Source organism: Grampus griseus (assembly GCF_964374135.1).
Source record: "Grampus griseus genome assembly, chromosome: 1".
Classification (NCBI taxonomy): Eukaryota; Metazoa; Chordata; class Mammalia; order Artiodactyla; family Delphinidae; genus Grampus; species Grampus griseus.
Window position 1 is genome coordinate 182,280,717 of NC_139017.1, and position 140,136 is coordinate 182,420,852.

General features: G+C 59.4%; 3 protein-coding genes across 6 annotated transcripts in view; 1 reads left to right on the top strand and 2 right to left on the bottom strand.

The window, feature by feature from the left end:
- Positions 1-11,770: 11,770 nt before the first annotated feature.
- FAAP20 (FA core complex associated protein 20) lies at positions 11,771-17,384 on the top strand. The gene is made up of 4 exons (XM_082665425.1): positions 11,771-11,843; positions 12,097-12,232; positions 12,314-12,600; positions 16,211-17,384. Exons 1-4 carry the CDS (start codon positions 11,782-11,784, stop codon positions 16,281-16,283), a joined length of 558 nt encoding a protein of 185 aa, XP_082521551.1. The 5' UTR covers positions 11,771-11,781; the 3' UTR covers positions 16,284-17,384.
- A 1,761-nt stretch (positions 17,385-19,145) lies between these two features.
- Positions 19,146-117,125, bottom strand: PRKCZ (protein kinase C zeta). Of its 3 annotated transcripts, XM_082660363.1 has the most exons (18): positions 116,936-117,125; positions 112,087-112,208; positions 111,053-111,142; positions 109,300-109,350; positions 50,448-50,533; positions 45,791-45,922; positions 45,136-45,217; positions 44,279-44,331; positions 41,492-41,680; positions 38,607-38,704; positions 27,107-27,193; positions 25,516-25,651; positions 25,242-25,329; positions 24,174-24,293; positions 23,410-23,489; positions 22,935-23,024; positions 19,697-19,812; positions 19,146-19,537 (listed from the first exon to the last, which is right to left on the bottom strand). In XM_082660363.1, exons 1-18 carry the CDS (start codon positions 117,004-117,006, stop codon positions 19,450-19,452), a joined length of 1,779 nt encoding a protein of 592 aa, XP_082516489.1. In that variant the 5' UTR covers positions 117,007-117,125; the 3' UTR covers positions 19,146-19,449. The 3 variants fall into 3 exon arrangements, with proteins under 3 accessions (XP_082516489.1, XP_082516491.1, XP_082516490.1); XM_082660365.1 differs by lacking the exons at positions 109,300-109,350; positions 111,053-111,142; positions 112,087-112,208; positions 116,936-117,125 and adding an exon at positions 95,076-95,237; XM_082660364.1 differs by lacking the exons at positions 109,300-109,350; positions 111,053-111,142; positions 112,087-112,208; positions 116,936-117,125 and adding an exon at positions 71,360-71,447.
- Positions 117,126-130,331: 13,206 nt separating this feature from the next.
- Positions 130,332-140,136, bottom strand: part of GABRD (gamma-aminobutyric acid type A receptor subunit delta) — a gene marked incomplete at both ends in the record, with an annotated part of 10,413 nt that continues 608 nt past the window's right edge. Inside the window, 8 exons of one of the 2 annotated variants that reach the window (XM_082647746.1) lie at positions 130,332-130,616; positions 130,842-131,053; positions 131,265-131,420; positions 132,041-132,178; positions 132,564-132,646; positions 133,808-134,028; positions 134,126-134,193; positions 134,493-134,605. In XM_082647746.1, coding sequence (XP_082503872.1) covers positions 130,332-130,616; positions 130,842-131,053; positions 131,265-131,420; positions 132,041-132,178; positions 132,564-132,646; positions 133,808-134,028; positions 134,126-134,193; positions 134,493-134,605 — 1,276 coding nt within the window. The remainder of the gene's footprint in view (positions 130,617-130,841; positions 131,054-131,264; positions 131,421-132,040; positions 132,179-132,563; positions 132,647-133,807; positions 134,029-134,125; positions 134,194-134,492; positions 134,606-140,136) is intronic. The other variant, XM_082647747.1, reaches the window with a different exon arrangement.

Consider the following 140,136-nt stretch of genomic DNA (forward strand, 5'->3'; position numbering starts at 1 on the left):
ACTAGGGTGAGGGGGGTGGGATACCAAGCAGAGGGGCGTGCGCAGTAGGTGCAAAGGCCCTAAGGCGAGGGCACGCTTGGGTCCCACTGGGGTCCACGCAGAGGGGTGGAGAAGGTAGTGAGAGGAGTGTGGGCAAACCCAGCCTTGCTGCCCCCGGGGGATGGGGGTTTGGGGAACCCTGCTCTGAGCCGGCCTGGGAGGCCCCCAGAGCCACAGCCCCTCGCTGGCAGGTGGGGTGGAGCAGCTGCCGGGTGAGCAGAGGAGGAAGGGACGTCCTGTACCCAGCACCCCTGTGCCTCCACTTCGCTGCTGGGAAAACTGAGAGCGAGAGAAGGGGAATCGATTCGAAAGACACAGGCTACTTCTCGGAACATTTGTTCCCAGTCCCGCCCCCAGCCTGGCACAGGGCAGGAGCCACCGGCCAATGGGAGGGCCCTTGCCAGGCCCAGGCCAAGCCCCTCTCAGCCCCTGGGCGGCCCCTCCCCACCCCGCCCAGGGCCCCGCTGCCCGCTGTTCTGGGCACAGCGCAGGGGTTAAGGAACAGCCCACTTCAAAGGGTGGGGCTCCCGGCTGCCACCCCAGCCCCACCCCCAGTCCCACAGCCGCCGCAGGCCTGGCATTGGCCTCCGCCCAGCACCTTCTCCAGACCGGTCCACCTCCAGGCCAGCGCTGCCCAGCGGGCTCTCATCTCCGTGAGTAATATTTAACTTGGAAGGGCCAGCGGACAACTGCAGGGGAGAAGTTCACAACAAGTTTGGATTTCGATCCGCTTGCCAGGAAGGAGAGGGGGAGGGAGGGAGGGCAAAGTTGAGAGGAAGAAAGGAGGGCAGGAGGCGGGCCTGAGAGATCAGCACCCCAGGGAAGCTCGAAGGACGGGGCCCAGCACCGCCCAGCACAGCCAGCAGCCCCTCCAGCCTCGGCCTCCTGGCAGGAAACACCCTGGTCAGGAGGAGCCTCAGGATTCAGCTCTGGGGCAGAGAACACAAGACGTGTGTGCACACACACACGGAGACAGACACACACACAGAGACACAGACACAGACAGACACAGATATATAGACACACACAGACACAGAGATCCATACACACACAGACACACACAGAGACAGATACACACACACGGAGACAGACACACACACACGGAGACCCAGACACACACAGACACACACACAGACACACACACAGACACACACACAGACACACAGAGACCCAGAGACAGACACACACACACAGAGACAGACACACAGACACACACAGACACACACACAGAGACACACACAGAGACACACAGAGACAGACACACAGACACACACAGACACAGAGACACAGACACACACAGAGACAGATACACACGGAGACAGACACACACACACGGAGACAGACACACAGACACACACAGACACACACACAGAGACACACAGAGACACACAGAGACAGACACACAGACACACACAGACACAGAGACCCAGACACACACAGACACACACAGAGACACACACACACAGACACACACAGACACAGAGACCCAGACACACACAGACACACACAGAGACACACACACACAGACACACACACACGGAGACAGACACACACACACGTAGACACACACAGAGACAGACACACACAGAGACAGACACACAGACACACAGAGACCCAGACACACACAGACACACACACACGGAGACAGACACACAGACACACACAGAGACAGACACACAGACACACACAGACACAGAGACCCAGACACACACAGACACACACAGAGACCGACACACAGACACACACACACTGACACAGACACACACAGAGATAGACACACACACACACAGAAACAGACACACAGACACACACAGAGACAGGTACACAGACACACAGACCCATACACACACAGACACAAGCAGAGACAGACACACACACACACACACACACACAGAGACCCAGACACATACAGACACACACAGAGACAGACACACAGACACACACACAGACACGCACAGACACAGACACACAGACACACACAGACGCACACAGAGACAGACACACACACACAGACACACACAGACACAGAGACAGACACACACAGAGACAGACACACAGACACACACAGACACAGAGCTCGAGGTTGTGAGCAGAAAGGCCTGCCTCCATCTCTGAGTCTTCAGCACAAGAATGGAAAAGCCCTCGGGGCAGGAGCAAGCCGGGGCAGAGAGCAGGCAGGCCAGGGCCCTCCCAGAGGTCTGTGCCCGCAGGCTTGCCCACCCAGCGCCTAGCTGGGAAGGGCCCCAGCCAGTGTGCCCTCCTCCATGGGAAGTGCGGCCACTTCCGGGCAGCGGCCGCCCCAGGGTATTCAGGAACATGGAGCCTCTGCTGGCTGCCAGCCTCTCCCAGCTCCAGGTGTTCCCAGCCCACACCTAAGAAGGCTGAGCGGACCTTGGGAGGGCCCCGCTCCAGAGGCCCAAGGGGAGAGGCCCCGGCTCCCCCTGCCTTGGGGACAGGTCACCCCGGGTCTCCATGCCACGTGGGGCCCACCCTCCTCTACTGGGACCCGGCCCTGCCAGCAGCCCCTGAGCCTGGGGCTCGGCTCCACGGTGCCAGGTGAGAAGCTGCACCCACCCTTCACCGACTCGCCTCTATTCTGGAATGTAGCAAATCTAAGTTGTTAAATGATTTATTTTCCGCAAGCATGCATTTTCCCAGGGAAAAATGCACCCCTCTCCGACCTTGTAGTTTGTCCTGATTTGCTCTCAGGCAAAAACGTCTGCCCTTGGGGGGTGGGGCCCTGTATCACCCACCCTAGAGGACGGGCCACCAAAGCTGGCTGGGTGGGCACCCTGGCACCAGGTGGAGTGGGGCGCCTCGCCCGGGGGAGGGGACCCTCACCGAGTCACACCATCTGGTGGAAGAGCTCAGAGCGAAGCTTTCCCACTTCTGGTAACTGCCCTCTGCTCCGCGGCTCTCCTTTCACTAGTGAAACTGTTTCATTTTGGACTTCCTCTTGGGAATCAGAGTCCCAGCCCTGACAGCAGCCGGGACAGCAGCGTCTCTGTCAGAGCTTTAGGATTCATGGCCCGTCTTGCAGGCTTGGCAAGGAGCCTGGACAGAGTAAGGAGCTTCCCTCCAGTGCGTGTGTTTGCTTGTGACATGCAGGGCTGCAGGGGGACCCGGGTCTCTGCGACAGGAGATCTCCCACGCCAATTCTTTCTCCCTGCTTTGCTTCTCTGGAGGAAAATCAACTATCACCCATCTTCCGCAGACAGGCCAGTGAGTGAATCCACAGGGGCCCCTGTTCCTGGCCCACGCCAGACGGTGCCTGTGATGAAAGCATCTGGACCGGGGGGTGCCCTACCCCCACCGGGAGCCATGGCTACGGACCACGTGGGAGCCACGCAGATGCTGTGGCCTGAAAGCTTGTGGCCCCCAAATTTGTATGTTGAGGCCTAACCCCAATTAGGGAGGTGGGGCCTTTGGGAGGTGATTGGGTCACCAGGGTGCAGCCCTGGTGAATGGGATCAGTGCCCTCATAAAAGGGATGGCACAGAGCTGTGTCCCACCGTGTGAGGACACAGAACCTGGATGTGGGCCCTCACTAGAACCCAACCATGCTGCCACCCTGATCTCAGACTTCCAGCCTCCAGAGCTGTGAGAGAGAAATTTCTGCTGTTTATAGCCACCATCTATGGTGTTGATGTTTTCTCACAGCAGACCCCAAACGGACTAAGACACCGGGCCTGCCAGAGGCATCAGCTCTCAGACCAGCTCTCAGACCAGGGTAACTGAGGCCCATGGAGGGTGTTTCCAGGGCTCGGGGCCCAGGTCGGCCCACAGGTGAGGTGCAGAAGGCCGGGCCCAGGGTGGGAGGGCAGCAGACCTCCGGGGGGTCTTGCTTCTCGGCATCCCCCGGCACCCTGATGTGGTATGTGAGGGGCGGTCAGGAGCACTTCCTTGGAGCCCGCGGCCTCGACGTGGCAGATAGGGCCCAGAGCATGACCCCGGGCTCCAGTGGGCACGTGGCAGGAGCTTCCTGTGCTCCCAGGCCCCTCCCCCCACACACGGTCACACGGCCACACGTGCCCCCCCCCCGAGCTCCTGGAACGTGGCCGACAGGAGCCGTACTCTGCGTGCAGAGGCCCAGCCTGAAGAGAAGAATGTGCGGAAACGTGCTAGTAACTGACATACGATTCCACGGTGAGACGTAATATGTCAGATATGCTGGGTTGAAATGAAATATATTTTCATGATTAACTGCACCTGCGTCTGTCACCTCTTCAGAGGTGGCTACTGTACATTCTCAACGACGCGAGCGTAGGGGCGGGCAGGCAGACAGACAAAGGCTGGGAGGGCGAGGGCAGGTCGGAGGAGGGTGTGGCGGGGACAACCGACCGTAGACCCGGGGCAGCATTGGAAGGTTCTCTCCCTGGAGGTCGGCTCCCAGGACCCCGTGCTGCAGGGCGTCCTCGGGCAGCTTTGCGAAGGCCCATCGCCCACAGTTGCCTGAAGCCCTGAGCGGCCCCGGGTCTTGGCAGCGTCTCCCTGCCCAGCTGGCCAGCCGCTCTCATCGCGTGGGGAAGAGAGGCTGCTATTCGGGGCGACCGGCCACCCCGGGGCACCCAGCAGCGGATGGGTCCCTCAAAGGAGGCTGTGGTCCAGGAGACTTGGGGCAGTACTTACCAATCGAGGGGCAGGCCGGGCGCCCAGGCCTGGGGACGCCAGAGGGACACTGGCCACACTCACCAGCCGCAGGACAGCAGACCCCGGGCAGCTGGGGTCGCTGGGCGTGGGTGCAGAGTCGGGGGCATATTCCTCTCCCTGAGGGTCTCGGGGGCCCCTCCCCAGCCCAGGAGCAGCCCGTGGGGCACGTGGGCACCCAGGAGGGGAGCTGGCTCCACCGTCTGCCTAGGCCGGGCCTGGGTCTCCCAGGCCAGAGAAGCTGCCCCTTGTCCCTGCCCCAGGGCTTGGAGCTCCAGCACCACCTTCACCCCCTGACCCCAACTCCCCCTTCAAGGCCACTCAGTGCCACTAAATCGGGAAGTCCACCAGCCGGGCAGCAGCACAGGAAACCTGGGTTCAAGTCCCTGCTCGGAGCTCACTGTCACGCAGCCGATGACAGGGGCTGGACGGCCCGTCTGTCCTCCGATGCGGGGCTGGTGCCCGGAAGTGAGCCCCGCATGGGCCAGACACGGGGGAAGCAGCTCAGGGAGCCCATCCTGGCAGCTCCACCACGCAGGCGCTGACGCAGCCTCTGCATGAATCGTCAGGAACCTGCCCCACCTCGGCCTCAGAGCCGCCCCCCCCACCCCCCACCCCGCTCCTGGATGGGTGACAGTCAACGCAGGGCTGAGCTGGGAGGAGGATGGCGTGGGCTCGCCTGGCCCCAGAGAGGGAGACCCCTGTGCACGGGGGTTGCCGGGAAGGCCAGCTCAGCCGTGCCTGGCCTGGGTGGGGTGACCGGCAATGTGGTCAGGGGGGCTTGGCCACGGAGGGGTCCCAGGCACTCCCGAGGGGGAGGGAGGAAGCAGCGGGGGAGGAGCCGGGCTGCGCCCCTTCTCCAGGGCCTGCTGAGCCGCTCCCAGGCCCTGGATGCCCGACTGGGGCTCAGTCGTGTCAGGGCCCGGTGCCGCTGTCTGGGCAGGTGGGCGGCAGCAGCCTGGGAGGTGCCCACTGCCTGAGAATGACCCCAAACAGGTCCCGTGTCCCTGACTCCTGGTCCCCTTCCCGCCCCCCTCACCTGGGGGGGTCCCTAAATTCCTGCACTCTCCCCCTCCCCCACCCCTCCCCCCACCTTCTCCTTCTGAGCGGCCAGATGGGCCAGAAGCCGCCTCCGGAGCTGTGAGCGGCCAGCTCTCTCCCTGGGCTGTTGCCCCAGCCAGGGCCCTCCCACCCTCCTGCCAGCATCCCAGCCCGGGGCCTGTGGAGTGGCCCAGGGGGTGAGGCCCAAGGAGGGGAGATGGAGGCGGCAGGAGTGGAGGCAGGTTAGCCTCAGTGGCCCCAGGGGCTGAGGCAGCAGCCTGGGTGGATACCGACCGGCCACCAGCCGGCTTCCAGCCACGTCCTGCTGGGCCCCAGCTTGCCTTTAGCCCGCCCCGTGTGGACACAGAGGCTCGGTCAGGGCTCCGCAGACGGGTGTTTGACCTCCCTGCAAGAACGGGTAGGGGTCTGTTGGGGCAGGGGTGGTGGGCGCAGGCAGGAAGCTGGGCTACAGGTGGGAGTAAGGCCAGTTCAGAGAAGTGATTCCACGGGGCCACAGGCCCCACTGGCCGGACAGTCCCCTGCAGGCCTCAAAGGGGACACTCAGGACCCGGGGCTGCCCTCTGGCCTGGGGGGTTGCCAGGCCCCTGAGGGCCCTGCGACACCCAAGGCAGAAGCAGCTCAGCACCCAGGGCAACGGGAGTGGGTGGGGCCTGGGGGGGCGTCCCTGCTGCTCCTGCCTCTTGGATGGTGAAGCCCAGGGGTCTCACGTCAGAGAGGTGGCCCGGCCCCCTCCTGCCCCCCTGGGCCAGACAACAGACAGCTGTGCCCTGAGCAGCTGCTGCCCCAAACGTGGCAGTGGAAAGAAGACACAGGCCCTCTGCCAGGGGCTGGCGTCCCTCGAGCTGCCTCAGGCTGACGCCCCGTGACCTGGGGTTGCTGCTGGGACCTCTGGTGGCCATAGTCCTGGATCCCAGTAAGACTCAGGTAAAATAACTCCAGGTGCAAGGCCCCTGGGGGCGGGGGTGGGAGGGAGGAAGCAGCTTCCTGCCTGTGCCCACCCTGCCCCAACAGACCCCTACTCGTTCTTGCAGGGAGGTCAGACACCTGTCTGCTGAGCCCTGACCGAGCCTCTGTGTCCACACGGGGAGGAGCTAAAGCCTTTGTGCCCTTGTGAAGAGAGGAGGGGGCTGAAGGGGGAGGGAAAAGAGGAGGATAACAGGCGGGCCGGGGCGGGGGGCGGGGGGAGCAGGGGGAGGACCCAGCTGAGGCCCAGCAACACCTCTGATGGGGATGCCCACCCCATGAGCCACACCGGGACACCCAGGCCAGCCTGAGGACAGCCCCTGCCTGAGGAGGTCTCCAGGGAGGCGGTCAGAGCTTTCTGCATCAGGCTTCCCTCACAGCAGGTGGTCAGAAATGGCTCACACAGAAATGGGGGTGACGCGGTGGGGGCCTAGAAGGCCAGGCTCTGGCCAGCAGATCTGCCGTAAGCAGGCAAGAGAACACTGGAGCGAGGAGCTGGCCCGAGTGGGACAACAAGCGGCACTGGCCCACCCTCTCCACCCAGAGGGGGAGGGGAGGGGGGAGGGGAGGGGAGGGGAGGGGGAGGGGGAGGGGAGGGGGGAGGGGAGGGGAGGGGAGGGGGGAGGGAGGAAGGGAGGAGGAGGAGGGGAGGGAGGAAGGGAGGAGGAGGAGGGGAGGGAGGGGAGGGGAGGGGAAGGGAGAGGGAGGGGAGGGAGGGGAGGAGGGGAGGGAGGAAGGGAGGAGGGGGAGGGGAGGGGAGGGGAGGAGGAGGAGAAGGGAGAGGGAGGGGGAGGGGAGGGGAGGGGAGGGGAGAGGAGGGAAGGGGAGGGAGGGGGAGGGGAGGGGAGGGGAGGGGAGGGGAGGGGAGGGAGGGGAGGGGAGGGGGAGGGGAGGGGAGGGGAGGGGAGGGAGGGGAGGGGAGGGGGAGGGGAGGGGAGGGGAGGGGAGGGGAGGGGAGGGGAGGGGAGGGGAGGGGAGGGGAGGGGAGGGGAGGGGCAGTCTTCCACCTGCACGTGGTGCCGACAGCTTGGAGAGGCCCGAGTCTCTGTATCAGTGTCCTGTGGCTACTGCACAAATGACCCACCTGGGGCTTCAAACAACGGGATCCACTCTCTCACAGTCTGGAGGCCAGGACTCCACACTCAAGGTGTCGTAGGACCCCGTGCCCTCTGGAGGTGCCGGGGAGACTCCTTCCTGCCTCTTCTGGCCTCCTGGGGTTCCAGGTGCTCCAGGGCTCGTGGCCACATCCCTCCAATCGCTGCCTCTGCAGTCACGTGGCTTGTCCTGTGCGGCTGTGTCCAAACACCCCTCTTCTTGTGAGGACACCGGTGATGCTGGATTCAGGGCCCACCCTGACCTAGTACGGCATCATCTTAACTTGATTCTAGCTGCAAAGACCCTATTTCCAAACAACGTCACACTCACAGGTTCCCCGGGGACACTGTTCAGCCACCCAGTACCCTCAAAGCTTGGTCCCTGCTGGACTTCCGTTCCCCACAGGAGAGCTGACATGGCGCCCTCTCGCCGGCCCCACTCATCCTCGGATTCTGGCACCCCCGAGGCTCCGGGGACACCGTGGGGGCAGAGTGCAGGCTCGCCTACCCAGGAAGGCACACAGTACCCTAGCCCTACAAGTCCCACTGAGGGGGCGGGGACGGCAGGGAAACCCAGGCAGGCGACAGGGTCAGGGAGAGTCCAGAGGGCTTCTCTGCGGAGGGGGCCCCAGAGGAGAGCCCAAGGGTTGGCAGGAGTGGAGACATGGGGACAGGCAGAGCCGGTGTTGCTGCACGCAGGGCAGCAGCAGAGGAGGGGGGTGGGTCGGGAACAGTGGGGACCTTGAGGGAGTGACAAGTTTCGCTATGCATGCTGGGAGAAGGTGGCTGTCCAGGGAGAGGTGGTGGCCAGGATGGGTGCTCGGCCGCAGGCTGCTGTCTCTGCCACGCCGGGTCACCCCGGCTCTGTTCTCGGTGGAAGGGTCCCCGGCTGCCCCGTGACTTTCAGGCTCTTAAAGTGGAGGCTGGAGGCCGAGCTGGCCCTTGGCTTTAGCCTGCTGACCGTGGCAGGTCCCAACCATGGACGCCCACCCCTCTGCAGCCGTGACGAGGGTCCCTGAGGAGGCCAAGGGTGCCCTAACTCCCACACCGGTGAGTGGGCCCTGCGCGCGCTCTGCTGCCCGACGGATCCTGCGATGTTTCCCGGGCAGCTGTTTCAATCCCGCCCGTCTGTCCGGCGCGTTGCGTGCCCACGAATGCACTGCCCGGCTCCAGGCAGCCTTGCCCTCTTGGCACCCACAGGCCAGCAGGTGTGGCCGCGTCAGAAGGCCGGGCTTCAGGGAGGGGGCGGCCCAGCCCTTGAGGCCATCCTGGCTGGCGTGGGCACCGACAGGGCACCCACACGGAGCACGTGCCCCCGGCGCCCTGTTCCACTTGGAAATTGGAGGCTGCGGTGTTCTCTGGGGCTGATCGTGCCCGCCGGCCTCAGGCCCTGCCCTGCCCGCCTGTGCCGTCTTGGCTGCCCCGATGGCAGAGCTGGTCCCAAAGGAGGGTGTGGGGAAGCCAAGTGGGGCTCAGACCTCGCCAGCCGGCCCTGGGCCGGGGTCCAGCTGACAGGTCTCGCCTGGCCGGCCCACCGTGGAGTAGAGGCATCAGCGCCAGTCAGTCAGCGGCAAACTCCGCTCCGTTGGGGGGGAGGACAGAGCACAGTCACCCTGGCTCTAAGGACACCAGGAGCCCAGAGGTATCGGAAGGTGCTGGGGAGGGCTGGGCCCCCGACCAGCTGGCCACAGATGTTACCCTGATTCTGGGAGGGGAGGGCGTACCTGGCGTGCCATCGTGGACAAAGCCAGAGAGCGTGGGGGGAGGTGGCCTCACAGCTGGTGGGGCCGCCACCCCTGCCCACTGGCGCCCTTTCTGCTTCGCTGGAGGGCTGCCTCCTCCAGAACGTGAAATATTCTCTGTAAACATAAACTTGGCTTGTAAAAATCTTGTCCCGCGGTGCCAGCCTCCGTCCCGATCAGAAATGCTTCTCCAGCCAAGCCCGCGGCCTGTCACTGCAGCAGGTGGCTCAGAAAACGGGAGCCTTTTAATCACGTTCAACTTTTAAACTTCCTCCAGCCCCCCCTTCCCCCCCCCCGCCACCGCGTCTTGCTGATAACGCCAGGACAGCTGGGACAAGGTGGGTCCCCGTCCACCTCCAGAAGGTCCTCGTGCGGGCTGGGCAGGCGGCGGGCAGCTGTCGGGAAAGCGGCAGCCAAGGGGACGGGGCTCCTGCCGGGTGCCGGCACCTGCCGCGAGCAGGCATACGGGTCACCCCGGCTCTGTTCTCGGTGGAAGTGTCCCCGGCTGTAGGTCTCAGTGGCGATGGGGGAGTTAATCCCCAGCAGCCGGATGAAACCAGAGAGGAGAAGCCCCCAGGAGACAGCTTTGACATGTCGCTCTGGCTCTGCCATCCCCAGAGCATGGATCCCGAGGGCCTCTGTTCTGCCTGGCCTGGGGTCTAGATCCCATGCACCCCCCAGCAGCCCAGGGTAAATGAGGCCCTTTGGCGTGGTTAAGGCCAAAGGAGCATGAGTGCCCCCCACCCGCTGTGCTGAAGGCCAGAGCCAGGCTCAGCCAGGCCCTGACAGCCACCGGGGCCTGCACCTCCTCGGGGCACCTGAGACCCTCCCTGCTCCTGCCTCAAGCTGTCTGTCTTGGGCTGGGGCGTCGGCTGTGTGAGGTCTGTACAGGCAGAGGCCAGGACGCTGAAGACCCCAGGGCTCAGTTCCCAGAGCCCTGCGGGGGAGGAGCAGCTGCTCACACAGATGTCCCCATGCGGCTTCCCAGAACGGCCCGACAGTGGGGCACGCGCCGGCCGTCGAGGCCTGCTGGGGCCCCGTCTGCCTGCGTTCCTCCTGGAAGTCCCCACGGCTGGCGCTCAGAGGCGCGGTGACAGTTCCAGGAGAGGCTCTGAAGCAGCGGAAGCTGAAGCCAGAGCCAGTGGTGCCGTGTCTGGGAACCCCACCACCACCCGGCTCGTCCTGCACACCTCAGTCCCATCCTGGGGCCCCCAGGGCACAAACTCTGCACCGACAGGAGTGGCCGAGGGTGCCTGGGCGTCTGCTGCCACCACGTGGCGGATTGCAAGGTCACTGGACGAGAATGCCTGGCGCCCGGGGTGTCACAGAAGCCCCCCTCAAAGGCCCTCCACCTCCAGGCCCCCGCCCCTGGCCCAGGACTCGGGCGCTGCACTTGGTCGTCTCACATTGCTTTTTATTTATTTACTTATTTGGCTGCACCGGGTCTTAGTTGCGGCACACGGGCTCTAGGTCCCTGACCAGGGATCGAACCCAGGCCCCACCCCACCCCCACCCCCCACCCCACCCCCACCCCCCACCCCCCACCCCGCATTGGGAGCGCGGAGTCTTAACCGTTGGACCACCAGGGAAGTCCCTCTATTTCTTAATTAAGGGAACTAAGCTCCTTCCTTTTGTAAGGAAACGGGGAAGGATCGCCCGGGTCGTCAGAGCTGGACGCCCAGGCTCAGGGCTGCCGATGCAAAGGGAGGTGGCAGAGCTAGATCAGGCCTGGAAGCGGCGGGTGGGGACGCCAGGACCCCCAGCTGTCTTCCCGCGCAGTTCCTCCTCCTAGAAGCCGCTGCAGACCCCAGGCCTGAGGGGTGAGGGCGGCATCCCCCGGCTCAGCTGGAAAATGACTCCCTCAGGGCAAGGCAGCCTCCCGACCTCAGTGCCGCCTCCGCGGTGGACGGAGGAACCCTGGCCTCCGTCTCCCCAAAGGTTGGGGTCAGGATACCACCCTCCGATAGTGCCACAAAGGGGAGGTCACCTCATGGCCTGCGGAGCAGGTCGTGGGGTCCCCAGGGTCGGGTCAAGCGCCCACGTGGGGGTGGGAGTTGGGGTCCACAGCTCACGTCTGGCCGTGCGGGGATTGACTAGGGGGTCCTGGGTTGGGTTCCGCCCTGGCGAGCCGGGAGTGCCCGGGGCGGGGTCTGTGCCGGGGGCGGGGTCTGTGCTGGGGGCGGGGTCCGGCGCGCGGGCCGCTCATTTCCGCCGGACGCGCTGGCTCCGGGCGGATGGAGGCGGCGAAGAGGTCGAGACTGAGACTGAGCCGCCGGAGGCCACCCTCGGGGGTCCGGTGAGGCCGGGGCTGGGGGCAGCAGGGAGAATGGGGAGGCTAGTGTCCCCGGCCGAGCAGTGGCCGGGTGTCACGTCCCCACGTGCTTCCCCGAGCCCGCCTCGGACCTGCCCCGCCCCCCCAGCTCTTCCCACCCGACCCCCACCCGCGGAATTCTCACCTCCCCACGCCGAGCTGCGCACCTGTCCCCCCCCCGAGTCCTCTCTCCTGTGCCCTCCCCGCCGGCTGAGTTCTCACCGCCCCGTCGCCCCAGGTCCCCGAGCAAGCCCCCCGGTTCCCCTCCGGACGGCGGCGAGTGTGCGCGGCCGTGGGCTGAGCTGCTGCGCGCCGCGTGTGCGGAGCTGAACGTGGACGGCGAGCCGCCGCCGCTGCCCGCGTTCCCCGGCCAGGTGCGTGTGCAGTGGTCCCCGCGTGGCCCCGGGTCTCGGGCTGGGGCGGGGCGGGCGCGGTCCGACGACCCCGTCTTGTAGGAGCCTAGGCGCAGCCCTGAGCGCGCGCCCCCGGAAAGCTTCATCGTGGGAACCGAGACCTTCTCCTGGACGCCCTTCCCGCCGGCCCCGCGGCGAGGCGGGGACCCAAGCGACTGCGACCGGGTGCTCCGCGAGGCCCTGGGGCGCACGGGGTCCTCCGCCTGGTCCCCCCAACGACACCCCGCGCCCGAGCCCCGCGGGACCTCCAGCGCTGAGGAGCAGCCGTCCGTAGAGGGGTTGCCGACACTGCAGAGCTGCCCCATGTGCCAGGCCGTCTTCGCCCCCAGGTGAGTGGCCCCCCTGGGCCTTCCCTCCCCTCTGCTGCCACCCGGTGGCTCTTTCTCTGGAAACCACAGGCAGTTTCAGAAAGCTAGGGTAACTGAGCGCGACTTTGGCATTCTAAAGTGATATTTCACGCAGAAAAAGTGGGCAAAGCACAGAGACGGTGCTGATGAGCCAGAGGGCACAGGGGTGCAGGTCTGGGGGTCTACTTCCTGGTCCACCGGCCTGGGGCCCTGCTGACAGGCTGCAGCCTCCTGGACGGGGCCTCTGAGACTCTGCAGCATGAGGGCAGGGAGGCTCTGGCTCCAACCGGGTCCACCCTGACATCCGGGAACCGGGAAGTGACTGGCATCCCCGGGTGGACTGCCTCCAGAGCCAGTCCAGGCTGTGGGTCACTGAGCAGTTTTTTGTTACAGCCCCTCGGGCACCTTCCCCCGTGGGTGGATTGTCAGTTTTAAAAACAAGATTTCATTTCTGTGTCTAGAGATACTTATCTCTTTTTAAAAGTCTAATGTATACTTTTATACCTTTTTAAAAGTAAGGGTGGTGGAATTGGACTTTGCTAAGAAGTCCCAACTGCCCAGCTTGTGGGCCACATGTCACAAAGCCGAGGACACAGGTGTGTGTGGGGGGTCATGGGGGTCAGGACGGCGGGAAGGAGTTTGGTCGGATGAAGGGGGTGGACGGCCGGTTTCGGTAGCTGGACGTGCTCTGCGTGTCCCGTGGCCTGGAGAGTGGGTTCAGTTACGTGCCTTGTCTTTGGTTTTCCAGAAGTAAAACCAGCCCTGGGGGGTGAAGGGAGTGGCTTATAGAACTAGCAGCTGATGACAGACAAAAGTCATCAAACCAGTGATCAAAACGTGTGGCACAAAACTGCACAGGTCTGCAGTCAAACATCCAGGCTCCTCCAGTGGCGACACTTCACTGGAGCCAAGCTTTTGGGGGCCTGGACGGCTTGGGGTGGGGAGAGTGAGGGCGAGGGGTGAGGAGGTGGCTGTCCCCGGGGGGCCTGTGGGCGAGGCCCCCCAGCCGGCACAGGTCTGGCATGGCGGGGGCGGGGGGGGGGGGGTGCAGTGGGTGTGGCAGCCGCGCTGAGATGCCCGTGCTCCTCGTAGCGCTGGAAAATTTTTCCCAGACCCAGTGTCTCACCGAACATGTCTCTTGCCTGTACTGATGCTTCAGGACAGTTGTGGGCTGCAAACACCAGCTCTCTCACCAGTTTTTTTTTTTTTTTTAAACATTTGTTTATTTTTGGTGCATCGGGTCTTACTTGCAGCACATGGGATTTTTTGTTGCGGCGCGCGGGCTTAGTTGCCCTGCAGCATGTGGGATCGTAGTTCCCCGACCAGGGCTCGAACCCGTGTCCCCAGCATTGGAAAGAGGATTCTTAACCACTGCGCCACCAGGGAAGTCGTCCCCCCAGCCCTGCCTACGAGTCCTGATGAAGCCGTGAACGCTTTTTAAACTACGAAGTCCTCTCGATTCGTTCCCGCTGCAAGAACGTCTTCTTGGCAGCAGACCTGCGGCCCAGCCCCTCCGTCCCGGTCTAGGGGTGGCTTTTGTTCTTGGATTACTTGTTTTTCTACACAGTCTAAAAAAGGACTCCCAGATATGTTAGAAAGAAAGTTCTAGTCTGAGCTCTTTAAGCAGTTAGACTGAGGCTGGGCAGAATGCCTCGGGATTGCAGAGTCGGTGTCAGTGCGGTTGGGTCCAGGCCTCCGCGTGTCTGGAATGCTTCTAGCACGTTCTTCCCTCTGATTAAGAAGGAGAGAGCGGGCCCTTGCCGGGCCACACCCCGAGCCTGCAGGGTGACAGTGGAAAGCCCCCCCCCGCGCCCCTCCACCCCTGGGGCAAGGGGACAGGTCAGGCCATTAGGGGACAGAAATGGGACTGTCCCACACTTGCTTTCAGTGATTCTGGGGACTGTTTTGGGGCAGAGATGGAAGCCCTGCCGCCCCTCGGAGCAGAGGGATGGGCTGCTGGGCCGCGGGAGGTGCGGGCGGCCTGGGCGCCACGGGCAGTGAGACGGTGCTTGTCTTTCTTGGAGCCTCGCGCTTTCCGGGTCACTCAGAACCGTTTGTTCTCTGAGATTCTTCTCTGACCTGAGGGCCGTCATGTACCACGTGTGTGTGAAAGCCCCTCGGGGTCCGTGAGCTCGGGGCTGGTTCCGGAGATTGGCTCTCACCCGCCACCTGACGTGAGGACGGGAAACCAGATGGGCACCGTGTCCGCGTGATGAGACCCAGGCCAGCCCGTGGGGTCTCACGCGCTCCGAGGCCCCTGGAGGGTCGGAGCAGAGCCCCTTCCTGTGCTGGGCCTCCCGTCCACGCACCGGGCACGAGTGGGAGACAGAGGCAGAAGCTCAGTGTGCAAAGTGGACCCGCCACGAGGCTCCTGTTGGGGTGTGTGAGGGAATCCCAGACTGTGTCCCCACCGAGGGACAGTGCCGGGCAGCCCCCAGACGAGGTGACCCGGTCCAGATCTTAGGGTCTTCTGGTGGCCTCGGAGAAGGCACGTGGAGGGGCTGCTTCCCAGGACGGGCTGAGGGGCCTCTAGGGACTCGAGGAGGCACTGACCGGGGGCCTCAAATCCCCAGGAGGGAGCAGAAGGCCACCCGGACTGGCAGGGGCTCCCGCGAGCAGCAGAGGCCGCCGTGGGCGTGCATCAGGGGAGAGGCCGTGGCCCTCGGGCTCGCCGAGCCACGCGGTGAAAGGAGGTCATTTCAGGCTGGGCGCCGGGACGTAGTGGTGCAGGGAAGGGCCTGTCTGCTCTGGCCAGGTGACCAGCTTGGTCTGCTGAACGCCTGGCTCTGCCGCCCTCTGGGCACCGTGGCTGCAAGCTGACCGTACACGGGCCACCAGCACCTGGGGGACGGTCATTCCCGGCCTCTCCTCCTTGATGGCATCAGACGAGGTCAGGGATGGGAGGCGCCCGCTGTGACCGGCGCCCACTCTCCCCTCCCCCACCCAATGCCGAGGGGCTGACCTGTGGGCCGTGGAGCCCCACGAAGTCCTCTTCCCCAGAGGGGCCGAGTCCCTGAGTGAAGAAGACACATTCTCAGGTCTGAGGCGCACGCCCACCTTCGTAGTGACCGCCCTCCTAGTCACCAGCGCTCACGCCTTTTCTTTTCTGGTTGCCAAGCGGGTAGTTTTCGAAGGAAAACTTCGGAGGGAAGGAGGGAAGGGACGCATGGGCATTTGTTGGTGCGGACACACCTGGTGGGCTTGTCTGACTGATGAGACAGAGCCCCCGCCATGGGGGGTGGGGACCCCGCCCTCCACCTGGGGGGCCCCGTGTCTTGCCCACGCCCTTTACTTGGGACTTTCTGACACGGGGTTCCCCTCAGTCTCAGACGCAGGTGCCAGGTGAGCCTGGGAACGGGCATCCAACAAGCCTTCTGGGCGCCCTGGGGACCTTGGACCCAGGAGCAGGGTTTGGAAAGGCCCTTTCTGGTTGGGGGGCTGCCTCCTTGGTTCTGCCAGCCGAGGGCACCGTCCCCGGTTTCTCTCCAGCTACTCTTTGGTGCGTGGTGAGCACCCAGGAAGGGCGTGAAGCGGGTGTCGCGTGCTCTGGCCGGGCGCCCTCCCTGCCCGTGACCCTCTCCTCTCCTCGCAGGCTGACCCAGCTGGACATTGAGAGCCACCTGGCCCAGTGCCTGGCGGAGAGCACGGACGACGTGGTGTGGTGAGCAGCCCGGCCCACGGCTCCCCCTCCACTGGCTGGGCCACCGCCCCTCCGCTCTGCGTCCCCCAAAGCTGTGTATTAGAGCGCGTCAGCGTGAGGCGTTCACGTCCCGCGTCTGTGTTGAGGCCAAAACATCGGGTCCTTTTTCCTTTTGGGGTGATGCTGAGCAGCGTGGTGACTGAAGTGGACAGAGCAGCCCAGGCAGGTGACAGACAGTGTCACCAGCCGTTCGGTATTTGTACCCAGGTTGGCAGAACGGACGCTTTGCTCACCTCCGACTGGCTCCCATTTCACGACCGTGTTTTAACCCCCGGGTGAACCTGCTCCTTCTGCAGCTGTAGGTTACTGCCCGCAAGGAAGACACTGTCACTGGTGCCTGTCACCACCCGCAGGGGTTCAGAGCAGCTCCCCTCAAGTCGGGAATTCACGGGGAGGAACAGGCCCGCCTGCCGGCATCTTGTGTGAGCTGTGTCTCGTTCGTGCTCTCAGTGCCCACGGGAAGCAGGGCCAGGGAGCGGGTGCGGGTAGTTTTCCTTCCGGCGCTGTTGGCCCACAGGTTCTGGAAGAGCCTCGTCTCCAGCACAGCCACAGCGGCTGCAGCACCGGTGGGAGGGAGGGGGTAGGATGTGGAAGCCTAAGGTTAACCCCCAGAAGTTGGTATTTTCCTTTCAAAAAGGGCTTCAGACGAGCCATGAAAAGACACAGAGGAAGCGTCAGTGCACGTTTCTCAGTGAAAGACGCCGATGTGAAAAGGCTACACGTGTGGTTCCAACTCTAGGACCTTCTGGGACAGGCAAAAGCCATGGAGACGGTGAAAAGACCAGTGGTCCCCAGGGGCTGGCGGGGAGAGGGCAGAGACAGGCAGAGCACAGGGGAGTTTTAGGGCAGGAAAACACTCTGAACTACAAGGGTGGTTACGCAATACGTGTATCAAGCCTGGGTCCAAACCCACAGAATGTACTGCTCCCAGGTGATGCAGCAGAGCAGGTTCTTCCCTGGTAGCAAATGCACCCTCTCCGGGGATGCTGGGAGACGGAGGCGGCAGCGGGGCGGGGGGGCGCGTGCGAACTCTGTACCGTACCCTCACTCTTGCTGCGAACCTAAAACTGCTCTGAAAAATAAAATCTGTTTTTCAAAAGTGGCTTCAGGAGCCTTTGCTCCTGGAGACGCCTACTTCTAATGAAAACGACAACAGCACGCACTGTCATTAACGTCTTTAATAATGTGCAAGACACGAGCGGGTGTGGCCTCGGTGGGCACCCCCTCTGCAGGAGGAAAGCCATGGCCACGTGCGCCGCCATTCACTGTACAAACCACAGGGACGCGGTTACCTCTTTACAGTTCTGACGGCCCCAGTTTCCAAGAACCGTATCAGAAGGACACCGTATTGTGACTGGAGCCGCTGGAAAATGTTAATGATTTGTTTCCAAACCCCGCCTCAGCACACCCTTCACCTTCAATTTATAAAAACAAGTGACTGTGCACAAAATCTCCCCTCCCCAGGAGCACAGGTCACGCACATGTCTTGTACACGAGCGACCGCACTGGTGACCGGGAAGCTGTTTGGCAGCACCGCAACCTTGATATAAATGCCTTAGGTTTGAACAGATCCGTGGCCCCTGTGCTGTCTGAGCAAAGATGTCACCATACCCGATGCAGCACGCGACCCCTGTTGGGAGGAAGGGGGCTCCTGAGGCCGTCCGTGACCCTGTCCTGGGCAAGCGGGGTCTCCCCCGCCCAGGCGACCTCGCAGCCCTCACGCGTGGCTCCAGGACGACGTCACCGCGGGGCTGCCACGCCCCTCAGGCCCAGGCAGCTCTGACTCTGGTCCGTGGTCCCTCATTTCCGTCTCTGGAGGTGGGTCCTGGTCACAACTGGGGTGCTGGTTGGGACAAGCCTACACGTTCCATGGACACTGCTCTGCCACCGGGGTCAGGGGCCTGGGGAGGCTGGCGTGTCTGCGGAGGGTCACGGTGAGGCCGCAGCTTCTCTGTTATCCTTTAATTACCGTCATCCGCCCGAGGCCGCAGACACATGGAGAGAAGCAAGGCCTAGGGGTGTGTGGCGATGTGGGACATCCGGGGACTGCTGTCCCCGAGGGCGGGCAAGGCCCCTGCCCCCCCCCCCCAACACTCTGCCTGTCCCTGAGCCACACCTGACATGTCAGGGACTTGCAAACCCACGATCTACCTCGTTCTAGAAAACCTCGGGTTTGGCTTTTCACTTACGAGGGTGGCCGAGTGACACGCGCCCCCTTTGCAGATTATGGGAAGTGGGGGTGAGCCGTGCCCAGAGATGCGTGTGTGAGGGTATTCCAGATTTACTGTTTCACTTTAAGGCTTAGGACCCATCATACATATATCTTTTAAAATTTCTAATTCTGAGCATCATTATTTCTGATAAAAATATTTTCCCAAAATCTGATACGTAACACAAGACGTCACATAGGCACTGCTTAGTGTTTCCAGAAATATATTTTGTGCGGATTTAGTTTTCAGATTTTTTTTGTTTTTTGGTCTACGGGTGCTTTGGTGAGCCGTGTTTTAGAACCTCTATGATCCAATTTTCCTGGTCAGTCTAATGCCTGGGTCGGGACCAGCGGTGCCCACCTGGTGAAGGGGGGACCTGGGCGTCAGACCACAGGGGCTACTGACGTGCTCGGTATGAAAATACTTGTTAAATATTAACAACAGGAACTTACCAGGATTTAGAAAATGTTCCGAATTTGTAAAAATGCTCCATTGCAGTGGGTCCCCGCAGGCACTTACACTCCCGTCGCCGGCCCGCGCCTCCTCCGGGTGGGGCTGTGCCTGCGACGCTGGGCGGGTGCCACCCGCGAAAAAAAGGCATCAGAGGGAAGCTTCAACATCATCGGGACACTTTATTCCTCAGGACGTTACAGGCAAACTCTCCCGGCGGAGCAGGTCAGTTCTGTTTCTGTGGAAAGTGTGCACCTTCGAAGTCGGGGACACTTCCTCCCTCGGACACGGGCACCGCGGCCTCCGCGGCGCAGGCCCAAGAAGCAAGTTCCTCTGGTGCAGGCGGCCGCGGGCCGCATGGAGGGGCTGTTCTGCCCGGGCCGCCAGCACCCAGCCCGGCATGCATGCATGCGCGGTGGTCGGGGACAGGCCCGCACCGGCTGCCCGCGTCCACGACGAGAACGCGGCGCCTCACGCGGACTCCTCGGCGGACAGGAGCAGCGGGTGGGTGTATTCAAACCCTTCAAACTCCGACTGGTCGATCCTCTTGAGGACGTCCCTGTGGGTACCGGACAGGGCAGGCTCGACGGGCCGCGAGAGACCCCGGCCCGCAGCTCGGGATGCCCCACCCCCGCCCCCGCCCCCGCCCCCCACGCGAGACCCGCCCACGGCCACGCCCCCGCCGCTCAGGACGCCCCGCCCGTCCGGCAGGTCTTACTCGTCGTCCGGGGTCAGCTGCACCGGCTCGCTGGTGAACTGCGTGTCGAAGTTGTCCAGGCCGTAGTCGTCCGTTATCTGCGGCTGGAAGGGCGGCAGGGCCTGCTTCTTCCCCAGCTGCAAGAAGACACGCGGTCAGACCCATGCACGCCGGCTCAGCGCCCGCTTGGAGTTTGCACAAACATAAACCACGGAATCGAACAGAAGAGACCGCCTTTAAATATGCCTCATGTTTAAAGACCGATTGTTTTTCTCTTAAAGTCCAGCAGGAAGATTTTCCAGTCATAAAAACCCTACTTGAGCTGAAAAATGCTGGCAGCGCAGGCCGTGCGGGATGTACCTGGGATGGAGCGCAAGGTCCGGCCACCCACGCGGGATCCCACGCCATCTGGGGTTTGCGCCCCCCTCGGCAGCCCCACCACTTAAACCAAAGGAGGCTAGTTTGGGGAAGTTTCTTCCTTTCTTAATCTGGGAACCCAGGTCATAAAGGAGCTGGGACCTGGCAGGGACGCCCACACTGGAACCCCTTCTCCCAGAAAAGCCTTAAGTGGCCATTTCTATGGTTTCCTTTTTATATGTAAATTTATTTTTGGCTGCATTGGGTCTTCATTGCCTTGCAAGGGCTTTCTCTAGTTGTGGCGGGCGGGGGCTACTCCTCGTTGCAGTGCGCGGGCTTCTCATTGCGGTGGCTTCTCTTGCTGCGGAGCACGGGCTTCAGTAGTTGTGGCACGTGGGCTCAGTGGTCATGGCTCACGGGCTCTAGAGCTCAGGCTCAGTAGCTGTTGGCGCACGGGCTTAGTTGCTCCGCGGCTTGTGGGATCTTCCTGGACCAGGGCTCGAACCTGTGTCCCCTGGATTGGCAGGCGGATTCTTAACCACTGTGCCACCAGGGAAGCCCTCTATGTATTTCTAATCCCAATGGGATGCAAGGCAGTAAAACGCTTGTCAGGTGGGAAATGGGGCGTCTCAGGACCCAGACTCTGCTTCCTACTCGACATTTAGGAGGATGAGACATGCTCATGCCTAGAGAGGGTGAGTCGCGCTCTGGGGCAGGGCAACTCAGCGCCACACCGCTCACAGTGAGGACGGAGGACGGCGAGGATGGAGCGGCCCCCACGTTCACACACTCGGTGACATAACCCACCCAGGTGTGCGCTGCGCACTTGTGCTGGGCCAGGCGCACTCCTAAGAACACAGATCGAGTCGTAAGTGAGAGGTAAGGTCCTGCCCCGCGGGGTCTGCGCCCACCCACACCAGCCACGTGTGAGCCAGCAGCCAGCCCTGCAGCCCGGAGCCCTCAGCTCTCAAGGCCCAGAGCAGCTTGACTCAGGAAGAGGATGCCCCAAGCCTTTCGGGACGGGCTGCCCCCTTCCCTTGGAGGGTCTGCGTGAGTGCTGAGCCTGGAAACCTCCACCTGGGTGGGGCCTCCGTGGGACCCCGTCCAAGATGTGGAACTGTCCCAAGGCCCCGTGTGGGGAGCGAGCGACAGCTGAGTCAAAAATAAGCCCCCAGCCCAGCTCAGCTCACACCGGCTCTTTGCACTGTGGGACCCAGAGCCATCAGGAACTCCAGTTATAGCAAGAGAAACAAACTGGGCCTGGAATGCTGAAACATGTTCCATAAGTCTGGGGACTTGGGAAGGATGAACGCAGGTTCTGCTGGCGAAGTTGGTGCATGAAATGAGGATGCCACAGAAACAGACGAATCCTTCCCAGTAATGCCCAGGTGTCAGGGCTGAGGCCAGCGCACCTGCCAGAGCCCCGGCAGAGGAACGCCTGTGTCTGTCACCCAGGGGATGCAGGAGCAGAGGGAACGGGCCGACCCGCAGGCAGAGCGGGGTCACCAGTGTTCGTGTGCGTGCGTGTGTCTGCACACCCGTGCACACACTGCAGTCACAAGGCCCCGGCAGCTGGTAGGGTTGGGCCACGCCCTGGGCACTGTTACGGGGACACAAGGCCTTCCCTTCTTCCCTGACTTCCTCTCATGTGCAAGTTTCCGTATTCTTCTGTATGTATGAAATACATTCTGGTGAAAAGTGAAAAAAGGGGGCATTTCTTACACGATTTTCCCTCCCTCAGGTCTCAGGCTGCTTTAGAAACATTTAAACAGCAAGAGGCAGAAAGACTACGAGGCAAGCACAGCTGGGTGCTGGCCTGGGGTCCTCTGAGCCCAGCCCCACCCCTGCCCCTGCTCTGGGGGCCAAGGCTGCCTCAGTCCGTGGCAAAGCCCCCCGGAGTATCCCATACACAATGTCACCTCCTCTTCCCTCAGTCAAAAGCAGTGCACGAGGGACTTCCCTGCTGGTGCTGTTGATAAAACTCCGCCCTCCCAGTGCAGGGGGCCCAGGTTTGATCTCTGGTCAGAGAACTAGATCCCACACTCATGCCGCGACTAAGAGTTCGCATGCCACAACTAAGGACCCCACGAGCTGCAACTAAGGATCTGGCAAGCCACAACTAAGGAGCCTACCCCCACAACTAAGACCCATCGCAACCAAATAAAAAAAACAAAAACAAACAGTGGACGAGAACAGTGCCACCCGAGTGATGTCCTGTGCATCCCACCACTTAGCCCTGCGGTGTTATGGGAAAGAGGAGGCTGGCAGAGGACGGGGGTGAGGGGTGGCGGCTCCGGTTCTGAGGAGATGGCCTGAAAGAGGTGAGGGAGCGGTGGAGGTCGGGGAGGGGCACAGCTGTGCAAAGACAGGAGCGGACCTGGTATGTTGGGCGTCGAGGGGATCACGAAGGCCCAGCAGAGGAGGCCGTTGCTGCTAGGGGCCACGCGCGAAGCCGGGGACCAGCCCGGATGAGGGTGGCTCAGACCCAGGTGGCTGCAGTGGGGGTGGGAGAAGGTCCAGGCCCTGGAGGTTGAGTCCCTGAGGCCTGGGTGGGTCAAGGTCCACTGCAGGGAGGAGGGGCCACGGTGCACCGGGATGTCCTATTGGAACTAGCTAGCCAGCCAAGCGGAAACATCCGGGAGCTGAATCAACTCAGGCGGATGGCAGCGGTCACAGACCGGGCACCCCGCCACGGGACCCCCCAGCATGGCATGGGCGCCCAGGCAAGGCTGTTCCCAGGACCTTCAAGAAGCAGCCCCCGCCCCCAGGGGCTCGCCAGGCCCCCTCCTTGTTCTTCAGGAGTTTCCAGATGGCTCCCCGCCCATCTCCACCCATCGCACCCCCCTCGAGGGCCGCCCACCGCACGGGGCGGGGGGCGGTATCAGATTCCGCGCTGCTTTACCAGGTCCCAGTCTATACTACGGAAGAAAGCGTGAGACTTGATGTCGGAAAATCCAGTCTGCGGCCGGCAGCCGAGCCTCTCCTTAGGGTCCTGGGGGTCAGAGTTCAAATGAGGACAAGTCAGCACAGAGCAAGGCGGCCCCTGATTCCCGTGCCCAGCAGGGGAACGGGCCTGCCCTCCCCGGGACCGCCCCCCCGCCGGCCCAGCACCCAGGCGAAGACCAGACGTTCCCTTCATTGGAAACGCTTCCTGCCGGCAGGTTAAGCTCCTCCGGGAAGTTCCTCTTTGGCATCGTTCCTCGTCGTTACATTTTGTCAAGCGTGAACAAGCATCCGTAGGACCAAGGAAGGACGCAGAGAGCCACACCCACGCCCGACACTAAAAATGCCAACCAGCTGGTGGAGCCGTGGCCCCAGTAACAGAGGAAGGGCCGCAGCCACGGCTGGCTCGGCCGCCACGGGGGCCACAAGCGTACCTTGTTTAAAAATCCTTTCAACACGTGGGAGGCCTTGACCGAGAGGAACCGGGGGATCCGGATGGGCTTCTCCAGGATGACTGCAACGACCCGGACCGGGAGGTGAGAGCCAGCCCCCTCTCCGTGCCCGGCCCCGCCCGCCATGTCAGCTCTGCCCAGCAGCCAGGGAGCTGGCGGCCTGCAGGGCGCTGGGAACCCTCCTGAGCAGGCGGTTCGGGGCACTCGTGGTGCCCCGGGCCCCGTCCTACACCCCAGCAGGGTCTCGAGGCCGCAAAGGGCCCTAGTGCCCACAGTCACACGTGCTCACGATCACATACGAACCAACGGTGGCTCAGCTGGCCCTGCGTCCCCACGTCCACGGGTGCCAGAGGCCACCGTGGGGACAGCCTCGCCCTGAGCCCCAGCATGCCGGGGCTGTCGGTTCTGGCCCGGGGCCCAGATTGCAAGGAGCCGTGGCTGGAAGGGGGCAGCACTGTGGCTCAGCACAGCCGCTGCCCGGGACTCATGTGCACACCTGGCATGGGCGGAAGGGAGTTTGGGCTAAATCGGGACAGATTCTCTTTCCCGTGGGCGTGAGAGTGCCGTGTCCCCCTAGCCACGGCCGTTCCCACACCCACGGCCCGGGCTTTGCTCCCTGAGAGCCGGTCGTGGACGGGTGGCCCCACCTAGTCTGTGGCAGCCGCGGGGACCAGCCTGGGGACCTGCACCTCTGAAAGGGGAAAACCCGCAGGGTGTGGAGTCAGCTGGACGCACGGCCCGCGCACCTTGGAAAAGGTAGTCCTCGGTGTTCATGTCGGGGTTGTCGGTGATGATGTCGAAGGGGGAGCGGCCAGCCATCATCTCGAACATCAGGACGCCCAGCGCCCACCAGTCCACACTGAACCCTGGGAGAGAGTGCAGGCCTGTCAGGCCGGGCCTCTCCAGTTGTGCTGTCCCGTCACGGGGCGACAGTCATGACAGTTTGCGTTTCCTGAACCACAGCTGAGGATGCATGTCCCCAGCGTCTCCCAGGCAGCCTGGCCTCCCCTCTGTCCACTGTCCCCGGGACGCTCGGCTCCCCCTTACTAGCTGCAGAGCTGTCTCCACATCGAGGCAGTCCACGGACGGCCAGCTGCTCCCAGGGTCTGCAGCTGTCCACCTCCATCACACACGGGGTCCCCATCCCGGGCCAGGTTCTAGACTCCCTGCTCTGGTCCACAGCTGCCGTCTGTCCTTCCCTGGCTACTAAGTGACTTCAACCCTATCAGCCTCCTGGGTGCCCAGGTATCTGAGGGTGCGAGAACTGCCCACCCTGCCTACCCGCCCCCCGACTGTTAACAGCAAGGAAAATGTGTGGAAATATTCGATGGTATGTTTGGGATGTGAAAACAGCAGAACCCAAGGAAGGGGTGACAAGCTCCAGTGTCCATGGGGGCTGTGCGTGGCTCTAGCGGCTCTGGGAACCCCCTCCAGAGGGCGGCGCCCACTGACTCGGGACACCCGCCTCAGCCCTTCGGGCTCCTTGACCAGAGGGATCCTGTCCAGTGACCTCGCCAGGGGACACTCAGGTGGACACACAGGACGACAGCTGGGGACTGAGGCCAGTTAGTGGCTTGGGGCTGGGACGAGGTAAGGTGTACGTTTTAGTGCAATTTGGTTAGGAAGCCCCGGCTGCTGGGCCACGGCCCCAGAGCCCCTGGTGGGGAGCCCCGGCAGGGTTGGCCCCAGGCAGGCCCACCTCCCTCTCTCTCTGCTCCGTGGCCAAGTCCCCAGGGAGAGGAAACTCCCAGGGCTTGGGGCGCGCTCCCCCGCCTCCGCTGCGCCCAGCGCCCTAGCGCCCCGCCCACGCTCACCGTACTCCTCTCCCCGCAGGATTTCCGGGGCGATGTAGTTCGGGGTCCCGCAGAAAGTGCTCGTCGTGTCACCGGGGCCCAGGCCTTCCTGTAGGGATAAAGCCAGTTACCAGGAGGGAGGGGCCCGCCAGACACACCCCCGCCGGCGAGAGAACCAACAGAGGACCGGTGACGTGGGGGCGGCCGGAGCCCGGCAGCCAGGACGAGACGGAGCGGGCACTGGGTTGCCCGGGACCCCCCAGAGGCAGGCGGGGGCAGCGGGCCGGGAGCCCACCTTGCACATGCCGTAGTCCGTCAGCTTGATGTGACCGTCAGCGTCGAGGAGGACGTTGTCCAGCTTCAGGTCCCGATAGATGATCCCTCTCTCGTGTAGGAAGTTGAGCGCGATACAAATCTCAGCAGCGTAGAACCTGGGGAGGGGGTGACACCCGTCATCAGCAGAGAGAAGCCAACCAGGAACCGGGACGGGGGCCCAAGCGCACAGACGCCCCGTATCCTCCGCTGAAGAGCACGTGGGCCGACAGGACAGGACAAGGCACGCAGCGTCCTCGTGGTCAGGGAGACGCACACCAAACCCACCATGAGACGTCACCTCGCGCCCACCAGGACAGCCACTCTCCAAACCCCCCAGACAGAAAAGAACAAGTGCTGGTGAGGATGTGCAGAAACTGGAAGCCTTGTGCACTGCTGGTGGGGATGTAAAATGGTGCAGCTGCCGTGGAAAACAGCACGGAACCTCCTCAAAAAAATTAAAAATAGAATTACCATGTGACCCAGCAATACTGCTTCTGCGTATACATCCAAAAGAACTGAAAACAGGGACTCGAATGGTTATTTGTACCCCCATGTTCACAGCAGCGCTATTCACTGTGGCTAAAACACAGAAGCAACACAAGTGTCCATTGTCAGATGATGGATAAACAAAATGTGGTCCATTGACACAATGCAGTAATATTCAGCCCTAAAAAGGGAGGAGATTCTGACACCTGCTCCGGCGTGCGTGGACCTTGAGGCCACGATGCTGAGTGAAATAAGCCAGGCACGGAAGGCCACATCCTACGTGATCCCGCTTCTACGAGGTCCCTGGAGGCGATTCATAGAGACAGAAAGTAGGAGGGTGGCGGCCGGGGCTGGGGGAGGGGTGGGGAGTGAGTGTCTCATGGGGCCAGAGCGTCGGTTTGGGAAGATGAGAAAGTTCTGGAGGTGACGGTGGTGATGGTTGTAAACACCACGAATGTGCTTAACGCCACTGAGCTGCGAACTTATAAATAAATGCAACGAGACAGTAATTTTATCTTATGTGTATTTTACCACAATTAGGAAAAGAGGACATGAGCGTGTGGGGCTCGCTCTTCTCCAATGACTACCCGCCTCCCCCCAGAAAGGATCTACGGTGACTCATGATGCCGCGTGGAATTATTTTCCAGTGAGGAAATGAGGAAAAGAGAAAAATATGGAAAACAGGAAAGAGCTACGTACGGGGTGGAAATAAACGCCCCACCCGCCCGTGAGGCCAAGGCTGTACGGCAGTGATGGGGTCAGTGTCCCTGAGAGTCATTTAGAAAGAAATGGAGATGGTCTTCCTCTTCCAGGAGAGCCCCTGCTGTGCATCCGTGCAGATGGCGGGGAGCGGCCCTGCCGTCCAGGCGGCTAAGCTGATGGTCGGGACGTTCACCCCGTTTCAGAAACAGGGGAAAGCACGGCGCCACCGCACACGCAGCGCTCCGGGGGGTCGGCCACTCCCAGGACCCTCCCGGCTCTGGCCTGGCCCCTGGCGGGGGGCAGTGACCCCCTGTGCCCCTTCCCCAAATCCACTTCCCTCCTCCCGACCCCCCAGGCTCCCCCCGGCCCCCGGCTGCACCCACCTGGCGTGCTCCTCGGGCAGCTTCCTCTGCCTCTGCATGTGAAACATGAGGTCGCCCCCGTTGACGTACTCGATGACCAGGAACAACCTGTGGGACACGTGGCGGGGAGGCCAGGGTCACAGGCGCGGCCGGGACCCCCAGGGGTCCCCCTCTCTGGCCGGTCACCCTCCTGAGAGGCCCAGGGAAGGCGGTGACCGGGGCTGCCCGCCCCGCTCTGGGGTCAGAGGGGAGCCGCTCAGCTCTGACCCCAATGCAGTAAAACTCAGGAGAGAAACTCGCCACTCGCTGCGTCCAACACAGTTATTTGTTCTCCCAGGGGTGCCAGGCCTGCCTTTGGTTAAAAAAGTTAAAAATAAGGCAGGGCTGGTGGCCGGAGGCCCACTGGGGCAGGGAGGGCACTATGTGTCTGGGTGGCCGCAGAAGGCCTCCCCAGGGAGCAGAAGCCCGGGTGGTGGGGGGACGGGAGGGGCCACGGGGGAGGGCGGAGAGCTGAGGGACCACCCTGTAGGCCAAGGGGAAGCCAGAGGGCAGAGGCACAAACCAGGTGATGCGAAGGACCCTCTGGCCGCCGTCTGGATGCACCCCAGGAAGGGCGGACGGGCAGGCGGAAGGGGGAGGAGGTGCCCAGGTGAGAGCACAGGTGCGCTGGCCAGGAGGGCCTGAGGCAGAGGCCGCAAGATTGCCAGTGGGCTGGGCAGCCAGGACGGGAAGGAGTGGGTGGGACCCTCCCTGAACAGCAGGTCCCAAGGGGGAGGGTCAGGCTTGCTGACCTGGCCACCGGGAGCGATGCCGGCTGCCCTCCAGGAGGGGTGTTGGGGGCAGCGGGGTCGGGGCTGCCGGCGGGAGGATCCCTGGGATTGACAGATCCGTCCTCCGGATGCAGGCAGGGCCCTTCAAGTCTCCAAATTTACCATTTACCATGTGGTTGCTTTTCTGATAAGATCCTTCTCACATTTAATAAGGTTCCATTTTCAAAATTAAATTCCCACACGATTTTCCAGAAATACCCTGCTGAGGGCAGCTCGCGGATTTTTAGGTCAACGGCTCCTCTGGGGCGCTTCTGGGGAGTTGGGAGCACAGACGGAGGGGAGCAAACCCGCCAGCCCCCCAGCCTGTCTGCATCCCTGATTCAGTGATGACGTCCTTTAACACGGGGCAAGTGAACAAGCTGCAAATCGCCTTCCAACTCTCTGATTACATGTTTAGACTAGAAACAACTCCTAAATACATAAATAGCAGAAATGGAGACAAAAGCCTGAACACTGGGTGGGTAGCCAGAGCCTTCCCTGTCATCCTGGAGAAAACCCAGCTCCTCTGTGGGGGCAAAGCGGCTCCCCCGCCTCCAAAGGATGCTCCCGGAAAGGGTCCAGGAACCCTGGCCCTGACGCGGGTCCACCCGCTTTGCAGACAGATTGTGCTCACGCACATCTTGCCTGTGGCCGCTTTCACACTACAACAGAGGTGAGAGACGGAAAAAGCTTGCCAACCAGCTACAAACAGCAAGGACAAACGACAGCTGTACAGCCCCCGCTGACCGTCGGGCACTATTCCAACGTGTGTGCACGTCTGATCCTGGCAGCTACCCTGAGGGAAGTGCTATGCAGGTCCTCGACCCCTGGGGAGAGGCCTAAGACCGAAGGGTTTTAAAAAAAACCATTTACTAACAACTCTGTGACATCAAAGCACAGGACGGTATTTGCCACCAGGACCCGGAATCATGCAGCCCCAGGAGGTGTGTTCACCCCAACGTGGGTGCTCCCCAGGAAACGGATGTGGCCGCCCACACAGGGACAGAAAGAAATACACCAGTTCTGGAGACAGACACCAGCAGGACGGCTTAGGGAGCAGAAGAGATTTAAGGGGACATTTAAGAACCCAGAGAAGAAGCGGCAATGGTAGTTTCCCTTCTGTATCCAGGGGAAAGACCGTCAAGGCAGTTTCAAGAGAAGCCGCATCTCTACGCGTGGACGCGGGGACACGTTCAGCTGGTCTGTGGCTGTCACCTGGGGCCCCGGGTCTCAGGTAACTTGCCGATCAAGGAATTTATTTCATTTGTGAAACTGATCAGCTGCAAGAACAGAGCAGGATGGTTTTTGTTCTTAAAGCAACTGTGTATCTGAAGAATTTTTTCGTTCTACAAATAAATCTTAATACTACTTCCAACATTGCACTTTTTCTTTTTCCTCTTTGGTTTTTACAGGAGTACACTGGATTTACAATGTTGTGTTAGTTTCAGGTGTACCACTTTCAGCATTTCTTTAGCGCAGAACCCCACCAGAGCCGCCAGGGGCTGATTCACTCTGATGACAAGGCTTTGTGTGACTCAGACAAGCTGGCTGCTATGACAAAACGCCCCGATGTCCATGGCCAAGCGCAGCCGAAGGCCGTCTCTGGGCTTCACGCCCGGGGCTCTGCCATGGCGCAGGCAGAGTTGGCACGTGTGTGATGCCAGGATGGGAAAGAAGCCACCCCTGGGGCCGAGACAGCAGCTTACGTTTCCTCGGTACTTCACAAAATGTGCAAAATATAGTAAAACCTCGCAAAACAGGATTCATCAAGAGCTGGAGACAGCAAGGGGAGTAAACACCACAGTCAACTCACAGGCTGGGACCAGGGCAGGAGCAGAGGCCAGAGGCCGGCCCTACCTGCCTGACCCCCATCACCCGAGGAAAACCTGGGATGTGGGGCCTGCCCGATGGCTGAGGGTGCTGGGGGCAGGGGAAGAGGGGACCGTGGCCCCATCTGCATGGGAGATGCTCTCCTCAGCTCGGGGATGAGTCAGGCCAGGCCCCTACCTCCCCACAGCCCCCATGGGATAAAACACCAGCCCCAGGCTTCCCTGGTGGTGCAGTGGTTAAGAATCCACCTGCCAATTCAGGGGACATGGGTTCAAGCCCTGGTCCGGTAAGATCCCACATGCCACGTGCACCACAACTACTGAGCCCACGTGCCACAACTACTGAGCCTGTGTGCCACAACTACTGAAGCCCGTGCACCTAGAGCCCGTGCTCCGCAAAAAGAGAAGCCACTGCAATGAGAAGCCCGTGCACTGCAATGAAGAGTAGCCCCCACTTGCCGCAACTAGAGAATGCCCGCGTGCAGCAACGAAGACCCAATGCAGCCAAAAATAAATAAACAAATTTATATATATATTAAAAAAGCCACCAGCCCCATACCTCGCTCAGAGGGGACACCGATGGCATGGGACAGTGTGCTGAGATCAAGAGGTAATGCCACATGGACACCAGCAGCTGGCTGCATCTGGCCCCCCACCCATGTCTGTCAATAAAGCTTTATCGGAACACTGTCTTTGTCTGTCTGAACCCCAGTGAGTAGCTGCCACAGAGACCATGTGGCCCTCAAAGGTGAAAATACTTACTATCTGGTCTTTTGAAAAAAAGTGTCGACCCCGCTGGTGTCAAAAATAACAAGAACAGCAGACTTTACAGCCCTCACAAAACGTCAGGCACTGTTCCAAGCACATCTGTGTATAAAACTTAACCTGAGAACCGTGCGGTAGGTTCTAGGAGTTTCCCTACTTTACAGACGGGGACACCGAGGCAGTGGAGGTGAAACAGCTTTCCCAGCATCACACAGTTACTGTCTAATAAGATCTGGTAGCGGCCGATCTGGATGAATCCAGAACGCAAGCCTGGAGCCCCACCGCCAGTTACCGACCCCCCATCACAGGGGTGGCTGCCCCCCAGTGGAGCTCAGGGACCGAAGAAAGGAAAAGAGAAAGCAGACAAGCACCTGGGCTCCCGACAATGAACGACAGACAGGAAAGGAGGCTGAGGGCCAAAGGGAGCATCTCGGGAGAGACCACCCTCATTCCCGGATGAAAATCAGAAACGCAAGGCAAGCCCCAGGACAGACACGGTCCGAACCAAAACCCTGAGTCAGAAGGATGCTCACAGCGATCGCGGTGAGCATGCAAACCAGATACAGCCCACGGCTCCGGGGCAGCTGCCTACAGAGCAGGGAAGCTGGCAACTCCAGGCCCAGAAAAACCTCCTCTCGGAGCGGGGGGACGAACAGCTTGTCTCCATCTCCCTGTGGACGGCGCGTGCTGGACGGACACACCACCAAGCACCCGTCTGCGTTTGAGGGCAAGGGGACCTGGCTAAGCCTGGCTCAAGCGCCTGTGCTGTCACACATGAAGGACGCACGGAACGTGAACTCCAGCCCTTCCCAGACTCGGGAGTTGTGCCTCATGATGGAATCGAGCAAAGCAGGAGAGACCAAAACCGCGAAGCAGCTACAGAAGGACCGGCGGGAGGGTGGCACACCTAAAAGACATAACAATTACAGCAAACGCAGTTGGGTGGTGGAGAGAGGGAAGCTGCCCTCTGAAACACCACAGGCCCCAGCAGATTCAGGGAATCCTGCCAAGAGATCATTGCAATGAGATTTAGAATGTTCCAGAGAGTAAAAAAAATAAGGAAAATGCAGAAATCTAATAAAGATTGTATAAGGGGAACTATAGATGGATCAGAAAACATCAATGAAAAACTCCTAAATAAGATCAGAAAACTGAATTCAAAAGGACATTAACAAAACTGTACACTAAGACCAGGCATGCGTTTCCCCAGGAATTCAAGGAGAGTTCAACCCTGGGAAATAGGTTCTAATGATACAATTCATCATTTTAGGAGGCCCCGAGGAGTAAAAGTCATAACAATCACCCCCATAAACGGTGAGAAGACCTTCGGAAAAATTCCATATTCTTTCTTGACAATAAAATAAAAAGAGGTGTAAACTTCCTTCAGACAAACTGTAACTCCACGCCGGTTACTGGCGTGTCTGTAACCTCCCCACTGGGAGTCTCTGAGCTGCGTTTCTGAGGCTCTGGGGGAGATGGGATGATGGGGTCCAGGAGTCCGCAGGGGGTGAGCCTGTTCCCAAAAGCCAGACAGGGGCAGCACCTCCTTAGCCTCCAGCCTTGTCAGACGGGGCCCCTGTGGACCCGGAACTCAGGGCGATGGCCACAGGTGGAGACGCTGGTCCCTGCTGCTCCCTGCCTCCCCCAGTGCCCCTGGGCCCCTTGGTGTAGCAAACGTCAACACATTTGACTGGAATGCCAGCGCGGTCTGGTTCTGCATTCCTGACACCCCGCTGGCCCACGGCAGCTGGCGCTGGGCCCTCAGTGCCAACACCAGACGCGTCCCCTTGGGGTCAGGAAGGGGACAGGTTTGTCCACCACCACCAGTCCCCAAATGTGGTAGGTACCGGCTGATGTCATTAGAGGGGCACGAATCGGGAAGGAGGGGGTAACAGCATCGTCTGCAGATGTTATCACTGCACAGCCGGAAATCCAAGAAAACCACCTGAAATTTACCGGAGAAAGAGAATCATGAGGCAAAGGGCCCGAAATCAATGTGCAGAAACCGCGTTACGTTGCTTGTTGCTCTAATGGAAGAAAAGGCCTCCCTTACAGTAGAAACAGAAGAGGGAAACACTCAGGACAAGATGAAGCGAGGAACTGAAAACTCTGCACGAAGAAAAACTAAGATCTCCCGAAAGAGCAGATGAAAAGGGAAACCACGTGACCGAGCAGGAAGCGCCTGCACCCTAAGGATGCCCCGTCTTCCTTTCCGGAGCTGGACAGGTTGACTCCAAAGTCCACATGGAGAAATAAACAGCAGAAGGGAAAACAAGCAGCAGAACGTGCCGGTGACAAGGCCGGGCAGTGCGCACAAAGCTCCTTCCTCCTCCACTCTCCTGCGTTTTGAAATGGCGTCGTTTTTTTGAAAAAAGGAGCTACTCTTTTACGTGGTTTCTGATGTCGTTTAATAGTTGGCAGAAGCGCAATTTCAGGCCTGGTCCTGACAGTTACTTCGACCAAAGGAGCCCCCATGCCCGGCTCTAGCGAGGCCCTGTCCAGGGGAGGCGTGCAGCTGGACAGGACGTCATCTCAGTCAGGCAGTGGCTGCGTGGGGCACCGGAGTCACCGCATCCTAACGGGATGGTCCGAGGACGCCCACTCACGGAGAGCACGTCCCACGCCCGTGCACGCCCGTCCCCAAGCACGCGGTAATAACATGTCCCCACCACCCACTTGCCCTGGTCTGAAAGCAGCCAGTCGCCACCAGATTAGGAAGAAAGAAGGAATCACACTCAGTGAAGGCCATGTGTGGGCACAGCGGCAGGAGGACTCAGGCCCCTGCGCTAGGCGGACGGAGGCCATGCCCCAAGGGTCCCTCACTGTCCGGGGCTGTGGCGTGATCCACAACAGCTACCACAGTGTTTCCAGAGAGATGGAAACGATGGAAAAATACAGTGAAGTCCTGAAACCTCCTGAGTGTTCCGGGGAGTCTCGACTCACTTCTCCCCACGCGCGCCCTCGTGCCGGGCAGTCTAGCCCGAGGGGCCCTGCTTGGTAGCCTGAGGGGTCAGGGCTGTGTCCGGACCGTTTTAGGGGATGCAGGGGATCCAGGTGGAGAACAGAGGCTGACGTGGCTCCACCCACGCCCACTGTCACTCAGCGCCGCACTTTCTATTCCGGGTTGAAACTATGACTGGAACACAAGTACTGCCTTTGGAAAGTACAGTGACTCACGTTCCCAAGGAGGGAGCACCTGCCCCTCAAGGTCGCGGATGACTCCTGCCGCGTGCACGGCCCCGTGGGCGCATCCTCACGCAGATGTCACAGGTGTCCCGTGACCACCACCAGGGCCCCCGGGAACCGGATCTCCCTGACCCTCCATCAGGAGCGGGCGGAGGTCAGACTGGGCCCGGGGTCTGCTCACCGCAGGCCCGCCAGCTCCTCACCGTGGCGACAACTCACGTGGCCCCGGCTCCCCCTCGGCTCCCGCTTCCCAGCCCCACGTCCACACCGCCCACTGGACACGTGCTCGCCCCGCGCCCCCAGCTCTCCACGTCAGACCCCGCCTGCCGCCCCAGCAGCGCCAAGCGTTCGTCAGTCCTGCCACGCTCTCCCTGGCATTGGGCGAACTCACCATCCTCGTCCCCCTCTAGGCCTCCCTCAGGCCTCCTCGCCCAGCAGGTCCTGCGTCCCCCGCTGAGGACCGTGGTGCTTTCGGAAGCCGTCCCACCGTCAAGGCTTTCCTCATCCTTCCCCAGCACAGCCGCCTCCCCTGGGACACACCCGTGCGACCGTCCCTCGTGGGTTCTGCCCCCACCCCGCCCCGCCTTGGCGGCGTTCCCAGGGTACACGTGTGCGTTGCGGCCCCCCTATATGGGGCCCTGGGACCCCGTCCAGGCTGAGGTCTCTCCAGAGCTGCAGGTGAGTCCTCAGGTGCGATTTACAAAGGCCAACACGCAAGGCGTTTCACATCTCGAAGCCACCGGGAACCAGGAAGAACCGAGCTTAGCGTCTAGGCGGGCACCGCAAACAAGGCACAGCCGCTGTGTTCTTTAAAGGGTGAGAAGCGCCCGCGGCCGCACGTGAGCATAGACAACCAATCGGCCAACGGTTAAAAGGCTTTACGTTGGAACAGCAAGTTGACTGCAAACACTTTGCTGGTGGCTTGCTCATCTGGGATCTGAGATCACGCAGAAGCGAGAAAAAGGTCCCCAAACTACAATCTAACGTGGGGGGCTGGGGGAGGGAGACATAGATTTCCAGCCACCATCTCTCGATCACCCATTTTCCCCACAATAGCGTAAACTGAAGCCGTTTCCCCTGTTTTGGCCATTTCGGAGTTAATTTTGGCTGTTGTATAGAAAAGATGGGCTGTGTGGATACGAACAATGGTTTTTCCGTAACACAGATGTTTATTTTACACTAAAACCCCACTGTGGGACTTCCCTGGTGGCGCAGTGGTTAGGAATCCACCTGCCAACGCAGCGGTCATGGGTTCAAGCCCAGGTCTGGGAAGATCCCACACGCCGCAGAGCAACTAAGCCCATGCGCCACAGCTACTGAGCCTGTGCTCTAGAGCCCGCGAGCCACAACTACTGAGCCCACGCGCCACAGCTACTGAAGCCCGTGCGCCTAGAGCCCGTGCTCCGCAACAAGAGAAGCCACCGCAATGAGAAGCCCGCGCACCGCAACGAAGAGCAGCCCCCGCTCGCCACAACTAGAGAAAGCCCGTGAGCAGCAACGAAGACCCAACGCGGCCAAAAATAATAAATAAATACATACATAAATAAATACATTTATAAAAAAATTAAAAATAAAAATAAAACCCCACTGTACCATCTGCATATGTTTGTACACGCGTGGTGCTCTGTACCCTGTGTATACACGTAGCGACATTAGTGACTGTAATGCTCGGGGCTGCACGTCCATGAGTGAACATGGAACATGGCAGAGCCGGATGGCACTACTGGATTTGGGGAGAAAAAAGAAATGCTTGTTTTCTTCCCATCCGGAGACCCCCTTCCGATAACTGCTGGTGAGAAACTGTGTCTTATTTACCAGAGTTTTGCTGGTGGCGGCCCGCGGGCGCAGCTCCGGAGTGGAGCGGGTGTCCGCTGTGTTCAGTGGCGCTGCAAGGGCTCCGCCGGCTCCCGGCACCACGGCAGGCCCTCGGGGCGGCAGCTCGGCGAGGAGCCCACGGGAAGAGTCGAGGTGGCCCGCACGCCCATCCCAGCCACGTCCCCGCTGCCACCCTGCCCACCCACCTCCCAGTTCCCGACTCCAGTGGCCTCGCTCCTCATTCACCAGCAGCAGTGGGCGCGGTGCCGAGAGCCGCCCAACGTGGGGCGGGGCAGCTGCTGGCTCCTATGTCCTCGCGGGCTCAGACACGAGGTTCCGTCTGTTTGTTCCAAGGCCCAGCAGCCCCAAGAAGAGAGGCCCTTTCAGCCGAAGCTTACATCATTCACGGTTCCCCGGGAGCGGGACCTTCCTGGCTGTAAACGTTCCACTGACGGACCCACAGCCACAGCCCCTGAGGTGGGCATCCCTGCCATTCCCTGTCCCAGGGCTGAGACGGGGCCCAGAGAGGGTGCCCTGTGCGAGGTCGCCCGAACAGTAAGGGGGGCTGGCAAGCGAAGCCCAGCTGTCGGCTCCAAGCCTCTGCTGGTACCACTGTCAGGAGAACCACAAAAGGCTTTGAAAGACCGAAATGAGGACGGGGTCTCCGGAGGAGCCAGGCTCTGCTGCCACCTCCCTCCCAGGGCACGGCTTCTGGGCTCTCCCTCCGTCTCTGAGCCACTTTCCAACCGGGTGCGTTCTACACCAACAGTGCCATCCACAGACTCGCAAAGGAAGTCTGCCTGGTGGGGCCCCTCCCGGCCTCCCGGCCGGCTCGGCACCAGGCATCGGCCAGTCCCAGGGTCCCCGTCACCCGACGTGTGCGGGAACTTGAATTCTCCTGTGAGCGGGCTGTAACCTCTGACGAGTCCCTCATTAATCAGTGAGTCACATAAATGCTGACACACGCTCACTTTATATCTGTACCAAGGACACGACTGTACCTTAAGAAAATTATCTTTCAACACCACAACTGCCTGTGAGGTGCCAGGTATGAACCAACTGCTGGGAGCACGAAACACCCCACCCGGCCCTGCTCTCAGGGAGCTCACACCGTGGGTGGTGGGGGACAGGCGTATATCATAAACCGGCGTCAAAGCAGGCGCGTGGAAACAGCCCGGAAAGACACCTATCCGGACTAACCAGGTCTCAGGTGCTTCTAGACGTCACTGACGGATTCCATAGAAGTGGGAGGCAAAGGAACTAGACGCGGATGCTAATGGCTCCGGGGATGCCTCCCGGCTGTGAGTGCGAAGGCCGTACACAGCTTCTCACGTCAGTTTGGAAAGGCGCTACCGTGCGCACCTGCATCGCGGGGCTCACACAGAAACACCTGCGGGATGGTTTTTGTTTCCAATTCTAACCTTAACGCACCTGGGAACACGTGAGCCGGCGGATTTCCGGGACGTGAGTGCAGAAAGCGCTGTGCTCCTGTAACAGGGCTGGAAGTGAGGCTGAAACACCTGACCCTTGTACATCCACGCCCTACAAGTTCATACAGTGAAGTTAACTGAAAAACACAGCAAGACTCGTTTCACAATACGTTTAGGAAGCGTGGGGTTGGGGGGACACCCTCGGGCGGGCCCCATAATCCCAAGAGACTGGTCACAGCCAAAGAGAGGTGAGGAACACGCACCGGACACTATGCTGGGCCCTCCCGGAGCCCCGGGCGGGGGAAAAGGCCCGGCAGGCAGGGCGGCAAAGATGGACAGAGGGACCCAGGGGCAGCCTGGTTGCAGGGGCCTCGTCCACACGCCTAGGGGCCTGGACCGTCTCCCAGAAGCAATTGGGAAAGTGGTCGGGGGGCTCTGAAGCAGGTGATGGATACTTCAGATCTATGTTCTCGAAACATGGCTCAGTTCCAACGTGGGGGAACTGACAGCCTGGTGCCCCAGGGACCGGACGCCCCGAGGAGGCTGCAGCTGGGGCTCAGGGGGAAAGGGAGGGTCTGAGACCCACTCAGGAGGCAGAAGCACTGAGATCTGGGAAGGTGGCAACGCCAGTTCCGGTGGGAACAGGGGACTGAAGATCGAGAGAGGTGGGGGTGGGTGCGGGGGGCGTCGGGGGGTGAGTCACTGCTCTGACCACAACGAAGCCCCGAGCAGAGAGTGGGCGGAGCAGGAGCGAGACCGTCGCGCAGAGAGGCTTGCTGCACGCTGGGCCCTGGCAGAGTCGGGCCCTCGCTCGATCACTGGCTCCCTGCGCTGATATAAACCTTCCCCAAGAGATAAGCGTATCTCACCGTGATCACACTGCATGAACAACACGGTTTACACGGAACGCCTGCTGCTGGCTGGGAGTGTGGGACTTGGGCATGTGTTAGGTAGAGGTGCCTGCGTGACCCGCCCCCAGTAAACCCCGAGTTTCACAATTCCCTGTGGAGGGATTCAGGGTGTCCTGTGGGACTCCACAGGGAGGGACTCCGGGAGCTCACGCCCGGTTTCCCTTTACGTCCTTCCACAGCAGTAAGCCTTAGCCCTGAGTCTGACGATGTGCCGTGTCCTGCAAGTTCTCCTAAGTCACCGCACCTGGGGGTGGGCCCTGAGCACCCGACCCAGAACACAGTAACTTTTCAAGTAAACAAACTGTGTGAGTTCAAGTCATCTGGCCGAGAAAATTCCAAACTGAGTGTACGTTGACTATCCTGGACCAGCAGTTCCAAACCTTTTTAAGGTAGAATTCTAATATGTACAAAGCTTCTAAGTGAGGCTGGTTAGTATTTATTCATTTATCCCACTAACCAGTGAGATCCATAAGCAGATAGACAGGCCTCCCGCTCACAGGGGCGTCCCAATACCCGACCCCATGCTTGTACCAGTGGGATGCGTTCAATAAATAATTTGTAAACAGAATTGAAGAACTGAGCTTCATTTGTATGAAATTTACTTAATATGACACCGGCCAATGAGAACAATGAAGCTAGTCTGAGGAACCAAAAAGCCCCCACACTTGCAGACGGGAGGACCCTGCAGACGACGGCAGAAACCTCGTGACGACACAGCCTCCACACGGTTCAGGTCAGAGAGCAGCAGAACCCCAGAAGCGCCCCCTTCCTCTTACCGACTTGTTGTCTGGAAGCAGGAGTGTAAGCCGACCAGGAAAGGGTTGCTGGATGCCTGCTCAAACACGTGCTTCTCTGTCTGTACCCAGTCAATGTCCTGAAATAGAAGCCAGGGAGTGTGAACACTTCACGGGCATATCCTGGAGAAGGGGAGGCAAGAGAGGAATGTCAGCTCTGCTTGAGGGGAGACCATGCAGAGAGGAGAAGAAAACGCCCGCTGAGAAATTCTCCCCACCACCATCGCCACCCCACCACTGTCACCCACTACCATCCGTCACCTCCACCTTCACCATCACCACCATCAGCATCTCCACCACCATCAGCATCGTTACCTGTCATCTATCACCGTTCACATTTCTCACTGTTTCTACCACCATCACCAAAGCCACCATCACCAGCTGTGCACTGGCCTCTGGGCTACAGGCTCTCCCGCACTGCCCCGTGTGCTGCCCGTGGCAGCCTTGGAAAGTCTGTATTATCATCTCCACTTAAGACAGGAGGAAACAGAGAATGGAGGTTTCTCCAACACCCCACACCCACCTCCCAAGCACCAGCTCCCACGGCAGGGCTATCTCCCTCCCAATCCACCCTGGAACTTGGGGAAAACTCAGCTTGAGAGTCTCAGCTTTGGTTCCATTACAACCCCAGAAAGCAGAGTCGGACGAGAGTCCCCGAATTCCCCGGGTTAGACCTCTTGTCTCAGGGTTGGGAAGCGAGAGGGAACGGGATGCCTGCCTTCCCCTGAAGGTTTCTGGAAAAACGAGCAGACTCTCAGTGAGCATCCCTTTGGTGGCCAAAGACCGTCTGGGTTCCTCGTCCTGGGGCTGCATCCTGACCCCTCTGCCCCTCGCTCCCGGGGACGCCCTGGCCGGCAGGCTCCGTCTGACCAGCCCCACCTCCCCCAGCTCCACTCGCTCGTGCAATGGCCACCTGGTGTCGGCACTCAGCGTCTCATGTGCAGAGCCGGCCTCAAACAGAGCCCTTGACTGTCCCTGCGTCTGTTCTCGCAGGCACCGGGCCACCCGGGTGCTCAGGAAGGAAACGCCGTTGGGTGGGTGATGCCTCCTCCCCCACGCCCCCGGGTCCACCCGCCTCCCGCCTGCCGGACTCCCCACGCTAGTTTAACAAAACGCCACAGACCTCGAGACTCAAATCCTCCAAACTGTATCCTCTCGCTGCTCTGAGGCAGAAGCCTCTGGGCTCAGGGTGTGGGCAGGGCCCCGCGGAGGGTCCTTCCTGCACCTCCAGGGGACTCTGGCCCTTCTCCGCCTCTGTCTTCACAGTGACTTCTCTGTGTGTGTTTTCCTTCCTTCCTGTCTCAAATCTTTCCCTGCCCTTCTCTAAAAGGACACTCGTCACTGGATTTAGGGCCCCCCAGCTGATCCAGCATGACTGCCGCAGGATCTGTGATTACATCTCCCCAAATAAGGTCCTGTTCCCAGGTTCCTGGGATTGGGACGGGGGCCACGGGACGGCAGCGCCTCTCACAAACGCACAGTTGGCCCGCGCGCCACATCCTAGGGTCTCGCTCCCCTGAGACCACCTCCGAGTCCGAGCTCCAGTCCCCGCCACGTGCGAAGATGCCGAGAGCGACCACAGCAGTAACTCTCTCTGGAGGCCTCTCCTCTCAGTGTTCTAGAAACCGGCCCTCACACACCATCAACCCTCCAGCCGGCCGCAGGCTGGGAAGGGGCTTGGAATCCTCTTGCGGGCTGCAACCGGCAGTGAAGACACCGGCCGGACCCCGCACTTCCCGGGGCCTCCGCTGCCTCAGCTGTGAGGCACGGATGTCCCAACTCACTTGTGAGCTCAGCACCCAGGGCTGAGGGGCCAGCTGGGCGCTGTGAGCACTGCACAAACGCCCTTGCTGGGAGGACAGGTCGGGACTCGGCGCAGCCCCGCTCTGCCCTCTGAACTGCGAGCCTGGGCCGGGGAGCCCGCCCGTGGCCCCCGCTCCACGGGCGCCAAGCGGCCTCACGGGTCAGCAGCGGCTGCACCGGAACAGCCGGGGGCTCCCCGTGAAGCCAGTTCTCTGCTTCTTAGGGACGTCACCCCCGTTCAGGGGTCAAAGAAACAGGTCAAAAGTACGTCAGGCCAAGAAGCCCATGAAAAGGAGCTCAACACGTTGTCACTATGGGAATGCCAATCAAAGTCACTTCATACCCACCAGGACAGCAATGGTCAAAAAACAGCAAATAGCAAAAGCGTCAGCAAGAACGCGCAGAAATTGGGAACCTCACGCGTTGCTGTTGGGAATGTAAAATGGCACAGCTGCCGTGGAAAACAGTTCCTCAAAAAGGTAAACATAGAACGACCCTATGACCCAGCAGTTCGCCTCCTGGGTAAACACCCAGGACGAGTGGAAATAGGGACTCGACAAATAACCGCACAGAGCCGTTCACGGCAGCGCGACTCAGGCAGCGACGCAGAGACAAGCCCAGCGCCGGTCAGCAGCGGACGCAGAGACAAGCCCAGGGCCCGTCAGCGGGTGAACAGAGAGGCCCGAGGGGGTGGATCCATAAAACGCAACGTGGCCGAGGCCTAAAAGGAAGGAAGGACGCGCAGACACCCGCTACCACGTGGATGGACCTTGAGAACACGACGCTCCGTGAGAGAGGCCGGACGCAGAAGGTCCCATAACGCACGGTTCCACTTACACAGAGCGTCCAGAACAGGCAAATCCAAGGAGACAGTGGCGGCCGTAGGGGCCGGGGAGGGGGCCGGGGGGCACTGCTCACGGGGACGGGGCGGGGTGCTGGCGAGGGTGGCCCGACACCGTGAATGCGCTGAACGCCACTGAACCGCGCGCTTGAAAGCGGTCAGCTGGCGAACTCGGTTACGTGCGCTGACTTCCATCCGAAGGAGCGAGCAGGCGGGCCCTCACCTCGTCGTCGTGGACCAGCTCCTTCTTCACCACCTTCATGGCGTAGACCTGATCGTTCTTCTTCAGCCGTACCAGCAGGACCTTGGCGTAGCTCCCGCGTCCGATGACCCTGAGCAGGTCGAAGTCCTGCAGCCCGAGCCCCTGAGATATTTTGATCCCGTCCATCCCATCGATGACCGGCTTGAGGTCCTGGGGGAGGGAGGACAAAACGGGAGGAAGCGGAAAGGAGACTCGTGCGCGACGGGGGAAGACGTGGCGTCCGCGCCCCGGAGCCCAGAGCCCCATCCTGCTCGTAAGTCCTGACTCTCTGTCCCAAAGGCCGCCGCCTCCGCGCCACCCAGGAGCAATCCCCAAGAGCTTCTGGTGGAAGGGGCCGGAAATCCGAGAGCCGTCATCAGCCACCGGTGGGCCCTCTGCAAGCAAGGAAGGATGCTCGGGGCCAGCCCCGCCTGGACAGGCCGAGCAGGTGGCCGCAGGCAACACACCCAGGGGCCATCGGTGCCGCGGCCGGAAGGCCACCTGGCCCTCCCTGGGGGGTTGCAAAGCATAACTTGCTAATGTCTGGAAAGACCTTCCAAAGCAAGTACCACTAGAAACTATATACGATGAAAGAGAAAGGCAACGTGATTAAGGGCACAAGCTCCCCTCCTGAGAATTATCTCTGGCAAGGATTCTCTGGTGGAGGGAGTTAGGTAACTAAGTGTTCCTGACTCACTCCAGACACAGAACACCAGGGAGAAAGACCTAGACGTCCAGGCGGGGACACTGACCTTGGGAAAGGAGTGGCCTCTCGAGGCGTTGCTGTTCCCTGAGGTCCTGTGCACAGAGGTTGAGCTCCAGCCGGAAATGCCCTTGCTCAGAACCACAACTGCCTGAGCCTCATCTATCACCCAGAGTCCAGTTGTGATGCTGTGATTTGTAACACCAAGTTCCTCTCTGTTCTAGGGCCCCATTCCTGGCACACAGCTCCTAAAACCTGGGGGGGGATTTCCTAAGTGCTGGGAGCCAGCAAGGTGTGTTTTGTTATGTTAATGAGGCAACTACAGGGAAGCCTCCAGGTCACCTGAGGATGCAGCTGGCTGCCAGGGGAACCGACTCAGGGATCAGAAGGTCAGTCCCATCCCCTGACCTCCCAGGAGGGGAGAGGGGCTACAGCCCGACTCCAGCGCCAACGGCCAGTGATTTAATCATCACACCTGTGTAATGAAGCCTCCGTAAAACCCCCAAAAGGAGAGGTTTGGGGAGCTTCTGGGTTGGTGACGTGGAGATCTGGGAGTGGCCCTCGCTCAGAGACCGTGGAAGCCCTCGCCCCTTCCCCACACCTTGCCCTGTGAGCCTCCTGCAGATGGCTGCTCCCGAGTTACAACCCTTTAAAAGAACCCGGTGATCTGGTGAGTAAAATGTTTCTCTGAGTCCCGTGGGCCGTTCTCACAAATTAATTGAACCTGAGGAGGGGGTCGTGGGACCCTCCAATCTGTAGCCAGTCGCTCAGAAGCACTTGCAACTGGCATCTAAAGTGGGAGGAGGGGTCCGTCTCGTGGGACTGAGCCCCCGACCTGGGGGATCTGTTCCCCGGTCGATGGTGTCAGAGCCAGGTTACACTGTAGGACACTCAGCGTCTGCTGAGAATTGCAGAGCTGCTGGGTAGTGTGGAAAGCACACACAGAAAATAAAGGCAGGCTTTTATGCAAATAAACTTTGACTAAAACTGCAGCCCTGGACCCGCTGTGCTGTCTGGGTGGAGAGCACGTGGGAAGGCCTCACCCGCAGCAGAAGACGGTGCCAGGATTGGGCCCCCAAGAACCTTTGGGGCAGCAGCCTCTGGGGCTTCGTAACGGATGTGCCCCTGGTGAGACCCAGCTGCGGAGGCGGCAGGGCCTGTTCCCGGAGCTTTCATCTCCCCCCTCCTCGCCACCTCTCCTTCACTGCCGCCCGACAGGCCGACTCCCCGACCCTGGACACCCCATCCCCCCAAACCAGAGGGCCCGTGAGAGCTGCCTGTGGGCGCCAACGTCCCTGCCACACAAGGCACTGAGTCCCAGAGACGGGGACTCCCGCCACGGGGGAGGGGGACGGCTGCAGAAAATGTAAGAACCTGGGTGCTGGAGTGGGCGTGACAGCCAGGTCAGAGTGAGCCCACGCCCCAGAGGCCCGCTTTCTCTCAAAGCACAAGAACACGGGGTTTCCTTTGTGGAGGTCACGGGTGCCCCTTGTGGTCCACCGTGATGGCCTGACCCACCTGTACTGATGTGGAAACGGCCACGCCGGCAGTCAGTGCCGTGGAAAGCTTCCCGTGCGCCGGGCATGGTGCTAAGCGTTCATACAATGCTCTCAGTTTACCCTCACGGAAAGGCGCAATCATTATCCACACTTGACAGAAGAGGATCCTGAGGTCAGAGGGGTCCCCTGACCTGGGCTCAGACCAGGCCTGCAGCTTGGGCTCACACAGACTCAGCCAATGACCCCTCACGCCCAGTTCTGCGTCGGTGAAAGAGTACGTACAATGAGCACCATGTGCTCACCTCAGATTCAGCAACGGCTCACGTGCTGCCACGCTCACTTGCTCTCTGCCCATTCGGCTGTACAGAGAGCACCTCTGTGCTAAATGTCTGGAAGACCTCCCAGACCTCTGCCCTGGAAGCCTCAGTGTGCGTGAGCCCCGATGCCGCAAGGCCGTGCTCCCCCAACCCTCCTCGTCCACAGTCGAGTTTCCACGACTGCCCCAGAAATGAGATAAAGCACCTGTAAACAGGACGCCGGAAACACCGGTGAGCCGTCTGCACTCACCTCAGGCTCATCTTCAATGTTATCACGTTTCCGGGTTGAAGAAATATAAGCAACTAGGGAAGAGAGGAAGAAGAAAGGGTGTTACAGGCGTCGTCGGGGACGCGGCCTGAGACCCCCACGGCCCTTGCCCCAGGCCAGGCCGCCAGGCCAGCCAGTGCTCAGGGTGAAGGCCTGGCAGCCACTCTGACTCAACTAGAGACTTAAGAAAATGCAGCTTCCTGGGCCCCACCCAGACCTGCTGACTCTGAACCTCTGGGGCTGGGAACCTGCCTCTGTGACAAGTTTCCCTAGTGATTCTTCTGAAGTGACGGATCGTAAGATTCTGGTGTCTAGCCTTCCGGTCTTTGTTCTCATGGTACGCAGATGGCTGGCTGGGTGGACGGGTACTTGCTAAGGGTCTCCTTTACATGAGGTGCTGTGCTAAGGGTTTCATGCTCCGTGGCCTCTTGTCATCCCAGGGGATGGAACTCATTTATCCAACGAGGGCTAGGGCCCTTGCACACCCTTGTAACGGTGCACAGAACTGCAGAAGCTCAGAGCTGGGCCATCAGTCCAACAGGTATCCATGGTGGCCACTGCGCTACGTGCCTCTTAGAACGTCCGAAGTCGGCACAGAGGGCAACCCCGCCCCGGGCTCCCCAGGCAGCAGCACACAGAGACGTGGGCGCCCAGGGAAGGCCGCCCCGCCCACTTCTGACCGGACGAGGGGGGCCCTGAGAGCCCTCCCCAGTCCCGCAGCGAGCACGGGACATGCTCCCAGGTACTGGCCCCTGGTGAGAGGAGAGGATCTAAAAGGGTGCCCCGGGGGAAGGGGAGGCGGGCGGGTGTTCCCGGGGGGCGGGGCGAGCAGCCCCTACTTCCATCCGTCTCCTCAGAAGGAAGGTCCACGTCGTCACTCTTGTCGTCCACTGCAGGCTCCTGGGAAGGCATGACAGAATCCTGCAGAGAGACGGCAACACAGTGACCCGGCGGGCGCCACGACGGGGCTTCCGGAGACTTGTGAGTCACCTGTTATGTAACACACACTGTAACACACGTATCACTCAACTGTTACATCATCGCACTGAACACGGGAGGAGGAGCACTGAAGTCACCTGTGAGTCCACAGGCCGAGGTGACCACTCAGCCCCTCGGGCCGCGATCTTCCCGGCAGGTGCTTTAAAAGCGCGTGTATTTACACAGTGACGCTGACTCCTCTCTCCCGCCCCCAGCCCCCATCACGCGTCGGCTGCAGTCAGGCCCCAGCTCCGGGTTCCACGGCTGACGTCACAATCAAGGAGGCTCCCTACTGGTGGACCCTGCGGCCCCCAGGAGTGCCGGGGGCTCCCAGGGCTCAGGAAGAGGGCCCGACCCGGACCGCGGACCTGGGCCGTCACCCTGCAGCCCACGGGAGCCCCCTCCTCTCTCTCGCGGGTGGCAGGGACGATGTCAGGGCCCCGCCTGGACAGAAGGAGGCCGAGGGCCCCTGGGGCAGTGTGGACACCCGCCCAGGCTGTGCCGGCCCCCACTCACCATATGCCTGTCGCAGCTCAGCGGGACGAGGACGTGGCAGCGCTTATGGACCAGCAGTTTGCAGTTGATGCACCTGTAGCCCTGCCTGGCGAGGCCCCATATCCTTTCACTGCACTGGCCACAGTACGCTCTCTGCACGGGACGAGAACAGCCGCTGTCAGCCGGGCCCGGTGCCCCCGGGGGCCCCGCCACGCCGCGGACATGCTGCACCGTCACGACGCGCAGCTGGGGCGGGAGGTGGCCCCGTCGCCTCATCCAACCGGCACCAGGCCCCCGCCCAGGCTCGGCAGCTCCGTCCCAAGGTTGGGGGAACCGAGGGCCCCAAGGAGGGCACTGGGGCTCTGCTCCTTGTGAGGGAAAAGGGGAGGCCCCGGCAGGCAGGGGTGAGGAGACCCCTCCACGGGCAGCGCCCCCCCTGCTCGCAGGGCCTGGAGTGGGAGTCGTAGCTCCTACCAGGCTGCGCTCAGAACAGCCGAGGGGCCCCCTGTGGGTGGAGGGACCCAGGTGAGAAGCGGGTGGGAGAGCCGGCTGCCTGACCCTCGTCCAAACACCCACCTACACGACGACCACAGAAGCGACCCTGCCTGGTGTCAGGACGTGTCAGGATTCTGAGCTGCTCTGGGGCTCCATGCAATTATCTTGGCATTTTTCTCAGCGTTTTAAAAGATTTTAAATGGTCAATTTTTATTCTTCTTGGTTCTAAACACCTGAAATTCATGATCATTTTTGGCTTGTTTGGAGAAGTTTTTGGAACGTCACAAAGTGCGTGGAGGTGAGCGTGTGCAGAAGCCTGGTCACCCGCCCACCACTCGGCGTCCAAAGTCATCTTCGCAGTTCCGTGGTGTCCGCACGTCGACAGGTTCCCCACTTAGTTTTTTTCCAGGCATAACTTGTTTTCGCGTTTTACCCTCTTTTGCCTTTTATTTTTTTAACAAATTTCTTTCTTTTGAGAGAGTCTCAAATTACTCCTGGAGAACAGAAAGGATACACGGTACCAGCCGCGCAATGCAGCTCATTTAGGAAACAGCGAACCCTCACGAGGTGCGGGCCTGAGGCGCAGGACGGGCTCTGGCGGCCAGCGGGCACTGAGAAGCCGATCTCCCACCAGGAAGGAGCCCCCTCCCCATACACAGAGCGCATACGTCTCAGTCACGGCCACGTGGTCAGCACCTGGGACAGTGCCCGGCACACAGTGGGTGCCCAATAAAGGTTTGCTGAAGACAAGTCCACACGCGTGCGCCCGCGCGCCCCCCTGCTTTCAACTTCGGTAACAGGAAAGAGAAGGATGTACCCAAGTCCCCCACGTTGCCGGAACCATCCCTTCCACGAGGAGGCCAACACGGGCTGTGGGACTCCCTCTGGGAACGGCCTGAGATGCGGCAGCAAGGGCCAGACGGGGGGCTGGACAGAGGGCCACCCCCCAGACCTCCGACTCGGGCCAATCCAGTTTAACGCCAGCCTTGGCACCTCTGCCCGAGGAGGGTGAGCACTGGTGAGTAAACTCGGGGTTCAGGGAAGGGGCGGCATCTCTGAGGACCGCTCACCGTTCATGGAACCATTACAAAAATCCACGTCCTTTTATACCATGTGCTAAATGTGTCTTGCTTTCTCCAGAACACCATCGAACAATGCCTGGATCACGTTTGGGGCAAACCCACAGCCACCTGGTATCTTCGCGAATTAACCAAGATCCCTCTTCCTACAGAGCCACCCTCGCCAGGGTCCAGGCCAGGACAACGGGGGATCAAGGGCAGCTGAGTTTGCCGGGTTCCAGCACCCGTCAGTCGCATCGAGGCCACGTGCAGGCATCCCCCCAGGAGGGGCAGCCACAATGTTGCCAAAGGCTCTTTATTTCAAAACTAGATTTGAATTATCAACGTTTCAAGAAACGTGCCACTAAATAATAAAACTTAGGGACTTCCCTGGCGGTCCCGTGGTTGACTTGGTGCTTTCGCTGCCATGGCCCGGGTTCAATCCCTGGTCGGGGAACTAAGATCCCGCGAGCTGCGGCCAAAAAAACCCAATAATGATAATAAATAAAACTTAACACCCAAGCTTCACGTCTCAGAAAGATCACGTGACTTAGTAGACTAATGGCTGCAAGTATTTTAAGCCCCTTACACGCTGCCGAGGCGGCTCCTCGCTCAGGCTTCAGTCACCGGCGTCCGGGGCTGCTTTCACACGGCAACAGCAATGGCCGAGTCAGGGCCCGGCTGTCGTGACAGAGGCTGCACGGCCCACAAAGCCTGAAATACCTGCTCGCTGCCTCAGCCCTGTTCCAGCTGCTCAGACCAACGGCCCCGGGGCTGAGGGCCTCAGGGCCTCCCGTTGTGGGCTGGACGCTGCCCCTGCGCCCCCATGAGTCCCCATCGGAGCCTTCCTCTCTGCTCGAGAAGCTCAGGTGTGTCCAGTGCAGAGACAGCTCCAGGCAGGGAGCTCGGGCCAGTGAGGCCGACAGCCCTTGCCTCCGTCCCCGGGTCACCAGTGAGGCCGACAGCCCTTGCCTCCGTCCCTGGGTCACCAGCAAAGGAGGGCAGTGGCCTCCTTTATGCGCTTGTCCCTGGGAATCTGGCTGAGCCCGCAGAGCCAGGCGTGGAGCTCCTGAGACACGCGGGGTGGCCTCGCGGCCCCGTAATGAACACTGGTGGATGGTGCGGCCTCAGACGTGCAGCCCAAGGACCCTGGTGGGAACTGTGCCTGGTGACAAACGGCGACACGCCCGCCTCCCCATCTGTGAATGGCGGGGCTGGTTAAGAGTTGTCGGGGGTCTTGGGGTCGGCTCCCTCCTCGGCCTGGTGTCTGTGAAAAGCCGCTTGGCGCTCGGGGAGAGCGGGTGGGGACGGGGCTGGAGTGGGTACCGCCCCCCCCGCCGCTGAGTTCCCCTCCTCCTTGAGGAGAAGCCTTTGCCCACAGAGTTTGGGGAGGGTGCGGCAGGAGGAGTGCCAGGCTCTGCACCCTGCCATCAGAGAAATGGGTTTTCCTCGGAGAACCTGCAGGGAGGTAGCGGCCAGGCCCCTCCGGCGGCCTTGCCGGGTGGGTGGGTTTCGTCCTGGGCCCGTGAGTCAATTTGTCATGAAAGGAAGCAGTTCTCTGATGTCCTGAAGGGTGGCCCATCCCGTCTGCCTGAGACCCTCTCTGGCAGAACCAAGCCGGTGCCCAGATGCACAGGAAGAGAAGCCACCGGCCACAAGCTGGCTGGTCGTCCGTTTTTTAAATAAACACGGGAGGGTGGGCAGTGGGGGCCTCGCGTCACGGGGCTGGACGTTCCCATTTCTCCAGGCTTCACCCGGTCCATCTGGGTGGTTCACTGCAAAGTCTCACGTCCACACCCGTCGGCCAGGCCCATCACTCCCGCACCCGAGCCCTCTGCCAGCACTCGGCGACGCCCGACCTCCCCACAGCATCGATGTCCCGAGGACCCCGTGCCCTCCCAACGTTGCCAAGGCTCCCGGGGCCCTTCTCATTCCCGACAGACACGCCGCGTCCCTTCTTTACACCCAACATGGCGCCCAGGGCTCCCCCGCTGCCTCTTCCCCAGTCATCCATTACAGTAAATGATAACCCACTGTGTCGTGTGCGCCTCCCGTGTGCCAGGTGCGGGCACAACCATCAGGGCAGAGTGCTGTGCCCGGCAGGAGGTGGCACACATGGGGCTGTGAGGGGCACGGAGGGGGCGCGCCACGTGGGGGGGGGGCAGAGCGCTCAGCGCGTGCGGGGGTCCCCAGGTCAGCGGGTGCTTGGCTGCTGTACTGGACTCCGTGGTGTCCCGCCAGACTCAGGTCCACCCAGAACCTTAGGTGGAAAAGTATCTTTGTAGGTGCAGTTAGTTAAGCTAAAATGAGGTCAGACTGGGTCCTAATCGTGACGGGCGTCCTTGGGGAGCAGAGACAGAGAGCAGGCGGCAGAGGCTGGAGGGCTGAGCTCCCAGCCCAGGAGCTCCGAGGACCGCCAGCAACCCCAGAAGCTACACAGGAAGAAGGACCCTCCTAGAGCGGCGGGAGGCGAGCGGCCCCGCCCCACCTTGGCTTGCGCTCCAGACGGCGAGAGAACGGACGGCGAAGCATCCAGTTTGTGGTGCTTTGTGCCGGCAGCCCTGGGGCACGTGGTCGCCGGCCATGGGGACACCTGCAGGTGCCTCCCCACCCACCTGCCAGCGGGACGGCTACACAGCCTCGCGAGCCCCATGGTTTCCGCAGGACACAGGGCAGCACGAGGAGCAACACCAGATGCTCGGCTAAAGCGCCTTCGGAGCGGGCCGGGCAGCGGGGCCCGCGGGCCGGGGGCTGGAGGGCTGTCTCGGGCTCTGGGCTTCGCAGGACACCCCTGGGACCAACGGGGACACTGTGGGGTAACACACGCATCCCGGTAATGGGACAAGTCTGCGTCCCTTCTGAATGCACGCAGGCAGGCGGGAGCCACAGCGCCTGGACAGGGGATCCCGTAACAGGGACACACAGGCCGAGTTCATCAGAAAGGCCCGAGCTGGCACTGAGCTGGCACCTTCCTGGGCTCAGGGAGCTTCGTAAAGGGCTCGTTGTCATCCAGGGGCAGCGGCTGTGGAAGCGGCTCGAGGCCTCGCCTGTGCGCAGGGCAGAGCCCGGCACCTCCTCTGGCGGGGGGGAGTGGGGGCATCTCGGCGGCCTCGACAGCAACTCACCCTGTTAAAGCGCTTGGCTTGGAAGAGGTGGCCGTTGGCGCGGTACAGCTTCCGCCATCTTCTGGCTCCACGGCGGTAGATGGATTCTGGAAAGAACAGCAGAAAGGGGTAAAGAAACAGCCTAGTGGCCCACAAGCCCAGCTCCGCCACGTGCGGTGCGGTGGGGACAGGCCACCCGCCGAGCTGACACGCCTGCGTCCCCACAGCCACTCCTCACACGATCCCGGGGTCGACCTCCCCTTGATGCCCCTGGATATGCCGCGAGAGCTGCCCTCCGCGGAGGGTCAGGCTGTGAAGACATCGGGGCCCGTGTGGCCTCCCACGTGTTTCCTTTCCACCCCCTTCCCTCCGGGCGTGAAAACCAGGCCCCTCTCCACACAGGGACAGGCTCCGACGGGCCGAGGGCCCCCTGGACGTGCACGCCCAACCGTCCTCAGAGGGACCCTGGCCGCCGGGGAGTCCACGGTCAGCCCGAGACGGGCGTCCGTCCAGCCAGCACCATCCCGCCCCCTCCGTCCCGGGCTCCCGTTTGAAGAGCAAATCTAGGGACAGAAGTAAAGCCAAACCAACCGGACACTAATGTTGAATTGAAAGTTACCCAAACCGTCGCTTTCACAACGTGCATTCGATAATTCAAACTCCTGAGGAAGGAGGCTGCTCGTTAAAAACGCGGAGCTGAACGTATAACCAGAACCGCTGGTTTTATTCTTCCTCAAAAATGTTTCCAACTTTGCTCCTTCAAAACACTTTGAAAGTATGTGAAAACAAAATACTCAGGATACAACGGGAAGCTTTGTGCCTTTACAAAGCTCTGTAGTGAAGGCGACTTTCATGAGAAGTCAGGGAAGTGCCAGGAATATACTGACGTGGAAACCGTAACAGAATGTTTTTAAAACAAGCAAATTACAGCTCTGGCTGGAACCTGCCGAAACCAGGTCACAGTGACTGCAAAACCGGCTTCTCTCCCGTTACATGGGAGACGAAGTGGGAAACTGAGAAGCCGACACCCAGACAGAACAGGGCCGGCCAGAGGTAGCGTCCTCACCCCCCAGCCCATCTGCCCTGGGCTCCGAGGGGTCCCTGGTGACGCCCCAGGACCCCTGCCCGGGTGACAGGGTGCGGCCCTCCCGGCCTGATTTGGGGGAAGCCTGGCCCCCGGCAGGTTCCCGCTAACGTCCCCGCGTGTGGCGCACACACCCCCCGGCTGTCCCCGCAGACGGAGGCATGAGGCACCGAGTGACACAGACACAGAGGGAGCCGGGCTCTCAGCCGGGGACGCGGTGGCACGAGACTCCGGCTCCTTCCTGCGCTCACACACGCGCCGTGTGAAAGCCTGAAAATGCAGCCCACCGGATACCCTTCAAATCTGAGCAAAGCCACCCGAAATAAGAGACTCAAGGACGTCCTAGCAGAGGCCAAGGGTACCAGGGAGCCCCCAGCAGGCCGGAAAGCTCAGCGAGGGGACAGGATGGAGCCCTGCTGACCCCTGGGCACGGAGCAGGACTGAAGGAAGGCGGGCGATGTCCCGCCGTCCACAGAGGGAAACCTGGAGCCCTGCTGCTACGTGCCCTCCCAGATCACACGTGGAAGCCCTACCCCCAGCCCCCATGTGACTGTATTTGGAGGTGGGGCCCCTAAGGAAGCAATGGAGGTTAGTGGTCAGAGCGTAGGGCCCCTGACGGGATTAGCATCCTCGCAAGAAGAGGAGACACTCGAGCTCGGTCTCCAGGGCGGGAGGACACCGGGGAGGCGGCGAGCGAGCCAAGTGTCCTCACCAGGCACCGACCCTGTTGGCACCTGGGCCTCAGCCATCCAGCCTCCAGACCCTGGGAAGTGAGCTCCTGTGGTCTCCGCCCCTATCCAGGTATCGTGAGGGCAGCCCATGCAGACCGGACGCCTGCCTCACTCCACACACAAGCCGCGGCCTCAAAAGATAAGGACTCACCACGAGAGGCGAAGCAACAAAAAAGCACCGGCCCAAAGAGGAGAGGGACACACCTGAGTACCGTGAGGGGAGGACGCATGTCCATCCAGAGGCCGCCCGAGAGGCCGACAAACCCGTCTCCATTATCAGCCGCACCAAGAGACAGGTTAGCGATTCGGGATGCGGGAGGTGCTTCCACAGATCAGCGAGGAAAAAGCAACAGAAGCGTCAACGAAAGACAAGTCTCCGCAACGGCAAATACCGTCAAGGACCAGAGCAATCGGAAGTCGCCTGTCCTCCGAGACGGGCGAAACCGGGGCCAAAACTGACTGTCGAGAGCACGCGTGCTTCCCCGGGACCCAGCAATTGCACTGCTCCGAGACCAAGGCCCGAGGGACCTCACACGTGGGCTCGCAGCCGGCAAAGGGTGTTTGCGGACGCCCAGGCCCATCGGCAAGAGGACAAGTGACCTGCGGGCGCGGCCGTTCAGGAGGACCCGTCGGCCGTAACCTGACTTGAGCTGTGCTCAGCAGCCCAGACGCATCTTCCAAAATCAAACCAAATAAGAAATCAACATGAAGCGACGTACTGACGTCCATAAAGCGGGCTCTGTGAAATGATGCCCTTGTTACCAAACTAAAAAATAAGCAAAACGGACAGTGTGTCGTTGCAGGATGCGCAGGTGTGAGATGAAATCCTTCTGGTCAGTGGAAGACCAGAAGCAGTGGGTCTGCGCTGGGCGGGTCGGCTGCTAAGGGCACGCGTGTCCGCTCCATTGTGTTTTATAACACACGTGAGTCCCATGCTCTTGAAGTGCCTCGAGTGCTGCAGTGAACAATGTACAATCAGAACTGTAGAAACGCAGAGGGGGGGCCCGAGGCAGCAACAACGACATGGTTATAAACTAGCTTCAGATTTTAATAGAAACACAGAGCTCTGAGTCTGCACAGAAAGGCCCCGGCCGCTGCATGCGACCCCGCCGCAGGGGCCCACATCCACGCCCCCACCGGCTCGCACCCTGACCAGCGGGGAGCAGCGCCTGTGGACGTGCGCTTCACACCCACGGCAGAACACCGACCAGCAGGGCTGCCTCAGAGAGCCACGGCACTGATGTGACACTGCTCCCAGGCCACAGAAGTTGCAGATGTGCAAGTTAAGGGAGGGGAACTAGGGAGTAAAGTGGTGAGCAGGCAGGAGGGGGCCACATCCTCTAGGCCCCTCCCGACGACCAGCCCTCCTGGGGGAAGGGTCAGTGCATGTCCTGCGCACACAGGACCACCGTGCAATGTCGGGCAGAGGTGTGACCGTGCTGTTGTCTTTAACTAGAGACTGAGCATGGTTTCCGGAGATGCCTCTTGGCAAGGAGGGGAATGTGGTGGTTAATTTCATGTGTTAGCTGCGTTGGGCCACGGTGCCCAGATCTGTGGTCAAACATTATTCTGGATGTTTCTGTGAGGGTGTTTCTGGATGAAATGAACGTTTAAACCAATGAGGGTGGGCCTCGTCCGATCAGGCGAAGGCCTGAAGAGACCCCAAGGCTGACGTCCCCCAGCGAGAAGAAGTCCTGCAGCAGATGGACTTCGGACCTGAACTACGGCAGTGGCTCTTCCTGCACCCAGCCTGCAGCCTCCGTGACATGTGAACGAATCCCTCACAGTGAACACTCTCTCTACACACACGTCCTGTTTATTCTCGTCTGGAGAACTGACTCACATGAACTCTCAGGTGGACTTTCCATCACTCCCCACCCCAGGCAGAGACAGGAAGGTGCCGTCAGAGACCCTGGCAGTGCACAGCCCGGCTCCACACCCTGGCATCACTTCCGGCAGAGGCGGGGGAGCCCCTGTGGTCTCCAATCCACACCCATGTTGCCACCTGGAAAGCAGTGCCCAGGTGACTCACAAGGAACCACAAGGGACAGCAGGGCATCCTGCATTTAAAAATATATATATTTTTTTAAACAGAGTTTTTGTTCTGAAGTAATTTCAGATGTACAGAAAGTTGCAAAGACAGTTCAGAGAGCTCCTGTGTAACCTGCCTGCAGTCTCCCCTCGGTTAGCATTGCTCCGACACAGTGTGAAAAAGAAAAGGACACACGTTCTCAGGGAACACGCATGTGCAGAGCGCATCCCGGGGCGGGCGCTCTGGGGATGACCCGTCCCACCGCCCGCTGCACCCACCGCGGGCCCTGAGTGTCCACCTTCCCATTCGGCTGATCTCAGTGGTAAACGGTCCGGAAGCTCAGCCGGGTGGGCTGGCAAGGCCTCCATGGGAAGCGGGCCCTGGGGGGCGGCTCCGGCTGACCCCGCAGCTGCTCCACCCGGAATCCTGGTGGGTCAGGAGGCTCGACTTTGGAGTCAGAGTTGCTCGAAGTCAGAGCCTGCGGGGCACCTTGAGGTGTCCGGTCGCCTCCACGGCGCCTGTGCTCTGGACGGACATAGAGCGGGAACGACAGTGGGCCCTCGTGGCCCCGTCTGCTCAGCCGCTCCTATACCTTCTCAGCCTGAACGACACCCTCAAAGCAGCCCTCCGCTTGTCTTTGGAATTCTATAATTAGGACGGCTGCAGGGAACTTTAATGAGCTCAGTTTCTATGGCAATGGAGCATCTTGAGGGCTCTGACAAGGCGAAGAAAATACACTTTAAAAAAGGAGCTTAGAGCAACAGACCTTGAAACAAACCAGGCAGCCCCCAGATTTTGGGGGGAGCATGGGGTGCTCCGAATTTTCAGGGCAGATCACGATGCTACTGGAAGCCTCTCTGACTGTTTGCTGGACACGGACCCACCGCCCAGGTGACCAGCCCAGCACAACCCCCGGACAGCCCTAGAGCACCTCGAAACTGTGGCGGGAGCGCTCCGGCGACGGGGCATGTGGGTCAGCCGAGAGCCTTCCTGGTGGTTCCGGGTTGGTGACCAGCCCGAGGCAAGGCCAGGGAGCTGGTGAGGGGCCCTCGTCCCTCAGGCTGGGGGTGGGGTCCTCAGCAGAGCGCGCGCTGCTGCCCCCAGGCCCAGCTCCCTCCGGGCGAGTGGCGTCCCCTGGGGTCCATGCTCAGGAGGGCGGGGCCCGTGTCCAGTGTGCAGCGCACTCACTCAGGCCCCCCTGTCCTCACCAACCACACATCCCACCAGAAGGCTCCTACTGCAGGCTGCACGTGACCATCTAGAAGCAGGAGTCTGGGGTTTACATGGGACGCTGGCCTGGCCATGGGCCACGTATCTGGTGCTGCTGAGATGCCTGGTGGCCGCACAGGCTGGGGGTCCTGAGGGACGGTGGCCAGTGTGGACAAACAGTCCCAGGAAGCCCACGGAGCCTCACAGCTCGCCTGCATTTCCCAGTGGCTGGTGTCACCCGACCGTGGACGCGGCAGCCCACTGCTACGCACACCAGATGGTCGCTATGTCTCAGGAGGGACCGGGCACTGTCCCCAGAGCCGTGTCCTCCTGTGGCTCTGCGGGTCATGCTGGGGGCGGAGCAGCAGTGAGCAGGATACAGCAGTGCCGGTGGGGTCGCCCCCTCCAGGGCCCTTTCCTTTGTGGCTTCCTGCCCCTCACTCTGATGTGTCCCAGCAGAAGATGCAACTTAAAATCCGCTGCTCTGAGAGGTGGTTCACCTCTGAGAGGCTACAGTGCAGACCTGGGAAGGGTCTCAGAGCCACCCTGGCAGGAAGCCAGCCACGTGGGCACAGCGGTAGTTTGGTCCTCTCAGCGGCCCAGCTCCCACAGAAGCCTGCCTTCCGCACATGGTCCCGACGTGGCCCCCAAGCCTTGGCATTGCTGGCGCGGAGCTGACCATCTGGGTCTAAAGCAATCCAAGAAGGGTGACCCCAGGGATGTCATGGGTCCAGGGCCGTCACGTGACTGAAACCACCCAATCAGGCTGCAGAGAGGGGCTTCCCTCTGAGGCCAGGTTGCCCCTCCCTGGGCAATGGAGCAGGGACACAGGGCCCGGGCGTGGTTGGCTGTGTGGACGAGGTGGGGCCAGCCCCAGCGTATGGCCACGGGAAGACAGAGTCACCAGGGCCAGGCTTGCCACCCCACACTGCCGCCTCTGGACACGTGCTGTGGGGATGTCTCTTGGGGGGACAGACCATCAGCTGTGGCCACAGCTATCTGGAGCACGTGCCAGTGCCGTGGCCCGGCAGCACCGGTGGGGCCTCCCACGGAGAGGAAGCTGGGGACCAGGGCCAGCATGCGGTTCGTTTCCCTGAGCCTCATACACGGCAGGGAGAAGAGGCGCGAGGGTCCCCCCAGTGTGACGCGCTGTGTGCAAAGCGGCGGGGCAGACACACGTCCCGAGGCTCAGCGACACCTGCAGGAGTCCACCTGCTGGACACCTTCCCTGGTGGCCAAGGTGGACATCTGAGCTGTGCCCGTGAGGACACAGCGGCTGAAGGTCAGGACGCTAGGCGCCGTGGACAGGAGAGTGGCCACGGGCGCCATGGAGCAGCCACCGGGGGTGGGGAGGGGAAAGGGGTGTCTCCCTCGAGGAGCGGCTGACGGACGCACCCTGACCCAGCGCTGGAGCCCCGAGTGGCGGATTCACTCCCACAAAGGCTCCGAGGGACGGGGGGGCCGGCACGTGCGAGAGATCCAGCGAAGGACCAGGTTCCTGATGTTTGTAAAGAGAAACGCTTACGAAAAGAAAGGTCTTCTGCTCCCCAGGACAGGAGCTGTGAGGACTGGACGGCGTCCTCCGTGTACAGCAGGGGCCCGGCCAGCACCCAACACCGGTGTTCAGGGCGACCAAGCCATCCAGACAGACCCAAGGGCCCATTCCTGTTGGCTCGAGCTGCTGTCACAGGGCCCCAGACGCCCCATTAAAGAACAGACCTTGACGAGGCACAGGGGGCGCAAGGCCAGGGCCACACCCTAGGGGTTCCCAGAAAGGGCAGGCCTCCCAGGGCTCCTCAGAGCTGTCCCTCTGTCACCAAACACCATCAGTTGAGAAACCCAATCCTAAGAGGTGCTTTGAGAGGGAGGGGGGATATTATAACAGTTCAACGTTCTCACAGTTTTTATCACAAAGATACAAATTTGTCCTGAAATGAGTTGAGTTTTGATGAAATGTCTGACCAATGTTTTCAGAAAGATTCTCTGGAAAAACGTACACCAACTTGCAAGCGATCTGTTGCAGATGAGTTCCGCCGAACCACCTCCCTTCCATGCAAGCGTCCTCCTTTACGGACTCACTTCTTATAAACAGCACGAGTCCTAGAGCTGCTCAGAGCCCACCTGTGCTGCAGGGGCCCGCGTTCCCCTCAGACCCGCTGCACCTGCGGCCCGGAGCACAGGGCCAGGCCGACGGGAGAAGACCTCGGGCCAGGAACACGGGCACCCCGAGTGTGCCGGGGGAAACGATGGGAGGGGACTGAGGACAGAGCCCCTCCAAAGACAGCCAGTGGTGGCTGGACCACAACAAGGATGGGCCGGCATCACGGCCAGATGTGCGGGTCAGAATGGGAGACAAGGCTGGCTCCTGGGAGGCCAAGCGGAGAGTGAGGCCTGGCGCTCGTGGGATCCAACTGCAGATGAAAACTGGGGTTCAGGGCAGCCGAGACAAGCCCGCCCTAGGGGCCGCCTGGGTCCTCCCAGGACCCACAGATGGGCGGCAGCAGAGTCTGCGGGCTGGAGGCCCGGGTTCTGGCGACGGCTTCGGCCAGCTTACTCGGCAGAGGGGCTCCCGGGGTCTCTTCTCCTGCGGCACAAGCACCCCTCCCCACGACCCCAGCGCCACATACACCTGGGGTCGGGGCCTCCACACAGGAATTTGGGGGGCACGCTTGGTCCAAAACAATCTGCTCCTGGCCCCCCCAGATTCGTGCCCCTCTCACACGCAAAACACACCCACTCCATCAACAGCCCCGAAGCCTTCACTCCTGCAGCAACACTGATGTCCAAAGTCTCACTGAAACATCATCTAAACCGGGGGGCGGGGTGACACTCAAGGCGCCCCCGGCCTGGACCTGGGGAAGTTGTGTGTTTCCAAAATGCAATGTTGGGGGACTTCCCTGGTGGTCCAGTGGTTAAGACTCGGGGCTCTCACTGCCGAGGGTGCAGGTTCAATCCCTGGTCGGGGAACTAAGACCCTGCAAGCCACATGGAGTGGCCAGAAAACAAAAAACAAAACCAAAACCAAAATGCAATGTTGGGACAGGCACAGGATGGTCAGTCCCACTCCAAAAGGAGAAAGAGAAAAGGAGCGCAAGCAACAGGTCCCCAGCAAGCCCCAGACTTGGCCAGACAAATTCGCCAGATCTTTAAGGTTTCATGTGCTGCCCCCCAGCCTCACTGGAGTGGCGGGGTGACCCCCCACTACGAGGCTCTCTCAAAGTCCCAGAGGAAAGGGGAGTGTGGAGCAATGAACCAAAAATCCAGGCTGCCCTTCAAGGCATTTGCTGAGTCCTACGCCACACGAATCCAGGGCAAAAGGCCAAGAAATCAAGCAGAAAGAGCTGCTAAAAGGTTAAAAAAAAAACACAAAAGCTCGGTGGAGATTTCTGGCTGACTCACAGCGCTGGGGAGACAAAAGCTGGAGATTGGGGTCCTGGTAACCCCCCAGACTTTTCCAGCTGCAATTACTAAAAGATATTAAAGGAAAATGAGAAACAGACCAGCCTCAACAGAATCAAGGTGACTCACCCACACTCCATCTGCTGGGATAAAGTCAAATCCTTTCAAGAGGAAAATAACCTCACTCAGAGCTCCTACACTTTTTCAAACACAGTATCTGATATTCAGTAAAAAGTTACCAGGAAGGTCAAGAAATAGGAGCGTTTGACCAAACAGTCAATAAAAATGGCCTTCCAGGAGATTCCGATATTCTACGTATATTGAAAAAGGTAAAATGAGAGAATTTCACCTGTGAACTGGGTCTATGAAAAAAGGAATCACATTCTAAAAACCCAAGCATTTTAGAAATTCTCAAAGTGAAAATACAATGATTGAAATGAATAATTCAGGAGACAGATTTAAGAGCAGGTTAGACAAAATAAGACATAGTAGTAGGAAAGATCCAGATTGCAACACAGTGGGGGGAAAACCGGGACGGAAGAAAGTGCAGGAAAGAGGAAGAGGGCATATGGGACACGGTGAAAAGACATGGATGTGGCGCCTGGGGGACAAAGGGAGAGGGGACGGGCACCATCTGAAAGGACACGGCTGATATATCACAGCAGAGACAAAAGACACTGTGCCGCAGATCCAAAAAACTCTACAAACCTCAGGATAAATTCAATATTCCCCCTCTTTTGCAAGGCTGCTAAAACAGAAGAACAAAGACCATTTTAAGGCAGCCAAAGAGGAAAGAGAAGCAACCAAGGGAGTAACGGGGGAACAGGCGAGTCTCCAACAGAAACGGCTGAGGCCAGATGATGCACCAGACGTGCTGAAAGAGCAACGCTGCCCACCTGGGCTCCACACCCAGAGAAAATGGCCTCAGAAACGAAGGCAACAGAAAGATGTTTGCACAGAAACAAAAACCAATTAGTTGTCAGCAAATCTCTGCTAGAAGAAATACTAAAGGGAGTTTTTCGGGAAGGAAGATGGTCTCGGACGTAAGCACACGCTGCAGGAAGAAATGTGTGCGTCCGAAGGGGAGTCTGAACGCGCGCTATTCCCAACGACACTAACCATGATTGAACGCGCGCTATTCCCAACAGCGCTAACCATGATTGAACGCGCGCTATTTCCAACGACACTAACAATGACTGCGCAGTTTACAACAGGAGTGAAATGTACACACGTGACAACAATAGCATAAAAATTGACAAGGGGATAAGTAAGACTGAAGCGTTGTAAGGTTCTTGCCTTACCCAGAAATAGCAAAAATAGTAACTTAAGGTGCATTCCAACAATGTTTCTTAAAACTCCTAAGGTAGCCAGAATATTTTTTATTTTATTATATTATTATTTTTTTTAAATAATTTATTATTTATTTTTGGCTGCGTTGGGTCTTTGTTGCTGCACGGGCTTTCTCTAGTTGTGGCGAGCGGGGGCTACTCTTCATGGCTGTGTGCGGGCTTCTCGTTGCAGTGGCTTCTCTTGCTGTAGAGCACAGGCTCTAGGCGCACGGGCTTCAGTAGTTGTGGCTCACAGGCTCTAGAGCGCAGGCTCAGTAGTTGTGGTGCACGGGCTTAGTTGCTCCGAGGCATGTGGGATCTTCCCGGACCAGGGCTTGAACCCGTGTCCCCTGCATTGGCAGGTGGATTCTTAACCACTGCACCACCAAGGAAGTCCCTATTATTTTTTAAAATATTTATTTATTTATTTTATTTTTGGCTGTGTCGGGTCTTAGTTGCGCACGCAGGCTCCTTGTTGCAGCGTGCAGGCTTCTCTCTAGTTGTGGCACGCAGGCTCCAAAGCGTGTGGGCTCTGTAGTTGTGGCATGTGGCCTCTCTAGTTGTGGGCTGCATGCTCAGTAGTTGCGGCACGCAGGCTTAGTTGCCCCACGGCACGTGGGATCTTAGTTCCCCAACCAGGGCTCGAACCCGTGTCCCCTGCATTGGAAGGCGGAGTCTTAACCACTGGACCACCAGGGAAGTCCCGCTAGAATTTTTTTTTTTTTGGCTGCATTGGGTCTTCGCTGCTGCATGTGGGCTTTCTCTAGTTTTGGCGAGCAGGGGCTACCCTTTGTTGTGGTGTGTGGGCTTCTCATTGTCGTGGCTTCTCTTGTTGCAGAGCACGGGCTCTAGGTGCACGGGCTTCAGTAGCTGCAGCACAGAGCCTCAGTAGTTGTGGCTCACAGGCTCTTGAGCGCAGGCTCAGTAGTTGTGACACACGGGCTTCGTTACTCCGCAGCATGTGGGATCTTCCTGGACCAGGGATCGAACCTGTGTCCCCTGTATTGGCAGGTGGATTCTTAACCACTGTGCCACCAGGGAAGTCCCTAGAATATTTTTTTAAGTATATCTTTTAAAAGTATTACTTAACAAAGTATTACTTAACTTAAATTACTTAACAAAGTATTACTTAACTTAAATTACTTAACAAAGCTAATAAAAAGCGGGGTGGGGTGATAAAAAAAGTAACACTTGATTAAACCAAAAGAAGGCAGGCAAGGAAGGCCAAAAGAAAGAACACATAGGTCAGTTACAAAATTAATAGTAAGATGATTGATTTAAACTGTAACTTATCAGTATGACATTAAATGTAAATGAACTAAATGCTTCAGTAAAAGACATGGATTTCACACTAGGTCAAAAACAACAACTAACTTCTGCTTATAAGAGCTGTTTCCAAAATATGATACAGAAAAGTTGAGTATAAAGATGGAAAAAATATACCACATAAACACTAAGATCCCCCCGTTCCCCCCCAGCACACACACGCATAGTTATACTGATGTCAGACACAGGAGACATAAATGCTAATAATATTTTTCATCTAAAAGAGCAACATTTCATGATGATAAAAGTGTCAATTCAAAAGGAAGATAGAATGATCCTAAATCTGTACGCACATAATATAGCACAAAATACATGAAGGAAAACCAAAAAGTCAAATTTCCAATAATTTAATACCTATAGATATTAAAGATATTTTAAAGGATAATAAAGATATGTACGATGTCAATAAGTATGATTTAGACTTTAAAATACCCTTAAAAACACAACTTACTAAAGGTGACGAAAGAAGAAATACAAAATCTGAATAGTTAATTTGTATTTTAAAAATTAAACCTAGAATTTAAAATGTTCCCACGAGGAAAACTCCAGGCTCGTGGAGCTTTGCTATAAATTCTTCTAAATAATTAATTTAGAAATAACATCAGTCTTAATGTAAATCTTCCCAAGAATTAAAAAAAAAGCTCAGGGACTTCCCTGGTGGTCCAGTAGTTAAGAATCTGCCTTCCAATGCGTGGGGCCCAGGTTTGATCGTGGTCGGGGAACTAGATCCACATGCACGGCGCAACTAAGAGTTCGCATGCTGCAACGAAGAGCCCGTGAGCTGCAACTAAGACCTGGCACAGCCAAAATAAATTAAATAAGATAACATAAATATTTTTTTAAAAAGCTCAATTAATTTTTTAAGGCCAATATACCTCCATGTTTAACTCTGACAACATTACAGAAAAAGAAAATTATAGGTCAATTTCTCTTGTAAACATAGTTTGCAAAAATACCAAACAAATATTTGCAAACTGAATCCAGCAAAATATAGAAAGGATAACACATTATAGCCAAACAGGGTGAACTAAGTGAATGCAAGGTTGGTTTAACATTCAAAGCCAAATAATGTAATTCACTTTATTAACAGAATAAAAGAGAAAAGTATGTCAACAGATGAAAAAAAAATCCATCTGGTAAAATTCTATGTTATTCAGGATAAAACCCTCAACTAGGAATAAAATAGAACCTCCTTAATTTGATGATGGGAATTTACAAGAGAAAGAAAAGTCACTCAGCAGACAACATCCTTAATGGTAAAATTTTGAAAACTTTCCACTGAAATCTAGAACGACAGGATGCCTGTCGTCAGCATTTCTGTTCCATAATGTTTTGGACACAGGCTCAATGTTTTGGAAAGATAAACAGTGCCAGTGCCACAAGGCAACAGCTGAAGGTTTGGAAATAGAAATCAAACTCACTGGCGAAACGGTAGTGTATACAGGAAGCCCAAAGGGACCTGCAGATAAAATACTAGGATTTTTAAAAAATTTATTAATTAAATAATTTATTTATTTATGGCTGCGTTGGGTTCGTTGATTCGCCATTGTCACAAAATACACCACGGAGATAAATTTTAAAAGCTGTTTTTCATATTTAGTATGACTACTTTATTTTTTTTAATTTATTTTATTTTATTTATTTTTGGCTGCGTTGGGTCTTCGTTGCTGCACACGGGCTTTCTCTAGTTGCGGCGAGCGGGGCATACTCTTCGTTGCAGTGCACGGGGGCTTCTCATTGCGGTGGCTTCTCTTGTTGCGGAGCACGGGCTCTAGGCACGCAGGCTTCAGTAGTTGTGGCATGTGGGCTCAGGAGTTGTGGCTCACAGGCTCTAGAGCACAGGCTCAGTAGTTGTGGCGCAAGGGCTTAGTTGCTCCACAGCATGTGGGATCTTCCTGGACCAGGGATCAAACCCGTGTGCCCTGCATTGGCAGGTGGATTCTTAACCACTGTGCCACCAGGGAAGTCCCAAAATACTAGGATTAATATGTGAATTAACAAGGTTGCTGGACAAGAGTTCGACAATCAACTGCATTTCTCCATACATTTTTATAAGCAAACAAATAGAAAACAAAATTATAAAAGGAACACCACTTAAAGCAGCATTAAAAAGTAAATGGCAGAGACTTCCCTGATGGTCCAGTGGTTAAGAATCTGCCTTCCAATGTAGGGGACGCGGGGTCAATCCCTGGCTGGGGAACTAAGATCCCACCTGCTGCAGGGGAACTAAGACCCGATGCAGCCAAAAATAAAATAAAATAGATAAATAATAATTTTAAAAATCACCCAGAAGCAAACAAACACTAATAAATTCTTTAAAAACAAAAAAGTAAACGGCAGTGACATGATCTAACAAAAACTGTGCAGGACTGCTACACAGGAGACCACAAACGTTACTGAAGGAATTTAAAGAAGGGTTAAATCTATTCTCATGGATTGGAAACCTCAGTGCTGTAAAGATGTCAATTCTCCCATGTTGATCTATGAACTCAAATGTAATCCAAATAAAAAATCTCATTGGGTTTTGGGAAACTTATAACCAACTGTAAAATTTGTATAGAAATAGAAAAAGTAAAAAACAACCAAGATACTCTTGAAGAAAAACAAAATCGCAGGACTTAAAACACAATGATATTAAGAGTTATTATAACGCTGAGTTAGGGGACTTCCCTGGTGGCACAGCGGTTAAGAATCGCCTGCTAATGCAGGGAACACAGGTTCGATCCCTGGTCCGGGAAGATCCCACATGTCACGGAGCAACTGAGCCCGTGTACCACAACTACTGAGCCTGTGCTCTGGAGCCCGCAAGCCATAACTACCGAGCCCGTGTGCCACAACTACTGAGCCTATGCTCTAGAGCCCATGAGCCACAACTACTGAGCCCACGTGCTGCAACTACTGATGCCTGTGTGCCTAGAGCCCGTGATCCGCCACAAGAGAAGCCACTGCATGAGAAGCCCGTGCACCGCAATGACGAGCAGCCCCTGCTCGCCGCAACTAGAGAAAGCCTGCGCACAGCAATGAAGACCCAACATAGACAAAAAAAATTAAAATAAGTAAACAAATTAATAATAATAAAAAAAAGCTGAGTTAAAACTGTGATATTGGTGTAAAAGGCCAACAGGACAGAACAAGTCCAGAGACAGCCCGCCCCCACTCCCGACAATGTATGATAAGGATGTCACTGAATCATGGTGAGAAAAGGATGGGTTTTCCTATAAGTGGTTCTGGATCAACTGGTTATCACCACGGCAGGGGGCGGGGGGGGGCGCGGATAACCTCTGCCCCGACCTCACGCCATACACAAAACTCACTCCCAGGTGATGTAGGACAAATGAAAAGCTGCAATTTGGGCAGGAGAGAAAATACTCAGGACCTGGGGTTAAGGGGATATTTCTTTAACAGGATACAAAAAGCACTAATTGTAGAGTGAGCGTCCAGTTTTTGTTCATCAAGAGTGGAAAGGCAAGCCGCTGAGTGAGGGGAGGTGTTGGCAGCGTCGCATCCACAACACACAAAGAGCTCCTGCAAAGCAGGAGAACAGACGCACGGCCGATTAAGTTGTTTTTAAACAACCTGATTTTGAAACTAAGCAAAAGACTTGGACGGGCACCCGACAGCAGTGGGTCCTAAACAGCCCGTTAGTGAGATGCTTACTCAGCCTCAGGGGTAAAGAGGAGGTCGGACCACGGCCACGATGCGGGACCATTCACACGTGCTCTCTTGCAAAGAGCTTCTGACAAGCCCGTGTGCTGCAGGACGTGTGAGCGGGACCCCTACAGCCCGAGAAGAGGGTGGAAACGCAAAGTTATCACGACTGTGCTCCCGGCACACGCCTCCTAAAACCCTAGGAGTCCTGAGTGTCTTCTGTAAGCTGATGAGATTGGCTTCAGGTTGGGGGCTGTCGTCACGGTCCAAGGCATAATTAGACGGCTGGAACTTTCGGCCCTATACCCGCCCTCTGGGGAGGGGAGAGGGACGGGAGGTAGGCTGCCCCCCCAGCCATTTCCCTCCCCTCTCTCCACACTTCAACACCATCTGCCCTGTCCTCAAAGATTCGAGCCACAGGTCCCCATGTCTTTAGCTCAACACCAATGACCTTAACCTTCCCTGCCCTCATCAACACCGCAGACCTACATCCCTCAGGATCACCCACCTGCAGGCCTGCGTCCATGCCCGCACCCAACCTTCTCTCTGCCTGACGCCAGCCCACCTCTGTGACATTCCTCATCCAACCTAAGAGGCCATCAACTGTCAGAAACACCGTGATTTTATGCACCAGAAAGAAAGAAACGTTGCCGGCTAAACGGGGACACCCAGACCTGCACGATGCTCTCCGATTTCAGCCATGTTAGGAAGCGGGAGGCTGGTCCTAGAACTGACAGAACGCGGTGTGCGGGGGAGGCTCCTGGCCCTCCTGAAAGGAAGCCAGCCTGCCCTTCACCCTGCGCTCATCTCTTCCACTTGGGTGGATATCTGGGAGCCTCGATGGACAGATGGTTGGACAGGAGGCTGGACACACACACGTGCCAAATTCTTGTGAATCCTGAGTTTGAGGATCAGATCGTAAGGAACGAGGACTGCGGAAAGGATCTGGACCCCCTGAAGCAGGAGCTCAGAGAGGCTCTGGCGAGGGTGGGATCCGTCCCAGGCAGGGCTGAGGTCCAAGTGGTGAGCTGGCGGGGCGCCGGGGGCAGCGCTCAAGAGCGAGTGCCCCCAAATGCGGGCCGGTGGCCACCCACAGTGGCAGCAGCGAGCGGCAGGGAGGGTGGTTCTCTTGGATAAACCAGCCCTTAGGAGCAGATCGGAAACCAGATGAAAGGGGTGGGCGGGGGGCGGGGGGCGGGGGGCGGGGTCCCTCCCCTTACACCCCCGCCCTGCAGGGCTCCACGCCCACCAGCCCAGGCCTGGCCACGTGCAGGGCTTTCCACCAGTGATGATTTGAAGGTGGGCGAGTGACCAAGGGCACGAGGCGTCGGTGTGACCCAGCAGCCAGGGACCCTGATGAGGCGCCTGACGGAGGGTAAGCCCCTCTGCGGAAACCAGCACTGCAGAGGTCCGGCCGCCCGAGGAAGAGCCGGGGTCAGTCCTGGCTGTTGGGTCTCCTGCCTCAGTTTTAGAGAATCTGTTTTCAGTTGTTGGTCACTCACGGAAGCCCTTAGGAAACGCCCCCTCCTGTCCGGCTCTTCCCCCTCCCGGGGCCCCCCTGGCAGAAAGAAACCTGCGCTCCCTCAATGCCCAGCCAGCGACCAAGTCCACAAATTTTTCCTGTGGCCGAGGCTGGACTCTCCCCACGCCTCCTGCCTGCGCCTGGCCACAGCCTCCCTGCCCCGTCCCCAGCCCAGGCCCTGGGAAGCCATCACCTTTCCCGTGTGGCCCCCAACACCGACACGATCAAATCTCAGGGACACACACGTCGCGCAGGCCGTGACCTGGGCCCCCTGCCTCCTCAGGCGGGTCTGTAAGAAGGTCCGTGAACAGGGCTGCCGAGAGGCCGAGCCCAGGTGCAGCTCCGAGGGTGAGCCGGTATCAGCCCCGCGTCACAGCTGCTGCCAGCACCCTCTCCCTGTCCCACGCCCGGCCCCCTCCACGGGCATTCGGATGAAGCTCAGGTCAGCGGTTGTAATGAGTGTTTTAATACCTGTTACAACCGCTGATCATCAGAGGACAAAGGGGCAGGCACCGTGGACTCCACTTTACAGGTGAGCAAACTGAGGCCATCCAAGGCCAGGGGTCCCGGAGAGAGCTGGAGGGGGTTCCCAGGCTGCCCCGCCCCAGCCCCAGTGAGCCCACCAGTGCCTTCCGTCTGGGTCTCGCTTTCACGCCAGGAATCCCTCTAGAGGGGACCAGAAACCGCCCACAGTGGGGGGCCGGGAAGCCCCTGTGCCCGGCTGAGTATCCACCCCCAGGGATGACCCGTCCTAGTCCCCGAGCCTGTGCCTGTGTCACCTGACACGAAAATAGGGACTCCGCTGGCGCGATTAAGGTAAGGACCCTGGGAGGGGATGATCCTGGATTATCTGGGGGCCAGTGTCATCACGAGGTCCTTGTGAAGGGGAGGCAGGAGGGTCAGAGTCAGAGACAAGATGTGATGACGGAAGCCCTCAGGTGTGCCTCTCACGCAGCCCGGCCCCCAGCGGCTCGCCTGCCCCAACCATCTTTGGTCCAATGAGGAACAAGAGGGAGGCCTCTGAGAGACACAGAGACACAGAGACAGAGAGACAGAGAGACAGAGAAACAGACAGAGACAGAGAGATGACTAAGGCGGGGCCTCCCTTCCCTCATCCTGCTGCTGTCCTGGGACCACGCTGGGCACCAGGCAGGGCCCTCCCCCTGCCCTGGACTCACCCCGGTCCTCGTGGCCAGCCCTATCCACCCTGGAGGAAGGATTCCTGTCCCTACAGCACGTCTCGAAGCAGCCGGCCAGCTCTTCCTCGCGGCTCTCGGCCACGTGATCACCTCGTTCCAAATCCACTCCGCTCGGATGGCCGTTTAGCGAGACCCGCACACGCCAGCACGATCCCCGTCCTATCAACCACAAGCCCCGGGCGCGCCCACGGCTCCCCCCACCGCCCCTCAGCTCCTTTCCGGTCCCTGTCTGCAAGCAGCCTGCGGGCCCCTCCTGCTGGCCAGGGACAAGCCAGCTCCTGGTCGTCTGCGAGCACAAGGCCAGAGCGCCGCCTCCTTTCTGGGATCGAAGCACCAGACCTGGGAGAGGGGCAGCGAGGCCACGACACACAACCGCACGCCCTTTGCAGCCACGCGACAGGACGTGGCCTCAGCGCCTGAGAGGCCGGCACCGTGATGAGACCACCTTCCCACGAGGGCCGTGTCCTCCGTGACCTGAGCATCCTCGCCGGGACCGCACCACGATGCTCGAACGCCCGCCGAGGCTGCACGAATGCACAGCAGTGAACCGGGGTCAGCTGAGCAGCTGGCGGCGTCCTCGGCTGACTAAGTACCTGGACGTGTCTGACCACGAACGGAGACTTGGTGGAGAGTACACACTTCCGGTCCTGAAGGCTGCTCCCCTCACTCGGAAGATGGTGTCCGTGCACCTACCGCGTCCACCTGTCCACATGCATGTTAACCTGCCTGCGTCCACCTGTCCACACTCATGTCTCTGCACTCACCTGCCCACACTTACCTGCACGGTTCACGTGGGACCCACCCTCCAGTTCTCTCTTTCCTGGTCCTTCCAGGTCCTGCCAATCTTCTCCCAGCGCTGGACTCCTGCCCCCTTTCCCTGACCCTCTGCTGCCGTGTCTTTGGCCTCGTGGGCCGCAGCGGGCCGCACAGGCCTGCTGGCCCTGACCCACCCCACTCAGCATGGGGCACCTGCCTGGTCCACGCTCTGACCGCGCAGCTCCCGCCTCACAACAGCTCCAGGACAGGCCCCGGCTTCCCTCTCCTCCCCCCACCTCCAGCCAGGCCAGGTACCCTCAGTGTCCGAGCTCCGCCCACACCAGGGCCCAGTCCGGTCCCACCCCTCCCCCTCCCACCTGGGCAGAGCCAGCTCCCCTACCCCTTATCTCAGCTGAAACAGCGTCTCCTGGTGGAAGCAGCCCTCCCAGGGCCCTTCCAGCCACGCGCCTGTGCCCTCCCTCCCTCTAGGGCACAAACTCCACGCGGACAGGCGGCACCATCCCAGTCCCTGAAGCAGACCCGGTCACCAGGGGCCTTGTACACAGAAGGCCGCGAGGTGCGGGCGGTCTGTGGTCAGCCAGGTCTACCCTCTTCTCGCTGCTCCAGGGGAAGCGCCCAGCGTCCGCCTGGCCGCCGTGCCAGCCTCGCAGCTCCACGGGCCCCGAGTCTGGGTTTCAGCCAAAGAGAACGTAGCTGTGTGACCCCAGTTTTGATTTTCAGCTGCTGACAACCTTCGAGCACCCCATTCCCTTCCCTTGCCTCCACAGCTGAGGGAGCGGACGAGAAAGCCCCAAAGCCACCTCCTGTGGCACCGGGGGTCACAGCCCAAACGCCCTGGCCCTGCTCCCCCACGCCCCCCAAAACCCAAGCTGCTCTCTCAAGTCGCCTGGGACCGCCTCGGGGGCCCACCCTGCTCCCCCGAGAGCCTCGTGACGCCAACAGGAAAGGAACCCCACACAGTCCAGGTCACGGGGAGATGCCAGTCTCCTCCAGCCGCCCACCGCCGCCCGAACGCAGACGCCGGGAAACGCTGGCGGCCACACGGCGAGGAGCGGGTGGTGTTGCCCCAAGTCCCACGTCCCATGCAGCCCCGTCAGTTACCCTCGTCCCGGACCGTGAGCTTCCCGAGGACCGTCTTCACATCTCTTCATGGTGGGTCTCAAGGAGCAACGGCTAAACAAAGCGGCTGATGTTCAAGTACCCATACGCCCCCCCCCCGCCCCATTCTAAGAGGGACTAAGAAACAAAGTGCAGCCCCACCGCTGGGGAAGGCTTCCCAGAGAAAGCGGCTTATTCGACTTCTTCATATTAAAGATTTGTCGGGCTTCCCTGGTGGCGCAGTGGTTAAGAATCCGCCTGCCCATGCAGGGGACAAGGGTTCGAGCCCTGGTCCGGAAAGATCCCACATGCCGCGGAGCAACTAAGCCCGTGTACCACAACTACTGAGCCTGTGCTCTAGAGCCCGCGAGCCACAACTACTGAGCCCGCATGCCACAACTACTGAAGCCCGTGCGCCTAGAGCCGTGCTCTGCAACAAGAGAAGCCACCATGATGAGAAGCCCGCACACTACAACGAAGAGTAGCCCCCGCTCGTTGCAACCAGAGAAAGCCTGCGCACAGCAACCAGACCCAACGCGGCCAAAAATAAATAAATAAAATAAAAAAAGATTTGTCACGTTGATATGAATCGATTAGAGAGATGGTTAGAAAGAGTGCAGGGGCCACGTGTTCATAAAGGCCTCGCACATGGGGGGAGGGGCAGAAAAGCGAGGCTGGGGCGGGGGGGGGGCGCCCTCCCCCAGCGGGTCTGAGAGCATCTCCGAGGCCCGGCAGACACACCTGCTTCTCCTCCACATCTCAGCAGTGCATCCCACCTTCCCTCAAGAGAAGCACTGCCCCTTCCCCAGAGGGAGAGGCCTAATTATGAGAAAAACAGGAAAAGAAAAAGTGAGGGTAGGGTCGTTGCGGGCTGTGTGCCTCGCAGTTGACTGCACGTCTTTGCTTCGGGACCCTTTAGTGAGGCAGTGGGGGCATCTTTAGGCTTCTTCAAAGAAGAAGAGAACAAAAAAAAGAAGAGAACAAAATACAAGAAGTTTCTAGGAGTCTAGAAACAAACCAACAAAAACAGAACAAAAACTTGTAAGCAGACCTCGAAAAGCCCACACCGGACTCTGAGGAAAAAATATAAATTCAGAAGATTCCTGGGGCAGAGCAAGGGGTCGGGGGCGGGGGGGGACTGGCTCCAGGACCACCCTCCCACCCCCTCCCCCAGCCCATCGCCCTCCTGACCTTAGGGCCCAACCCAGAAGGACACTCCTCCACCCACCAGACAGGAAACGCTGCTCTGCTGTGTCTGGTAAAAAGGAAAAGGGGGAGAGAGGGAAAGAAAACTGGACTGTTTTTCCAAACCCCCATAACAGTCCTCCCTTGTGAAAAGGATCCCACAGACAGCTAAGTGAACCCCAGGCGGGACACTCATGATACACCATTAGCATGTGTTGATCCTACGGTGTACCCACTACTTGTCTGTTACATGTGAATTTCTGCTGTGTATCTGTTCTGTATCTATTATGTATCTATTACCTATCTACTATGTGTCTATGGGGTATCTGTTCTGTCTCTGCTACACATAATACGGGACATGTCCACCACATATCTACCCCGTGTCCACTCTGTACCGGATGCTGGTCCACGCCGAGGAGATGCTGAATCCTGTCCCCTCACAGGCCTCCTAGAGGCAGGCACTGACATCTCCGTTTCACAGGCAGGCCTACGAGGCAGCATCTGGACTGCAGGTCGGTTCAGTATTTCCAAAGCTTTTGATCCTAAACTCCTAAGTAACAGAGCAACAGACACGAGGGCCACAAAGTTGATAGGAAAACACATGCTCATGGCAGAAGTCCCACGAACCTGGGCGAGGCCTGCATCCCCGTGCACAGCTCTTGTCCTAGCGCCCCGTTCTAGTGGGTGAGGGATAGTCGGGGAGTTGTGGCCACGGCTGGGGAAGAAGGGCAGAGAGCAGGGAAAGGAGCTTTCGAGCAGGGCAGCAGGCGCTGGACCCGCATGGCAGCCCTGCAAGGCAGCCACTCCTACCCCCCATTTCACAAGAAGGGAAACTGAGGTTAGGGAGCCTTGTCCTGGAAATCAGCCTCAGACCCGCACTGGAGGCTGTCCCTGGGGTTTCACGGCCAGGGCCACCCCGAGAAGCGGGGGAGGGAGGATGCCCACCGGCCTCCTGCCAGTTAGAGGACTCAGCTGGTGCAGTTTCTTAGGTCTCTTAAACCATGTTTGAGATTCAAAACAGCTTTGCTAATTAAACACACAAAAGGGCCTGATTCTCCTTGAGATTAAGCTTTTGAAAGGCTTTAAGAATTTACTGGGGGGAAGCCCACGTTGTCACAACTAAATTCTGATGCGGGATTTACATATCGAGAGGAGACTCAAAGGTCGAGAATGAGGGGGGCAGGGCCAGCACCAGGGGAGCCCCCTCGGGATCCCTCCACAACGGAGAATCTTTTAATGTCTTTTTACTAGTTACTAAAAGTAGCTATCTCATTGTGCCGCTCATCTTAGAAAGTCAGACACAAGGAAGTCAGGAGCCCTAGGCCTCCAGGGGGTGGGACGGCATCGCAGGACAGCCCCCCAGGAAATCATGGAGTCAAGATTGCATGTCAGTGCAGGCACACCTCAGGGATAGTGGGTTTGCTTCCAGCAAAGAGAAAGCAAAGATCGCTATAAAGCGAGTCGCACGCATTTTCCGGTTTCTCAGCACATAGGAAGCTATGTCTACACTAGACTGTAGTGTATTAAGCGTGCAGTAGCATATGTCTCAAAAAATGTACATACCTTAAGTAAAAACGACTTTATTGCTAAAAAATGCTAACCATCATCTGAGCCTGCGGCAAAGCTTTTTATCATTTGTTTATTTATTGCTGGTGAGGGTCTTGCCTTGATGTTGACGGCTGCTGACTGACCAGGGTGGTAGCTGCTGAAGGCTGGGGTGGCTGCAGCAATTTCTTTCTTTCTTTTTTAAAATTTATTTATTTTTGGCTGCATTGGGTCTTCAGTGCTGCACGCGGGCTTTCTCTGGTTGCGGCGCGCGGGCTCTAGGTGTGTGGGCTTCAGTACTTGTGGCTCGTGGGCTCTAGAGCTCAGGCTCAGTAGTTGCGGTGCACGGGCTTACTTGCTCCGCGGCACGTGGGATCTTCCCGGACCAGGGCTCGAACCCGTGTCCCCTGCATTGGCAGGCGGATTCTCAACCACTGCGCCACCAGGGAAGCTCCACAAAATGTGTTTCTTGTTTGTTTGCTTTTTAAATTTTTTTTTTAATTGAAGTATAGTTGATTTTTGTAAAAATTACTTTTATTGAAGTATAGTTGATCAAAATGTATTTCTTAAATATTAAGACTTGAAAGTTGAAATTCCTCCTTGATCCACAGGCTGCAGAATGGAAGTTGTGTTAGCAGGCATGGAAACAACATTCATCTCGCGCTCTGGGGTGACCAGGTACATTGTCAACGAGCAGTAATATTTTGAACGGAATTTTTTTTTTTTTGAGCAACAGGTCTCAACAGTGGACTTAAAATATTCAGTAAACCATGCTGTAAACAGACGTGCTGTCATCCAGGCTTCGTTGCTCTTACAGAGCACAGGCAGAGTAGACTTGGCCAAATTCTTCAGCACTCTAGGATTTTCAGGCGGTAGGTGAGCATTGGCTTCGACTTTAAGTCACCAGCTGCCTTAGCCCCTAACAAGTGAGTCAGCCTGTCCTCTGAAGCTTTGAGACCAGGCACTGGCTTCTCCTCTCTTGCTTTGTAAGTCCTGGACGGCATCTTCTTCCAATAGAAGGCGGTTCCGTCTACACTGAACATCTGTTGTATAGTGTAGCCGCCTCCACGAACGGCCCGAGCTGGATCTCTTGGATAACTTGCTGCAGCTTCTCCATCAGCACTTGCTGCTTCCTCCCCTTGCACTTTGCTGTTATGGAGACACAGCTTCTTTCCTTAAACCTCATGAACCAGCCTCTGGCGGCTTCAAACTTCTCTCCTGCAGCTTCCTCCCCTCTCTCAGCCTTCACAGGACTGAAGAGGGTGGGGCGTTGCTCTGGATTAGACTTTGGCCTAAAAGAATATTGTGGCTGGTTTGATCTTATACCCAGACCACTCAAAACATTTTCCACATCAGGGACTTCCCTAGCGGTCCAGTGGTTAAGACTCCGCGCTCCCAATGCAGGGGGCACGGGTTCCATCCCTGGTTGGGGAACTAAGATCCCGCATGCCGCACGGCACAGCCAAAAAAAACCCAAAACAAAGAAAAAACAAACTTTCTCCATATCAGCAATAAGGCTGTTTCGCTTTCTTATCATTCATGTGTTCACTGGAGCAGCACTTTTAATTTCCTTCAAGAACTTTTCCTTTGCATTCACAACCCGGCTGTTTGGTGCAAGAGGCCTAGCTCTCGGCCTGTCTCAGCTTCTGACACGCTTTCCTCGTTAAGCGCAATCATTTCCAGCTTTCGATTCACAGTGAGAGACGTGCACCTCTTCCTCTCACCTGAGTATTCAGAGGCCACTGCAGGGTTATTAACTGGCCTAATTTCAGTGCTGTCGTGTCAGGGAATACGAGGACCCGAGGAGGGGGAGGGAGGGGGGAACGGCTGGGGGGTGGAGCAGTAAGAACGCACACGACACTCGTGGATTAAGTTCACCGTCTCATAAGGGTGTGGTTCGTGGTGCCCCCAAAACAATTACACAGGTCACCGATCACAGATCACCGTAACCAACGCAATAATAATGAAGTCTCCAATATTGTGAGAGTTGCCAAAACGTGACACAAAGGTATCCTCGTCCACAGGAGCTGACCCTCGTGACAGTGACCACACGAGGTTGTCCACGGAGAGGACGGGACACAGCCTTCAGATCCAGGGGCAGAGCCCTGGGAGCAAACCTCAGAGCTCGGAAACCAGGAAGGCAACCAGCAGGACAGGGCAGCTCAGGGCCACGGGGCTGGGGACAGAGGAGACGTCCTGGTGGCAGCGGGTGACCTTCGGGCGAACGGGGTGACAAAGCTAGATGTCAGCACAAAAGCTGCAGCCTCTGTGGAACCCTGGGTCCCTGCAGATGGTCCCCCAAGGGACGTGTTTTTCCAGGTGGCAGATTTTGAAATAACTGTAGCAAAACAGCATCTACCACTGCAAAATAAAATGAAACCAAAGAAAAGACTGCAGCCTGCAGTTGGGCTGAGACCGGCTCCTCCTTTGCCCTTGGGCCGTGATCACGGGGGCAGGAAGACCCTGGGGATACCTACGTGCTTCGCGAAGACGAGAAATAACTCGGGGTCTGAACCAGCTGGTTCAGAGCACGCGGTGCACGCAGCTCACTGCCACCAGGGTGCGGAATCCGAGGGCTGTCTCTTCCCACAGACAGCATCCTCATCTCACTTTCGTTACTTCGAAAATGCAGTTCAAGTTTTTTCTGCTCCTTGCAAGTCATCTGATTTAGCTGGATGTGGACAAGTGACGTCCAACTTAACTGGAACAGCAAACTGGTCACACCCAGGATGCAGTTTTGTTGAACAAATGCCTTACAGGCTCACAAAATGCACAACTAAGGGGTGACCGGAGGCTCCTGTGTGGCCGCCACCCTCACCCTCACCTCTCTGGGTGGTTCCACCAGCAGGTCTTCCCAGTTCCTCTGACCAGCCATGTTCCCCGCCCTCTGCCCCCCCAGGAACCCCCGCCCCACGGCCATGTTGGTGGTCCTCTGCACTTCGCCTCAGGGGTCACACCACGCCCCGCCCCGGCACCTCCTTCGCCCCCCGCACCAGCCCCACTACCCAGTGTTTCCGCCTTGGTGCCACTTACGTTAATTACAAGCTGGAACTTTAAATTATCATTTTGCACATCTGCTCATTAACCAGGCGAGACCGGGAGTGTATCCTCCAGGTCACTGGTTTTCCCAGCATCTGCCCGACCCGGCATCCGGGGGCCGCCACTCAGGTACGTGGAAGGAAGGAAGCCCGTCTGTGTGAGGACCCCGGGTGTGTGTGTGTGTGTGTGTGTGTGTGTGTGTGTGTGTGTGTGTGTGTGTGTGTGTGTGTGTGTGTGTGTGTGTGTGTGTGTGTGTGTGTGTGTGTGTGTGTGTGTGTGTGTGTGTGTGCGCGCGTGCGCGCGGCTGAGGATTCAGCAGAGACTGAGGTCATAGTGGACCCCTGGGTGTCTGCGAGAAGCCATGAGTCAGGAGCAAACCTGACGTCCGCAGGGGACGCTGCTCCACGTTCCCTGACTTGCGACTTACAGCCCAGGACCGTTCTGATTCCCGTGGAACCACCACGGCAGCAGTGCACCGAAGCCGCTTCCTCCAGAACTGTCACCTACCACTCAGGAATACATCAACATCAGCACACGGGCTCCGGCACCTACTGAAGACAAGCTTGGTGCCAGGCATGTTTACACACTGTTTCATTTAATCCCCACAAAATCCACGTGATTCAGTGCCTTGTGTCCACATCTACCACCTGGAGATGAAATGGAGGCCCAGAGAAGAGGTGGCCCACCCAAGACCGGAGTGGGAAGTAGGGGCAGCTGGATGCCAAGGCCCGCGCTCTGGGCCTCCTGGTGGTTGGGCCTCTGGTGCTGCCCTGGCCCTCAGGGACCTATGATCTCGCGTGAGTGGCCCAGGCACACGGAAAGCCCGCCCCATCCGAGGGCTGAAGCCCCAGGCTCGAAGGCACAGAGGAGCCACTTCTCCACAGCCGCCAACAGGCAGTCAGATGCTGACGGCCGGGGCCCCTGGCCCTGCTCGGTGGTGGCCTGGGGAGATATGCAAACGGGTGGGGGGCCCGGGGGGATCCAGGCAGAGCTTGTTATAGACACGAAAGGAAAAGAGCTCAAAACCGAGCTTTCAGAAAAATGACTGGAAAGCAAGAGATTAATTCAAGGCCAAGAACAGCCAAGACGGGAGACAGGGGCCGAGGATGGGAAAGGAGGCCGCGGCAGGAGCCTCAGAAAAGACCCCATACCCCGTGGCGACTGCTGTCCACACCGTGGGCCTGCACCTTCACACACAAGGATGAGGCCACGGGCCTGGGATGCGCAGCTCGGACTGGAACCAGGTTTCTTCCATCTCTTGCCAAAGACGGGGTCCAGAGACAGAGACAGGTGCTGCCCCTGGAGGTGGGGGAGGTGATGGCAAAGGAAAACCCCAACACCGCGCATCGGAGGGAACATTCCGGAGGACGCGTGGGCTCCCAGGGAACGTGGCTGCACCGATGTGACAAGCTGGGAGGTCACCCGAGGGGCTGGGGACAAAGAGGTGTCCATGTGGTTCCCAAAGTCAGACTGGGAGAGGGACACGTGGACCAGGACCCAGCACCGAGGCCTCTCTACCTCGTGCCCACAACCCTGCCTGCAGGTGAGCATCCGTGTCCACACCTGCGATTACCTGGCACCCCCCACCCCCACCAAGGCAGCCGTGCCCAGTGCAGTTCCAAGCGTGGGGAGGTCTCCGGAACAGGGGGCCCAAGTACCGCAGGTCCCTCTGTCCATGGCATCCACGTCTGTCTATCCACAACCACAGTGTGTCCACACTCACCCACACCTGTCTACACAGCATCCAGGCCCGACCACGTCATGTGCGCGCGGTGTCCACACCCGCCCGTGCCTGTCCATCCCCAGGAGGAGACATTTTGCAAGGGAACAGCTGCTGCCAGCGTAGCCCATGGGCCGTCCGCCTCCTCCCCACAGGCTGGGGGTCCCGGGCCTCGAGCTGCAGCCTCCCTCATAGCAGGAGACCCGTCGCAGGCGCTGCAACTTCTCTGTGAGTCTGTTTCCAATGATCCGTCACACGGCATCCCTGTGCGTCCTGGGCCGGGTCTGTACCTGGAGCAGCAGGTGTTTCCCCCACCCATGTGGGGAGCAAGTGCATCTGAGGCCCGTGAGGTTTATGATACTGGAGCTGCTGGGACTGACACTCAGAGCCACCGCCTGACTCCGCCAGCCGGCCCGGCCCCTCCTTTCTGAGCACAGGGGCCTGGACCCCCGGCCCGCGACCCGCCCCCCACTGCCCTCGCCCTCCGCTCACCTTGCTCACCTCCAGCTAAACCATTCTTTAGTGCTTAAAAATAATTAAATCAGGGCTTCCCTGGTGGCACAGTGGTTGGGAGTCCGCCTGCCGATGCGGGGGATACGGGTTCGCGCCCCGGTCCGGGAAGATCCCACGTGCCGCGAAGCGGCTGGGCCAGTGAGCCATGGCCGCTGAGCCTGCACGTCCGGAGCCTGTGCTCCGCAATGGGAGAGGTCACAACAGTGAAAAGCCCACGTACCACAAAAAAAAAAAAAAATTTAATTTAAAAGCTCCCTTTGTACAAAAACAGATCAGCTAAAACCCGTGAATAATTTATGCTTGTTCTGTTCACTTCCAAGAACATCAACGTGGAGCTCAGGGAAGTTTCCGTCCTAAAGGAGCCCGTGACCTTCAGGTGCACGGGACCCTAGTGCTTCTTAAGGCCCCAAAGCGGAGGAGGTGGTTTGCACTTACCAGCAGGCGCCCCCAGGGAGGCCGGGAGCAGAGGGAGGTGCTGGCCGCCCTGTGCTCTGTCCCCCTGGGCTGGCCCCGAAGTGGGACCCCGCTGCCTGCCTTCCTCGCAGCTGAGCGAGCCCCCCAGGCTCTCCCATCACCCCACAGACGGCCCAGAGTCCCAGGCTCACTGCATCTCGTTCTGTTCTCCCAGGAGCCGCCGCACATAGGAAAACATGCTGGGGGCGGGGGAGTGCTGAAATGATGGGGCATCCGGGGAGGGCTGGACACAGACGGTGCAGCTGCCACGGGCGGACCCCACGGGAGGCAAGGGTCTGCGGCAGCAGGAAATGTCTTACTGCAGCCATGCTGCCCCAGACCCACGTCCCCGTGGGGATGGAGTGACTCACAGGCCCTCCGTTGCCTCCTGATTCAAGACTTCCTCCTCCACACAAGTCTTTTTCCTTCTTAATGAACTTGTATGCTATAAAAATAAGCTGATGAAAGACTTGGAAAATATCAGAAGACGTAAAAGAGAAGGAAAACAACGGTCCACCTTCGCGCTGACATCGCAGGTGCACGTCTGCTCTCCACCCTGAAGCCAACGCCTCGGACCGCCCCTGCTCTGCTCGGGTGACGTGGTCAGGAGAAGGCGGGGCCCAATGTGCACGCTTGTGGTCTGTCATTGCACACTTACCAGGACAACCCAACACCACACAGGCGGACAACCTGACTCTAAAATGGGTAAAGGACTTGCACAGACATGTCTCCGAAGAGGATACAGTAGACTGATAGCCAACAAACCCGAGGAAAGATGCTCAGCGTCACTGATCACCAGGGAAACGAAGTCAAAACCACAGTGAGACACCACCTCACACCCAACAGGGTGGCTCCTATCAAACAAACCCAGAAAATACCAAGTGTTGGTGGGGATGTGAAGAAGCTGGAACCCTGTACACGCCGGTGGGAACGTAAAATGGCGCAGCTCCTACGGAAAATGGTCTGGCGGTTCCTCAAAAACCTAACAATAGAATACCATACAATCCAGCAATTCCACTTGTGCATATAGCCCCAAAAGAACTGAAAACAGGGACTCGAAAAGGTATTTGTACACCCATTTTCAGAGCAGCATTATTCACAGCAGTCAAAAGATGGACGCAACCCAAGTGTCCATCAGTGGATGACGGATAAGCGAAATGTGGTCCATCCACAGGAGGGAGTATTATTCAACCTTAAAAAGGAGGAAATTCCAACACCCGCTGCAATGTGGATGAGCCTTGAGGACACAATGCTGAAACAAGCCAGACACGAAAGGACATGTCCTGTATGATGCCACTTTTAGAGGACCCAGAGGACTCAGATTCACATGGTGGCTGCCAGAAGTGGGGGGGGGGGGCCAGGGGCTGGGAGAGGGGGTGAAGAGTGTTTAACGGGGGCAGAGTGTCAGTTTGGGAAGATGAAAAGGTTCTGCAGACAGATGGTGGTGATGGTTACACAACAGTGTGAACGCGCTACTGAACTATACACTCAGAAATGGTTAAAATGGTAAGTTTTAAGTGTACTTTGCTACAATTTTAAAAAAACAACAAAAAACAACGGTGGGCTGGATTTGGTGTGTGGCTCATAGTTCTCCGACCCTTTTATTAAAGTGTATCCAGGTGATGGTACATTGGGTGGTCTTTAAAAGCGGTATTTACAAGGTGTATTCAATAATCTGCTTAGATCATAACGTCAAGAGAAACGAGGTTCTGTAACTTATACAGAAAGTCAAATTAATATCGTGGAAATATTTGGGTGGGTTCTACCTTGGACATTTAGGCTGCGTGAGGTCCAGAGAGCAAACCACACACTGTGCACATGAAACGGGGCTGGAAGCTTCATTCCTACATGTGCAAGGGCCTCCTTAGCGAAGCCCTGGGTGTTTCTTCAAGACCACGTGAGCTCAGGACTCTGCCCAGCGACCAGGGCCTCCTGTCCGGGAAGGGGTGGCCGCAGGGGAGGATGTCGCAGCCACGCCGTGTCTTCCGGGTGGTGTGATGGATCCTGTGGGGACACTGGGCTTGGGGCCCTGGTCAGCGGGGTCCTCTATGGTTGGTCACAAACCACCCACTAGAAATCCTCAGGCAGTCTTCTGGTTCCCAACTAGAAGAGGACACCAAGGACAGCTGGCCATGAAGACTGCAGACCTGCCAGGCTGTGAGCATACGGGGACCCCAGGATTCAACCTCTGCGGGGACTGTTCAGGCCAAATCCAAATGCTAAGTCCTGACCCCAGCACCTCAGAATGTGCCCTTATTTGGAAATAGGGTCATTGCAGGTGTCTGAAGTTAGAATGAGGTCACAGGGTGGGCTCTGACTCAAAATGGCGGGTGGTTTTATAAAAAGGGCAAATTCAGACACAGGCGCAGGGGGAGCTCACCACGTGGGCGTGACGACGTCTCCAAGCCCAGGAGGGGCCGGATGGACCCTCCCTCAGCCTCAGAGGGAGCCAGCCTGCCCACACCAGGCTCTAGACTGAGACAGAATAAACTTGGGCGGCTTAAGTCACCCCGCCCCAGCAGTGGGGGGACAGGAAGCAGACCCTGACAGGGGGAGGGGCTGCAGGACAGGAGGCAACCCCCGGAGCCTGGAGTCTCCACGGCTGACCTCAACCCCTGGGCATCCTCACACTCACATCCTCATTCCAACACTGCACAAAACGCAGCCCCTCTGAGCACGTGTCCTGGTGACCTCTCTGCTCTCCAAGGCCCCTCCCTCCCATCCCTGCTCCTTGTAGACATACCGCCTGGACCCTCCACACCCTCCCGGTGCCTTTGGGTTGGACGCCTGCCATGAGCAGAATGTCCGTGTCCCCCAAACCCATCTGGGGGGGGCCCGACCCCCAGTGCAGTGGTATTTGGATGCAGGGCCTTTGGGAGGCGATTAGGGTGAGATGAAGTCATGAGGGTGGGGCCCATGATGGGATTAGCGCCCTTAAAACTCGAGGAAGATTCACCAGTTAGCCCTCTCGGCCCCGTGAGGACACGGCGGGAGCCCAGGAAGCAGGACCTCGCCGGGAACTGACCCAGGTCTCCAACGCCCAGCCTCCAGAAACGTGAGGAATTCCTGTTGCTGGAGCCACCCAGCCTGGGGTATGTTTGTTACAGCAGCTGAGCTGACAGAGACAGGCCCCAAATCCCTAGACTCGCCCTCAGCCTCCCCGGCCCCTCTTCCCACAGGGCTGAAACAGGGTCTTACATAATCAACTCAGCAACGTGGGTCCTCTTCCCACCACCCGCCTCTCGCCCCTTCCCACACACACCCGTGAGTCCCAGGGTCCACACGCAGTTCACACGTAGAAGCCACGTCTCAGAAAGGTCAGGACAAAGTGGCTAAATTCCTCCCCTGGCCGGGGCAGGCCCGGGACGAAAGGGGAACACTGGCCTCCCCCGGCCAGGCTGCAGCTCGAAGGCCCCTGCGACAGGACAGTCCCCGGGGGTCGGTCAGATGATGGACGGCAGTACAGACACCCGCCCAGCCCCTCACCCACATGAGGACGCCAACGCGCGATGGACTCTCCAACTGCCCGGCTGGAGAGTCAACTCTTCGCCATGCAGAAAGTTCAGGAAGGGAATAAAAACTGGAAAGGTAATGTGGGGGGTGGCACCCAGGGACCACCATCGCTGTGTCCCATCTCCCAAGCCGGGAGGCGGATGCCCGCGCTCAGGTGACAGCGCACCCGAACACACAGTGACAGGCGCCAGCAGCTCACGGGATTTTTATTTACTTATGTCTGAAGATGTTTTTTTTTTGGTGTGGACCATTTTTAAAGTCTATATTGAATTTGTTACCATATTGCTCCTGTCTGATGTGTTGCTCCTCTGGCCCCAAGGCACGTGGGACCCCAGCTCCCTGACCAGGGATCCAACCCGCACCCCTGCATTGCAAGGCGAAGGCTTAACCACCGGGCCGCCAGGGAAGTTGCCGGTTCACAAGACTTGAAATGATAAACACGTATTTATGTTCTTTGACGGCATGATTGCTCATCTGGGATTCTGCACCCAGGAAACCAAGAGTGGACCAGAGGGGCCGGCGCGGCGCAGCGGCCGAGGGGAACCCGCCGCCCCCGGGGTCGCCACGTGCACAGCCCGAACCCCAGCGCCTGCCCGCCCACGGCCAAGTCCCGAACCGTGAGCTGAAGACAGGGAGGAATTTTAACTAACCTGACGCCTCCGTATTTCCTTAATATTAGTAAGCACGCGAGGCTAGAATAGAATTTAAAATGGTACGCTCGCCAGGGAGCGACATAAGGGGCAATTCAAAATTTTCCCCTTCCATTTCATTGCGTGTCTCAAATCTTCTGTACTCAACACGTGTTGCTTGTCAACCAGAAATGCTGTTTTAAATACAAAGTGGACAGTCCTGTCTTCACAGTGCTGCCTTCCCGTCCACTCAGTCACCAGCGACCCTCCCGAGACGCCGAGCGGCACACGTGACCCGGCCTCGGGCTGGCTCAAGGCTCCGGCGGCCTGAGCCACGTGGCGGGGCTGACAGTGCTCCCGGGCAGTGGGCAGCGCTGTGCAGCCCATCGCTGACTGGTCCCAGGGTCTGGGGACCTCTGGTTTAAGGGGGGGACATCTTCGTGGGAGCCTGTTCAGTGAATGCCCAGGGAGGACACACCTGAGGTGGAAGCAGGCGGACCCCACCCTCACAGAGGCCACACCCTGGTGGTTGGGTGGGGGGCAGCACAAAAGCCTGGGTGCCGGGGGAGAAGACAAACGGTGGGGGGGGGTGTGAGTTTTCGTGGCGGGGGGGAAGGATGGTGTGCAATGGGATGGGGAAGGAGACGGGGGTGGGAGGGCGGAGGCCTGCAGCCCTCCTGACGTGAGCTGCCTTTGCAGAGGGAGGTGGGACTCCCACAGCGAGGGCCTCCTCAGCCCGGCTAGACGGGGTGGGGTGGTGACAGGGGGTTACGGCCCAGTGAGACCCCATTTACAGGCCCCTTCCGCCTGCAGGGGGCAGGGTTATCCAGGTGAGGGAGGCGGAGGCTGCACCAGGTCCATAGGAAAGGCTGCGACCTTCCTAAGGTCACACAGGAGGGAAGCAGCAGAACTGGAATTCGAATGGGGGGGCATCCAAGGCAGAGCCCTCACTGCTGCGGCGGCCGCACAGAAAGCCGCTATTCAGCACTGGCTCCGCCCCATCAGAACAAAGGACGCCTTCAAGCCACGTGTCCAGGCGGCCAGCACGTGCCAGCCACCAAGCAGCCCGCCCCTCACCGCTGTCCCCGTAGCCCCACCTCGAGGCCAGACCGCCCGCTGCTGCGGCCGCCCAGACGCCGTCCTCACTGCCTCCACACCAGTGCCAGCTCCTCGGCGGCCGGACGGGATGGGTGCCCACCCCGTTAGGTCAGACGTTTTTCCGTGGCAGGTCACTTCCAGCAGCCACGCCCTCCCCACACAGGAGCAGAAAGATGGTACCCCCGACTCCCCAAAATGCCAGCTTCAGAGGAAAAAGCACCTCTGAGTTACTCACTCTGCCCACAGTAAATCTGTCTGATGACATAATAGACATATTGCTCGGATATCTTTTCATAGTCCTTTGGTAACGACACCACCATTTTCTGGATGATGAGACCAAAACAGAACAAAATGAACAAACAAAAACTATGCAAAAATAAGGGAATCACTAAAATCCCTCGGAGCAAAGGTCTTACTGGTGGCATATAAGCTGCAAGGACCACCTGGCATTTCAGGCCACTGTCCAAAGGTGCTAACGTCACCGCTCTCTTGGTCGTGGGGCCCTTCCCAGCTGTGGACACGGTTGGCCCATGACAAGGCCTTAACCCTGTAAGCCACGATGCTCCAAACCTATCTGTCATCTCCTGTTTCTCACAGAATTCTTCGTTTAAAAGCAGAAGATGAGAGAGTTCTCAAGATCGGCTGTAGAACATGAGAATACGGTTAACACTTCTGAACCACACGCTAAAAATGGTCAAGATGGCCCTGTTAGGATGACCAAAATCCAGAACACGACACCACCGAACACTGGTGAGGATGTGCACCAACGGATGAGGGACTCGCACTCGTTGCTGGTGGGAGTTCAAAATGGACCAGCCACCCTGGAAGACAGTTTTGGTGATTTCTTACAAAATTAAACATAGTCTTACCGGACAATTCAGCAGTCATGCTCCTTGGTATGTACCCAAAGGAGCTGAAAACTACGTTCACACAAAAACCTGCACACAGACGTTTCTGGCGGCTTTATTCATAACTGTCAAAACGTGAAAGCAACCAAGGTGTCCTTCAGCAGGTGATGGATAAATAAACTGTGGTCCTTCGAGACAGTGGAATATTATTCAGCACTAAAAAGAAATGAGCTTTCAAGTCATGAAAATACATAGAGGAGTCTTTTCTTTTAAATTAATCAATTAATTATTTATTTACTTTGGCCATGCCACGTGGCATGTGGGATCTTAGACCCCCAACCAGAGATCGAACCCGTGCCCCCTGCATTGGAAGCATGGCGTCGTAAACCCTGGACCGCCAGGGAAGCCCTAAGGCATGGAGGAATCTTAAATGCATATTACTCAAGAAGAGAAGCCAATCTGAAAGGGCTACACATGACATGATTCCAACAATAAGATGTTCTGGAAAAGGCAAAACTATGGAGACAGTAAAAGGATCAGCGGCCGCCAGAGGCTGGAGGGAGGGAGAGGGGAATGGGGGAGCACAGAGGATTTTTAGGGCAGGGAAACTGCTCTGTATGATACCGTCATGGTGGGTACACGTCATCATACATTTGTCCAGACACACAGAACGCACACCACCACGAGTGACCCCCAGTGTAAACCACGGGCTCCGGGTGATGACGTGGGTTCGTGGGTTGTAACAAGTGTACCCTCTGGTGGGGTGCTGGTAACAAGGAGGCCGTGCCTGGGGGCAGGGCGGGTGTGGCAACTCTGTGTCTTCCTCTCAATTTTGCCATGAACCCAGAACTGCTCTAGAACATAAAATCTTAATAAAGAGAATCAGAGAGAGGGTTGAGATGGTAATTTTTATACCATGTGTTATTTGGCCACGGCTAACTGAAGAAGATGTATCAGGAATGTGGGTGGACGTGGGGTGTCTGATGCTCAGGGGTCTGACTGGTCCCAGATGCTTTGCAGGACAATGGCCAGCGCCCCGTCATAGCTTTAAAGCATCATCACGTTTGTGGGTACAAACCTGTGGCAGGACTGGGGGCTGCCGGTAGTTCTGGGTGACGCGCTGTGCTTCACGTGTTTACAGAAATACTGAGTCAAGTCACACGTTTCAAGCATCTCTAAAAACTACAACGTGAATGAAGATTACACAGAATTCATACAATGTGTGTCTACAGCGAGGACCTGGACAGCAAAACGGTAAATGCGTGATTATCATCTCGAAGAATCTGTAAGATGAGTCACTGTACAAGAAAATCTGAACTGTTCTGAAGTCTTACAGACCTTAAGTGAAAGAAACTGAGGTCTCTCCCAAATTTGAAAACAATCCTAAAAATTGACGTGATGTTTCCAATAATAATTTGTGAGGCCAAAAAGAAGATTTTCTAAATGGCCGAAAAGTAAAATTTTGTCAACTGTATGACAGGAAGGACGGAGGTAATTATCTTTGAGGTTTCTCTATAGGGAATATTGCAAAATTGTCACTTGAGAAGGCAATCACAATGTTTGCAGCTAGAACATATTGGGAGAAACGTATTATAGAATCATGCCAAGCAGATATTTAATGGTGAGTCTAATTAGTGATTTTTCTAGATTTTGCGATGCTGTCAGTATTTTAGGAGTTATCATTTATTTATATTTCTATTCTCATTCTAAATACATATACACATGTGTGTATAATAGCAGACAAGAGTAAGAAAGCACGAGCAGAGAAGAGTACGTGTACTAGGTTACTCTTTGTGCAGCGAAAAAGGGTAAATAACACACACACACACACACACACACACACACACACACACACACCTATTTTTACAAAAAGAAACACAGGAACAAGCCAAAAAAATTACTGAAGTTGGGTGCACATGGGTCGAAGGTACATGAACAGGAATCTTTGCACACAGTTTTTTGTTTGTTTGGGTTTTTTTGCTGTACGCGGGCAGCAAACAGGAATCTTTGCACACAGTTTTTTGTTTGTTTGGGTTTTTTTGCGGTACGCGGGCCTCTCACTGCTGTGGCCTCTCTCGCTGTGGAGCACAGGCTCCAGACGCGCAGGCTCAGCGGCCATGGCTCACGGGCCCAGCCGCTCCGCGGCATGTGGGATCTTCCCGGCCCGGGGCACGAACCCGTGTCCCCTGCATCGGCAGGCGGACTCTCAACCACTGCGCCACCAGGGAAGCCCCTGCACACTGTTTTTATTTTTGAATCATGTTCATGTGTTACACAACCCTTCTATAAAATAAACAAATAGGGATGAGGAACACACCCTAGAACTGAGTGCAGACAGAAATAAATAAACCCGACTGAGTACTGCATAGACACAGCCATAGGGACGATGACAACGGAACCTCGGTAAACCCCTGGGAGCCGCGCCCGAACTGAACCAGTGTCGGGGGAGCAGAGGCCAAGGACCCAGGCTGCCAGGGAACCGGGGCGGTGCGTGGGCAGAGAGCCCGAGAGGCACGGAGGCGGGCGGAGCCCAGCAGCTCCAGTCCCGGTGGGAGCTCGAGGGTCAGAGCGCGAGCTCGGGTCCTACTCCCGGGGGTGAGGGGCGCATGGAACCCAGCCCTGCTTCTAAAGGCCCTCCCCCACCCCGGGGAGGCTGGGTCCTCAGGGCAACAGAAGCTCCGGGCTGGAACCGGGACCGTGCTTGCTGACCCCAGAGGCGACTATACCAGAAAGCGGGGACGCCCTCAAACGCTGGTGGGAACGCGCCCCACGCCGGCGGGAGCCGCTTCCCCAGGCTCTGCCGGCCAAATAGAGCCTCAAAAGAAATGACAGAAATGGATTTTAATAAACTCACAATTTAGAAAACCCCTCAATGTCATACCCCATGCGGGTACGAAATTGTTTTTAAACAGGGAGGGGAGCAGGGACGGCTCTTCCTTACAGCATAAAATGCCTACTGATATCGGTAGAGGGAGCGATGGAAAGAGAAAACGGCCTCGGGAGCGCCACGACAGTAACAACCCTCCCACGGACGCCGACACCACATGGGGGGACACAGGCCACAGGCTCCACCGCGGACCTCCTCTCGTTCCGTGGACCTGAGAGGCGCCCGTGCTGGAAGCAGGACCGCTGGTGGGTGACACTGGCTCGGAGAGGCAGCTCCGATGACAAAGGATTTGGAAAGAACGTGATCAACGAGAGCACAGCTTGGTGAGAGGCGAGGGTGTGCGTGGTCCGGGGGTCCGTTCTGAGACCCAGATGCTTTCAGGCGAGACATGAAATGCTAACCCAGGAAGGAGGTGCTTAAGACCAGGGTCCATAGTGTGACAACCCTCACAGCGGCTTCACATCCGGTCCTGTCGCCATGGTGGGCGTGCTGCCCCTGCCAGCTGTCTGCGGGGCCGCTCCCGGGAGCCGCTCGCTGCTTGGCTCCCCCGCCGACTGTCAAAGGCCACGGGTGCCACTCTGAAGGAGGCCGGCCCGGGGACAGGTAGCACTTCCTGAGCTACCTGCTGGGACCCGGTGTCCGTGTCTCCCTGCTGACCTTCTCAGATGACCGCGTGTCTCCCCCAGCTCTGCCTGCGGTCGGGTCGCTGGGCGGCGGGGGATCGGCCGCAGTGGGAGCGCTGACACCAGGCAGACTGGCAGAAGGGACACCAGCATGAACGTAGCCTTTCCCAGCGCTCAGCTGCTGACATCACAAAACAGTCACCGGACGCTCAACCAGCGAACCTCACACTCACGGGTCGGTTAGTTACAGCCTCCACATGAATCCACCTTCCGCAGCGGCCAAGGTACACACGGCACCGACGGACCTGCTCCTGGAGGGATGCCATCTGCCGGGTCCGTCCTGAACGGCCGCTCGGCAGCCCCAGACCCCCCGCATGGTCACCTGCACGGGGCCCCTCCCCAAACAGCGCCAGAGCGGGGCGCGCGGCCACCAACGTCGACTGGAGCTGCTTCCAGCTGCTCCGGGCCAGGCCCGTCGGGTCAGCAGCCAGAAACACGCCTGGGCTCTCCCAGGGCAGCACTGCCATGGCGTCCGTCCTGGGGCCTCACCTGGAGCCGCAATGGCTGGGGCTGGGCCTGTGTCACCATCACTGCTTTACGGAAGGACAGGACGGAAGAGAACAGACCATGCTCGCCGGGAAGATCCCGCGTCCGACAGCGGCAGCTGAGCCACCGTAACAGGCCAACCAGCATGCTGCCCTTCGTGCCCTCCTGCCCTCACCGTCTCTCCTGGGTGAAGGGACGGAGGGAAAGCCTGTGTCCCCACCTATGGGGGTCAGAGATCCCCCTGCCTCACCACCCACGGGGGCTCCAGGTCCACCTCACACCCCTGAGCCCCCAGCACCACCCTCTTGGGGAGCGGTCTGGCCCTCACACTCCCCAGACCCACCTGAGGAGCTCCCAGTGGCCGAAGCTGGAACAATGTGGGCAACAGAAGAAGAAAGTCATATTGGATGAGAATCCTGGGTACAAAACCACCAGCTGTGAGTCCAGACTGATATGAAGAAAGAAAGCAATGGAAGGGACATCAAACACCCCGAGCAGAAGAGTCCAGGTAATCCGCAGGGACGCCCCCTCCCCTCCTGATGGGCTGTGCTGACAACCTTCCTCAGAGGAGAGGATGCAAAGGGAGAAAGAGGGATTCTGCAGCGGGCACCTGGCAGACACACCTCAGCCAGGTGAGCGAGGCCATGTCACCTGGTGATGGGAGAGCAGGTGCCCCGACGTGATGTGATGAGAAGGGCGGCGCCTCCGCGGCTCCTCCCCAAGCCCCTGACCCCAGTCGAAGTGTGAGAAAAACATGAGACAAACATCAGACAAGAGGGGCAGTCGACCCACACCTGGCCAGCACTCCTGCACACGGCCAAGGTCACAGAAACCAAAGGCGTCTGAGGCCTGTCGCAGCCAGAGGAGCCCGAGGACACGTGACGACTGAATGTCATGTGGGGTCCAGGATGACGAGGACACGAGGGGAAACTGAGGAATCCCGAGTGAGGTGGGGCTCGAGCTCGTGGAAACGTGCCTACGTGGGATCTTTAGCTGTGACTGACGTGTACACTGGTGCTACCGGCTCCCGTGCCGCCGTCCCAATTCTCCCTAACCCCAAGCCTGTTCTAAAACATAACGTCTATCAACTCACACGCACAGACCACTGCTGGGAAGCGCCCGCGACGCGCCAGCCCTGCCGCCTCCCGCTGCCCCTCGCCGGGGGGCCACACCACCCCACACCGCCGTCAGCCCCGCATCCTCCGTCCCACGGTCACTCGGGCCCTCGGACAGGCTGATTCCAGATGCCCACGCTCGCCCACACCCACCCGCGAAGGCCTGTCCCAGCGCTGGTTCTCCTGCATAATTTAGCCTCGGGAAAGAATCACCTACGTGGTATCCAGGTAAAAACAGCCGCAGGAACACAATCATTTTCCTACTTCCCTCCCAAGACCACAGTCGAAGGAAGGAAAGCACCGATAAACCCGTCACAGCAGAGGAGCGGGGGTGGGGGGGTGGGAAGAGGGGCACCGCGTGGCACCCTGGGAGATGGGCGGCCGACCGGGGGTCACAGGAGACGGGGCAGGGCGGAGCCCCCCAAGGCCTCAACTCAGAGGCTCCTGGTCTCTGAGGAGGAGACCCCTGGCCTCACCCTGGAGGCGGGCAGAATGAGGGCCCAGCCTGGGGGGGATGACGGCAGCCTGGTCACCCAGCTTGAGACCCCCGGCCTCCCGGGAGCAGCCCAGCCAGGACACTGCACCAGTCATCCCCATGGGCAGATGAGCACGGGTCATGGGGGCCGGGGGAAACCTCCTAGCAATACAAGCCAAGAAGAAGCAGCTGGGTGGACACGCAGTGGGAAGGGCAGAAGAACGCGTGGAGAAGGAAGACACCAGCTCCTCCTGCACCTGCCCTACTCTGCTTGGACCTCATTCACGCACCTGATTCTCAAAGTGGCGGGGACTCTCACCCACAGTCACGCTCCATTTACGAGGGTCTGAGCAGGGGCCTGGACTTGGGCCCAGCCTGCGGGGGATGGACCCCAGCTCCACCAGGCACAGCTGTGTGCTGTGGGAAAATGACCTGACCTCTCCGTGCCTTGGGTGGCATTCTCTCCACGGGACACAAACAATAATAGCAGGTACCCATAGGGCAGCACGAGGATTAAAGGATTCATGCCTGGGAAGCCTTAAAGCCAGAGAAGTGCTCAGTGACTCACGTAATCACTTCACATGATGCGGCCTCTTGCCACAATTATAACCTCAAAGAAACACTGATCTTCCAGCTCTGAAACAAGAGCAGGACAGTCTATTCTAGAAAGCAACCTTCAGAGAACAAAACAGAGCTCTTGGAAGTTAAAAAACAAGGACAAGACAACACACTTAGTAGATGGTTTGGACAAGAAAAATTAAAGATATCACCTAGAAAATAAAATAGAAGAAGTGGAAAATAGAAAATCAGAGAACCAGTCCAGGAGTTCCAACTAACCATCAGTGGGAAGAGAAGGTAACAGAACCGTCAAAAGTGAACCATCAAAGAAATAACTGAACAGGGCTTCCCTGGTGGCGCAGTGGTTGAGTCTGCCTGCCGATGCAGGGGACACGGGTTCGTGCCCCGGTCTGGGAAGATCCCACGTGCTGCGGAGCGGCTGGGCCCGTGAGCCACGGCCGCTGAGCCTGCACATCCGGGGCCTGTGCTCTGCAACGGGAGAGGCCACAACAGTGAGAGGCCCACGTACCGCCAAAAAAAAAAAAAAAAAAAGAAAGAAATAACTGAACAGAACCTTCCCATCAGGAATGCCTTGAGTTTCCACGTTGAAAGTTCCAGCACAAGAGACAAAAAGGCCCACATCCAGGCACATCATCGTGAAACCTGAGAATACAGAAGACAAAAGATCCTAGAAACTTTCAGCAGAAAAACAAAACAAAACAAAAACACACACAACAATCAAAATGGCCTCTGACTTTGCCATCAGACCAGAAACTAGTGGACCACAGTCGGTTCCTCCAAGGTGCTGAGGGGGGCGATTCTAACAGGCTTCCATACCCAGCTAAACTATCACCCGTGTTCCACTCAAGTAAAAGCACTTCCACTCCAGGTCTCTAAAGCCTTACCTCCCACCCCCAACCCCGGGGCCCCTCTTTCAGAACATCTCTGGAGGACGTCTTAACCAGAGATGAAGCCAAGAAAGGGAACAGGGGAGCCAGGGATGGAGGCGGCGGGCAGAGCAGAGTGGCAGGAGATTGAGGGATGAAGGCAAAGGGAGGTCCTGGGCATGCTGTTCAGGGCCTGGGGGGCCCCGGGAGGGCTGTCCCTGCGCTGGGAAGATAATGGGCAAATATGAGGCAGGACTTCTAGAAAACTGCAAGGACGAAAATCAAGACAAGTAGTAACAGCAAGAAAAACTACAAGTTGTACAAGACAGGAAGTCTAACGCTGGTGGCTCATGACCACGAGATACAGTCAATGACAAAACAACCCTACTGGGGGTAGAGGGAGGGAGGGAGAGCTGAGCTGACGTGTCCAGAGGCAGAGCGGAACAAGTAACACCCCCAACGGAAAAGTGTGATCCGGAAATCTGGAAATACATGCCAAGGGTGGCAGAGGGGTGGCGACACCTGTTCTCTCCCTTTAAACCACATGGACTATTCAACACCTTAAAATAGAAACATAAAACTCAAAATTAAATGCAAGTATGAAAACAATATACAACGCAAACTGTACACATGCGCATCTCCTGACCAGGACGGGATGCCCAGCTCCTCCACGTTTGACACAACCTTGTTCCATCCTCTCAACAAGCCCACATCACAGAAAAGGAAACAGGCGCAGGGCAGGGGGCCACGGGGCCACTTGACCAGGGCAGCCCTGGGGTGCTGACCCCAGCTCTCCCTCCCAGGCGCTCTTCGCCGCACCCACACACAGATGCTCCCCACTGCCACAAGTCAACTCTTCTTAAACTTCCCACAGAAGACACAGGCAAAAAAGCAGACTTTGAAAAGACCAGGGAGGGCTTCCCTGGTGGCACAGTGGTTAAGAATCCGCCTGCCAATGCAGGGCACACGGGTTCGAGCCCTGGTCCGGGAAGACCCCACATGCCGCGGAGCAACTAAGCCCATGCGCCCCAACTACGGAGCCTGCGCTCTACAGCCCGCGAGCCACAGCTACTGAGCCCGCATGCCTAGAGTCCGTGCTTCCGCAACAAGAGAAGCCGCTGCAATGAGAAGCCCGCGCACCGCAACAAAGACCCAACTCAGCCAAAAACAAACAAATAAATAAACTTTTTAAAAAAAAAAAAAAGACCAGGGACTTCCCTGGTGGCACAGTGGTTAAGAATCCGCCTGCCAATGCAGGGCACGTGGGTTCGAGCCCTGGTCCGGGAAGATCCCACATGCTGCGGAGCAAATAATCCCGTGCACCACAACTACTGAGCCTGAGCTCTAGAGCCCACGAGCCACAACTACTGAGCCCACGCACCACAACTACTGAAGCCCACGCACCTAGAGGCCGTGTTCCGCAACAAGAGAAGCCACCACAATGAAAAGCCCCCACGCCCCCACGAAGAGTAGCCCCCACTCGCCGTAACTAGAGAGAGCCCATGTACAGCAATGAAGACTCAATGCAGCCATAAATAAATAAATAAATAAACTTGTTAATTAAAAAGAAAAGACCAGACACATGCAAACTAAACAATAAAATGCAAATTCAGGGTCCCCTCCACCCCACCCGACCCCAGCATCGCGTGTACAATCTCCTGTTCACCCAATAAATGATCATGGACTGAAATGAAGCTGAAACAGCCTCCACAGCTGTCAGACCACGGTTCGGCACCTTTGAAATAACTACCGAGAAAGGCTCGTTAGTTGTCAACTCGGCGTCCTTGCCTCTCCTGATCTGGAATCTCTCTTGGAGGAAACGGGGACCCACCGGCTCATGGTTCGGCTATCTGGGGGGGATCAGGATCCGGCTGGGCTTGGGTGGAGGCCTCAGAGACACGGAGGAGAAGCAGCCAGGCACCAACGAGGTGGCCTACTCTACATTTCAGGACGATCCTAAAATAAACCGCCACGTCCACACACACGGCGGGGACTTTGTGGCGCCACCTCCCGATCGGATGATGTCAGCCATGATTTCGTGACCAAAACAACTCAAACACTGGGTAACTGGTGCAGATGGCTGATTCTGGACAAAGCTTTTCCTGCCCCTCCCACAAAGCAACAAGCTCTTATGGACAGAGAGCCTGCCTGGTGCCCACCCCTGGGCTGGGAGCCGGGGACCCCACTAGAACATGAAACACCCATCCGACCCTTGTGGAGCCGTAGCCCCAAGCCCCGCCTGCCCTGCAAAAGTGGAGGGAAAAGACGAGCAAAGGCCCAGCGGCAGCAGGGATCCACCAAGGGGGCGGCCAGCCCCGCCAGCCCCCAAACGCGCCTTTCCCAGAGAGTGAGGCAGGGAAACATGGAAAAGAATCGTTCTCTGTTCTGTGATGTAAACAGAGACACGACACCCGGAAAGAGGGCTGGTCCTCCGCGGGGCTGGGCGTTGCTGGGCCCTGGCTCTGGCGGGCAGCGCTTAGGGCATCCTCCGCCCGCCACGACAGCCCCATGACAGCCCCAAGACAGCAGGAAACAACTGCTCCCCAGGCCTTCGGATGCTCAGTGGGGCCTGGAGCCTGAGCCAGGCACACTCTCTGACCAGAGCTCCGAGGAGGATGGGCCTCCAGGGGGCTGGACTGCATGGGATCCGCTCCGTCCTGGGGGGTAAACACAACCCCCCCCCCCGCTCAAATGTTAAAGGGAACAAGACGGGAACACGGGGAGCTTCTGAAGCAGGACGTCTCCGCAGGGACGACAGACGACCCTGACGGGGCCCCCAGGTCGGTGCCCAGGGACGGGGGGCGGAGGGTGACATCCACCCGGAGGGGCTCCCGGCCGCTCCGTGTGACCGACTGATAAACAGGCAGCCCTGGCAGTAAAGTCTGGAAGGTTACGGAGCTCACACTCCTTACGTAACCGTCAGCAGCTCTGAACTTTGTGAAGGCGGCCGTCGTGGCTGACGCGGCAGAGACAGGAGAGTGGTGGAGCCACATGGATACAGGTGGGCCCTGCCACTGCCCCACCCGGCAGCATCAACACAGGATGGCTGTGGCTTTGGGGGCGCTCACTCCTCCCACCTGTCCCCCATTCACGGCTTTGACTAAACCCAGCCGAGACCCTGAGGCCTGGAAGTCACGTCCTGGGTCTTTGGGCAGCGTGTCTGCCCTGAGGGTCCCACCAGCCCTGCACGGGCAGCGTGTGATCGCGTGAAAGGAAAGAGGCCAAGACATCCTGAAGAAACTATGACACAGCTAATTTCTACTCCTTGGCCGGTGCACGTGTGCGCCAACACCCGCTGCATCTCCCTTTCCCATGCACCCCTCCAATGCACCCTACGTTCTGATTCTAGGATCCAAAACAAATGAGTCACCCCCGCATCCCGGGCTGGCTGCAGGGTGGCCGGTACACAGTCCTTCTGCTCCTGGGGGAGGGGTGGCTCTGGCAGAACAGCCTCCCCGTCACCCCAGCACCGTCCACATGGGGGGGAACCCACCACCCAGCAGCCCACCCGCCCTGCTCCCCACCAGCCTTGGGTGGGCGGGGGCTGCCTGCTGGTGTTTTTGATTTTTACAAAAACACCTTCTGCAAAATGGACGTCAGAAAAGCACCCACATCCCCACCTCCCCGCGAGCTACGTGCAGCCCCGGAGCGTCCGAGTCTACCTCCAGTCATGTCAGAACAGGGACCCGGCCGCCGACCTCCCAGGCCCGGGCGGAGAAGCCAGACGCCGACACGACCTGCCTGCCCTCAACGCGGAGCCGGAGCCAGAGCCAGGACCGCCGGGGCTGCGGGAGCACAGCCGCTCTGCGCATGGGGCTCAGGGCTGGGAAACAGGTGCCGGCCGCGGGCAGCCTGGGCAGCCGGGGGCCCCGGGCGGCCCCATCGTGGCGCTACCCACACGCAGGCGGCAGCAACGCGGAGCGGAGAGCAGGCAACACACATGCACGCTCACTCCAGACCCTTCGCCGCTAAGCCCCGGCAGCAAAACTCCCAGGGAGAGAGCAGGGCCCCCCGGCCAGGCTGCCACATGAAAACGAGGCTGCTCCCAGAGCCAACCAGCCGCGCGGCCGGGCCTCGGTCACATACCGTCCGATTTCAGGGGCAGGTTTCCTCCCCACCCACCCCCTCCCCCCGCGTCAGCCGCATCCCTCGCTGGGCACGCTCCCCTGGGGCTTGTTTTTCTAAAACCTGTCACCCCTCGGCGCTGTTCCCCCTGCGCACTCGGAGCTGCTGCGGCCACATCCCTGCCCGGGGCCGGTGGCACCAGCGCGCCTGTGTTTGGAGCATCTGTGCAGCAGGGAGGCTGCAGGCCGGGTGCCACACAGCCGAGACGCGGACCATCGCGGCTGCCCCGCCGGGAGATGCGCATCACTTACCGGGCTTTCTTCCACTGCCTCCTCGGCCGGATCCTTTATGCTCTACGGAGCAGTGGGCACGAAAGGAGGCATCCTCCTTCCCTGAACGTGCCGACGCTGCCCCCTGCTCCCCTTGGACCCGACAACAGGCAAGGGGGGCTCACACACCAGGGGAGATATTTAAAGGAAGGCTGGCCGGCCTGTCCCCCGCCTCTCACATCCCTGCCTCCTCATGTCTCCAGGCCCGGGTGGTACCCGGCTCCCCTGGGAAGCTGGAGCCGGCAGCTGAGGCACCAGCTAAAACACGGCCTGGATGTCGAGGAGCTGACGTCACAGGACCACAAGCATCTCTGCATTGAAATGGACCTGAAGGGAGCCCAGGGCAGCGGCTCGGCCTCCCGGAGCTGCTCAAACGCAGCGTCCATGGGGAACGGAGCCCGGCGGGGCCTGGGGCCACCACATCAGGCTTACCGGCCGGGATGCGGGGATGCCGCGGCCACCATGCGGGTGACCTCCGACCTGCATCGCTGAGGCCAAGAATGGGTCCAACGTGAATGCTCACGGGTCCCAAGGCCTGGGCACTGTGGCCTGGGGGGAGGGGAAGGAGAGAGGCCTGGCTCCGGTCAATGAGGCAGCGAACCCAGGTCAGGAGGTGTGTCTTGATGCTGCTGCTACTCGGGGGGGTGGGGGGCCAGCGGGAAGGGCAGAAATGGGGGAACCGAGCTCCCAAGGAGGCAAGTATCGGCGTGACCAGCCTGGAACCGCACCTGCTCCAGGCTGAGGTGGGAGGTGGGCCCCCCACGCGGCCTGTGTCGTGCCGGCCGTGGCCAGAGTGGACCCCGGACCTCCGACACCTGCCCCAGGACCCACTACACCCGGTATCCGGCCTTGGCCGGCTTTAGGCTTCCCTCCAATTCCAAAATCACGAGGGGACTCGGCTCCCCTCCCTGGAGCCCCTAGGGCTTGTGCTCAGGCTGTGTGGCCAGGCTTCACGCTGGGGGCACGGAACATGCTGGAAACTTCTCTCCCCCACCCTCAGGCCTCCCTCCTCTGATCGATTCTAGGCAGGCAGCCGGCTCAGGAGTCTACGCTTACCTGTGTTCCCGACAGAGTCCGCGCCAAAGCTCTGGGTCTGGACTCCAGCTCCTTCCCTTGCTCCGGGCGGAAGTCACCGTGGAGCTTCTCTGACCCGCATCGAGTGACCGTGCGAGGGTGTTTGAAACTCAGTACAACTCCAGAAGCGCCAATGGAGTAGAAAGTCCCCAGAAGCTGTGAAAGTACCCATCGAGAACACCTCGCGGTAGCACAGCCCTGCTCCCCCGCTGCCGTACTGGGGCTGCTTCGACACCACACGGCAGCCGAGAGCCCAAGACAGAGGCTAAATGGCCCAAAGAGCCCCAAATATTTATCGTTTGGCTTTTACAGGAGAAGCTGGCATAACCCTAAGACTATAAAATCGCGGAACCATCACATCCACAGTGGGCTTCGATGGGAAATGCAGATTTATCCTGAGTCCAAGGGGAGAACCCGCAAAAGACGCGTTGGTGTCACCGCTGCTGCCCTTCAGCCATCTCTCCTCCAGTCATTCCAAACACCCAGCTTTGCAGAACTCTAGAAAACCCAAGCTGAACCAGGAGACTGCATTTCACCGGAAGTCCATTTTAGGTGGAAAAGTAGCTGTTCCGGGTTATTGCAGATAATTTGAGACAAAGCTGAACGGAACTGGATTTTTTTCTTTTTTCTTTTTTTTTTGGTCATTCTGCAGGGCTTGCTGGATCCTAGTTCCCCGATCAGGGATCAAATCCGGGCCCCGGCAGTGAAAGCGCAGAGTCCTAACCACTGGACCGCCACAGAATTTCCTGAAACTGGATTGTTAATAAAACAGTACACACACCTATAAACACCAGGAAATAGCAGGCGTCCGTCCTCCTGGAAGGATTCGGTGGTAACCGGTCCACCCACACCTGCTCGACCGCCTGGCCCACCCCCAGCCCCCCACCCACGCTGGGCCTCGTTCTCGTCCTCTCACTCTGAGGACGCTGGGTGGCCGTGAGCGCACGACGGGGGCAACTTCCTCGCCCTTGATCCACCAGCGGGGGCAGGGGAGGCGGCGAGCTGGGTACTCGGCCTGTTCCCGGAGCCCTTCTAGCTCTGCTAGTGCCCACACAGCACCCAAGGGGGCGGTCACTCCAGACCCCTTTCACAGCAGGGGAAACCAAGGCACAGGAAGCTGCCTCACCTGCCCGGAGCCGGGGTTTGGACCCGGCAGCATGGCGGCACCGCCCTCTGGGCTCTCACAAACACGCGCGTTCAGGAGCCGCCACCATCGCACGGAGCGACCCCTGGTTTCCCTGGTGGGTCGTGGCCGCGGGAGACGTGCCCCAGCCAAGGCCCCTCCAGGACCAGCTCTGCTTCTGGGTGGTCGCCCAGCGTGTGTCCGGGAGGCACGCGAAGCTTCAGAGCCAGAGAACAGGCGGGACAGCAGCTCCGGGCACAGCGGGTGGGAGCGTGAACGAGAGAGGCGGGTGGGCAGGGAGCCCAGCCTGAGCCCCCTCCTCTCCCACAGCCACTGGCGGGGATGCCCCTTCCCCCGCAACCCACCGTGGCCCCTGCAGCCCATGGCTGTCCCCACCAGCCCCAACCCGGCCCCACTCCGTGGTCACCACTCCTCTGGGCTTCTGGACGTACATGCCCAGGTGAGAGCCCAGGTGAGTCTCCCTTCCGCTCACTCTCCCATAGGCTGACTCGCGTGTATCCAGGTACTTGCCTTTAACACCTCAGGCTGTGAGAGCTTTCTGGCCCCAGAATAGGAGAGGAAATGGCTTGGGGCCCAGCTGCAGGGAGAGCAGGGCCAGGCTGCCACCCCCACGCCGCTGCCACTGATTGGGAGTAAGAGGGCGTCGGAAGCCCCCAAAGGCCTGGGGCTCCTGACAGGTGAGGAAGCCTGGCCCAGCCCACAGGGGCTGGCAGGGGGCACAGCTGCAGACAAAGCCAGCCGTCATCCTCCTAGCCAGACTCCACCTCCAGACCTGAAGGGTCCTGGCCCAGATACAATCTCCCCGACCCTGGGGGTCCTGCCCTGGGTGCCAGGCTCGGCCCCAGAGCCACACAAGGGCCACCCAGGTGACAAGCAGGGTCCTCTGCAGCACTGCCTGCCCCCCTGAATGTGGGACGCCTCTCCCTGGGAGCAGGCTGGAGCGGGGTTCCTACACCAGCCAGCCCACCCAACAGTCCAGGGACACCTCTGTCACTTGAGCGTGTGGACAGGCCGGGACCCATGACACGAAGCACACAGCCTGCCAGCGCCAGGTTCCCAGGACCTCGCAGGACACTGGCGGCTTTTAAGACGGGATCCAGCACCAAACCCCCAGATTTGCATTTTCTCCGAGGCCTTTAAGGACTGAGAAGCCCGGCTGAGTCCAGACCCGCCAGCCCTGCCCCGGCCGGCTCCTGGTGTTGACGCTGCAGCCCTCCTTCCCACACCCCTTCCCGGGGGTCACTCGAGCACTCGCAGTGTCCACGGCTAACTCCGTGTGACAGGGCCTCCAACGAGACTCCTCCTCCAGGAAGCCCTCCTGGGGCCAACTTCACCACCCACAGGGACACTCCCGAGTGACCGAGAGGGCTTCGTTTATTGCATTTATTCTGCCCTGTAAGTGCCCCCAACTGTCCTTTAGAACACTCTGAATAACCACTCGCTCCACGGAGGTCTCAGCGCTTTACAAACAGTGTCTGATTCACAGTCCCACTACCCCGTTTTACAGGTAAGGAAAGGCAGTAGCTAACGGGTTCGTCATCTGCTCCACTGGCAGAGCTGCGGCTGCTGCCTGGACACCTGCCTGATTCCCAGCCAGGCACACACAGTCACTACCCAACATTCCCAGTGAGGCCGCCCTGCTGGGGGCTCGCTGCAGCTGACAGTCACCCCCAGCCCCCAGGCTGGAGTCGGGTCCCTGGGAAGAGCCCCTGTGGAGGAGGGGCCGGCAGGAGTGGCCGACAGGGGTCCGGTCACACTGAGGGGAGTGCGGCCAGATGTTAAGGACAGCGGCCGTCAGAGGGGGCCGACGGGGCAGTGGGCAACAGGACCCCACTGTCCTCGGGAGGGCTGAAGGTCTCGACCATGCTCAGCCCCTGCTGGGCCTGCTCCCTGCGGGAAGACCCACGGACGTGCCACCCAGACCCGCAATCTGTGCGCGAGCAGCCGGCCCAGGCGATGCCCCTGACCGCCAGCCTGGCCGCAGCACAAGCTTCAGCCCCCAGGTCCCCGTCCCCACACCTCTGCGTGGGGCCTGGTGTGAACCCGCCTTCCACCATCCGATCCAGGGTCCCACCCCTCAGAGCTCCGCACGGGACCCCGACCCGAACACTGCGAGGGCCCTGGGCTCCCTGCAAACCTGCACAGCGTCTGTCGCAAAGCTCCATGCCAGAGGCCCGCAGGGACCCTGTGCGCAGGGCACCCCCCGGGGGCAGACCACACCCACAGGGTGCGGGGGGATCGGACCTGAGTGTAGTCGATGGTAGGGGGCTGGGCGCTGGCCCGAGACGTGCCCACGCCTAGACCCTGGAATCTGCAGGTGGGACCTTACCCGGAAAAGGGTCTTCACAGACGTGACGAAGTAAGGGGCTCGAGAGTGGCCCTATATCCAATGACATGTCCTTGTAAGAAGAGGAGGAAAGACAGGCGGACACAGAGGGGAGGTGCCCATGAAGCCAGAGGGAGGAGTGTGCGGCCAGAAGACCCAGACCTTTCTCCCCCGGAGCTCCCACTGCAGACTCCGTCTCCAGCTGTTCTGAGCTCGGGGTACCAGGTCGCGCAGCCCCAGGACCTAACACGCCCAGCAGCACCGCACACCCCCAAGTCCCCGTTGCCCTGCGCCAGGCCTCTCCCTCCCGTCGGGCCTCGTGGCTGCAAGGACAAGTGGCCCAGCAGAGCCTAGAACAGGCCACCCAGTGGGCACTCAGGGACCCTGCCCGGAAGGGGCCCGGCCGCCTGCTGGCCCTGCGCCCTCCCTTCCTGATGGGGGTGGGACGGCAAAGGGGAGGCGAGGAGGGTCCCTGACGGGATCCCCGCAGCGCCCGGGTGCGACCCTGATGCTCACTGCGGCAATCCCGGCGGGGACCGGCCTGCCGTCTGTCACCGTGACTGTATGCTCTGAAGGAGCCGCGACCCAGGCCCGTGTGCGGCGCATTCTCCACATCCCCGCCGCCCCCAGGTACGACATCTGCTGCATCTCACAGGCTCCCCGAGTCCCGCTGCCCGAGGGGCAGAGCAGAGACCTGGGTTTGCTGCATCTCGGGCCCGAGAGCTTTGGCCACTCACATCTGAGACGGGAGACGCGTCCAGCCAGACACCCAGGCCAACACCACCGGGGACACAGCTGTACGTTCTAGACGAATCAAAGACCAGAATGCAAGAAACGAAATATTTCTTCCATTTGGGGGAGCCAGAAAGGAAAATGTGAAACAGGTTGAAACGCACAAAAATCCAACATGAACACTTCCGTGTGAGCAGAGGAGGACCCCCAGCGGGATGGATGACGCACAGAGGGCACCGTGAGGTCACAGAGCCCCTCTGTGCTGCCACCACCCCGCGCTTGGCCCTGGGCTGCCCGGCGCCCTTGCCAGAGCCAGCAGGTGGCCCTCCCTCAGGCCCCAGTGCTGCCACGTCATTCCTGGACTCCAATAAGCCACCCAGAGCCACCACCTGCAGGTCCCACCTCCCCCGGGGAGGTCACCAGCCAGCCCAGCTCTCCCCACACACAGCGCCCCGGAACACCCTGGAAAGGTGCTTCCGCTTGGTGGGAGGGAGCCTCCCGGTCTCCCAGCTGCCATCAGGACCCTGCTGCTGACAGCAGGGAGCACATCCTCCCAGCTGAGCCGACGGCACATTCACCCCCATCGCCTGCGCCTCACGGGCAATGCAGGGCAACCAAGCTCTGCTTGCGCAGGACGCGGAACCGACAGAAGCCAGAACCCTTTAAGGTGGGGCGTCTCCCGGGCCCTGCTGACAGTTTATTCTGATGATGCTTCAACATACACAGACTTGAAAACTTCTCTGTGCTGTGGCCAGAACAAAATGACCAATTCAGTATCTTCAAAACCTATAACCTGTGCATGAATGTCCACGATAGCCATGACGCAGAAACAACCCAATGTCCAACAACAGGTGAATGGATACATAAGACGTGACGAAACACCCAAGGGGGGACGTCCCTGGTGCCGCAGCGGTTAAAACTCTGCCCTCCCAACCATCAGGCCCCACGGTAAGTCTCGATCGATTTTAAAGGACAGATATCATACAAAATATCTTCTGCGACCACAGGAGGATCAAGTTAGAAATTAACAAGAGGAGGAAAACTGGAAAATTCACAAATGTGTGGAAATTCAACAACACACTCTTAAACAGTGTATCAAAGAAGAAATCACAATGTAAATTAGAAAATACTTAAAGACAAACAAAGACCAACATACCAAGACCTAAGGGATGTAGAGAAAGCGAAGCTAAGGGAGAAATTTACAGCTATAAATGCTTCCCTTAAAAAGGAAGAAAGATCTCGGGGCTTCCCTGGTGGTGCAGTGGTTAAGAATCTGCCTGCCAACGCAGGGGACACGGATTCTGGCTCTTGTCTGGGAAGATCCCACATGCCACGGAGCAACTAAGCCCGTGTGCCACAACTACTGAGCCTGTGCTCCAGAGCCCGTGAGCCACAACTACTGAGCCCACGTGTCTCAACTACTGAGCCCACGTGTCTCAACTACTGAAGCCCGCGCACCTAGAGCCTGTGCTCCGCAACAAGAGAAGCCACCGCCATGAGAAGCACGTGCGCCACAACGAAGAGTAGCCCCCGCTCAACACAACTAGAGAAAGCCCGCGTTCAACAAGAAAGACCCAACGCAGCCAAAAATAAATAAATAAAATAATTTTTTTTTAAAAAAGAAAGATCTCAAATCAACAGCCTAACTATACGACTTAAGAAACTAGAAAAACAAATAAAACCCAAAGCTAGCAGAAGGAAATAATAAAGATTAAAGTAGAGATAAAACAGAGAATAGAAAAACAATAGAGAAAAATCAGGGAAACCATTTTTGTTGAAAAGATCAACAAAACTGACAAACTTTTAGCTATAGATGGACTAAGGAAAAAGGAAAGGCTCAAGTTACTAAAATCAGACATGGGAGTGGGAGCATTACCACTGATTTCACAGAAGTCAGTAAGCGACTACTATAAACCACTGTACACCAACAAACTGGATAACCTAGACGAAACGCACAAATTCCTAGAAACACAGAATCTACCAAGACTAAGTCACTAAGAAACAGACAATCTGAATAGACCTATAACTAGTAAGGACAGTGAATCAGTAATAAAAAAAAAAAAGCTCCCCGACAAAGAACAGTCCTGGACCCGACAGCTTCACTGGTGAATTCTACCAAATATTTAAAGAAGAACTAACACCAATCCTTCCCCAACTTTTCCAAAAAACTGAAGAGGGAACATTTCCTAACTCGTTCTAGGAGGTCAACCTACCCTAACGCCAAAGCAAGGCAAAGACACTACAAGAAAAGAAGACGAAGGACCAACGTCCCCTAAGAATACTGACACAAAACTCCTGAACGAAATACTAGCAAACCAAATTCAGCAGCATATTAAAAGGCTTATGCACCATGACCAAGTGGGAGTTATTCCTGGAATAAAAAGATGAACAATCAATCAATGTGAACCACATTAACAGAACAAAAGAAAGACATGCGGTCATATCAGTGGATGCAGAAAAGGCATCTGACAAAGTAGAAAATCCTTTACCATAAATATATTCAACAAACTAGGAACAGGAGATACCTGGCATGTTTTTTCCCATACTACCAAGCTATGAACTCAATTCTGACACCATCTCCCTGCAGGTAGCGTCAGACCCCACAGGGTAAGGGCTCAGTCCTACAAGACTGCCCACCACCCCACTTCAATGCCAGTTGCCAGTCCAGGTTGACACCTGCTTCTGACCCACGGCTATAGACGAGGCTCACAACCCCCTCCTCAATTCAATCAATTTGCTACAGCAGCTCACAGAACTCAGAGAAACATTTAACTTCCCAGATTAATTCAGGAACAGCCAGAAGGATGCACAGGGCGAGGCACGGGGAAGGGGTGCGGAGCTTCCGCGCTCTCCAGGAGCCGCTCCCCCAAATCTGATCTGAGAGCTCTCTGAACCCCATCCTTTCGGGGTTTTATGGAGGCTTCATTGCATAGGCACAGTTGATTAAATCACTGGCAGTTGTTGGACATTAGTTCAACTTCCTGCCCCTCACCCCTCCCTTAAGGTCAGGGGGTGGGACTGAAAGTTCCAAGCCCTTAACCTCTTTGTCTTTCCAGTGACCAGCCCCATCCTGAGGCTATCAGGGCCCCCACCCTAAATCACGTCCTAATGAATGACAAGACACTCCTATCACTCAGGAAATTCCTAGGGTTTTAGGAGCTCCTTGCCGTAAACTAGGGACAAGGACGAAGTACATTTCTCATACCCTAGAAACCAGGAAACCACCTCAGTACAAGAAAAGCCATATATGAAAAACCCACGGCAAACATCACACTCAACGGTGAAAGACTGAAAGCTTTTCTTTCAAGATCAAGAACAGACGAGGATGCCCACTATCACCATTTCTATTCAACAGAGTACTAGAGGTTCTAACCAGAGCAATTAGGCAAGAAAAAGAAATGAAAAGCATATAAATTGAAAAGGAATAAATAAATTATCTCTGTTCACAGATGACATAGAAAACTGATTCCACAGAAACGATGTGAGAACAAAGTCAGCAAAATAGTAGGATAGCAAGTCAACACATAAAACTCAGTTGCATTTCTATATCCTCACAGTGAGCAACCCAAAAAGGAAATTACAAACACAGTTCCAGTTACATTAGCATCAAGAATAAAATACTTAAGCATATATCTAACAAGGAAGTGATAGACTTGTATGCTGAAAACTATAAAACACTGCTGAAAGAAATTAAACAAGACATAAATCAGTAGAATGACATCTTGTGTCTATGGATTAGGAGAGTTAATATTGTTAAGATATCAATACTACCCAAAGTGATCTGAAGAGTCAATGCAATCACTACCAAAATCCCAATGATGTTTTTGGCAGAAAAACATCCTAAAATTCTTATGGAATCTCAAGGGACCCAGAAGAGCCAAAACAATCTTGAAAAAGAACAAAGCTGGAGGACTCACACTCCCTGATTTCAAAACACACTGCAAAGCTACAGTAATCAAAACTGTGGTACTGGCATAAAGACAGACATATAGACCAATGGGATAGAAGAGAGAGCCCTCACACATACGGTCAAATGATTTCCAGCAAGGGTGCCAAGACCATTCAATGGGGAAACGACAGTCTTTTCAACAAATGGTGTTGGGAAAACTGGATATTCACATGCAAAAGAACAGAGTTGGACCCTCATCTAACATCACATGCAAAAGTTAACTCAAAATGCAGCAAAGACCCTAAACGTAAGATCTGAAACTATACAACTCTTAGGAGAGAACAAAGGACAAAAGCTTCCCAACACGGGATTTGGCAATGATCTCTTGGACATGACACCAAGGCACAGGCAACAAAAGCATACACAGACGAACTGCACTTCATGAAAATTTTATCATTTTGTGCATCAAAAGACACAATAAACAAAGTTAAACAAACAAAAAAAACCTCACAGAATGGGGGAAAATGTTTGCAAATCATATATCTGATATGGGGTTAATATCAGGATATGTAGAGAATTCCTAAAACTCAACAGCAACAAAACAAACAACCCAATTCAAAATGGGCAAAGAACTTGAGTAGACATTTCTCCGAAGAAGACATACACGCGGCCAACAAGCACATGAAGAGGCTCAAGCATCACTAATCATCAGGGAAACGAAAATCAAAACCACAGTGAGATGTCACCTCACACCCACCAGGACGGCTACTATCAAAAAACCAGAAAACAACAAGCATTGGTGAAAATATGGGGAAATTAGAACCACTGTGCACTGCTGGCGGGAATGTAAAATGGTGCAGCCACTGCACCACGGCAGTTGCTCAAAAAATTAAAACTAGAGCTACCCTATGACCCAGCAATTCCATGACTGCATGTACACCCAAAAGAACTGAAAGTAGGGTCTCAGAGATATTTCTACATCCATGTTCATAGCAGCATTATTCAGAGTAGCTAAAACACAGAAGCGACCCCATGTCAGATGGATAAACAAAACGTAGTCCATGCATACAATGGAATATTATTCAAACTTAGAGAGGAAACTCTGACACCTGCTCCAACGTGGATGGACCCTGAGGACACGATGCCGAGTGAAATAAACCAGACACAAAAGGACAAATTCTGTGTGATCCCGCTTCTGTGAGGTCCCTGGAGGAGTCACACTCACAGAGACAGAAAGTAGGAGGGTGGGGCCCGGGGCTGGGGGAGGGGTGGGCAGTGAGTGTCTAATGGGGGCAGAGTGTCGGTTTGGGAAGATGAGAAAGTTCTGGAGACGGATGGGGATGATGGCTGCATAACAACATGAATTCAGGTTATATCAATGAACTACACACTTAAAAATGGTTAAGATGATAAATTTATATTATGTGTATTTCACCGTGATAAAAAAAATTGGGGGGAAAAAAAAGGACTGAAGTTCTGATACACGTTACAACATGGATGAAGTTCAAAAACATCACGTTAAGAAGCCAGTTACAAAAGACCACATAATATCTATTCCATTTACATGAAATGTCTACACCAGGTACCTCCGTAGAGATGGAGCAGTTTGGTGGCTGTCAGGCGCTGAGCGGAGGAGCTGTGACTGCTCGTGGGCACGAGGTTTTCTTCCTGAACGTGTTTCAGAAACGGCAGAGGTGGTGAACCTACTAAGTGCCACTGAATTGTTCAGTTTAAAGTGGTTAAAATAGCACATTTCATATTAGGTGTACTTTACACCATTTTTTAAAAACCCTATAGAACCGATTAAATTCAGGCTGACAGCCTGCACAGAAGGTGCTGGAAGGCGCTTTGCTGCCACGAACACAGGCCCGGCCGGACATGCCCAGCATGACCTTGAGGCTGCATCTCTGCCGCGTGTCCCTGTCTGGCAACCGCCCGTCAGACCCGCCAGCATCTGCACGCGGTCCTGACCCGGGTCAAGGGTGCCATTTGTCCCACCAGCCTGACCCTTCTCACTCGCCCGGCCTCAGTGAACACCAACGCCCACGCAGGTGCCAGGATCACGCCTGCACCCAGACCATCGGGGGACCAGCGCAGGGCGGTCCTAACTGCCCAAGGTCAGCGTCACGACCGAGCTGGACAAGCAGAGCCAGGGAGAGGACGCCACCCCCACCCTCTGTCCACCCCATCCTCCACCTGCGCGGAGAGGCTGCTGGAATGTTCCAACAAAAGCGAGTGGCCCGGAGCTCGGAGCCGCCCCTGGTGAGCATCTCAAGGACCTGCTCACGAGTGGGGATGGCCCCACATTCTCCGCATTCCCCCGCGGTGATGCAGCCCCTGCCCACACGTCAGCCCACGTCCCTCTCCGGCAGAGACCCTGTGACTCCCACGACCCCAGGAGGGCACAGCATCGGCTGTGCCGACCCCCATCACCATCCCCTACGTGAGGCCCCAAACAGGGCGGCGTCCACGCGGGGATGAAGCCAGGAGGGCACCGAGTCGGGGACAGAACGGGCAGGTCCGAGGCCCTCAGGGCGGCACTGCTGGGGCCCTGGCCTGAGCTGATGGCCGGGCAGCCAGAGACCGAGATGCAGAGACGCTTGGGCGACCCCCGCGCCGCACGGGCTGCTGGCGACGGCTCTGGGCAGACAGACAGCCTGTCACTGTGGTTGAGAGCCATCAAGGGGGCAAAGAAACGAGCTGGGGGACCCCTCGTACAGAGCACAGTGGAGGGGACCCTCCTTCCAGCTGGAAGGTCTACCTTATTTTATCCTTTTATGTGTCTGAAAAGACAACGTGAACTATCAAAAGTGTGCCCCTTCCATGAGACATGGGTACCCCGGGGCGGGGGGTCACGGGGAGGGGCAGCCCCGCGGGGGATGGGGAGGCCCACCCGCCTCCGAGCCCCCCACCACCGAGCTCCTCTCTGGCCACCTGGGGCTCCTGCGGGTGGGCTTCTGCTCATGGGGTCTGCTCCCAGCTGGCCGCACTCCCCACCCCCGCAGTGTCCGGTCTTGAGCCACGTCCTGGCAGGTCCAAGGGCCGCTGGCAGCGAAACCGCACATGCGCACAGGAGCCTGCTGTCCTGGACGGGGCGGGCGGCGGCCAGGAAGTCTTACTCGTGGGACTGACTCCCCCCCGCCCCCCCGTCCACCTTCTTAGGGCGGCTTCCAGGCCTCAGAAGCTCCAGGCTCGCCCCCCACCTCTGGCTTTATCTACCACCAGCGGATATCTGCCTCCCAGCCAGGACGCACTGGGACTGCTCACCCACCCCCCAGCCTTCCCAGACCTGCCCCTCACGTCCGTCCCCTGGGGCAGCACCTCCTGACGGCCCCTGGGCTGCTGCTGCCTCTTCAGACTGCCTGCTCCACTCCCGCCAGGGCTCCACGATCGGGATGTCTCCATGGCCTTGCTGACTGCTCCTCCAGGGTCCCCTGTTCTCTTTGGGAGACCCCGAGGCCCGGCCCTCATCACTGGCCACACCCTCCGTGGCCTCAACAACCTCCTCTATGCTAAGGGCTCCCAAATCTCTCTTCAGCCCCGACTGCTCCCCGAAATGCAAGTCACGCACCCAAGTCCGGCCTCTGCTCAAATCTGCTCCCACCCCACACAGGACGCTGCTGGCACCCAGAGGCCGGGCCCAGGGACCTGATCCGGAGCCCACCCTGGGACCCCTGCTGGCAGGAGGCGGAGCCAAGTCCCCCTAACCGAACAAGCGGCCACCGGGGTCCAGAGCCCCTCAGCACCCAGCCAGGGCCCGAGGAGGGTCTGGTGGTTGGTGTAAAGTTTCTCTTCGCCCCATCCAGTGGGGGCCCTGCCCCGAAAGACGAGGCAGGGCACGCTGTTCATCGGGGGCCTCCGGGGCGTGGTCAGAAGCTCTCCTCCGACCCACGGCCCCTGGGACTCTATCTTCAACCAACAGACCTGCCGTGGAGGAGGAACGGATGCCTCCCTGGGGGGCCCGGTATGGACTGGGAGGGGCCGATGACTGGGGGTGGCCGCAGCTGGGACAGACACACGGGAGCAGTGTCCACCCATCCCAGCCAGGCCCCTTCCCGCCGGGGGGCATCAGGGCTTCTCCTGGGCTTTACCTCATGGCATCACTGACCAAGCCGGTGCCCTGTCTGATGGTGGATACACCCCTAGCCAAGGGCGAGGACACCAGTGAAAACCCCACACGAGGCCACACCCGCTGCCCACTCTGCTTTCAGACTGTTTGCGAGGAGCACCTAAGCCTCGGGCCACCAAGCTCCATCCTCCCCCGCCTCGCAGAGCAGACACGTCAACCCAGCACTGTGACACAGGTCATGGGAGAGGCGGTACTCACTGTCTTCTCCCGGACAGGGCATGCCTGGCTCCTCGGGGATGCTGGGGAAAACTGCACAGAGAGACAGAGAGAGACAGAGAGAGAGCGTCAGTGCCCACTGCGGCCTCGTGAGAAGTCCTGCTGGGAGTCAGGCTGCCCGTAGAGCCCCCGCTGCGATGAGAGCCTGCTCCTGGGAGACGCTCATTAAGGCAAACCCAGCACATGGATGTGTGCCAAACTCCCTTTGACGAGACACGGAGCTGCACGGAATAATTCAGGGGGAAAAGCAGCCAGAGGGGTCTAGAGAGCAGAGCCGTCCCAGGAGGACTCCTGATGTGTATGGATAAGTCCATACGGAAATGGGAAAAAACCGAAATTCCCTCGAAAACTGACTTTTGAAAGCACATTTCGGTCCACTTCTTTACACTCAAAATGGAGTTCAAAATTAAGCGTGGTAAGATATACCCTGGGCTTCCACAGTAAGTTACTAGAAAAGGTTAAACGTATTAAAACCTAGCTCAAATGACCTTTTTCTTAATCTAGAAAATAGAGTGAATTTTGAAAGTACCAAACCTTTCACTGTTGAGTCAACACAGACGTGCTAACCACCACCGTGCTGTGGACGAGCGTAGGTTTGACGTTCAATCCACGTTCATACAAAGGACAAACTAGGTATTTGAACCAACCACGAGTCCAGCATCAGAGAGAACGATGGTCCAACAGAAAACCGTGGACAGGGGCTTCCCTGGTGGCGCAGTGGTTAAGAATCCGCCTGCTGATGCAGGGGACACGGGTTTGAGCCCTGGTCCAGGAAGATCCCACATGCCGCGGAGCAGCTAAGCCCGTGCGCCACAACTACTGAGCCCGCGCGCCACAACTACTGAAGCCCGCACGCCTAGAGCCCATGCTCCACAGCAAGAGAAGCCACTGCCAACGAGAAGCCCGCGCACCTCAACGAAGAGCAGCCCCTGCGCGCCGCAACTAGAGAGAGCCCGCACGCAGCAACAAAGACCCAACGCAGCCACAAATAAATTAATTAAATTAAAAAAAAAAAAAAGAACACTATAGATGGTTTCGTGCGCCGGTCCTGGCTCTTGGGCTCAGCCATCCGCGGCCCCCGCCTGACTATAAGCTGCACCAGAAGTGGCTGCAGAGAGGCAGGGCGGCCACAGCTGCCAGAACTATGCTCTCTCGGCAGACACCCTGCGGAACCCCAAAGTGCCGGGGGCACAGCCTGAAAACCTGCGATTTAAAGACGACAGCAAAGAACACTTCCCGCAACTCAATTTCTACCCCGCGCTGAGCTTAACCAGCGGAGGGAGGCTGTGAGCCTGCAGAAAGCCACGGGGAGGGTCTCATCTGCCCCGGCGCAGGGCTGCAGCACTGTCCCTGCTCTGCCAGCAGGCACGTGGGCCCCAGGCCCTCAGAGCTCCCGGAAAGGTGGGGGCAGGTGAGCGATGCCGCCCCCAGGAAACGAGGGCAGCGAGGGCTAACCAGCTCCAGGACCCGGGCTTCTCCTTACAAGTAAGAGCAATTTTATCTGGGTTAATAAAATGTAAGAGAAAAAAACCCCATTGCATCCCATCCCACATCCTTACATTCTCGGGCATCCTAAGATCTTAAACCGCGATCCTCCACGTGGCTACTGGTCTGACAGAGCGCCCCCGCCCCCCCCAACACACACACACACGCACATGCACACACACACACACACGCACGCACACACACACACACGCACACACCCTCCCCAGACCACCCTCTGGCCGGCACTGACCGTGAAGGATGAGCCCTTCGTCCTTGCGCTGACAGGACAGGCGGAAGGCCTCCTCCAGCTCCATCTGGGAGGACACAGTGCAGGGGTCACCTGGTGGACAAGAGACATGGATGAGGCCACCGCAGGCCCAAGGCAGAGGGGTTCACGGTGGCGGGCACCCGAGTTTGGGAGGGTAGTCTCACTGCTTGTGACCAGCTGCCCAGCCTGACCAGCAGGTCACCCCAGCCAGGGCCCGACAGCAGAACCAGTTAAGCCTATAAGGGCAATGAGTTCACCCACAGCCTGAGAAGGCCACGCGGGGAGCTAAGGCGTCCTAGGTTTCCCGGCCAGGGTGAGAGTAAGCACACACTTAGCCAGTCCTAGAGCGGAGGGAAGGGCTCCTTGCCCGCTGCAGCTGGACAGGGGCACAGATCCACAGACAGCCAGCGCCCCACGTGGCCAGGTGCCTGCGGGAAGGGGCACGGCCAGAGACCTGCCTGCCCCTTGTCCAGGCTGAGAGCTGCCAGGGAGCTCCTGGATGGTCTCCCAAACCCTCAGCTTTCTCCGAAGTGTGTCCAGCAGCAGGAAAGAAGGAAGTGGGGGGGTAGAGAGGAGGGAGGGAGAGGGAAGGAGAGATGGACCCTGGGGCCCCGGCCACCCTTACCCTCCCCACTTCCCCGAGAAAATGAAGAGCTCAGCTTCCAAATCACCCAACAGAAAAACCCGGGATATGGGGAAGGAAGGTCACGTAAGGAGGGTAAGGAGCCGTGCAAGGTGTGCAGGAGACCCTGCAGCCTCTCCCTGGTGCCCAGACCAGAGCTGGCCTTGCGGGGGTGGGTGGCTCCCCCTCCAAGGGGCAGCTCACCCCCCACCCCCCCGCCCAGTTTGTCCACGCACCTGTCGCAGCCTCTTCCCAGGAAACAGCTTCCAACGACCCCAGTGGGGAAGCTGGTTAAATTTAACCGGTTTAATTCCAAGGTCGTCCGTCTCCCCCAGAAGGGGCTGCGCACAGATTCAGAGGTTCACAACCCGCCCGACACGCGCCCAGGCGCTACCTTCACTGTCCACCCACTTGAGGGTGAGCGGGTGGCCCTGGTGGAGGTGGCACACCTCCCGCACCTCCTCACAGAGCTTGTCAAAGGTGGTGGCGGAGTCCAGGCTGGTGATCAGGATGTCCCTGGGGCAGAAAGGATGCACAGGTCTCACCATGGCGCACACATGAAGTACTGATGATTGATTAACCAAGTTATTGACCAAATAAATGAAGCAATGTTGTCCCCAAAGAGAATATTACAGCCTCTCCCCAGAACCACTGCCCGCAGTCTACGCAAGTTACCACCACGAGTGCCCTTGTGCAGAAAGGTCTATCTGGTTGCGGGGATGTGCCTCAGCGGGGCGGAAGGACCAGGGTGGGCGCGGCAGAAAGCACCGTCCACCCCCCGTGGAGGCGAGGCAGACCTGCTCGGACACCGGGAGTGAGGCTGCCAGCACGGTCACCCAAGAAGGGTGGGGCAGCTGGACACAGCCTGTTCAGCTCAAGCCCACCAGCCTCATTACACCGTCCCCCAATCTCCATGGCGCCAACAGGGCCACGTCATATACCTTCAGAAGACGGGAAATGGGGGCGTGGGGGCAGAAGGCGGTAACGTATTAATCCAAGGCCGCAGCTTCTTGAAACCCTGGAGGGACCATTCGAGCGCCTTTGGTGCGGCCACAACAGAATTCCAGGTTCGGTTTTTTGGAAAAGCCAGTCCCAGAATGTCACTGCCTTTTATCTTTTCATCCAAAATAGGGAAGCAGAAGCTGGATCACTGGAGACAGCTCAGGGACTCACGGTCAGCCTTTGAGGGCTGGCCCTTCGGGGGTGAGGCAAGTCAGCACGAGGGAAACGCTCGACCCCCCCGAGGATGGGGGAGGGGCATCCCCCCCACCACGCACTGTCCCCTCCCGTCACCCACCACCCAAAGCAGGGCTGGCACTGACTCGGCTATGCTCACGGAGACTCTTAGCAAGAACCACTTTAGGATACGCTCAAGTTTTGGGGAAATTCTGCCAGCATCTGACACCACAAGGGTGTGGAGCGTATGAAGAAAGACGTGAAACATCCTGTACAAGAGAAATGCAGAGTCTGCTTGGCGCTAACACCGCTGGCTTCTGTCAAACGTGTGTTTATAAGAGTCTCCGTCCACCAGGCAACAAATCCAGGGCCACCAGGACCTGCCTGCTGGGCGCCCACCACAGCTGGGGCCCGGCCCACGGGTCGCTCACCCTAGTGGGTGGGGGGATATGGCCCCCAGCCAGCCACCCCTTCTCGTTGGAACTGGCCCCATCTGCTCACAGACCCACAGCACCTGTCCCCGGGGCCCCAAGCTCACCACAGCCTGCGACGTCTTGGCAAAGCAAGGCACAGAGGGCTCACACGGCTCATCAGCGGGGGCCCCAGAGACCAAGTCCCCATCGCACCCACCCCATCATCCTGGGGTCACCCAGACTTGGTACCCACGCTGCCCACACTCGCCAACGACCCAGCATCCACCAGTCCCCCTGCCACAGGGAACTCTAGAAGTCAGTCTGCCATCCCTTCACCTTTGACCTCTCCCTGCCCCATGACCCTCCTCCGCGGTTCTAACCCCACGTGGCAGCTAGTCCCCCACCCCCCAGCATTTCAGGGCCTAGAGTTCAGGTGGGCAGCTCCCCAGTGGTTTGGAGGCGCCCCTGGGCCCCAAGCTCATCACCCAGTGACAGCACTGCAGCTCTTCCCTCCAACGCATGACCTTGGCACCAGTGGGGAGGGACTGTCCCAACCCCCGGCCAGACCCCTGACCACCACCCCTAATGTCATCCCAAACCCGAATCAAGCGGCATCTCTGAGCAAACGGGATCCTGAGGCTGCCAGCTCAGGGCGCCAAGACAGAGCCCCGGGCTGGGGCAACAGCCTGCTGGACGGCCCCTCCCGGGACTCCTGGGTCTGCCCAAGCCATGCACCCAGGCCCGGGCTTTGCACACAGCAGGCCCTCAATAAGAGTTCTGGAAGACAAGCTTGAGCTGCAGAGAAGGAAGATCCAGCCAAGTGTTCCTGTGATCTCAGAAAAGCGGGCAGAGCAGGGTCTCCAAACCCAGCATGCATCACCTGGAAACCCCCGAAAACACAGAAGCTGCCGGACCCCCGGACCCACCCTCATTGTCTGGTGACTGCACACCCTCCAAAGGCCCAGCAAGCGAGGGGGAGACGGTGATCTCGAGCCTCTGGAGGGCCTGGGGCAGGGAGGGGAGGGGATGGGAAAGGGCGAGGGGAGAAGGCATCCCCCCAGTGGGGGCGGCTGACGACCCCCTATTTTTAAGAACAGTGTCTCCTCATCTGATATTCAGTTCTTGGAAGATGCTGGAAACAACGCGGAGGTAGATGAGTCTTTGTCCCAGGAATGGATGACCTGGGGCTGGAGGGTGATCCAGACCGCAGTCCTGCCGACGGGAGAGGGACTCGACCGACTAACGGACTGGCTCGACTGCCATCGCATCTGTGGCCATGCTAAGAGGGTGCTGAGTTTCCTTTCTCTTTTTCTAAGAAAAAATAATTTTCAGGAGAATATTCTTCTGATGGCTTTCAGCACTGAACTTAATAAGCTGATCTTAAAATTTCAAAAAAAAAAAAAAGAATAGTGTCTCCAATGTATCTGACCCTCAGCTCCCAGCCCTGCTGGTTAAAAATAACCTGCAGTGGCAGCACAGAGAAAGAATTTCACTCGGACCCACGGGGTTTGGATAAGTGAGCGCGGAGCGCAGCGGACACTTTCCGGAGCCAGCATCAGGTCAGCGCCCGCCGAGGACTGTCTCCCAACTCAGACGCCAGACTCTCTCGTCCCGGCTAGAGGCGCCAGTGCGGAGCACTTTAGGGAAAGCACCGGGAGGCGTGAGGAGCTGGGATCGAGGAGGAACGGTCAGCTGGGGCAGAAATGAGGAGGGTGGGAGGGAGAGAAGGAAGAGTGGGACAAGGAGGGAGGAAGCCGCAGCAGGGAGGGGAGGGAGGAGAGGGAGGGGACTGCGAAGGGGCAGAGGAAAGGGGAGGAGGGGGGAGGGGAGGGGAGGGGAGAGGAAGGAGGGGAGGTTGGGACGGGAAAGAGGAGGGAAGAGTATAGGGTGTGGCCTCATCGCCGGGAAACCAGACTCAACAGGTCACATTTCCTCCGGTAACCAAAGCGCTCTCCAGGGGCCCAAGCCCGGGGAGGGGACGGACAGGCAGCTCAGCCAGAACTCCCTGAGGCTCCCTGAACTCTGCCCACGGCAACTGCCTGGTCCGCCTTTCACCCCTGGCGCAGTGCCTACTTGAACTCGTCCTGGGGGAAGGCTGGGGGTCTGGTTCCCACCTGCCCCCTGGCCTCTCCGGGTGTGGACTTCCTCTCACTAAGGATCAACTCTGATTTTCAGTCACTTGTTGCTCTATTCCATGGTTCCAGGAAGGGAAGAGGACTGTCTCTGCTGTACGGCAGCCATTCCTTACCCTCAGTGAGCCAAGACCCTCGGACCAGCCGAGGCCCAGGACCTGGCTGACACCTCACCAGCTTCAGTCTGCAGCCCACCTTGCCAGCCAAAAGACAAGACCCCCTCAGCCTCTTCAGGTGGGCTGGCCAGTCTTTCCCCCCCCAGAAATCCTTCTTCTGGGGCACTGCCACCAATTCCCCTTGCTGCCCCCTCCACTGCGTTCCCAGGTGGTCAGGCTGAGGACAGCAAAGCGGGCAGGAGAGGCCTGACTGACACCCCAAACAAGGTGTGCTCCCCAGCTCGAGCCCGAAGCCCCTCCTCCGGTGCCACTACAGCCGAGACCACCAAGTTCATCTGCGGGGCCAAGGTCCGCTCCGCTCCCCACTCCCCGGCAGAGGCGACCTTGGGAGCAGCCAGGTCCGATCTGGGGGCTCCCGGAGACCAACACCAGTGGAAAGAAGCAGCAGCAAAGGCTCCTACTTCTCCGACGTCAGTCTACACCGAGCGCGCAGCGCGGTCCCGGCCTCTGGGCGCAGCCCCTCCCCCCCGCCCCCCCGCCCCCCCCCCCAGGGCTGTCCCGACGCGACCGAGAGTCCAGCGAGCGCTCTCTGGGCCGGGCCAGGCGCTCCGGCCACTGACCCCTGCGGGCGCCGGCTCGCCCCATTTCACAGGGAGGCAGGTCGAATCCAGGCGCCGAGCGCGGACGCAGGGCCCTAGCCCTTCCAGGCGCCCTCCATTCGCGCGACCAGCCGGCTCACCGCACCTGCCCTTCACCCGGTCATGAAACGGTTCTGAAACTGAGAGCTGGTCGGGTACATTGGAAAAAGTTTAGGAAAACCTCGGTTTTTAAAACCTGCCAGCAATCTTCACAATTTGACAAAAACTTTCGTCCTTACAGGCTGTGGCCTGAATGTTTCGGCCAACTTTCCAGGGAGAGTGTCAACACAGGCCCGGGGCTGCGGGGCGTGCCAGACGCCCGCCTCCCCTCCGGGCAAGTCCCAGCCCCAGGAAAATCTCGTCGGGGCGGGGAGAGACCCGCAAGGCCGCGCGCTCCGAGCTGGGCCCGGCGACCCCGAGCTAGGGCGCCGGGGGGCCAGTCCGACCCCACCCTGCCCGCGAACCTTCCCGCCGGTGACGTTCAAGTGCGCCCGGAGCGCCCGCTTCGCCCGGGGCCGCCTCTAGGCGCTGGCGCCTCCGGACCTCCCGGGACGCCCCTGGGCCCGGAGGGGCCTCGCTGTCCCCTCCCTCCCGCGCCACGGCCGGCTGCCCGCAGCCCTTGGCCTCCCGAAGCTGCGACGACACGGTCGCCGACGGCCGGCGCTGTCGGGGGCAGCTCCCCGCGCCCGGCTCTGCCCTCGGCCCCGCCGCCTCGGCGCACACGCCCCCCGCCCCGGCCGGGCCCTGCCGTCGGGCGCTCGCGCTCACCCCCTGTAGTGCGCCTTCAGGCGGACGCGGCCGCCGCTCCCGTCCATCTTGCGGCCGGTCCTGCTGGGCATGGCGCGCTCCGCCGGCCGCCGTCAGCGCTGCGCCCCGGACGCTCGGGCCATGGCGCGGGGCCCCAGCGGCCGGGCCGGGGCGCAGGTGGGGTAGACGGCGGAACGCGGAAGGGAGCGCGCGGCACGGGGACAGATGAGCACCGCTCCGGCCAACTCCGCGGAACTTGGCGGCAGGCGGGGCGGGGCGGGGCGGGGCGGGACGGGGGCGCGGCCGGCGCGAGCGCGCCGGTGGGGGCGCGCACGGAGTCCGGCGTCAGGCCTCGAGGGGGGCGGGGGGTGTCCGAACATGGCCGACCCGAGGCCCAGCCGGCGGCCAATCGGCGGGGCGGGCGGTCCCGGGGCGGAGGCGGTGGCACCTGCGGCCAATGAGGTCGAGGCGGGGCCGCCACCTGGGCCAATCCCCGGGGGACCCCGCGGCCGCAGCCCAATGGCGCGGCGCGGGGCGGACTACCTGTCGGGCGGGGCACGGCCCCACCTGGGGCCAATGGGGGCGCGCGCGGCGCGGCTCTGCCCGGCAACCGACGCCCCCTGTCTGTCCCGCGCGCTGGCCCCTCGGTGAAGTGGGGTCCCGGGGCCGGGGTTCCCAGGTGGGGCCCCTGCGCTGCGCTCCCCGGGAAGTTGTTGGAAATTCAAGCCTTCGGCCCAGCCCAGACTCGCTGAATCGAAACTCCAGCAGTCTGTGCTAACAAGCCCGGGTAAATCGGGTGAGCGCGAGTCTGCGAGCCGCTGGGCTAGGGGACAGCGGGGACGGGTCGCCCGTGACGAGTGCAGCCCGCCGCTCAGACCCTGGATTCCGAACGGCGATCGGACCGCGTGACCCGCGTCCGGCCAGCTTACAACTGCGGAGACAGACTGCGAGGAGCAGAGAACCCAGCGAAGGTCACGGCCGGCAGGTCCGGGCTCAGCGGGTTCTCCCGGCCGCAGCCGCCCTCCTCCTTCTGCGGAAGGTTTGTGTACACTCGCTAGCCTGCTCCTCTGCTCCAGTTCACTCCTCGGTTCGGGACAAGGAGGCTGCGTTTGTCCAGCTCGCCCGTGACCTTCACTTCTGAATCCACATCCTCTCTGGGTCTTCTTAACACCGTGCGTTTGCTCCGGACTGTCGCCTTAGGATAATACCCAGGCCCGCACCCACCAGGTGCCTGCATCCTGGGCCCACCCCTTACTGGTCGCATCCACAGGGGCCCAAATCTGCAGTCTGTGGGATCTCAGCTGGGCACCAGGTGCGCGCCCCGGGCTCAGGGATCTACAGACCCCTCATCCCTGCCGCCCCGCCAAGGCCTGTCCTACTCTGGGCCACACCCCTGTTGCCTCCCTCCCCTTCCCCACCCCACCCCACCCCACCCCCGACTCCAGTCCCGGCTAAGCCTTCACCACTCTTCACCTGGACAATTGTAAGGATTTCTCATTCACTCTTTCATTCCACAGAGCTTCCTGGCGCCTCCTAGTACAGGGTGCTGGTGTCCCTGGAGAACCACATGGACATAGTCCCTATGGTCATAGGACCCATATTCTCCCTAGAGATGGACACAGAGAAACCTGTTGACAGCCCACCTCTCACCTACTTAGGGTGCTGTGAACTCTCCGTCCTAAAAAAGAGCCCTCTGCGCCCCATAGCCGTCCACCCACCTGCCCATTTCTCTGCTCTTCTCTACAACAAACTCCTGCCCAGAGCTTTCTGCACCCTTATCTCCACTTTCTCTTTTCTCACCTCAAAACTCCTGGGGTTTCCTTTGCTTTCTCTCCCTCTTACACCCAGCCCACCACCATCTGCAGATCCTGGCAGCTCCAGATTCCTGCCGTGTCGACCACCTCCACTGCTGCCACCTGGTCCAACCTCAGTCCATCTGTGTCCATCTCCCTGCTGTTCAAGACCTGCAGTGGTCTGCATCGTCCTCAGGGACCCCAGGCCTTTCTGCCCGGTCTCGCGCCAGCCTCACGTGGCTCTTTCCACACCGGCCCCCTGGCTCCCTCCTGGCTCAGGGCCTTCGCATGTGCTGTGGCACCTTTGCCCAGACCCACACTTCCCTTGAGTCTCTACCCAACATCCCTGACGCCCGTGTCAGTCTGCTCCCGACCCCACCCCGTGGGCACTCCTCCACACCCCGGCGTGGGCACCGAGTTCCCTGGCTGTCAGGTGCATGTGGAAGGGGAGGGGTCCGAGGGTTTGTCATGTGAGGGGAGCAGCGTGGCGCTCACAGGAGGGAGCAGGAACCTGTGGCCCAGAGGTGAATGTGTGGGATGCAGCGCCCTGTGCCAGCCCCTCACCTGGCCCCACGGCCAGCACTGTGGCTGTGTCCCCTGGGCCACCGGGAGCCCAGCCTGGCACACGGCCTTGGGCACGTCCTGATGGGCCGAGAAGAGCGAGATGTCCCACAGCACCACCCCCGCCCTCCGTCCCCCCACACACATTCTGACTTCCTGCCTCAGAGCGTGGTGAGGGCAGAGGAGGAGGGGCCAGGGGGTCCAGTCCTTGATGCCCTCTTCCCCCTGCTGGCAGCACGGGCTAGCGAGGGTCCCTTCTCTGGGCACCATCTCCTGGACATGCCCCATCCAAGGCCCCACCGGACACAAGAGCCCTTTCTAACCAGGGAAGCCCTGGTCAGGGTAGGAGCTCCGAGCATTCCAGCTGGCCCCGTGGGTGCTGTCCGCCGCCTGCAGACCTGAATGCCACATGGGACCCTCCGTCCTGGAGTCTGGAAGCTGGGTCACCCAGTACTGGTGAGGAAGTCCGAGGGGGGCTGGTAGCTGCCTGCTCAGGGTCAGGTGGGTTTGGAGAGTGGGGCCTCTGTTGCCCATGGGGGTTGGGGGGGAGAAAGGTGTATTCCGGGAGGGGAGGGGTCCCCCGCCTCGTCTAGCCCCAGGCCCGGGTGAGGGCACATGGGTTGCCTGCGGTGCCCAGAACACTTCCCTGAGGCCGCCAGAGGGGGGAGGGTGAAGGACCCTCCCCCCACCAACAAGTTCTGCAAAACAACGACCTGCCGCCCAGGCCAGCAGACCCCCTCCAGAGGGCAGGGCCACTGAGCCATCCCTCTCAGGGCCTCGAGGACAGAGGGCTTGGTCCCGACTGAGCGACAGGCAGCTGAGCCTGCCTGGCATCCACTTCTCGCCCTGCATCCCGGCCACGGGCATGGGGTGTTTGGGTACCTGGCGGGGCTGGGATCCCGTCAGCCTGGGTCACCGCTGTATCCCCACCGCATCAGGCATCTGGCACACCTGGAATGAATGAATGAATGAACACATGGGTGAAGACCCCTCAGAAGTGCTGGGACCAGTCGTCCTCTTAGGAGCCCGGGCCTGTTCTGGGCCCCACCCGTCGGCAGGCTGCAGCATAATGATGTCACCTGGGGCGGAGCGGCAGTGACCCTTGGACGGAGGCACAGGCGGGACAGACCCGCAAGGGGCCTGGCAGCCGAGGGCTGGTTCTCTTCACTCTGGGCACTTTCTGTATTTCCCAATTTTCCACAAAGCTCTCATATACTTTCATGATCACAAACACCTATTATTTCCAAAGCGAAAAGTACAAATGTCTGTTGTTATTGGCTGATTATAAAAGTGACAATGGCTCACTGTAGAGGTCCGACAGCACGGCAGGTGCGGGGAGAGGAGACCTTCCCCCTGCCCGGCCCCCCCCAAACACAGCCGGGCCTTCTGCCCCTCCTGTCACCTGTCACCTGGGACCCAGGGCGGGGCTGCAGCCTGTGCATCCCACCCGCTGTGGGACCGCGGGGAGGAGGTGGGCAGAGTGGGCCGCCAGCGTGTGGCTCGCCCCCTGATTTGCTTTGTTAAATGTTCTTTATGAGTACTTTCAACAACTTTGAGCTCCTCTGGGTGAAAGGTGAAAGGCAGGTGGAGTTTACGCTCGGTGAGCCTCATGGGACAGAAGCAGAGGTCTCCCGTGGGGGTCGGTGGTCCCTCCTGAGGGGTCCTTCTCAGAACCCCGCCTGGGGGCCTTCCTCATCAAAGCTCACAGGCGGCATCTGTGCCGACTCAGCACTTGGGGCTCCCCAGGAAGAGGTGACTGCCGGAGCCAGCATCTGCTTGGGCCCGTGGGGTGGGCCTGGGTGTTTGGTCATCCCGCCAGGCGTGACACTGACCCGGGCGGGGCCTGGCGAGGAGCACGCAGGTCACGGGAGAGCCCGCGACGCCCGCGGACAGGCGCTTGGCACGCGCAGCTGTGGCGGGGATGGGCCGCAGATGTTTCCTTTCTTCGTCTCGGATCTCGGGATTTGGAGACACGGGTTCGATGTCAACATTCGTTTCACCTGCTCCTTCATTTATTCAAAGGAGGTCGACTGCGGGCCGACTGGGCGCTGCACCCTGGCGGGCGACAGGTCACAGACCTGGCAGCTTGGTCGGAGAGAGCGAGGTCTGCCGAGGGCCCGGAAAGGGAGGCTGGCTGTGGGGCCTGGGGGCGGGAGGGGTGGGGCAGGAGCAGAGGGGTCCGGGCGGCCCGAGAAAGGCCCTGGGGGCCCAGGGAGCAGGACGGCTTACGGCGTGGGGCAGACCCGGCGCGGGGGGAGCTGTGTGTACCCGAAGGGCTTCCTTCAGGAGAGGGTGACGGTTTCTCCCCCGGCACTGCCGGCATTTGGAGCAGGTGCGTCGCCGCGGCGGGGCCGGTGCCCTGCGGGGTGTGGAGCCGCATCGGAGCCCGCCCCCCGCAGGCGCCTTCCCGCGGGCGCAGTGCTGCGCGTTCCCGGCAGAGGGCGCGGCGTGGACACGGCCGGAGGCGCGGAGCTGCTCGCGGGGTCCTGGGCGGGGCCGGAGTCCAGCCCCGGGAGGGGCCGCTCCAAGGTCACCCCTCCGAGGACCTCAGCCCTGTCTTCCCCCTGCAGTGGCGCATTCTCAGCTTAACCGTCAGTTACACTGATGGTCCCTGTTTCAAAGCACGGCGAGGCTTGTCTGCGGGTTGGACCCAGACAGACAGTGTCCGTGTGCGTGTGCCAGAGGAGGTGCTGGGAGAGGCCGCGTCCGCAGAGGCAGGAAGCAGGGACCGGGGGTTGCTGCGTCCAGGGCTGGAGAGGGGCTGGCGGGACCCTGACTGCTCGGCTGGGCGGGGCTGGAGGCTGCAGAGCCAGGCACTTCCCACACGTTCATGGCTGAGCCTCACGCTGAACGGGTGAGGACCGCGAGGCAAGGCACCCCCAGGGTCAGACCCTGCGCCAGGCATCACCCCTAGGACATGCCCCATTCTCTGGAGGAGGACACTGAGGGTGAGGGTGGCCCAGTGCTTTGTCCAGGGTCTCAGGGCTGGGACCAGACCTGCCCAGGCCAATGGGGACAGGCGCACATCTCTCCTTTCAGGCCAGGCGTGCCCACAGAGCAGGGCCTAGGACAAGCAGGTCGGAGCACCGTGGAGGGAGGGGCGCTTCCTGTCCTGAGGCCGCTGGGAAATGGAGTCTGTCCCGCTTTCCTGTCCCCAAGTCGGCCTGGGATTGTGTTTACAACCCAAATCGAGCCTGCCGTGCCGGCAGCACCCAAAGAACGGTCACCATGGCAATACGGAGCAAGCGCTATTTTAGCCACATGAGGCATCGCAGGGAGACACGGTGGCAGAGCAGAGACAGGTCTCCCACCCTCCGCCGGAGCTCCTCGCCCATCCTCGCCTGTCCACACCAGGCCACCTGCATCAGGACCCACCGGGCTGAGATGCCACCGCCTCACTGAGCCCGCCCATCAGAGCGTGAGGCTGCGGCCCCAGGTGGGCGCGGCCTGAAGCCCAGCATTGCTTCTAAACTGCTTGTCCTTAACCCCAGCCTGGGGGTGGAGGGCGCGCAGAAGGCCCCCGTCCAGCAGGGGAGGTGCAGCTGGGACCACCTTTCAGAGACAAGTGCACAAAACACGTCTGCATCATTGGGTCCAATCATTCCACTTCTGGGAATCTGCTTTAAGAAAAGAACTGGAAATGCAAACGTTTGCAAACCAGCTGTCCCCGTGTCAGCTGCAGGCTCAAACGTGGGAGGTGACCTGCCTAGCCACGGGCTCCGCATGACCTTTAGATGGAAAGTTGCACACTCATAGGCACATACACATGCAACACAACACACAAGTCCATGCGTGTGCAGACACGTGCGCACACCTGAGCTTGTGCTCACCCAGGCCAGGCGGGAGCAGCTCTGCCAGGACCCCTGCTGGGTGGCCCCAGAAACCAGCAGATGGACAAGCAGGGCCCCGTCCAGCGGGAGGCTGTGTCAGGCGCCTCTGCCTGAGGAAAACGTCCCTGCCTCCCCACGCAGGGAGAAGGTCACCGGGACCTTGTCACCCAGGGTCAGGAGCCTCCTGTGGACACAGGGCCCTGGCTGCCGTCCCCAAGGGAAAATGAGCTGCACCCAGAGGCAGACCTCCGCCCTCTCTGCCCCCGATGACCCTCGCCGTGGAAGAGCAGGTGGGGTTAACACTTGCTTTCAGGGTGGGACTTCATCTCTGCAGCTCCCACCTGCGGGTAGGTGGCTGAGGCTCTGCAGCCCTGGGAGATGCAGCACCTTCCAGGGTCCAGCGCAGATCCCAGGGCAGGCCCCTCCGTGCCCCATCTGCCCCCCATCCGCACGGTGCCTCAGGGGAGTCCCGAGAGCTGTACCTTCAAGGTCACCCTGGGGGGAAGCCACCCAGCCTGGCCAGACGGTTCCCAGGACTGCTCGAAGGCCGGGCCTGGGGCGTGGGGCCCTTGGTACCTGGGAGAGGGGGGCTGCGGGCACCCCAGGCCAAGGACACTAAACCCACAGCTACCCCATCCAGGTGCTCAGGCACCTGGGCCCACCCAGGGAGGGGCCACCTTAAGGGAGGCAGCCCAGGTGGACGCCGCGTGCACAGCAGGTTCCGTTATAGGAGATGAACTTGAGGTCCAGTCACCAAGTATTTTATACCAGGCAGAAAACCCTGCCCCTTCCCCTGCGGGGACAAGTCCAAGCTGTGTGCGCAACAGACCTCCTTGGAGAGACAGTGCAGGAGAAAAGGCAGGTAGCGTCTTGCTCATAAGATGTGCAGAGACCCAGAGTCCCGTGGAGAGCAGTCTCCCAGCAGGAAGTTGGGACATGGCTTCCTGCCTTGGCGGACCCAGCAGGCCTCCCAGGAGGGGTGTCCTGCCCTCGGTGTCCCGGCTGGCGACCCTTCCAGGCCTCTGCCTTGCTGTCCTTCAGCTCCTTGGCCTCAGTGGAGCCCCAGCCTCTCTCGAGGGTCCCCTCACTCAGCCTCAGTGGACCAGGGCAGGCAGCCCAGAGGCTGGACCACCCGCCTGGTCTGATCGCACTGTCTGGCCTCGCCACTCCACCTCTAAATGGTGTTGAGTCCAGAATGGGGACAGGGGTGTCCCTTCTCCCGTGTGTCACACGCCACTTGCCGTGCTGGTACACCAGCTCCCCGAAAATCAAAGCCCCGGGTATAGTGTTTGCCCAGTTCCACGGCGTGAATTCACTGAACTTGGCGTCAGGGAGACGTGTACACATCAGCTCCCGTGAGCCTGGGGGAGGCCCCTCCTCCTCCCCCATCCTCTTCTCCTTCCTGCAGCCCCCTGGGCTGGGAGAGGGGGCTCTCGCATTTCTCAAGACGGACTCTCCTCCGCAGGGCAGCACGCCCTTCCCCACCCCCAGCGTCTCCTAGAAGTGCCCTTGCTGTGCTCAATGAGACCTAAGAGACTGCAGGGAATTTTCAAGCCACAGCCCGGATTGCAAGTGTACTGTCTTCGCTGCAAATCCTACTTCGAGTACCTAAACCCAAACACTAACCTTTTGTGTGTCTCCTGTACCAGGCTAATTGCCTCGCAGCCCAGGAAGACGTGTGCCTTGGGCCAACCAATAGCACCTACTGAGTGGGACAAGGTACAGACACCGCTGTAGGTGCCTTTTATTATTATAGCAGTTAATGGTCACGACAACCACACACCATCGTCTCCCCATTTAACAGGTGACGGTCCCCGGGGCAGGTGGGTCACTTGCCCAAGGTTACATGACAGGCATTCACGTCCGGAGCCCACGCTCTCAGCCGCTGCGTGTACAGGGCTTCTCACCCAAGGGGCCATACCTGGGGAGGCAGAACGCGCTCATTTCTCCCAAACGATCACCCTGTTACCCTGGGAATCCAGAACCTCCTTGTAGCGGCTCTTGACACCTGGGCCAGGTCCCCTCAGCTCACTTCCAACCTCAGAGCAGCAGGGGGACAGTCCCCGAGCTCACGGCCAGCGTTCCATCTCCACCGCTGTCCCACCTGGGACTTCCTCTGACCTGCTCAGGGTGGGGCAGCCCGAAAGGGTGGAGGCTTAATGTCCGGGGGGGGGGGGGCAACCCTCGGCCGGGGGTGGGTGTGGGGGGAGGGGACCCGGCTTATCCATCCTCAGGGGACCGTGGCGAGGGGCCCCTCAGAGGGGCTCCGGGGATGGAAACCCCACCCTGCAGAGACAGCTCAGTAACCACACTCCACTGGCTTTTCCTCCTCCATGTCCCCACCTTGCTTGCTCCTGCGTTCTGGGGTCCCTTCCCAAGGTCGCCCCAGGCACTGAAGTCCTTGCACAGATGCTGCTTTTGGGTCTTGGAAGAGTCGTGGGGTTGCCACTCAGTGGTGTCATGAACAGCTTGGCTTCGCTGGTGGAACATGGGAGGTGAGAGGAGGCCTGCACACCTCCCTCTGCTGCCTCTGGAGCCGACTGTGGCCTCAGGGCAGGCGGGGAGAGCCGGAAAGTTCTCCAGGCCACCCTGGCTCCTGCAGCAAGATGGCAGCGGGTGCTGACCGTCAGGCCCCAGGTCCAATCCTAGGTGAGGCGACAGACCCCCCAAGGACGGCCCGCGCACCTCGCCAGGCCTCTCTAGTTGAGATCAGGACCCTGATGGGGGGAATAGTGCCTGAGGTGCGGGGTCCTTAGGACTGAGTTCACCTGAGGGTCTCGTACCCCCGAGTTGTCTCCCGCTTGTTTGTGGGAAAGAGGCTTCCCTTGTCGGGGTCCCTAAGAATACATCTGAGGTGGATGCGTTTGCCAAAGGGTGCTTGTTGGATGCGTTTCCTGTGGACGCTGTAACGAAGGACCGCAACCGGAGGGGGCACTTCAGACAGCAGAAATCTCTTCCCAGAGTCTGGAGGCCAGAACCCACGACGAGGGTGTGGGCAGCGGGGAGGATCCCTGCCAGCCTCTGCCCTAGACTCTGCTGCTTTCCTGGCCATCCTCGGGCTCCTTGGCTTGTAGACGTCTCTCTGCCTCTGTCTCCACAAGGTGTCTCCCTGTCTCACTGTGTCCTCTGTAAATAAGGACACTAGGGGTTGGATCTAAGGCCCACCCTGAACCCATAGGACTTCATCTAAACCCAAATCTTAACTGCATCTTCAAGGACCCTATATCCAATATCACACTCACAGGTACCAGAAAGGAGGACTTAACACATCTCCCGGGGGACACGATCCCCCCCCCCACGCTCTTCAGACTCTTCCCCACCCCCCACTGCCTCCCTCACTGCATCCAGACTGACAGCCGGGACCGAGTCGCAACAGCCTGAGCGGGCGTATATATGGAGAACCTGTGGCCCGCGGCTCACACGTGCTTGGCCGTGTGGGAGCCGCTCTGGAAGGTGTTGGATTGGGGGGCGGGGGTGGACGTAAGGCTGGACAGCGGACAGTTTATTGATGTGGGAGCTCACCTGTGACTAGGGGTGGACCGTCTGAGACAGGTGGCACCAGCCCTCATACAGCGTGGGTCACTGCACCAAGAGGTGACCTTAGAGAGCAGAAGGCCAGCGAGGGATGGTGCGGGGCAGGGGGAGGAGGCCTCTTATCATGGCCCCAGGCTGGCCACAGCTGTGGCACCGACTGTGGCTCGTTCCACTAAACGTCCTTGTCATTTGTTGCTGTTGCCGTGACAGCTGCCACCTTGAAGGACCAGTGCCACCCTGAGCAGGCGTGAGCGCCGCGGGGTGACTGCTGGCAGCTGTCCCCAGTGTAAGGTGCAGCGTCTCCAGTGCCCTCCAGAGCGTCAGGCAGGGGTGGGAGTTGGTGGTAAAGCCCCAGACCCTTCTTCTTCAAAAGGACAATTTGGGGGACTTCCCTGGTGGTCCAGTGGCTAAGACTCCACACCCCCAATGCAGGGCGCCTGGATTCGATCCCTGGTCAGGGAACTAGATCCCACATGCTGCAACTAAGAGTCCGCATGCAGCAACTAAAGGTCCCGCGTGCCACAACTGAGAGCCGGCTCAGACAAATAAATAAATAAATTTTTTAAAGAAAGGACTATTCGGGGCCCACTCCCCAGGGCTCTGCAGGGGTCCCCAGTGGAATGGGACTTGGTGGCCCATTGTGGACTTTCCCTCCCTCCTCCGTGCTCCCCACACCCTGCTCCTGCATCTGGGGTGTCACCCTCCGTACTGGGTTAAACGGTGTCCCCCCCAATTCATGTCCACCCAGAACCTCAGAATGTGACCTTATTTGGAAATAGGGTCTTTGCAGCTATAATTAGTTAAGGTGAAGTCACCCTGGATTACGGAGCCCCAAATCCGATGACAGGTACCTTTATGAGAAGAGGAGGGACACACAGAGAGAAGCCACGTGATGACAGAGGCAGAGATGGGGTGATGCGTCCATCAAGCCGAGGGGCGCCCGGAATTGCCAACAGTGCCAGGAACTGGGGAGAGGCCAGGGGCAGGCTTGCCGTCAGAGCCTCCAGGAGCCCAGCCTTCCCACACTGCATCTTGGACTCCTGGCCTCCAGAACTGTAAGAGCATGAGTTTTTCTTTTTCTTTTCTTTTTTGGCCGTGCTGTGTGGCTTGTGGGATCTTAGTTCCCCAACCAGGGATCAAACCCGGGCCACAGCAGTGAAAGTGCAGAGTCCTAACCACTGGACCGCCAGGGAGTTCCCTGAATCTCTGTTGCTTTAAGCCTCCCAGTCTGTGGCACTTTGCTACGGCCACTCCAGGAAACTAATTTCCCCCCAAATAAACTCCCTCTACCAGGTCCTTGTCTCGAGCTCTGCTTTTGAGGGAACCCAAACGGCGCCCCCAGGGGTGGGCTGCGCACGGTGAGCCTTGTGCCTCACTGGAAGGGGGAGGGGTCCGTGCTGGTCTTCCCCCTGCTACAGGGGACGGAAGGGACCTGGGGCCCTGTCCCCTCCAGCCTCGGGGAAGAAGCTGTCCCAGGCTCAGGGGAGCATTTAGGAGTCTACGTGGGCAGCACACGCAGCCCGGCCTCCACGGGAGAACACAGACAAGGAAGCTGCCAGCCGCCAAAGACCGTCCCTGCTGGGATGAGGCGCACGCAGAGCCCAGGCCACCGCCCCACCCGGCCACCTGGCCCAGGTGCCCCGGCTCAGGAAGCGCTGCCACCCCTGCCCAAGCCAGCTCCTCTCAGCTGCAAACCTTGATCCGCCCTGGCCTTCAATCTGCTCGTGCCATCAGCACCGGAACAGAACTCGCATTTAAAGAGCGTCAGCCCTTCCCGCCCCTCTTCCTGGCCCTGGAAACATGCGGGCAGAAATAGCAGCTGCCGGCTAGAGGGAGTGACTGCCGCTTGCAGAACCGAGCGAAGGCTCCTGCCCGGGCGGGCCTCGCTGCGTGGGTGCCCAAGGCGGCCACAAAGCCCAGCTTGAAATAGCTCCCTGTGGGTACCGTGCGGCAGAAGGAGGGCAGCCTGCGAGCCATGAAGAAGGCGGGGGGAGGCGGGCCCCGGGGTGGGCAGGGTCCTGGCAGCGGACCCAGGTGAGCACAGCAGTTCTGGGAACCTTGAACCCACCCGCGCATCCGCCAGAGGCCCCAGTGGAAGGCAGGCCTGAGGGCAGGACCCCGGGTGCCAGGGGCGGGGGGTGCTGTGGGTGGTCTCGGGCCCAGCCCAGTAGCCTCAGGACGCTGTCGGGGCCTGGACGTCCCATCCCCGGGCCACTCTCCATTTTCCAGGAGGAGGGAGCAGGGACGCTGCTGGAGACACACAGGCCAGAGGGCACCCATCTGGGAAGGGGAGAAAGAGGCGTCACTGGCCTCTTGTCAGAGCTGGCCAGGCATGGCCTGGGGCCCTGGCCGACCCAGAGCCAGGCTCTGCTGCGTCTCGGCCACCTGCTTCCTGCTGCTCCCACGTCACTCACTCTGGGGCCCGGAGGCCCCGCTCCCTGGGCAGTCCTGCCCCCTGGGATGAGCCTGCCCAGCCCTGCAGCCTAGTCCTTTAGAGCAGGGGCCCAAGGGGCAGCCTGACGCAAGGAGGCGTCCTCAGGAGGTAAGGGGCCTTTGAGCTCGAGGTGTGAGCCCTGGGTGGGAGGCAGGCCTCGGACACGGCTGCTCCCGTGGGGGGCCGCTGGGCCCTGCAGCCCTGGCTGGACCACCTGGCCTCAGGGGTCACTCTGCCAGCTAAGCCCTGCAGTGGGTGAGCAGCCCCCGCGCCCGCTCCCGTGGCCTGGGGACAGAGCACACCCTGGGCAGGTGGCCCAGCAGGGCACACTTTCTGATTCCCACAAAGTCACCGTCACACGCCCCTCGAGGTGGTTCGCGGGGGCACCTCAGGGCCAGCGGGGTCGTGGCCTGGCTGATCACAGCAGGGCACTGGGCCTGGCATTCCCGACCCAGCTCGGCTGCACAGCCGCCCCTCTAGTCGCCTCTGTCCCCTCTGAGTGCGAGGACCTGCCCTACTCTGGTGCAGGGGTGGCCCGGGCCCCTTGCTGAGAGCTGCGACCCTGTCACCTTGTGCCGTCACCCTGTGCTACCACCCTGTGGTGGCAGCAGATGTGGGAGGGGCTGGGTGTTCATGGGGACTTGGTGGTCTCTGTTCTCCCATCACCACGTACAGAAGGCACTGAGGTGGCACCCCCGGCCATGCACCCAAGGGACTGGGGGTGAGTGACTCTTCCAGCGCCCGTGCCTCCCCCCAGCCCCTCTGTCCTCAAGTCTCGGTCCCCAAGTCCCTCTGTCCTGAGCCCGTCGAGCTAGTGGGAGGAGAGCCTTCCAGGTTCCAGCAGAGGAGGCCACAGTGAATTTAAGCAGTGGCCAAAGGCTCCGTTTTATTTCATGCTGGGACCAAAGGCCTTCCCGCTTTCTCACCGAGAAGGTGCGCACCTTCCATGCCCGGCCTCCTCCCCCTCCGTGGTCCAAACCCACAGAGCTAAGTCCCAGAACCAGGATCCTTTTCCGAGTCAGACGCAAAGCTCCCTGGGGCCCGGTGCCTGCCTGGCTCCCAGGTCAGGAGGCTGGGCTGCTGGGCCGTCTTCTGCAGACCAGGGGTCCGGGTGAGGGTGGGGACAGAGCCTGGGGGTGCTGAGCGAGGCTGAGGCCTTCCTCTCCTTTTATGTGGCCCGTGGTCCTCCCTCCTGTGAAACACGCAGAGCCCCCCGGGGGTCCTTCCCCCAGGAGGTCCCAGGCATGGGACCTGCGAAGCCGGCCTCACATGGCGTATGCGGCCCAGTAGATGACGTTGACGGCGGCGAAGGCCGCGGGGAACACGGCACGGGCATAGATGTCAATGGTGTCCGCGTCGATGGGCTTGAAAAGCGCACGGAGGCCCCCCGGGGCCCCCTGTTTCTTCGTCTCCTCTGTCTCCACCTCCACCGACCTGTAGGAACCCATGAGGTTCCCGGGCGCGCGGCACTGCCGGCGGGACGCGGCCAGCTCCTGGGTGACGCCCGCGGCCGAAAGGGAGAAGAGCACGATGGCATTCTTCACGTCCATCTGTGTGGGGAGGGGGAGGGACAGGCTGAGTGGCTGGCGAGCGAGGGGCAGGACCCCCAGCCCAGGCCAGCGGCTCTATTGGTAGAGCAGGTGGCAGAGGGTCCCAGGCTGAGCACAGGAAAAAGTGCCCCCTGCCCCGCCGGCAATGCTGACCCTTCCTGGTGCTGGGCGGGGGCGCTGTCCTTCGTCCTGAACGTGAGAACCCCACCCCACCCCCAGCCTCACCTCGACCCTCTGCTCCTTGACCTTGACCTTGGCCTTTTGCTTCTTCCGGTAGTCAGCGTTGAAGTGGGCGAAGGCGTACTCCACCAGGGCGGCAAACACAAAGACGTAGCAGATCCAGAAGTACACGTCCAGCGCCTTGATGGCCGACGCCCGCGGCAGGGAGGAGCGGGCACTGACCATCAGCGTGGTCATGGTCAGCACCGTGGTGATGCCTGTGGGGACAGGTGGTGTCACTACTGGAACCCACCCGGGTGCAGGTCAGGCTCCTGTCACCAGGCCCGGCCCGGCTGGCCACTGCCCCAGGACAGTGGGCCCGAGGGACTGCAAGGCAAGGTCTGTGCTCAGGACAAGTGGGGTTAGGGCCCTGCTCCCAGACTCCCTCCTTCCACCAGCTCCCGCGGGGGAGAGGCCAGGGCCCCGTACCTAGAGACACCCTGGCGGGCACTGCGGCCTGGCTAATCCAGAAGGAGACCCAGGACATGGCGACCAGGAGGATGGAGGGCATGTAGGACTGGATGATGTAGACGCCCCGGTTCCTCCGGAGGTGGACGTGCAGGCTGAGCCGGGGGAACTGGCCGGCTGCCGGAGACCCCCGTTAGCACCAGGCCCACCACCCAGGGCAGTGCTCGGGGAGAGGGGCGCTGAGCGGGAACTGGGGCCACTGCCGGCCTCCAAAGAGAGGAAGACCCTTGTGCCCACCTCCCCCCACAACCTGATGGGTCAGGAGAGGGGCCGGCCCTGCGGCAGGGCCACCAGAGGAGGGAGAGGAGAAAGATTCCGGCCTTGCTGCTGGCCCGTGGGCCCCTCCCAGAGCGCAGTGCACCCCTCTCCTGCCCTGCTTGTGCACAGCCCAGCTCGAGGAAAGAGCCAGCCTGGGCTCGCTGGCTCCGATGACCGGGCAGCAGGGGCGGGAGGGGCCGGGAGGGGCCGGGAGCCAACACAGGCTTGGCCCTGGAGCCCCCCGGCACCCCTCGAACCCCGGGAAGCAATGAAGAAGCGAGGAGTAAGGCGGAGGAAACCTGACCCGGGCCCGCGCTAGGGCTCGTCCCGAGCAGCTCGGCCAGGCACAGGCTGCGCTGACCAGCGGTTTTCCAGTTGCAGCCTCCGGGGGCCCTCGGGGCTGGCTAGCAGCTCTGCAGAAAGCACTAGAAAGCCACCGGCGGGGCTCACAGGGAAGAGGCCGCGAGAGGCCGCGTTACCCGATTTGAAGTTCATCAGCTCCGTGGTGAAGCGGTAGCTGGTGATGGTGAACTGGGCCAGCTGCAGCCTGTCCAGCCCGTGGATCTGCCCCTGGTTTTCGGACCAGTAGTAGACGATGTCCTCGGACGAGTAGCCGTCTGCAGGAGAGCCCACGTGGGCCGCAGAGCCTGGCGCCCCCTCCCAGGCCCCTGGCAGCCCTCGCAGGACTGCCCTGCCTGTGCTGGGAGCCCGATACACAGAGGCAGGGAGCAAGGAGGCCTGGGCCCACGCCTGGCACCTCGGAAAGGTGGGCAAGGCCAGATGAGCTGGCCAAAGGGCAGGTCGCCCTTGCCAGGGTGACCCGCAGGGGCCGCCATGCTGGCCCAGTGACACAGGCACGTGTCTTGTCTGGGCTCCAGGGCCGGCTGTCCTGGGCAGGGCGCTGACCCGCAACAGGAGGGCCTTCCGGCCCCCTCTCTTCCTTCTCGTCCTTCTGTTTCTGCCCCGCCCCGCCGCCCCGCCCCCGCGCCGCCCCGCACTCACAGCTCTCCAGGTGCAGCATGCACTCCTGCTCGTCCATGGGGTACTTGGCCAGGTCCATGTCACAGGCCACCGTGGAGGTGATTCTGCCCAGACAACACACCGGTGGGTTCCCAGGATGAGGCCAGCCCCCAGCAGCCGGCGTCTCTCTGGCCCAACATGGCCGAGACACTCCTGCACCGGCCAGTACGGCCTCCTCACGGGGCGGCAGCAGGCTGCCTTTGGTCTTGCCGGCAAGCTGCTGGCATTTGGGTGGAAACTGGAAACTGTGGCCACGTTACAGATATCTGTGAGTCTTCAGGGATCAAGAACCGGATTTCATTCACTTTCCTCGTCCTTCAGAACAGCTGGCTGGCTAAGCCGGCAGCCAAGAAGGCGGGTCCAGCCCGAGCCCCCTGGTCTGCCCCTGGGGACGGCCTCTAGGCGTCCCCACTGACCACGCAGCCTGGGAAAAGGCTGGTGTTGCCGAGTGTGCTGGTTTTCCAAGAGAATTTAGATTCTTATGTAAATCTCCTGATCTTTAAAGTGTTGGCAATTAAGTCCACTTTTAAAAGGCATGTGTCAGAAAACACACATTCAAACCAATACACGTACATGTACGTGTGTTCACAGCAGCACAGCTCACAACAGTCAAATGTGGAACCAGCACAGCTGTCCATCCATGGAGGAGCGGATACACAAAACTGGCGTATCCATGCAATGGGATGTCACTCTGCCATCAAAAGGCAGGAAATTCTGACAAATGTCACAGCATAGATGAATCGCGAAAACCCTACGCTAAGTGACAAAAGGAGACTCAAAGGGTCACGTAGCGTATGATTACTTTCGTGTGAAATGTGCTGAGCAGGCAGATCCACGAAGCTAGAAAGCCGACTGGCGGTTTGCAGAGCTGGAGAGGGGAGGTGGGGAGCGACTGCTAACGGGCACGGGGTCTCCTTTCGGGCGAAATACATTGCAAGTGGGTAGAGGTGATGTTTGCACAACATGGGGAGTGTGCTAAATATCACGGAATTGTTCACTCTTAATGCTTGATTTGACGTTATGTGAACTTCACCTCAATTTAAAAAGACAAGGGCACGCGTTAGCCAAATAGCGGCCTCTGCTGGCTTCCGGCCAGCAACCTCGGCTTCCTGCGCAGCTGCTGGTTGCCGGGGGATATAAATACCGCCACCCCCCACCCCCATCCCCCCAGCTCCCAGCGGTGCGCTCCGTGGGGGGTGGGTGGGCAGGCAGCCGGCTGGGCTCACCGGATGCTGTAGAGAATCACCCCGTCGGGCTGCAGCCGGATGAGCTTGTTCTCCACCGTCACATCGTGGAACCAGGCGGACTTGGCGTTCACGATGAAGGTGTCAGGGAGCCACAGCTTGTCCACGAAGCGGCTGTCCAGGCCCAGAGTCTCGTTGGTGTGGTTGTAGGACAGCCTGCTGTCGCGCCAGCTCTGATGCAGAAACACCGTCATGGTGTACTCCTGCGGGGGTGGGGGGACGCAGAGGCCCGGCCGTCAGCCCCTCCGCTCGCTCCTGGGGCACGCGGCCGGGGGCGGGGCGGAGGCCGGTGGGACCTACCATGTTCGCCTCAGAGATGTGGTCGATGCTGGCCACCTCGATGGCGAGTGCCACGTTCACAGGGGGGCCTGCGAGGAAGGAGCCAGGCCCGAGGCACGTGGGGCTGAGGCCAGGGCCCGGCACCCCCGGCCGCTCAGCCAGGCCAGCGAATGCCCCAGAAGGCGGGACAGGGAACAGCCAGGGGCTTTGCAGGGAAGGCCAGCCTGCGGCCTGAGCAGATCCACCTTCCTAGCCGTTTCCCTGGGGGCTGGTGCAGGAGCTCGGGCACGCCCCTCAGGGGAGCGGGCCTCTGCGCCAGCCCAGAGCCAAGCAGGGCTCACACCCGCACTAGACCCAGGGTCTGCCCGAGCCCGACGGCCACTCTCACCTCCGATGCCAGGCCGGAAGTTGCGGGCGTAGCCCTCTATCAAGCCGTCCAGGTTGGGGAGCCAGGATATTTCCAGGTTGGAGCCGACATAGTCGCCAATGTCATTCATTGCCCTGGAAACGCAAGGCCCTCTGGTCACAGGCAGGGTGCCAGGGACAGAGCCTGTCCTGGGCACCTAGGCCAGGTGTGGACAGGGGGGAGGCCCTGCGGGCTGGACCTGACCAGTCCCAGGAACTCACGCCGGACACAGGGAGCCCCCGGGAGGTGCAGAGCCCAGGACTCCTGGGCGTCTTCCACTGGCCTCTATGCTCAGCTTACATCCCACTCACTCGGCCCTGAGGGAGGCCACCCAGGTGAGGCAGAGGCCCCCGGCTCCCTCCATAACCACCCAGCATCCCCACCCCTGGGGTCCCCCAACAAGAGCACATGGCCTCCCTTTCAGCTTCTGAGGGCAATGTGTCCTGTAGGAGGTGACTTGGGAGAAAAGACTTGTGACCAGGAGGCTGAAGGCTGGGGAGAGGGAGACAGAGGGTGAGGTCCCAAACCCGGGACCCAGGTCCAGGCCGAGGGCCCGTGGGGAGGCTGCAGGCCGGCCTCCTGCTCTCTGTCCCTTCCCAGGCAGTCTCCAGATCTCCCCAAATTGCCACGTGCCTCCGGGGCTTAGCCTGACCCCGGAGCAGCTGGGGGCCACGCGCCCTGGTTTCAGATTAACCTCACTGACAGCCTGTGCTGGTCGTGTTTGTCCCTGGTGGGGCCGCACGGGGACCCAACGACACAGGCGTCTCGTGGCCCGCACACGCCGACTGCTGGAAGCCCCCCAGTGGCTCTGCCCATCCCCCTTCTTCTGCTCGCCCTCTGGGAAACAGCGCCCCCAAATTCATGTCCACCCAGAACCCCAGAATGGAACCTTATTGGGAGACAGGGGCTTTGCAGATGTAATTAGTTAAGATGAAATGCTACACTAGGGTGGGCCCTAAATCCATGACTGGTGTCCTTAGAAGAAAAGGAAATGGACACACGGGGAGAAGCCACGTGACCACAGAGGCAGGGATTGGAGTGATGCGGCCACAAGCCAAGGGACACCAGGGACTCCGGCAGCACCAGAGGCTGCAGAGAGGCATGGACCCTGCCGACACCTTGGCTTCAGACTTCGGGCCTCCAGAATTACGAGAGAATAAATCCCCCCTGTTTCAAGCCCCCCAGCTTGTGGTCGCTTGTTACAGCAGCCCCGGGAACCTCACACACCCTTGCTCCTCCAGGCCACAGCAGGTGGGGACGGGCGGGCAGGATTTCTCCTAAACCTGACAGCAGGGAACGAGGAGGGACATTCAGGAAGAAGCCTCTTGTTTTCCTCTGAATCACTGCTGTCCCCAGTGGGCAGAGAAGGCCTCCAGGGCACCTGGGGCCTGAGCCCCTCCAGAGCCCGCAGGGGAGCCGATGTGGGTGCAGAGCAGCTGGGAGCTCTGAGGCCATTCCTTCCTCTCCCCAGAGTCCGGCGTGGCTGCGTGCCCAGGCGCCCCACTCTGGGCCGTTTTGGCCACCGTGACGAGACCGCTGACCCCTCTGGGCTCCCGCGGTGCTGCCGCTGGCCACCCCACCCCTCCCCTCCGGACGTGGGACCGGCTACCGCTGAGCCTGTCGGCGCAGCCTGTGCCCCGCCCCCCACCACCCCCCACTTGGGCCACCGCAGACCGCGTCCCCCGCCGCCATGGCCCCAGCCTCCTGCCTGCCTCCAGCTGCTACTGCCCCCGACTCCTGCACTCCAGCCTCGCCCTCTTAGACGCCCGCTTGACCCTCCAGACCCTCTGCCATCTGTCCCACCTCTTGCTCCAGCGCTCACTCTGCCCCCCATGTCTCCGCGCTGATCCCCCCCCTCCCCTGAACCCCCCTCCCCGCCCTGGCCCTGCCCCGGGCCCCCTCCCCCCCCCGCCCTGCCCCGGGCCCCCTCCCCCCCCCCCCCCGGCCCTGCCCCGGGCCCCCTCCCTCCCCTGGCCCTGCCCCGGGCCCCTCCCCCCCCCCCCGGCCCTGCCCCGGGCCCCCTCCCTCCCCTGGCCCTGCCCCGGGCCCCTCCCCCCCCCCGGCCCTGCCCCGGGCCCCCTCCCTCCCCCGGCCCTGCCCCGGGGCCCCTCCCCCCCCCCGGCCCTGCCCCGGGGCCCCTCCCTCCCCTGGCCCTGCCCCGGGCCCCCTCCCCCCCTGGCCCTGCCCCGGGGCCCCTCCCCACCCTGGCCCTGCCCCGGCCCCTGAAGGAAGCTGCCCTGATCACGCATTTATTCGGCCACGCCTCCATCTGGCTAGTGCGACCCTTGGTGCTGCCCTGTTCCAGAGATGTGACCGAGCCGGGCCAGGACAGCCGCGGCCAGAGGTCAGCGTCTGCAAGGGGTGGCAAAGCGAGGGGCTTTGAGCATGAAGACGGTCACAGGAAGGGGAGGTCAGGAGCCCTCTGGCTGGGGAGAAAGGGACAGCCTCCCCGAGAAAGTGACATCACAGCCCAAAGAGAGACAAAGTGAGTCTGGGCCGAGGCAAGAGGCAGGAGGCAGCCGAGGGCTCCACGTGGTGGGGTCTGGGAGGGGCCCACAGGGCGGTGGCAGGCATGGGGCAGAGAGTGTGGAGGGGGGACCGTGGGGCTCCTCCGGGGTCAAGGGGAAACCGGCACTCCGAACAAGGAGCTGCTCGATTAATTAGATTAAACCTGGATGCCTGTGAGGGAGCGGCATGGGAAGTGTCCTGAGGGAATAGGGGGGATAAACTGGGGGCCATCGTGGAGGTTGGGGGGATGATGGGCTGGACGGGCCATGGAGACAGAAAGGGGCCTGGTCCAGACCGAGGGAGGGTCAGTGGAGGGAGGGGCCGGGAGCAAGTTCTGCCGCTGAGTTGGTGGAGCTCGGTATCCAGCTGGACTGGCCCCGGGACGCCGTCCTCTCAGGGGCTTCAAGAAGGCCTCGGGCTGCCGGGGCTTGGGAAACGCCGGCAAGGGCACCTGGGCCCCTCGTCTGTTCCACATACTGGCCCATGAGGAAGGCTGAACGTGACCCAGGAGGTCCTCAGCTGGTGAGGCCTGCGAAACCCGCTCTCCCCGCAGGCCCACGGGGTCCCTCCAGGTGAAGGCTGGGTAGAGCGTGTAGACAGGGCAGGTGCTTTGGTAACAAAGTCAAAGAAGGAATTAAATGCAGCCCTGGCCCCACGTAAAGCACAATTAGAAACGCAAACGGGGTTCACCCTGAAGGCCAGACACAAAGGGACTGGAATGAGGCTTTACTTTCGGACTGGCCCAGCCGCTGGCCTGCTTGGAGCCAGGCCATCAGGAGACACCACCCTTCCCAGCCTTGGGCTGGTGGCACAGGTGAGCACACCTGTCCTGGGCCAGGGCCTCACACACGCTCAGGGGCACAGAGGCAAGGGCAAGGGCAGCGCCCACCATGAAGCTCGCCTGAAAGTGTCAGGACACTGGTGGGTTCTCAGCTCTGCCGTCTCCAGGGGTGAGAAGGGAACAGCCTCCTGCAGTGCCACATCTCACCTGGGACAAGGTGGCCGCTTCTGCAGCTGCGAAGGGATGCGGGGGCTGGAGGCGGGGCTATATGGTACTCTGGGTCCTGGAGGGCCCTACCCTCCTCCACTGGTTCAGGTAGAGTCAGTGGGGCAGGCGGGGTACCTGGTCCATGTGGGGCTCTGCATGGGGTCAGAATGTTGGGACTCTGACCCGCGTTCCGGGAGGGAGCGTCTAACTCCTCTGATGGCCCTGGAAGCCGGCGGTGGCCTAGGGTTGGGGTTTCATTAGAGGAACAGAAGCTCAGAGACACACCAGGCTCAAGCTCGTGGGACAAAGCAGGTGCCGTGAAATCACAGGCAGCTTCCGCCCTCCCGGGGCTGCTCCTGGGTGCCGTCAGGCCCCCCTGAGAGAAGCCCCACCCCTGTCACTTGCCTGTGCCCCTGGGGATGGGAAGGGAAGGTGGGTGTAGCTGAACGAGGCAGCAGGCACCAGCCCCAGGATCCTCCCACCCCCCACCCCGGACCCTGCGCGCACGAAGCCCACGGATCCCTGACAGCTCTGCTTTTAGAGCAGCCGCTGCAGCGCCGGCACCTCAGTTACCAAGGCGAACACCACGACGATCGTGCTCACGGGAGGTGAGGGCGAGGCAGGAGCCGCGGGCACAGCTTCTCCAGGGAGACGGGGGTGCCGGCAGCCCCGGAAGGCCACCCACTCGGGGAGGCAGCCGGCGAGCTCGGGCGGCCGCTGCGTGAGCGGCTCAGGGAAGCGTGGCCGTGACCCGACCCACAAACGCTGCACGGCCCACTCCCTTCTTATCCCACCAGCAGCCCCAGGACCTGGGCTGAGGGGCGGCAACAAAGAGGCCCTTCCATTCGCCCCGATGTCCCCTCACACCGCCCCGGGGTGGGCACGAGGGAAGGGAAGCCACTGTCGCCCTGGTATCTGAGCGGAGGGACGCAGAGCAGATGGGAAAAGAGGCCCCGAAGGCCCCCAAAGCCCAGAGGCGCTCGTCCCAACCGGGGCCTCGGCCTTCCTACACAGGCAGACAGGCTCGCCCCTTGCCCAACAACCCAGGAGCCAGATGGGGTAGGAGGTCAAAACACTGCAGATTTTAGAAAGGCAATATAACGCACTCATGGACTTGGGGAGGGGTGTGTCTGGAGAATTTTCCAGCAGGAAATGTATAAATATGCCTCATGAGTAGCGTGGATACAGACAAAACAAGCAAGGCAGGCTTTGCCGCCAACTGAGTGTTGGTGTCAAACTTGGACAAACACTTGGGGCTCAGAGCAACTTGGATTTCAGAACTGCGGTGCGCAGCTGTGGGCCTGAGCCGGCGGCTGACCCCCGGCCCCCAGCACATCCCTCCACAGCCACACCTCAGCGCTTCGCCCTTTCTGGGACCGTGAAGCAGGAAGAGGAGAGAGGAGAACAGCCCATTGGGCTTGATACAGAACAAGGCCCCGGGACAGGGGCCACACGGGCACTGCCCGTGACTGTGACATGACAGCCAGGTCTACAACCAAAGCCAGACTCTGCCCTCCACCCACCAACAAGTAAGCTCTGACCACACACACACAGAGCCGTGTTACGTATTGTCCAAGTGACTACAGCCACAACACAGGCCAGTGTTCAACGATTTCTGGCTTTTAAAGTCTTCGACCTCAGTTGGTTGACCACAAAGTCTGGAATGCTGGGGGGAAGGGGCAGGGAGAGATGTTTCTGCTCTGTTTTTTCCTGCAACCCTGGCACCAAGGTGATTTTCAAAAAGGCCCCTCACAACGCCTATGGCTGGTAACCAGACTCAGTGGTCAGGATGCTGGGCAGCCCGGGGCCCACCTCAAGTCCAGTCTGCAGAGACGTGAAAAGCGAGCTGGGACCATGCTGGACCCTGGGAGCCAGAGCGAGGGAGCCTCGGCACAGGCACCTTTCTTCTTAGCCTCTGCCTTTGTGGGGGAAGACAGGGCACCTCATCCCCTCTCCTGACAGTTAAAAAGAAATCCGGAGTCTGTCCCCTGCCAGGGGCACCTGGCTCCCCCACTCGCATACCCTGCAGTCGGATGGCATTAGAAATGGTCCCAGAAGGGAGGTCCACAGCCACACCTGCCATGAGGACGCGCCTTCGTGTCCACCCCAGACTGCTAAAGGCAACGGAAG

Coding starts and splice junctions, on each gene's coding strand:
- FAAP20 (XM_082665425.1), top strand. CDS start 11,782: ATGGAGGCGGCGAAGAGGTCGAGACTGAGACTGAGCCGCCGGAGGCCA. Junction 11,844..12,096: donor AGGCCACCCTCGGGGGTCCG/GTGAGGCCGGGG, acceptor CCGTCGCCCCAG/GTCCCCGAGCAAGCCCCCCG. Junction 12,233..12,313: donor TGCCCGCGTTCCCCGGCCAG/GTGCGTGTGCAG, acceptor CCCGTCTTGTAG/GAGCCTAGGCGCAGCCCTGA.
- PRKCZ (XM_082660363.1), bottom strand. CDS start 117,006: ATGCCCAGCAGGACCGGCCGCAAGATGGACGGGAGCGGCGGCCGCGTC. Junction 45,218..45,790: donor TGAGCTGCGACAGGCATATG/GTGAGTGGGGGC, acceptor GTCTCTCTGCAG/GATTCTGTCATGCCTTCCCA. Junction 19,813..22,934: donor GTAGTATAGACTGGGACCTG/GTAAAGCAGCGC, acceptor GTCTTCTTGCAG/CTGGGGAAGAAGCAGGCCCT.